At 41.6% G+C, this 144,179-nt stretch overlaps 4 protein-coding genes, 1 long non-coding RNA gene and 1 pseudogene across 13 annotated transcripts; 2 read left to right on the top strand and 4 right to left on the bottom strand.

Moving 5' to 3' along the window:
* Positions 1 to 12,258: 12,258 nt before the first annotated feature.
* LOC143416760 (uncharacterized) lies at positions 12,259 to 17,722 on the bottom strand (annotated as a pseudogene).
* Positions 17,723 to 49,641: 31,919 nt separating this feature from the next.
* On the bottom strand, positions 49,642 to 76,063 carry LOC143416640 (uncharacterized). Of its 5 annotated transcripts, XM_076882081.1 has the most exons (4): positions 75,263 to 76,063; positions 71,037 to 71,134; positions 57,523 to 57,628; positions 49,642 to 54,545 (listed from the first exon to the last, which is right to left on the bottom strand). In XM_076882081.1, the coding sequence occupies exons 3-4, from the start codon at positions 57,538 to 57,540 to the stop codon at positions 53,004 to 53,006; spliced, it is 1,560 nt and encodes a 519-aa protein (XP_076738196.1). In that variant the 5' UTR covers positions 57,541 to 57,628; positions 71,037 to 71,134; positions 75,263 to 76,063; the 3' UTR covers positions 49,642 to 53,003. The 5 variants fall into 5 exon arrangements, 3 of the variants coding, with proteins under 3 accessions (XP_076738196.1, XP_076738197.1, XP_076738198.1); XM_076882082.1 differs by lacking the exon at positions 71,037 to 71,134; XM_076882083.1 differs by lacking the exon at positions 75,263 to 76,063 and having other exon boundaries at positions 71,037 to 71,491.
* Positions 76,064 to 83,315: 7,252 nt separating this feature from the next.
* Positions 83,316 to 92,996, top strand: LOC143416638 (uncharacterized). 2 transcript variants are annotated; one of them, XM_076882079.1, is made up of 4 exons: positions 83,316 to 83,417; positions 87,529 to 87,634; positions 90,437 to 91,537; positions 91,863 to 92,996. In XM_076882079.1, exons 2-4 carry the CDS (start codon positions 87,617 to 87,619, stop codon positions 92,529 to 92,531), a joined length of 1,788 nt encoding a protein of 595 aa, XP_076738194.1. In that variant the 5' UTR covers positions 83,316 to 83,417; positions 87,529 to 87,616; the 3' UTR covers positions 92,532 to 92,996. The 2 variants fall into 2 exon arrangements, with proteins under 2 accessions (XP_076738194.1, XP_076738195.1); XM_076882080.1 differs by lacking the exon at positions 83,316 to 83,417 and having other exon boundaries at positions 87,300 to 87,634.
* A 21,614-nt stretch (positions 92,997 to 114,610) lies between these two features.
* LOC112433593 (phospholipase D1-like) lies at positions 114,611 to 117,220 on the bottom strand. Of its 4 annotated transcripts, none has more exons than XR_013097015.1 (4): positions 116,880 to 117,220; positions 116,007 to 116,589; positions 115,824 to 115,917; positions 114,611 to 115,485 (listed from the first exon to the last, which is right to left on the bottom strand). XR_013097015.1 is itself a non-coding variant. In XM_024801726.2 (4 exons), the coding sequence occupies exons 1-3, from the start codon at positions 117,099 to 117,101 to the stop codon at positions 115,864 to 115,866; spliced, it is 525 nt and encodes a 174-aa protein (XP_024657494.2). In that variant the 5' UTR covers positions 117,102 to 117,220; the 3' UTR covers positions 114,611 to 115,481; positions 115,824 to 115,863. The 4 variants fall into 4 exon arrangements, 2 of the variants coding, with proteins under 2 accessions (XP_024657494.2, XP_024657493.2); XR_013097016.1 differs by having other exon boundaries at positions 114,611 to 115,481; XM_024801726.2 differs by having other exon boundaries at positions 114,611 to 115,481; positions 116,341 to 116,589.
* Positions 117,221 to 128,826: 11,606 nt separating this feature from the next.
* On the top strand, positions 128,827 to 131,061 carry LOC143416759 (uncharacterized). Its single transcript, XM_076882282.1, has 6 exons — positions 128,827 to 128,946; positions 129,035 to 129,254; positions 129,577 to 129,800; positions 129,976 to 130,123; positions 130,229 to 130,338; positions 130,571 to 131,061. The coding sequence occupies exons 1-6, from the start codon at positions 128,827 to 128,829 to the stop codon at positions 130,877 to 130,879; spliced, it is 1,131 nt and encodes a 376-aa protein (XP_076738397.1). The 3' UTR covers positions 130,880 to 131,061.
* A 2,916-nt stretch (positions 131,062 to 133,977) lies between these two features.
* On the bottom strand, positions 133,978 to 143,183 carry LOC143416639 (uncharacterized). Its single transcript, XR_013097017.1, has 4 exons — positions 141,468 to 143,183; positions 139,085 to 139,190; positions 135,440 to 136,288; positions 133,978 to 135,114 (listed from the first exon to the last, which is right to left on the bottom strand). It is a non-coding gene; the product is annotated as an uncharacterized LOC143416639 (long non-coding RNA).
* Positions 143,184 to 144,179: the final 996 nt, after the last annotated feature.

The raw sequence follows: 144,179 nt of genomic DNA, 5'->3' as shown, positions 1-144,179 counted from the left end.
GACCCGAGTATCATCAGCGGAAACGTAGCCCCTTGGTTGCTGGGCAGAATGTTGGCGAGTGGATTCCAGCGTGGTGACATTATGACCTATCTGCCTCTTCATGTCTCCTACCATCAGCTGAAGTTGCCTGTTGTCCTCCTGCAGTTGTTGCACAATGTTTATGAACTCTTCAAGAATGCTGGATGACACTGGTGTCTGTCTTGCAGCTCTGATAGAACCAGGTGTCTGGGTGAGGGCCACATCTTGGCGTATCCCTCTCTAGTCTGATGCTGCTCCAACATGGCAGTGTGTAGCTGTGTGTAGCCTTCATACTAAGTCATCCATCCTGGTGGTCGCACAGCCCTCCGTGGACCTGCATCTGCTCTCTGGGTGCCATAACCCATCTTGACTCTGTAATCACCTCTATCCGGCTTGAAGGACCAATTTGTTGTTATGATTTCTGATAGCAGGTTCAGTTTTCTATGGTGGCGATTGCAGGGTGTGCACAGGTCAAATGTCAATATAACCCTACAGCAAATGACAAGGCCAGGTGATAGTCGTTCAGCTGTCAAATGGCAGATTCAGTGGAATATTTACTGTGGGTTTGTGTGTGGTTCTACAAAACAGAATGAACAAACAGAACACAAACTACAATCCAATGTAGGACTTCCGGATGTGCTTTGCCGTGTGAAGACGTGCGTGCGGAGGCTCCGTGTAAAAGTAGTCAAAATAGTGATATCGCCAGTTCGTTACCATTTTGAGGAAGCTCGGTTAATACAATTCGTGCTGTGGAGTGAACGAGGGTGCTCACGGAGCAATTTATGACCGAAAATGTCCAACCGACAGACCCGTGCCGGCGTAGAAAAGTTGCATGCGGATAGCAACCCTGCTGCCGCAGCTAGCAAGGCCACTGCTAACCCAGCACACGCCGACAACATGCCTCAGTGGGCTCAAGACATGATGTCCGAGATCAAAAAAACGAATGCTGAGATTACAAAATACAGAGAGGAGACAAAAACCGAGATCATGAGATGAAAGGAGGAAGTAGAAAAAGGAAGAAAAGAGTCAAAAGCCGAGATGGAAAAGTGGGCTAAGAGTGTGGAAGATAACACTAAAGCTCAGTTTGAGTTGCTACGTGAGGAGGTGAGACTGATAAGCGAGACGTCCGTCAGTCTGGCTAACGAGATGGAAGCGCGGAAAAAAGAAGTGGATGACACGCTGAACGACCAGTCTGACAGTATAACCAGCATGGAGACGAAACTGAAAGAATTGGAGAAGGAGATGCTGACGCTGAGGAGACGTAGTGAAGATCTCGAGGCGAGATCACGACGCAACAACATACGCATCGTGGGGGTAAGAGAAGGGGCTGAGACGGGCAAGACGCCGTCGGAGTTCATAGCTGGACTGCTGAAAGAAAAACTGGGGCTATCGGTGACACCGACGCTTGACTGGGCACACCGAACACTCGGCGCGAGACGAGACGGAGCCGGGGCTCCACCGAGAGCGTTCGTGGTGTGATATTATTCTGTTATTATATGTTACCTTATATATGTAATCAAAGTAGTTGAATTAGAATACTGCTGTAGATCATATTATACCCTTTAAAATAGAGTGTGTGATCTGTATGTAGTTTAGTTCTCATTATACTTTTGAGTTAACAGAACATATTCACATATTAGTTCATTAGATAAATGTGCATCACTCTGTATCCTTGATCTGCTGGGAATGTGTTACACTGTTTTCTTGACATGCTTAATTGTTGAATCATGAAAAGAAGGTTGTAAGCAGGAGACTCTGTGTCTAAAGACAGGGGAGATAGACAGACCACATTCCACACCCCCACCTTACAGAAAGCAGAGAAACAACTGCCGAGGTCATAACTTAGGCGCTGTAACAGAGAAAAATGTGATGTTTTGGCTTTTACGACTAGCTGGGGGCCACTAGAGACTATAAAAAGCTGAGCAACCCGTCACCATTTTGAGACATGTGCCTGACCCTCTGGTAGCATCTCTCCCGTCCGGACGTTCTAATGCTCTTATTGTTGAATTGTATGCAAATAAATGATTGTTGATTGAGCATATATACACCGAGTATTGTCCTTCCTTCAGCCCAAAGATTCAAAGAACTGCGTGTTTCCAACAGTGGTGAGATGCCACTACTATATAGAGAAGGAGGAGATACTGAAGAAGGCGAGGGAAATGGAGAGAACGCCGGAAGGTCGGAGTGGACGGATTCATATCTTCCCAGACTACACCCAGGAAGTAAACAAGAGAGCAGCCTTCAAAGAAGCAAGGAGCCTCCTGCGTACCTACGGGGGGGTCAGATATGGGCTCCGTTATCCGGCAACGCTGGTGATTACACCAGAAGGGGGACAAACGAAAACCTTCGAGACCCCAAAAGACGCCATGGAGTTCATCAAGAAGACGCTGACTCCCGGGTGAAATATATGGGCTGGTCTGAGCTTGGCTACGTATAAGGGCTACACTGGTGTAAGGACTTAAATGTCTCAGGAAAGATATTGGTGATTGGATTTTGCAATATTGGTGAAGTACCACCTCATCTTATTGTTTTATATTTGAATATTTTGTTTAAGAAATTGCTTTATACTACTTACATGTTATTTTTGTATTACTGGATTTTATTTTCAAAGATCTCTTTGCTACAAGTTCCCCCGACTGTTTTTTTTTCTTTCCCCCTCTTTTTAGGAGGTGGGTAGCTTAGAGGGTGATATTATATTTTTAGAACCATGGGATATTTTGCACGGAGCCGCACACGGTAGGCTTGGTGTGTAGGAGAGGGTGGACCGGTTGGCCACGAGAGTGCTTGTTGATGAGCACTGTGTTTGGGTTCGTATTCATATATGCAATGTGTTGTGTGTTACTTGTGTATGTGTGTGTGTTGTTTCCCCATTTTTTCCCAGACACCGTCCCTTTATTTTTTCTGTTTTTTCATATTTAAGAGACCAGGGAGCAGAGATAGTATATTTGCAAGAGACACATTTCTTAAACAGGGACCACCTTAAACTGTGTAGGGGGGGTTTCAACCAGATCTATCATTCAAATTTTGATAGTAAGAGTCGAGGAGTGGCCATCCTTATACACAGGAATGTACAATTCATAGAAACAACCGCCATAAAAGACAAACATGGTCGATATGTTATTGTAGCTGGGAAATTATTCAATATGCCAGTAGTGTTGGCAAATATATACGCACCCAATTGGGATAATGTTCAATTTTTTAAGGATTTTTTTTCGTTACTACCTAACTTGGACACACATAATTTGATTTTGGGGGGAGACTTGAATTGTGTCCTAGATTTAACTCTGGACCGCTCTAGCCCAACACCTGGTGTGCTAAGTAAATCTGCTCAATGCGTTAACTCCTTTTGTGAAACATATGGTATATTCGATCCATGGAGATATGCAAATCCGACTGTTAGACAGTACTCCTTTTATTCCCCGCCACACCTAACTTATACTAGAATCGACTATCTTTTGTTAGACAAGAAATTGACCCCAATGGTAATGCATGTAGAATACCCTGGTATAGTACTATCTGACCATAGCCCGGTCACACTGAAACTTAAATTCCCTGACTATACACCACCTCAGAGGATGTGGCGTCTTAATAGTAGATTGTTGGCTGATGATGATTTTAAAGAATTCATCAATTCGCAAATAGTTTTTTTTTTGGATCTTAACCCTTTAGAGCCGATCGGAGCGGGCATGCTCTGTTATGCGTAACTATTTTTAAATCCCGGTAGCACTGCAACCACGTAAGCTAGCGCAAAAATTTTTTTTGCATATGAAACCAGAGGAGTTGTACTTACATATTGTGCCATCAGCTTGTCCTAGGTCACGGTTTCCTTCCACATAAAGCTTTGTAAAAACTGCATAAAAAGCGCTTGCAGGAACAAAAACATAATATTCCAGAAACACGCTTTGCCGGTCCGATCAGCTGTTCAAAACACTTCCTACGTTGGAATAGACGTCAGCGCGAACTTTTGCATTTCCGCCATTACCTGGCCGAAACCGGAAGTGACGTCATTTTCGCGGAAATGTAGTCTTTTTTGCGATCAGGGCCTCAGGGCCTATACTGCTCTTTTTAAAAGTTATCTTTGACTTTATGACTTTCTGTGTCGTTTCTGGGATGTTTAGGACTCATATTGCACTGCTGGAAATAGTTTATTTTGATGCATATGCTGCCTTTTTGCAAATTTGCAGTATAATATTTATTTTCGTTTTTCCTGCAGTGTATAAAAATTGGTGTATTTCAAAAATAAAACTATGAAGACACTCAAAATAAATTTCCTGTGGTGGGAAACTATTTTGTGCAACTTTTTTGTATTTACAGTTTTGAGGGATAAGCCTCTTAAATTTCTCTAACTACAAATATATGTTAAAAAATCAAAAACGATTTTCAATTTTTTTGTAGTTTATTGCACTTTTTTGCAATTTATGTAATTACTATGCACTTAATGAATACATATTATTAAAATCTGGGCTATAATGGTTGTATTGATGTATAGCAACTTGAAATGCTCCCAAAAATGGCTCCACAGCATGTAAAAATATAATATAAGCTCTGGCGGACTTGGTTCTATGGTAGGTCTTAAAGGGTTAATTATACTCCTGATATAAGCAGTGGCATTTTATGGGAATCATTAAAAGCGTACGTACGCAGACAAATTATTTCATACAGTGCTGGTGAAAGGAAAAGAAGAATGAAACGTACCACAGAATTAATGACAGCAATAAAAGAAGTTGACCGGGCAAATTCTTTGACTCCATCTGCGGAGCTGCATAGAAAAAGGATTTTGCTCCAGACTGAATATGACATTCTGACAAGTCAGCGCGAGGAGGATTTATATCTTAGGTCGAGACAAGATCTCTATGAGTATGGTGAGCGCGCCGGCAAACTCCTGAGCTACCAGCTGAAACAATCAGCAGCTGCTGGTATGATAGTAGAGATAGGAGACAATGTGGGTAATAAAATTATAGATCAGAAGGGGATTAACAATCAATTTAAATCTTTTTATGAGGACTTGTATACCTCAGAAATAAATGATAGGGACCGAGTGAAGAATTTTTTTGAAAACCTTGAAATACCACCACTAGAGGCAGCAGATAGAGATAGGTTAGAGGGACCCATATCTGTCATGGAGATAGACAAAGCAATTCGGGGTATGAAGACAGGAAAAGCGCCGGGCCCTGATGGGTACCCAAGTGAGTTTTATAGGACATTTGCTCCCGCACTGATTCCCTTACTTTGCAGAATATTTCAGGAAATTCTTGATAAAAAAGCTCTGCCCCAAACAATGTCACAGGCCTTGATCTCTGTACTCCTTAAGAAGAATAAGGACCCACTTAAATGTGAGTCATATCGCCCAGTAAGTTTACTTGGATGTGATTATAAAATACTGACCAAGGTACTGGCAGCTAGAATTGAGCTTGTCATAAGTAAGATAATACATCCTGATCAGACAGGGTTTGTTGCAGGTAGACAACTCTCCAGCAATCTCCGCCGTCTGTTCAATGTAGTATATACTGCTGGAGATAACATTATGCCAGAGATTGTGATATCCTTAGATGCCCACAAAGCCTTTGATAGAATAGAGTATTACTATCTATTTACGGCCCTCGAAAGATTCGGCTTTGGTCCAACATTTTGCTCGTGGATTAAAATAATTTCTTCGAGCCCCCAGGCTATGGTGAGAACGAATAATATCATATCTGAACCCTTCTCTCTATTCCGAGGAACAAGGCAGGGGTGCCCTCTGTCACCCCTGCTCTTTGATGTGGCAATTGAACCCCTTGCGATGATGCTGAGACAGGCTGCTGGATTGGTAGGGATACAAAGGGGGACACAAAACCATAGGCTGTCCTTATATGCTGACGATCTCCTCCTTTTTCTGTCAAACCCTGCCACTAGTATCCCGGTGGCCCTTGGTATTATCAAAGATTTTGGGAGGGTGTCGGGCTATAAAATTAATTTAGACAAAAGTGTTCTTTTCCCCATTAATAAACAGGCGAGGAAACTTTCTTTCTGGGCCTATCCCTTTGCAATACATAAGGATAGATTCACATATTTAGGTGTTAATGTAACTAGTAAGTATAAAGATTTACTTATATACTTATAGTCCACTATAACTTTAAAGTTGCACTGGACAAAGCGAAATTAGATATGGAAAGGTGGACATCGCTCCCCTTATCATTAGCAGGGAAGGTAAATTCTGTTAAAATGAATATACTGCCGCGGCTCCTCTATTTATTTCAGACGATACCGATTTTCATTCCTAAATCATTTTTTAAGGAATTGAACAAATGTACGTCTGCCTTTATTTGGAAAAAAACTGTCCCCAGAATAAGACGGGAGTTTCTTGAGAGACAGAAAGAAGAGGGAGGCCTGGCTCTGCCGAACTATATGCACTATTATTTTGCTGCTAATATACATAAGTTGTTATTTTGGGTCAAAGAGTTAGATGAGGATGAAACCCCAATATGGGTTCATATGGAAAGGTATGTTTCTAGTCCAGTGTCCCTGCGCTCCCTGGTCTGCGCTCCTCTACCCTTGAGCAAACATCTTTACACAAACAACCCGGTGGTATCTCATTCTCTGAAAATTTGGACTCAATTCAGATCACATTTTAAAAACAGAACCGCCCTCCTGTCTGCTCCCATCTATGGAAATCACTTGTTTCCCCCAGCCCTCGGGGGAACAGCCTTTAGGGAATGGCATAGAGCTGGGGTGGAATGTGTCAAAGATCTTTTTAAAAATGGTACTTTTATGTCTGCTGCTCAACTGGAAAAGGACTATGGAATCTCCTCCAAGACTAATTACTTTAGATATTTCCAGGTTCGGGACTTTGTGAAAAAGTCATTCAGCCCCTCCCTCGAGCTTCCACAAAGCGGATGGATAGACGAGTTGATGGACACAGATCCGACTGCTAAGGGGACAATCTCCACGCTATATGCACGTATTCAGAATGTGGCTTCCCCCTCCCTGGACAATGTAAGACGGAAATGGGAGGAAGAATTGGAGCTGGACATTTCAGAGGTTGACTGGGGGGGGGCTTTAGATCTAGTACACTCTGCTTCTATATGTGTGAGACACGGATTGATACAGTTCAAGGTGTTGCACAGACTCCATTTGGCAAGGGAGAAACTGGCAAGAATGTACCAGGGGGCCGATCCGACCTGCCCCAGATGTAAACAGGTGCCAGCCAACTTATGCCACATGTTCTGGTCTTGTTCCAGGCTGAAAGACTTTTGGGCTAACATCTTTAGAACATTCTCATTCATTTCTAATAAGGATATAGAACCAATGCCTCTGACAGCCATCTTTGGTGTGGCACCGAGGGAAACTCAACTAACAGCCTCTCAGAGGAAGGCAATAGCATTCGCCTCATTGCTGGCAAGGAGATTGATTCTATTTAACTGGATAAAGGCAACACCGCCATCCCATAAACGCTGGGTGGAGGAGGTGATGGCACACCTCAAATTAGAACATCTCAGATTTACTATACAGGGCAACACCAAGAAATTCTTTAAGGTCTGGCAGCCTTTCATTTCCTATTTTGAAGATGAGTTTCCGTCCACTCCATAACTGGCAACTCCCCCCCCCCCTTTTTTTTTTTCTTCTTCTGTCTGGGTATAGTTCTGTCTTGCACTGTGTGGTAGGACTTGAGTTCGAGCTTTTCTGTATGAATGATATGCTTTCTGAAAACTCAATAAAAACACTTTGATTATTATTACAATCCAATGTAGACAACAAGAATCACTACATAAAATATTAAAGCCACATACTTATCCTGTAGACCTTATTACTAGGCTTATAGAATTAACCGTGTTTGGTAATAACAAAACAAATATCTTTCTATCACTCAAATTTTGAGCCCCACTTGCTTATGATGCTAAATAGAGAAAAAGAAGGCAAATACACATTATAAAATCACCAGCTCAAAACAATACTTAGCTTGGCCTAGCCAAACTTAAATTAGTTTAGCAATAACTTAGCGTGAGTGAAATGTACAGACAGAAGATGTCGAGAGCGATAAACCAGAGAGGCTAACATTCTTAAACAAGAAATATCCTGTAAATCACCAGTCTTAAGGATACACACCCTCAAAGTACCCACAAATACTCCCAAGCATAACTCTGCATTAACACTGCCTCCATGAACAGTACAACATTACTCACAAAATGGCCGCACTCTCTAGTGGTGAGGCTAAAAACTGCAACACAGTCCTGCCTTCAGAACAAGTATTATATCATATAATAAAACAAAAAGGCTGTTAAATGGGATGGTCTAGCCTGAGACTTGCTGCTCAGTTTGCCTAGCAAGTATGACACCAGCTGCTAGAAACACTTTATAGCTAACTTCTACGCAGCTTGTAGAGCAGAATTTGGTGTGGTGAATGAAGTGGTGAAAAGATGGAGCTGAAAAACAGAGAGTAAAAGAAATAGGGTGTATCATGGTAATTTTCCACAGCATCTGCTCTCCTCCTCTGGGTGAAGTACTCATCTCTCCTTTCTCGATTGCCACCTCATGGCAATCATACTGGCAGTATAAAAGACCACTGCTCACGACTAGTCTTTGCCAAGTTGTTGGGTAACCCATGTTAGTTTGCGGCCTCACATCTCCCTTCTCTATCATACTGTTTGTACTTACCTTGATCTTCTGTTTGTTAGTAGGTTCATGGAAACCACCTCTCAAACCTCGCTGTACTCACTTAATTGGATGCTGATCTCCACTGTACTGCTGCTGTCAGTAACAAAGCCCTGATGATCTTGTCACTCTCACCTGCCTGCCTCTCTGCTCTCCAGCGTAGCACACTGGACTCAACCGGACCACTGCCTCACACGCTCCCCTCTTGCTTCTCTCCATCTGCGTGCAAATAAGGCAACACAGTTTGATTACTGAACCTTTCACTGGACATCTCTGACCACCCTTTCCTTCTGTTTCAGTACCCTTGGCCTACCACAGTTTCCCTGTCAAGCTCCCACACCCACTGGAATCAAATAGAAAATGAGCAGATAAATCAGAGAGAGATGAGTTTGTGTGTTTGTCAGCTGTTTGTGTGGAGTTGTTCTTTATGTTCACTTCAAATAAACCTGAGTGTCATTTCTCTTTAGTTCTGATCTCACTGCTGAGCTGCACAACAAACCAAGGTCAGTAACCTTCTTCTGTCACAGTTTAAACCTGATAAATGCTCACTGATATGACCTGATTGGGTTCATGTCTCACAATGGAGCTCAGGAATAAAACAGAAATGAAATGAAAAGTAATTACATACATCAGTGTTCACAAAAGTAGAACAGGCCAAAAGTTTTCTTTGTTCGCTTTTTTAATCCTCACAGCGGACTCAGTGTGAAGCTGAATGGTGAAAAAAAGCTACTTCAGGTAATTGTTCCTGTAACATGAGCTACATCTTAACACAGGACAGTGGAGTTTACTGGTGTGAGTCCAGAGAGGGTCCCATCAGTAACATGGTTAACCTGACAGTCACTGGTAAGCTGAGTGTGTGGAGTTAGTGTTGATGAAGCTGTGTGTAAATGGATGAAATGCTGTAGTTTGTCTCTGTGTTGAGGTGGATCAGTGATCCTGCAGAGTCCTGTCCTCCCTGTGATGGAGGGAGATGACGTCACTCTGCTCTGTAAAACAAAGACCACTCCCTCCAACCTCCCAGCTGCTTTCTATAAAGATGGCTCCCTCATCAGGAAGCAGCCTACAGGTCACATGACCATCCAGCATGTTTCCAGGTCTGATGAAGGCCTCTACAAGTGTGACATCAGCGGTCATGGAGAGTCTCCATCCAGCTGGATCACTGTCACAGGTGACACACTCACCTGTCTGTGTTTCTGCAGCTTTCAACATTCACAATGTGACGACAACTTAATGATTGTGTTTGCTTTATTTTAGACAAACACACCACCACACCTACTCCTGGTACCACCTCTTTCAGGGTGAATAGGTTTTGAGTTTTTTTGACTTGTTTTCTAGGACAGCATATAGATTGTGTAATAGCGCGTCAGCAGGTGTCTGGTACTATGTCTCCACTATGAGTGGGGCACAGTCTTGAGCAAATGAGTGTGTATCTAGCTGTTTGCTGCTTCTCAGAGAAGCTCTGAAACTTTACATGAGAATAACACCCACTACAGCAGGTGGACCCCTTTTGAAATAGTTCATGGTAGACAGTTTACTCTTCTAGCGTTGAGCCAGGATGAGCAACAGGCAAAAACTGCAAACCCTAGATGTGCAAAATATTAAGGACAAAAGAAGTGGTTGAAGCAAACAAGCTGCCTTGTTCTGCTGTGTGTTCACAGGTACCAAAGCTGACTGTCGGGAGCCGGGTGCTCATCAAAGTGATTAAGAGGAAGCATTGGACCAACTCCCGGTGGAAGGGACCATTCTAGGTTCTACTGGCCACCCCAACAGCTTTGAAAATGGCTGAATGACCAACGTGGGTTCACCTGAGCCATTGTAAGGTAGTCAAACAATTCCCCGGCCGAAACAGGGTAGTGGTGGAAGTCCGGCTACAAACGGCGAGCGACTTTTAGTGTCGTTCCGGTCTCAAACTGGTGAATAAAACAACTGATCCACAGGCTCATTTAGAATGGCGGGGAGACGTGTGATTTTTGGGTCTTGCTCTCGTTGGTAACATTACTCACTATAGGGTTTTGGAGGGTGATGTCATGGGAGGGGGGCAACGTCCCTCCCTCCATGACAGTAGGCCAAGCAAAGCACACGGGAGCGTCAGCTATGGTTCGTACTTGCTGTGTTGTCCGTTGGAATGGTAGATCACACAATAGGGAAGGCAAGAAGCTGGAAAATGGGCTGTCTTTTCATCGTTTCCCCTCCTGGAGGCAACGGGAGGGATCTCGTGTATCTGATAATACTAAACGAAGACGTCAGGCTCGGATTGCATCGGTCAGACGAGCGGATATTGAGTTCTCTGCCATCCCCAAACGAGAGCAATTGCCCACCTGAGAATTCATGTTGAGCGAGTAATAGGTAGTTTGTGCTCAAAATGCTACACACTACAATGCCAATCCGATTACTCATATCATGTGAGGGTGAAGACACAACACTGCTTGATAAGATTGTTAAGGTGTGCTGTGTTTTGGTGAATATGTGCCCCAGTGTGGTTGTCAAACCAGGGCCAAATGAAACTTGCTCTTGTTGAATATTCATAAAACTGCTGTGTTGCATGTACAGTTCATTGTAAATAATTGTACTTTCTGTAAAGTGGATTCAATAAAACAGAAAAAAAGTATGTTTATTTTTTTTTTATTCACGATCTGTTCACATGTACTTAGCAAGTACATACACATGAAATGCAAACTATTTACATGGCAACGCACAGCTGGCATCAATCGTGAATCATTCATCTAGAGCAAATTTTGGGGCAGGTGCTGAGGAGAAGTCAATGTTATGTGCAACCTCTGGCTGTATCTTGGTCATATGGTCAACGTACTCACAACGTGGAGGCTTAAAAACGGCCAAATCTTGTACTCAACCGTTTGTGAATTAGATGTGCGCCTCTAGGGATTTATAATTACGAAAATGATTCGCCGTGTATGCGCTGAATCCACAGACAAGGAACGTGAAGATATTGGGATAGGACAAAGGCGGTAGGCTGTCTGGGTTTCCACTCCACTGCCTTTTTTCATACGGGTCCACATTACCGATGCACACTATTTTTTCCAAGTACTGTCTCTTGGCGTCTGGGCACAATCAGTCGTGATACAGCCCTTTGTCTTTTGCGCTGATTTTAAGCATGGTTCTGACAGTCCTGCTTCCAACACAGTGTGTTTGTTTTGATTTGTTGCCTTCTGACATAGCGCCGCGATCCCACAATGCACTGCGGCATGACGTCAACTCCAAATCCCTATAGGGTCAGGGTGGGGTCCACGTGACGACAGCCATTTAGATGGGAAGCAGGAAAGAGAAGTTTCTAATCCCCTTAGAGCAGAATGGGTGAGTCTTTAACTGTAATACTTCTCATTGTATAGTTTGCATACTTCCAAGTATGCAAACTATACAGTGAGAAGTATTACAGTTAGAGAGTGCATAATATGTATGTCAGCACAGCTACCCAATGTAGCTATAATAGGTGAAGATAACATGACAGAATGTGTGTCCAGCTGTTACAACATTTGCACTATGAACTGGTCAGAAAACATGACAGCAATGGAGTTTGAGATGACACCTTACTATGACCCCATGCGAGGAAACTGTTCAGTGTGTGGTTGATGCCTTATACCTTGTGCTAGGGCACTACTTGTCCGCCTTATCTCCACTGTAAGCTATTACAGGGCACATGGAAGAGAAGGAAGCATTCCTGCAGGAGAAAGAGCATTGCGAAAGTGAAGACTGCAAATTACCCGAGTGGATGGCTTAATAACAGCCCCTTCATATGCAAGGGGGAAGGTTCTGGAACATTCACTATTGGGACTATGAGAAAACAAATCAAAAACAGGAGGGAAGAAAACAGTTAGATATAGACTCACATGCTCAAGGCTTTACCCCACTCACAGAACCCCCCCCCACACACACACACACACACTATCAGGCAAGGTCAGGGAAGCAGACAATATGTGCTTGTGTTTCTTTAACCAAGATAATTGTTGTGGAAAATTTAACAATAACCTGCAACACACCCAGTGAGCTTGATTTGAAGTGGATTTCAAACACATTGCAATCTGGAGAGAACATCCCAGTGAAACACCAGGACCATCTCTGAATTGTGGCCATCGCCTTTGCATCTTATTTACAGACGCACAGACAAAAAACATTCCGAAAACTCTTAATTCAATTAAATCCAATTCAGTTTTATTTATATAACACCAAATCACAACAAAGGTTGTCTCAAGGTGCTTTATATTGTACAGTAGATACAGAGAAAAACCCAACAATCATATGACCCCCTATGAGCAAGCACTTTGGCGACAGTGGGAAGGAAAAACTCCCTTTTAACAGGAAGAAACCTCCGGCAGAAACAGGCTCAGGGAGGGGCGGGGCCATCTGCTGCTACCGGTTGGGGTGAGAGAAGGAAGACAGGATAAAGACATGCTGTGGAAGAGAGACGGAGATTAATCACAGATATGATTCAATGCAGAGAGGTCTATTAACACATACTGAGTGAGAAAGGTGACTGGAAAGGAAAAACTCAATGCATCAAGGGAATCCCCGGCAGCCTACATCTATTGCAGCATAACTAAGGGAGGATTCAGGGTCACCTGGTCCAGCCCTAACTATATGCTTTAGCAAAAAGGAAAGTTTGAAGCCTAATCTTAAAAGTAGAGATAGTGTCTGTCTCCTGAATCCAAACTGGAAGCTGGTTCCACAGAAGAAGGGCCTGAAAACTGAAGGCTCTCCCTCCCATTCTACTTTTAAATACTCTAGGAACAGCAAGTAGGCTTGCAGTGCGAGAGCGAAGTACTCTAATAGGGTGATATGGTACTACAAGGTCATTAAGATAAGATGGGGCCTGATTATTTAAGACCTTGTATGTGAGGAGCAGGATTTTGAATTTAATTCTGGATTTAACAGGAAGCCCATGAAGGGAAGCCAAAACAGGAGAAATCTGCTCTCTCTTTCTAGACCCTGTCAGGACTCTTGCTGCAGCATTTTGGATTAGCTGAAGACTTTTCAGGGAGTTTTTAGGACATCCTGACAATAATGAATTACAGTAGTCCAGCCTGGAAGTAATAAATGCATGAACTAGTTTTTCAGCGTCACTCTGAGACAGGATATTTCTAATTTAGAGATGTTGCGCAAATGGAAGAACGCAGTATTAAATATTTGTTTAATATGTGCGCTGAAGGACATGTCCTGGTCAAAAATGACTCCAAGGTTCCTCACAGCATTACTGGAGGCCAAGGTAATGCCATCCAGAGTAAGAATCTGGTTAGATACCATATTTCTAAGATTTTCAGGGCCGAGTACAATAACCTCAGTTTTATCTGAATTAAGAAGTAGAAAGTTAGCGGCCATCCAGGTCTTTATGTCTTTAAGACATTCCTGCAGTTTAACTAATTGTTGTGTGTTATCTGGCTTCATGGACAGATAGAGCTGGGTGTCATCAGCATAGCAGTGTAAATGTATGCTATGTCTTTTAATGATGCTGCCTAAGGGAAGCATGTATAATGTAAACAGAATTGGTCCTAGCACTGAACCCTGTGGAACACCATAGTTGACCTTAGTGTGTGAAGAGGGCTCTCCATTTACATGTACAAATTGGAGTCTTTTAAATGGATATGATACAAACCACTGCAGCACAGTACCTGTAATACCTACAGCATGTTCTAATCACTCTAATAGGATATTATGGTCAACAGTATCGAACGCTGCACTGAGGTCTAGCAGGACAAGCAAAGAGATGAGTCCACTGTCAGAGGCCATAAGAAGATCATTTGTAACCTTCACTAAAGCTGTTTCTGTCCTGTGATGAGCTCTGAAACCTGACTGAAACTCTTCAAATAAGCCATTCCTCTGCAGATGATCTGTTAGCTGTTTGACAACTACTCTTTCAAGGATGTTTGATATGAAAGGAAGGTTGGAGATTGGCCTATAATTAGCTAAGACTGCTGGGTCTAGAGATGCTTTTTGAGTAAAGGTTTAACTACAGCCAGCTTGAAGGCCTGTGGTACATAGCCGATTATTAGAGATAGGTTGATCATATTTAAGATTGAAGAATTAATTAATGGCAGGACAAGACACGTTGATGGTTTGGAGGAAGTAATTATTGAAGTCAACTCAGAAAGATCAATTGGAGACAAAGAGTCTAAATGAATATCAATGGTACTAAAAGTAGCTATAGATAATATTAAATCTGTTGGATGATTATTGGCAATTTTTTGATAATGATTGAAATTTTATTTGTGAAGAAGTTCATGAAGTCATTACTAGTTAACGTTAAAGGGATTGTTGGCTCAGTAGAGCTCTGACTTTTTGTCAGCCTGGCTACAGTGCTGAAGAGAAACCTGGGGTTGTTCCTATTTTCTTCAATCAGTGACGAATAGTAAGATGTTCTGGCTTTGCAGAGGGCTTTCTTATAAAGCAGCAAACTATTTCTCCAAGCTAAATGATGATCCTCTAAATTGGTGACACGCCATTTCCTCTCCAGCTTTCAAGTTATCTACTTTAGGCTACGTGTTTGAGAATTATACCACGGAGTCAGGTACTTCTGATTTGAGACCTTAGTTTTCACAGGAGCTACAGTATCCAGAGTCGTACGTAGTGAGGAGGTAAAATTATTAACAAGATAATCGACCTCTGTTGGAGTAGCGTTCAGATAGCTGCTCTGCTCTATGTTGGTACAGCGCATTGAAGATGATAACAGTGGGTGGATTATATTCTTAAACTTAGTTACAGCACTTTCAGAAAGACATCTACTGTGATAAAGTCTACTCTCCACTGCTGTGTAATCAACTATTGTAAATGTTATCAGGAAATGATCAGACAGGAGTAGGGATGGGTACCGGTATCCGGTTAGCGACATCCCCCAAAAACCCGAAGAGGAGAGTCCTGGCCCCTAGCCCTGCCAGTGTAGCAGAAATGATGACGGATGATGATGTCAGCAGCAGCCGTTCTCCTCTGCGTGAGTAGCTTAATGTTGTTCGTGTGTAATTTACGTTGAGTAGGCTAACCACGTTATTACATTAATGCATGTAAGGTGAACTAGCAAACATCATCATAGCTACATGCGGCTGTCTTCTTGTTTGATGGCAGATACTCCCTTCACCCTGGCCAAAAAAGCTAAAACGACCAAAAAAAAAGTGGAAAACAGTTAAACATGAGAGGTTTTTGGACAAAGTTTGTGTTTTTTCCATTGTTTAAGCACTGCTTCCAGCCAAGAGTGATACCATATATGCCCTATAGCTGCAGAAAAGGCTAACATTGTTATCTTTTTACAAAAAAAACAGCTGAACATGAGAGGTTTTTGGACAAAGTGTGTGTTCTCCATTCTTTAATCACCAGTTTGAGCACTGTTTAAGTACCGGCACCGTTTCAAAAGTACCGGTTTGGTACTGGTATTGGATAAAACCTAAACGATACCCATCCCTAGACAGGAGAGGGTTTTCAGGAAACACTGTTAAATGTTCAGTTTCTGTGTCATATATTAAAACAAGATCTAGAGTGTGATTAAAGTGGTGGGTGGGTTCTTTTACATTTTGAGAGAAGCCAATTGAGTCTAATAACAGGTTAAATGCCATGTTGAGGCTGTCATTTTTAGTGAGCTGAGCACTAAATCAGATAAAAAGTCTGAGAAATCAGAGAGAAACTCTGTGTAAGGCCCAGGTGGGCGATATATGATAACAAGTAAGACTGGTTTCTGAGTTTTACAGCTGGGGTGGACAAGGCTAAGCATCAGGCTTTCAAATGAATTAAAAGTCTGTCTTGGTCTTTCGTTAATTAATAGGCTGGTGTGGAAAATTGCTGCCACACGGCCCCCTCGGCCTGTGCTTCGAGGTTTCTGCTAGTTAGAATGACTCGGGGGTGTTGATTCATTTAAACTAACATAATCATCCTGCTGCAACCAGGTTTCTGTAAGGCAGAGTAAATCGATTTGTTGATCAATTATTAAGTCATGTACTAACAGAGACTTGGAGGAGAGAGACCTAATATTTAATAATCCACATTTCACTGTTTTACTCTTTGGTTCAGATGTGGATACTGTATTGTTCTTTCTTTGTGATTTTTTAGTTTGTTTTTTGTCTGTTTGGGAGCTGACACGGTCTCAATGGAGATGGGTTTTTGGGGGGGTAACAGGAGGAGAGAAGCTGCAGAGAGGCGTGTAAGACTGCAACTCTGCTTCCTGGTCTCAACTCTGGATAGACATATTTTGGGGGGTTTAATAAATTTGTCCATATTTCTAGAAATGAGAACTGCTCCATCCAAGTGGGATGGATGCCGTCTCTCCTAACAAGACCAGGTTTCCTCCAGAAGGTTTGCCAATTATCTATGAAGCCCACATCGTTTCTGGGACACCACTCAGACAGCCAGCAATTTAAGGAGAACATGCGGCTAAACATGTCACTCCTGGTCTGATTGGGGAGGGGCCCAGAGAAAACTACAGAGTCCGACATTGTTTTGGCAAAGTTACACACCGATTCAATATTGATTTTAGTGACCTCTGATTGGCGTAACCGGGTGTCATTACTGCCGACGTGAATTATGATCTTACTGTATTTACGTTTACCCTTAGCCAGCAGTTTTAAATTTCCTTCAATGTCGCCTGCTCTGTCCCCTGGAAGACAACTGACTATGGTTGCCGGTTCTAGCTTCACATGTCTGAGAACAGAATCACCAATTACCAGGGTTTGACCCCCGGTGGGTGTGTCGCCAAGTGGGGAAAAATGGTTAGACACATGATGGTGGTGTACCTGGGACTTCTGTTTAGGACTATGCTTCCTCCTCACCGTCACCCAGCCGCCCTCTTTCCCCAGCTGCTTGGGGTCTGCCAGGGAACAGCTAGTGGGGCCTACGCTATCTTCGGCTGCACCAGCTACAGGGGCCTGGCTAGCTACAGGTGAATGAAGGGTGCGAAGCCGAGTCTCCAATTCAGTAATCCTGGCCTCCAGAGCTGCAAATATGCTACATTTGTTACAGGTATCATTACTGCTAAAGGAGGCTGAGGAGTAACTAAACATCTGACACAATGAGCAAGAAAGTGCAGGAGGGACAGGTGAAGTAGCCATGGTGCTAACGAGTCGGCTACGAGCTAAGCTAAGCTAGCGAAACAGTGTACAGAGACAATGAGTGAATACTTTGGCTATGAATTAGGTAGTGATCACACAGAAAGGGTGCTTCAGATGAAGCACGTGAAGATTATACTATGAAAAAAGAATGTATTTAAAAGTTTTTAATTAAATTTCTAAGCAGATAAGCTACTCAGAAACACCACTTTGTTTGAGCAGAAACAGGAAGTGATACTCTACAGCAGAGCGAGCGAAGACCAAGTGTCAGCCAAGGACCAAAAAAACAAACAGAGAGAATTATAACCTTGTTTTCTCCTTGGCCGCCCCACGCGCCCCACGTACATCTCCCCACGCGTGTGTTCAATAAAATCATTGTACAAGACCAGTGTTTCTTTGTTCTCATCCTCAAATAAAAGAATTTGGGACACCCTCCATTACAATGGCCTCACCGTGTTAACATTCCAAACTAGTGACAGTAGTGCTCATACTATAGTAAAGTGAGGAAGTGATATTACTGTAACTAATGTGATATGATTATATATGTGATTAATACATGAGAAAATAAATCTGCCACCACATTCCACCCTTTGTGATACCACAATTAAGAATTTAAAATAATTAATTAAGAATCACATAAAAACATATGGAGATTTGTGTACTAAAGGAATTCACAATGTGCATCCTCCCTATAGTCAGAAGGAACCAACAAATTCATATTCAATGGTCATCTTCTCTCCATTTGGGTCTCCACCCTTTGTTCGAAGGATGGCAGTTATATCATAAAAGAAAACACAATATGAGACCATATACAAAAATGAAAAAGCCTTGGTTGTTCATTTGCAAAGAAAACTTCAACCTTAGTTACATAAAGGTGCTCTTTCACAAGAACCTGTTATTTACATAAGGAAGTTTTTCAGTGTGTGATATATTTTCCCACTTTATCATTACATCCATCAACCCATGTTTCCCAATGTATTAACTGTTCCTGTAAAAAAAACAAAACAAACCCCTCATCCCCTGTGTTATTAGGGATTGAGGCACACATGCCTCACCAAACATCACACACACTCCTTTGTGCCATTTGCTTTGGCCTGTCCAGATGTTTCCCATAAAGGACAGTGACTATATTTGTACCTATAGGTAAGTGAATACCACAAACATAAACTAACACTAATGTTAGTGCTTCTCGAGTTCTAGAGTAAAATCCAGAAGTAGCTACGAATTTCCACACAGCCAACATATGTAAAACACTTCTGAGCTAAATTTACAACAGAGTGATAGATCTTTCCTCTCTATCTATGCAGTGTACTGTACTCTGCACTGTTGTAGGGCCATCAGCCCATTTAAAAGGTGTAAAAGATCTTTACTGACCCCACATCAGTGGGAAACCAAAACAACCACATTTACCTCTGGAAGAACAACGTCCTTCTTTAGGTGCTTCCAGCATGTTTGAGACCTATCAAAATCCCTCAATGAAATGTGATGAACTCAAAATCTTACATTTAGGGTGTTAAACAATGTGTCAAAGTTGAGTACACATGTCAAAAGAACTCACAACTGTGTTACTATGTTTACTCAGACAATGAGGACCTAATGCACCTACGCATCAGGAACTGACAGGCTAGAAAATCAGTCTAGCTACCGTACAAAATGCGCACAAGTTGCTGTAGAGCTTGCATGCTATAATTACTCCAATCACTTTTACTCATGTTCAGGACTCTAACAGAGTTTGTGATGTTCGGAGAGTCATGTGATTGCATATCATTAATAAAATGATTATTAACTTCACACCAACGACCACCTTAACTCAAAAACACACAGAACTACTTCAGGCAAAACTGCCTGACTGTTTAATCAGGTGTCATCTGCATTCATTCACTGATCCCTCTTGGGTGGCACAATAAGATACCACACAAATTATTTGTGCCACTCCGAAAAAAAAAAGATCTGTCCACTATAAAGGAGAACATCACAGCCTGATACCTGCAGGTCTGACAGCAGCAGGTGTATCACTCCTTTTTCTACCTGGAGACAGCAGTAACCCTAACCCAGGAAAAAACGGCGACTACTTTATCCTTCTTCAGTCAAACAGCAGCACTCATGCGATTGTTTTGCTCCCTTAGCTCCAGGTGTTGTGCTCCAGACAGCGATCGTGATTACCGCCCGCGGGAGCGCGCAGCTGCTTAAAGCTGTAGCGTCCAGATTACTTACAGCTACTTCCGTGCAACTGATATAAGATGCGGTAAGCTGAACACAGCTTCAACTGTCTGTTTGTTTAAAAATAGTAACGGACCGCGTTTTCTTGTTAGTAACTGTAACGGCGTTGTAACGATAGAAATAGTAATTAGTTAGATTACTCGTTACTGAAAAAAGTAACGCCGTTAGTAATGCCGTTATTCCCATCACTGCTTATAGGTTATCAAAACCTCATTTGAACATGGGTGTACCACCTGTATAAGATTAATACCTGTACATGAACTGTTAATCCAACAAATCACAGTAAAAAGCCACAGACAAAAACATCATAAAAAACTAATGAAAAACATTGTTTTTGAAACAACGTTTGAAAAACATTGTTTCATGTTTATTCTGGAATCCCTCCTTTTGACACATGTTCTCTCCCATGAGTCAACTCATCAGAACTAGGAGAATAACAAAAAGGAAAAGATTAGTTAGATCATTTCTCAGACAACATCAGGGCTTCTCCTCCTGAGTAAATTCGCTCCAGCCCTGCAAACCCTGTGTTAGAGAATGAAATTAATATTAATGTCATGTTAAGTGGGTCTAACTCTTGGCTCTGCCTGGAGCCAACATCCACACCCCAGTCACCTAGAAACCAAAATCAGTGAGTGAATACAAACTTAACACTTGCAAACAACTGTAGGTTATAGGAGTAATAAGGCATCCCAAACCACAGACACAAGTGTGCCATGTGCAGTTTATTTCCCCAAATCATTAAAAACACTACTGTTACCAAAATTTACCCAAATGTGTGTATTCAAAACTGACACCAGTGGTCATGGAGAGTCTCCATCCAGCTGGAACTGTACAGTGAAAAGTATTACAGTTAAAGAGTGCATAATATGTATGTCAGCACAGCTACCCAATGTAGCTATACTAGGTGAAGATAACATGACAGAATGTGTGTCCAGCTGTTACAACAGCTCCACTATGAACTGGTCAGAAAACATGACAGCAATGGGGTTTGAGATGACACATTACTATGACCTATTACTATTACTATAATCACTGGTAAGCTGAGTGTGTGGAGTTAGTGTTGATGAAGCTGTGTGTAAATGGATGAAATGCTGTAGTTTGTCTCTGTGTTGAGGTGGATCAGTGATCCTGCAGAGTCCTGTCCTCCCTGTGATGGAGGGAGATGACGTCACTCTGCTCTGTAAAACAAAGACCACTCCCTCCAACCTCCCAGCTGCTTTCTGTAAAGAGAGGCCCCTTCATACAGAGGGGGGAAGGTTCCGGAATTTTCACTATTGGAACTGTAGAGTGAGGGAATGTTAGGGCGGACACACACACACACACACACACACACACACACACACACACACACACACACACACACACACACACACACACACTATCAGGCAAGGTCAGGGAAGCAGACAATATGTGCTTGTGTTTCTTTTAAGATAATTGTTATGGAAATTTTAACAATAACCTGCAACACACTAAGTGAGCTTGATTTAAGTGGGTTTAATAAACACATTGCAATGTGGAGAGAGCATCCCAGTGAAACACCAGGACCATCTCTGAATTGTGGCCACCGCCCTTACATCTTATATACAGACACACAGACAAAGAACATTCCACAAACTCACATGTTGGCCCCTCTCAGGGGGGCTATACTTCCTCCCTCACAGAGAGATTTATGACCTTGTTTTCTGAGGATTTACATCCCTATTAAGCAGAAGGAGTCTCACTATCTGTTTAACTTCTCCCATTACAATGGCCTCTCTGTGGTAACTTTCCACATGCATGTAAACTAGTGACAGGAGTGCTCTTACTATAGTAAAGTGAGAAAGTGATATTACTATAACTAATGTGATATGATTAAATATGTGATTAATACATGAGAAAAGAAATCTGCCACCACATAATAAAAAGAGCAGAGCGGGGAGAAGAAGTCGGAGATGTGCTAGGAACGGAGGATTGTAAACACCTTTGCTTCTTTCTCCCCTTGCTGCAAGTAAAACTCAGCTGGAGTGTCCGTCTGTTCTTTGTGTCGAGTGGTTTCCTTGGAATGTACAGAGTGGGAATTTAAACCCAACAAGCTCCATCACTCTCTCCTCCTGTTCTCTCTATGTTGAGAAAAGAAAGAACTTTCACATTCCGACACCGATGATGTCACTCCGGTGCTAAGTTGTGGTTTTCCCCGGATTCAAGGATCTGTATCCTCCCGACACACCCTAAACTTCACTGCGTGCCTCACGAACTCCGCCGGGGGAAAAGTTTTGAAAGTAACGAACAAGTTTCACGTCACTCAGCAACAGACTGTGAAACACTAAAGAACGTTAAGAACTGGGCTCAGAATAACAGAAGACGATCAGGCACAGGAAATAAACCCGGTCAGTACTATTCAGTACTTGAATATGAATACTCCGCCCTTAAAATTATTGTTTATTTATTCATTTATGTATTTACGATAACACGAGACAGGAGTCTGTTGACACGCTGTTATAGATAGATAATTAAATAAAACGAGCACGCGAGTGCTGTTAATAAAACTGCAGATGATCCATGTTGATGATGTCACTAACATCAAACTGTTCTCTTAATGTTCTCACTGCCGTTAATATTCTTCACACACACCTTTCTGTCAGCATCAAAACTACAGCTAATCATACAGTTAATGTCATTTTGGTTATATCGTGTGTGCGGCAGATGGAGAAAAATTTACACTTCAGGGGAAGGAAAAAAATGAGAGAATTTACTTATTAAGACAAAATAAAGATGAGCTGAAGTTTATTCCCACGTAATTAGACGGGTAATAAACGGGGGCATCCTCCTCCTCTTTCTATGCTGTACACACCCGAGCCTGCTACCGTAACATTTCTGCCCTCTTACCTCTTTCTCTGATATATGAAATATACAAAGAATTTCCTTGTTGTCAATAGAAAATTGTAGTCAGTATAATCTTTTAATAATATAAGTTTGCATATGATAGAATACTGCATGATGACCTCTTTATAACTCAGACTGTTTTTGATTCACTGTGACCCGTTATCATGCAGGGAAGGAGCAGTACCTGCTAGATAAGAGCTTAATGAGCAGTTTCACTTTGTACCAGGTAGAGGAGCCTCTCCTGGCACACACACACACCCATATCCGCACATGCTCACGCATCAACATTCCACTGAACAAACATATTCACTGTTGTATTACTCTTCTTGTGTATAAATAAAGACCAGGGCAGTGGCAGAGTGCGAGTCCCGGAGCCCTCACTCCAAGTGTGAGTGCTCTGTGGCTGCCCTTGCATGCAAGCAGGGGCGATTTTAGCCCATTTTTGGGGGTGCTTCAGCACCCCCAAAAATGTCTCTGTTTGTCTCTGTATGATAGCGACCTGTCCAGTCTGTACCCTGCCCCTGTTACCCTATCACTTCTGCAGCCCAGATAAAGATATTGATTTAACCCTTTAAGACCTACCATAGAACCAAGTCCACCAGAGCTTGTATTATATTTTTACATGCTGTAGAGCCATTTTTGGGAGCATTTCAAGTTGCTATACATCAATACAACCATTACAGCCTAAATTTTAATAATATGTATGTATTAAGTGCATAGTAATTACATAAATTGCAAAAAAGTGCAATAAACTACAAAAAAATTGAAAATCGTTTTTGTTTTTTTTAACATATATTTCTAGTTAGAGAAATTTAAGAGGCTTTTCCCTCAAAACTGTAAATACAAAAAAGTTGCACAAAATAGTTTCCTACCACAGGAAATTTATTTTGAGTGCCTTCATAGTTTTATTTTTGAAATACACCAATTTTTATATACTGCAGGAAAAACAAAAATGAATATTATACTGCAAATTTGCAAAATAACAGCATATGCATCAAAATAAACTATTTCCAGCAGTGCAATATGAGTCCTAAGCATATGTGGAAGGAAACTGTAACCTAGGACAAGCTGATGGCATAAGATGTAAGTACAACTCCTCAGGTTTCATATGCAAAAAAAATTATTGCGCTAGCTCACGTGGTTACAGTGCTACCGGGATTTAAAAATAGTTGCGCAAAACGGAGTGTGACCACTCTGACCAGTTTTAAAGGGTTAAAGCAAGAAAATATAGTATTAGCATTAGCTGCCAATTCCTATTCACCTAAAATTAGCATTACCTACTAATGGCAGTCTACTTAGCATTAACTCCTCACTAATGTAATGCTAATTCACATCAAATTATCTTTAGCTTTAGCATTAGCTGCTAGCTTCAGCCTACCTAGCACTAGCTGCTCACATTGTTAAAAGGGAAGAGAAAACGATATTAGCATTAGCTGGTAATAATTATTCACCCCTAATTAGAATTAGCCACTAATGGCAGCATACTTAGCATTAAATCCTCACATCGTTATAACTCAAATGATGCTAACTTGCATTAAATTAGACTGCTGTTATTAGCTAATGCTATTTAGCAGTAGCTGCTCACATTGCTATAAAGCAAAGGAAAACGATATGAGCATTAGGTTCTAATGCGTATTTGCCTTAAATTAGACGTAGGTGCTAATGGCGACCTACTTAGCATTAGCAGCTCAGATGTTGTAATGCTAGGAAAAAGAGTGTTAGCATTAGCCGTTCCCATTGTTATAAAGTTAAGGGAAATAGTGTTAGCATTAGCTACTCACATTGTTAAAAAAGTAAGTGTTAGCATTAGTGCATAATGCTAATTCACGTCAAATTAGCATTAGTTAATAAGAGTAGCCAATTTTGCATTAGCAGATAATGTTGACCTTGCCCCACTGGAAAAGTTCAGAACTAAAGATTTAGGAGTGTTTCTCGATAGCTCTTTCTCATTTGAGAAACAAATGAATTCTGTTATTACAACCAGCTGTAAGGTTTATATTGTTGACTGTCATTTATGCTTAGAAATATTTACTCATATATGCTTAGAGTTGTATAATCGATTGCATGATGATAGAGGTTTGATCCTTAGTAGTCTGTAAAGACTCTGTATGCCTTCCAGAGTGCTCTGGCATGCACACACCACTTGGGGCCATGAGAGAGGTCGTACCCTCTCTTACTGATTTATGGTGTAGGACAGAGGTCTCAAACTCAATTTAGCTGGGGGCCGCTGCAGGCAGAGTCTGGGTGAGGCTGGGCTGCATTAGGTTTTCCACAAGAAAGGCATGGTTAAAAAAATTCCAATCTTCTCAAATCTCTTTATTTTTATTTTTTAACAGAAAATATGAAAAATAAATTAACAAATTAAGAATTAATAAGAAAATAAATCAATCTGTAATACATAAATAAAATAATAATAAGATATTTTTAGTCAGTGAACTTATGTGTTTTTTTCAGTCTTCTATATCTGCTGTGTTTAGATTGAAATGTCTGTATTAACAGTTCTATAACCTTCTTCTGAACATGAATGGAACACTGTAGAAAATGAACTGTTCTTCTGAACATGGCTTCTCTTGCCTACTCCTTGCTGCTAGAGACCTGGCAGCGTTTCCTCTCACATAGCCGAGCCAGATTTGGCCTTAGGGAGGAAGCAGTTGCGACCCTCAGTATGTCTTGAAGATGATCATCCGTAAGTCTGGACCTGTACTTGGACTTATTGAAGTTCAAAGTGGAGAAGAGCTTTTGGCACAAGTATGTGCTACCAAAAAGGCACATGGTCCGCTTGAACATTCGGGAAAGCCGAGGGAAACTAGGGCTCAAGTCTCTCAAAAATTGTCCAAGCTTGTCTGCTTTTCCACTCACCTCCCTGAACGTTGCTTTGAGTTCAGAGTTGCACTGCAGCTCAATGAGCTCCATTTGAAGCACAGAAGGGGCATCTTGCACATCAAAGGAGAAGGGGTCCGCAAAAATGTGAAAGGTGGCTCTGTGTGTCTTGAAGTCAGCAAATCTGTGATCAAATTCCTCCTGTAGCCTCAAAATGACATCAACATACTCGTCAGCACTGAATGGTGTGCCTGCATCCACGAGAGCCTTGCATGCTGGGAAATGGCAAAGGTTTGTCTGAGAGAGCTGAGCTTTCCAGAGCGCCAGTTTTGTGGAGAATGCTCTCACGTTGTCATAGGCAGCACTGACAAGTTGCCCCTGGCCTTGTAACGTCTTGTTCAGTACATTAAGCTCATGTGTCATATCAACAAGAAAAGCTGAGTCCATGAGCCATTTGGGATCAGTTAGCACAGGAACACTAACTCCATCCTTCTCCATGAAGGCTTCACTTCTGCTCTCAACTCAAAAAGTCTCTTTAATACATTTCCCCTGCTGAGCCAACGTACCTCAGTGAAGTTGAGCACATCCCCATATTCTGACTCCATTTCCTCTAAAAAAGCTCAGAACCTTCGGTGCTTTAAGCCCCTGGATCTGATTTGGTTGATGCATTTCACAACAATAGACATCACATTGTCAAACTTCAGGCATTTGCTGCAAAGGACCTGCTGATGGATGATGCAGTGCAGAGCAATGGCCTCCTCCACGCCTTCCTCTTCCAGTTTGTTTTGTGCCACCAGTCCATGTTTCCTCCCTGTCATTGATGGCGCTCCATCTGTTGTTATTCCAACAAACCTCTTCCATGGCAAACCAACATTCTCAATGGCATCACACAGCTTGTAAATATCTGCTGAGCGGTGGTCTGGCCATGCATTGGAATTACTGTGAGTCTCAACGCGTAGAGAACGTCATCTCTGCTTCTTTTTCTTGCAACCGTAGCACGGCGATCGGCAGATAAAAAGCCGGTAGCAGTCTCCTTTGTTTTTACGCTCGATGTTCATGTCTTTCATGACGACACGAACACCGTGGCGTTTGCAGATGGTAGAAAGTGCAGGGATAGCGAGCGCAAAAAAGGCGACTGTTGTTACAGGAGAAAGAAGCGGAAACGACACCGTGACATATAACAAATAACATCAGCTGTTTCTGATGTTAGTTGTTTTGACTGCTTTTACATTATATTGAAATATATGTAATGTTCATGTTTGCTGCAATGCAAACGCAGTGATGCAAATAAAAACATGGAGCCACAAATTACGGTGCGACCCTATAATTAGTCCGGGTTACCGGGGACTGTTGTTGCCGATGAACAGGTGTCGCTATGTGACTGCAGACTAAATTGGGCTGCATTGAGTTCATGACTTTTCTTTTATCCCGCCGCCTACGCATCACTGTGAGAGTTAATATGAGATCTCTCTCTGTGGAAAAATAACTTTAAATCCCACTGACGTGTGTATAAATCTATATACGTATAATGTCCCGCTGGGCAGCAACTTAAAAAAACAACTTTTTTTGAAGTGTTGTGAACGCAGCGCGCTGGGGCGAATGTCGGCGTTTGCCCAATAGAAAGGAGGAAGCCAGCCAGGCACAGGAAAGAAAGAAACACTCCAGGGCAACGCTGCTGGAACTTTGACTCATTGAGAAATGTTTCCCTGCTTGCATCAAGCCCGGCTGGTGTCCCCTGAGATCCATATCCCACCCTGATTGGTGGGTTAATTCAGCTCCGCCCACAACACTGTAAAGTGTCATACATTATCAAACTAACATTACATTTTCATATTAAGGTGGGGCCAAAAACTATCGTCCTGCGGGCCGCAATTGGCCCACGGGCCACGAGTTTGAGACCCCTGGTGTAGGAGGACACCTACTCTGTGTCTGGTTAAGTATAAGAGCCCTTTGTTAGGGGGACCGCTGGACTCTTAGCACCAGCTTTGGGGTCACAGGGTCACATCTGGAACACACACACACACACACACACACACACACACACACACACACACGCACGCACGCACGCACACACACGCACGCACACACACACACACACACACACTATGCACAGACTGGTACTCTTTGTTCATACCTGTGTAAGACGTCATAATGAACTTGTGCATATTCATGTAAGCTCAATAAAGAGCAGCGTTACGAGGGAGCAGACGAGAGCGACTGAGGTCAAGTGAAGGAACGGCGCTGTCACAGTTCTCTCCCTCATCAATTGTCTGGTTCCAGCGGTGGGTCTGTGCTAGACGACCCATCACCAGCTTTTTCCACTGGTTACCAGTACGTGGTAGAATCCACTTCCAGATCTGGTTGTCTTTAAATCTGTGAATGGATTGGCTCCATCTTATCTCTCTTTAACAAAAGAATCCAAGTGGAGCCCTCAGGTCTGCAGATAAGCAGCTTCTGACCAGAACTAGACGTAAAAACAGAGGTGAGCTTTATCGATGGCTGCAGCCAAACTCTGGAACAGTCGCCCTTCACATCAGGTCGTCACCAACACTGGACATTTTTAAAAGCCGGTTGGAAACACATTTGTACTCTGTAGCTTTCAATCCTGACCAGTCTTTATAGTCATTACTGTGTATGTTTCCTATTTTCTCTCTACTCTGTGCAGCACTTTGGCTCAAGCTGTTTTTAAATGTGCTGATAAATAAATGTAGATTTCTTTGAATAAAACAGTGGAGCCGAGCTTTGAGCTCAGTGTGTAACAGTGTGTGTGTGAGAGCCATGTAATGTCCATGTGTGCATGCTGACTGTGCTGCTCTGACCCCCCTCCTCCTTTCAGGGTGGAGCCTGCTGGAGTCCGATGGTTGAGACCAGGTCTGAGGAAGTGTAAGTGTGTTTTTAATGGGATTCATGAAAACAAAGCAGCACACATTCAACCATCTTCATCATGTCAGGAGTCATCATCAAAGTGTCAATCAATGAACAGATGATGGATCAATAACTGCAGCTGGATTGTGTTTGTTCTCTCCATCAGATTCCTGTCAACTCACAATCGACACAAACACAGTGCACACAAAGCTCCAACTGTCTGACAACAACAGGAAGGTGACACGTGTGGAGGAGGTTCAGTCATATCCTGATCATCCAGACAGATTTGATGTTTATGAACAGCTGCTGTGTAGAAATGGTCTGACTGGTCGCTGTTACTGGGAGGTCGAGTGGAGAGGAGACGTTTATATATCAGTGAGTTACAGAAGCATCAGAAGGAAAGGAGGCAGTGCTGACTGTTTGTTTGGATGAAATGATCAGTCCTGGAGTCTGATCTGCTCTGATGATGGTCCTTGTTCTGTCTGGCACAATAAGATACAAACATCCATCTCCTCCTCCTCCTCCTCCTCCTCCTCTGTCTCTAACAGAGCAGCAGTGTATGTGGACTGTCCTGCTGGCACTCTGTCCTTCTACAGAGTCTCCTCTGACACTCTGATCCACCTCCACACCTTCAACACCACATTCACTCAAACTCTTTATCCTGGGTTTAAGTTCTGGTCTGGTGCCTCAGTGTCCCTGTGCTGAGTGGAGTGTAAAGAGTGTCTCCTGTTACAGAAACACTCTGACTGTTGAACAGATAGTTCAGTCTGTACATGTCTGTCTCTTTCACTCACAAACACGTTTTCAGATTCATGGATTCAATCAGTTGATGTTTGAAACTCTTCTAAATGATTCCTTGTAAACTTCTTCAGTCACAAACAAACAGGAAGTGATGTCACATGTGTTCCTGTCCACACAGCAGAATGAGTCTATTGCTGACAGTGATGTACAAACAGAGTGAGCATTTCTGAGGCCCAAAATAAACTGAGTAGTTCACTGAATGAACAATGGACTGTGAGCTCAGTTCCTTCATCATTAGTATGGATTATATATGTATATGTATTATATTAGTATCATATATATCAGGTGCTGCTGCTTTCAGTCATTGTGCAAATGTGCTGTTTGTAAGCTTGTAAAGCTGCAGTCAGCTGAGACTGAAGAAGTCACCTGATCAGTGAGCAAACGTTTCTGAAAACGTCCAGATGAACAGAATCAACCTTTTGGGATCAGCCAGCAATGCAGCATCATTGTTGTTCAGCTTCAGAGGTTTGCAGGAATGAACTGATGACCAGAAACAGCTGCAAAGTCCAAGAAAATACCAGCTGGAGTTCAGCTGCATTTGAAGAAGTCAAAGAAAAGTAAGGATGGCAAAGGGCGACGTTTTCTTCCAAAGAGCTGCAAACATGGTCGACGCCTCATTAGAAGAATCATCTGGACATTTGTGAGGAACTCTAACCAAGAAAGCAACGTCACACAGATCCAACAGACAGTTTCCATGACTGCAAGTGTTGAGTGGAAAAATGCTACATTGCATTATTGCATCCTCTCACCACAGGAGGCGCTGTTGGCACCACTGATTGCTGATCAGCTGTTCTCTGATGATCTGATTGATACTGTGAATAACGGGACTCACTGAACTCTGTGACACAGTGAAGATTACAGAGTTTAACTTCAACATCTGACTGACGTCACACAGACAGAAGGATGAACCAGTGAGGCACAGAACACAGTTACTGGAGCTGCTGAGCCAGAGAAACATCAGGACATGACAGCAGCTGCACTTATCTAACAACATGTAGCAGAGCTGATCTATGTTAGAGGATCTATCACAGCAGCTGAAGCCAAAGTCCAACACTGGATACCAGCTGAGCCTGTGCTGAGTGTAGTGTTACAGGAAAAGGGCAGAAACACTGGTAGCTCCCAGTGATGCTGACTGGGGCACAGAGCTGAATGATGCAGCATCAGGACACTGTTTCAGTCTGACTGACAGAGAAGCCTGTAGCTGTATCTACATGTGAGGCAGAGGCCACACAAGCAGCTTTCTATGTTTCACAGTGACTGAGATCTTCAGTGGGGGTGGACATGCTCCTGTACAGACCTCTGAGGAGAACCAAGGTGCAGTCAAAGAGTCCAGTCTGTCCTCACAGATGTGAACATGTGCTTTCATCAGGTCTGCTGTCAGCTAGCAGGCTCACATCAGAATCACTGTTCCTGAAAAACACAGTCTGTGTGACATCATCAGTCAGCTGATGGTCCCAGATCTGAATGGTTTCTGTCTCTACTGAGGAAGTCAGAGAATATCACTGAGGTGTGGATCAGGTCTGAGTGAGCTGTGGAGGGACAGCTTTAAACAGTCCACAGGTCTCACGTCCTGCTCAGTCTGGTAGCAGATACCTCGTATTGTTCCAGATGTGCTGACATCAGCAGCAGCACAGCTGTGTGATACCATGAATCTCAGTTACTGATCCAACACACAGTAAATACAAAGATCAGGATTTCTGAGAGTAATCATTATGAGTCTGAACACATGATCACTGAATGTTAGTCTCCACAATAATAAGCTAACACAAGCAAACACAGCTTTCAGCTCTTATTTTGAAACTGGCTTATTTAGAGAGCTGTGATGTGAGCGTGCCTGGCTCTGAGGCACTTGGGTCAGCCTCTGTTGTTTAGAAGTGTTACAGACTGTGAATGACACAGACCTGTCAGTTTCCATGTTTGTCTGTAACACAGCTCAGGGCTCCATGCTGAACGCATCCATCCAGTGTTATTGATCCAGGACTGATACCAGCATTGGGATCAATACTACAACACACAATCACATGTGTCCACGTGATGTGTTTGACCAGCTTTATTCATTAATGATCAATCAGCTTATTTACTGCATCTGAGTCCAGCTTCATTTAAATGATCCAACCATGAAAATGACATCAGTCCTACAGAAGCACTTCATGCTAACAGGAAGTCATTTATTAAGGTGGAATAACACAGAGACACAACCACTCACAGCTAACCTGACCCCACTAACTGCATGTGTTTGGACTGTGGGAGGAAGCCGGAGTACCGGAGAGGACGCACACAAACACGGGAGAACATGAAGCTCTGAAACAAAGATGGTGGATTTGACCTCAGGACCAGGCGGGGTTACGGGGGCCATGACCCCCCAATAATAGATCCAGCTACACTGAAACTGTCAATTTCATTTACTTTTCCTGTTTTAAAGCTATCAGGCTGCTTTGTGGCTCACTCAATACTAAACTAAGATACTTTCAGTGTGAATCATTTGCAGGAACACAGGCAGGATTTAAGGTGCAGAACTTTACAGTCTCTGTCTCAAAGTTGGTCTAAACATGCTAACAGCTCTTTGTTTTTTTCAGTTTTCACTGGTTTGATGTAATGAAAGAAATTTTAAAGAAGCAGACGATTGTTGTTATTTTAGTTCTATAGTTTCATAAATCGTGGTGTGGATCTAAGTCAACATTCAGAATAAATAAGATAATACAGCACTTTGATGGTTGCCTTTGTATTTTCCCAGCAGTGCTCAGGTTGGTTCTCGGCTACATTTACATACAGATGTTAATGTGTTCAGCAGCTGGACTCATCTGAGGAAGGAACATTGGAAAGGTGCTCAGTGCACAACTACATCACTAATTTTATGTAAGACCCTGTGTTTTATTGTATTTATATATTTGTAACATTTGACTCAAACACTTTTGGGAAGGATGAAAATGTTTTCAGGAGGAAGTTTTTCCTTCTGTCCGACTGTAGTACACACAACACTGCGTCTCCCCCCATTATCACACTTCCTCAGGCTGGTGATGAGCGCCCCCTGGTGTCAGTGTTTATGACGTCATGCACAGTGAAACATAAACAGTGTCTGTTAATAAAAAATCATGTGCCCATTCTCATGTTTGCATCATGTTTCTGTAAAATCATCAGCTGTTTCTGAACTTTCTTCATTGTTTGACTCATTCCAACAGCTGTGAGCTGTGATGGAGTCAGAGCAGCTTCATCACTGATGTTCAGGTGAAGCTGAACTTAATAAACTGTAGAAATGATCAGGATTCAGGTTGGATGTGTAAAACACTTCTGTGTGAGGTCGCAGTGCTTCATATGTGTGTGTGGGCTGAAGCACACACGTGTGAGTCCTCAGAGGTTTCACACACATCACTGCACACACTTATAATCCTAGTTTAAGCTTGTGGATCATATCGGACACATCAGCAGCTCTTTGGAGACAAAGATTTGAGATTTAAGATGAGTCATAGTCTTTCTATCCATGGTAGCTTCCACTGCTGAAGAGGATAATTAAGAGCAAGCATCAGCTCTGTCTCATCTAACTACACAGTATTATGATCATGCACTTATGTCTCAAACTAAGACACAATGAGACAAAATGAGTTCTGTGAGTCTTTAGATTATCAGTAAATTCTGGTGACAGTTTGACGCTCAGTGGAGCCATTTTTGGTTTGTGATGAGTGTTTTGTGAGCTTCTGTTTTGTGAGTCGCTCTTTGTAATTTAGAAGATCGTGCAGAAATGTGCACGCCCTTATCTGAGAGGACACGGAGAGAGTGTCGCAGACTCGAGGTGAGGAGATAAACCTCGGAGCAGGATGGCCTGCACGTTACCCATGTGCATCTTTTCAGTGACATCAAGTGAACCCATAATAAGCATTTCTATGTCTTAGACATCATGTCCATTTCTAATGAGAGATTATTTTTAAATGAGGGAAACCTGGTCTAACAACACGCTTACAACAGAGCTAAAGGTTCACCACAGTGAGACGGTGGGACTCTGATAAGAACTGAAACACTGTGTATGAACAGCTGAGACAAAACTATATATAAACACTCATTTATTCCAGTTTAGTTTACAATGATTTTAAAGTAATGTGGAACGATTCATGTTCATGAGCTGTTACAAACACAACTATTGATTTGTCTATATATGGTCGGACTACAAGGCTTGTGTTGAGGCTCTTGGAATAATGTGTGAATTACAGCAAGAAATGATGGTTTTACATTTTACCAAAGTGGAATAAAATCACCACAGCAAAGAAATCATGTTATTGTCTGCAGCTAAAATATATGGTGAACATGGTTTTATAATAATGTGCAAACACAACCTCACTCTGCTCTATACGAGGAGCCAACCACAGCTGTCCGGGTCTTCATCCACCACCTCCACCATCTTTGCTCATCATCATTCACTTAATTGCTGATTGGTTTAAATCAAACTCCATTACAGGTTCAACTCCATTATATAACAGCATGTTGACTTTGGATCTGGTGTGCAGTGCCACCTTAAAGATGAGGAAACTAAGAGATTACAAAAAAAGAAGTGGAGGAGTTAAAGAGCTGCAGCAGATTAACAGTTTCTGACAGTCATGTGTTAGAAAGAGGACGATTAGATGAGCTGAGGGATCCATCTACTGCTCAGTGAAGCCTCATCAGAAACAGTCTCAGTGGAAGGATGGCTCTATTGTTAAGGAAGGACACAGGCAGAAAGACTGGCGTCTGTCACACAGGAACTGGACTGAAAATCAGCTGCACATATTCATCAGTATGTGCAAACATATTATAGGTGTGGAATTCAGGACAGTACCATCAGAAGTTGATCCACTGTGCAAATGTCTGATTGGCAGTGGCTTCATTTTTCACTATGAACAAACTGCTAATGCAGCATCACAGGACGTCAGCCATGGATTGGCCTCCCCAGACCTCAACATTACTGAAACATCTTAACAGAGGATGGAAACAAAGGGAACCAACATCCAAGAAAAGAGCTGCTGCTGAAAACTTCCTCACAGAAAACACAAACAAGCTTGACTAAGAGACTCCAGGCTGTGCTGAATTATAAAGGTGGACTGACCTCCAGGGTCCTTAGTATCATATAAGCTCAGTTTGTGTCTTATATACTTTCCATTTATATAACACAATATATAGAAAGGAGGGTGGTTTAAGATGTGTGTAGAGTTTTATTCATTATCTTTAGACAAACAAAGAAAGCACCATCCATTCGTCTCCAGTCTGTATGAAAAACAGGGGAAAGGTCAAATTAAACCTTTGAAATTCCTTTCACAATAAATCCATAAATAAACAAAATAAAACATAGAAAAGTGTTTAAAACCACTTTTCCATAAAGCTGTCAATAGGAAATGTTCCAGTAAACATGTCTGTGTTTCTGCTGTTTTCCTTTCATGCGTCCACAGCTGACAGGTAACCCTATTGGAGTCGCCATAGTGACGGGTGGCGTCTCAGCTTCAGCGTGTTGATGGGCACAGCCATGGTTACCACAGCTGGAGTTGGTGTACGGCGAGCTGTGAGAGGACAGAGATGGAGAACGCACATTTAACTCTTTAACAGGAGATACGTTACGACTAACAGACGACTGCTGTCTACATGATGTCTTTGCAGCCCTTATGCTACATGTTACACAACTTTTCTTCATGCCAACAAGACTGAGGTGCCACATAGTCGACACATACAGCTGATTATGATGCATGTTTTACTATTGCTATGTTCACATCATCTGCTTGGCTTTATTACTGAAAGCCTGGAGATCCTCTGACGTGTGCATGGCTGATGTGAAGTATGATTAGTCCTACATGACATCAACAACAGAGGCAATGAAAGCTTTGTTGTTAACAGGTTGTAGGTAAAGTCAGATGTCTACTTCTACACTTGTGTTGGGTAAAGTTCTTCTCACTGCAGCAGATTTATATCTGTGCTTTCACAGGGCGTGATGTGGAGCTCAGCGCTGAGGTGCAGGTCTCCTTGGAGACGGCATCCTGGCTGAAAATATTATCATGCTTCCAAAACATTTCAGCTTTTATTTTGAAAGAAACAAGACTTGAAAACGAATCCCCTTCTTCCTCTTTGTCTTTGTTCTTCAGAGGAGTGTCACCTGGACAAACTCAGGGCTGTTCTAGAGCCTTTGTTATTATTTGACTCCATAGAAATAAAACTGAATCGAATCAAACAAAAACTCCCAAACAGCTAAAACACTTTGCTTTATTCTCTTTTTTAACAAATACGTTGAAGTCCATCCACAACAACACAGCTGAGATCTCCTTTGTAATCACTGGTGGTGGTCAGAGGGCCCGGTGGCGCCAGTGTCCGGCAGCCTCGCCTCTGTCAGTGTGCCCCAGGGTGGCTGTGGCTACAATGTAGCTTGCCATCACCAGTGTGTGAATGTGTGCGTGAATGGGTGGATGACTGGATATGTAAAGCGCTTTGGGGTCCTTAGGGACTAGTAAAAGCGCTATATAAATACAGGCCATTTACCATTTACCATCAAGTGTTTACATCCTTTGTACAGATCTGCATACAAAACAATCATTTACGTCCCACAGAAGTCTAGTTACACGTAACTATACAAGAACTGGTGAATGACAGAAACATAAGACACATGATCACAGGTGATAACAAAAAGAGAAAGAATTCATGTGTTAGTGATGTTTTTCAGCCCTGATGGCTCATGTTGGAGAAACAAGCTGAGGTACGTGGAAAGTTCACACACACAAGTGGGCGTGAGCGCACACACAGAGAGAAACACAACTGAAGCATCTGTTTGCTGTTTCTGCTTTCATCATCTCTGCTGCTGTGTCAGGCTGGGGTCTCTCAGTGACGTGGTTGAGGTGAAGTATGACGAGTATCCCTGATTCAGTCCATCGAGACAAAGGGCAAAGAAAGCTGTTGTTAACAAACTCTATGGTGATGTGGCATTTAGCTCTGACTCTACGCTCTGCTGAATCCTTTGAACCTGCTGATCAGTAAAGCTCTACGTGCTGCAGCAGATTGACCTCATCTGTGTTCACAGGTGTGGACCTCAGCGCTGAGGTGCAGGAGACTTTCATTCAGTTCTCCCTGCAAACAGCATCCAGCCTGGAAATACTGTCATCTTTCCCACAAATGGTGCTCTTATCTCAGAGAAGAAGTCTGATGTAAATAACTGCAATCAACAGTGATGTTCTGCACAGATCACTTTTCCATTTTGCTCTCTAGATGAGTCCCAGCTGCCTGACCTTGTGTCCAGGTGATCGTCTCACTGAGGAGCTTTTGTTCTGAAAATCTCATGTCCATCACCTGTTTCCTTTTTACTATCTCTGCTCTTTCTTTATTCACAATGCTCATAATATCACACAATTATATTCATCACCTGCATGTTTTTATCCAGCTGCTGTTAGAACCAAACAAATAAAAAGGATGAAAAGCCTGAAATCCTTTGATTTATTACATTTGAAACAAATATGAGAGCATCCCTAACAGCACAGCTGAGACCTTTGTTTTAATCAAGCCTTTGTATCGACACACTTGTAAAGATTCATATACAAAACATAATAGAATAAATCAATATAAAATACACATAATCACAAAAATGCAGCCATGTTGTGAGTTTGCATCTAAAAACATGCATGTTTCCCTTTGTACAGGCAGATTTACAGCAGACAAAGCAACACGCTGATCGACTTTGACCGCTGCAAAAACAAAACACCCACCAAGTCTGAAGTCGATCAGAGGAACTGTTGACAGACTGACAGACATACAGATGCTTGATTCATTAGTGCGATTAAATGTTCTTCTTTAGCAGCATCACTTCATGTGTTTGTGTTCCAGGAATAAAGGTCTGTTTAAACTGGACGTCTCCTCAGCATCACTCGTGCTGTCATGGTTTCAAAGCTGTGCAGAAAGAATCTGAGGGATGATACAGAGGTGACCAAAGTTACAAACATCTAGCTGTGCTGGAAATGTTTGCAGAGCTCCAAACTCTTTGGCTTTCTGCAGAGCAAGTATGGAAGAAGCACCTGAGCTAACTTCAGTTTAGACGATATGAGGAAAAATGCTGCTTCCCAAAGTTTCCTACAAGTATCCAGTTTATATTTAGAGAAGCGAAGGCTCTTTATCCTGACAACTACTCCCTGGTGGATCCCTGTCCTGTGACAGCAGCAAAGACTGTGTATCAGTATCATCAAAGCCACTTCAATAACCAGTGTTTAAAGCTCTCTAGCAGATGGACTTCAGCCAGCAGCCTCTGTCTGCTGTGTACAGAAGGTTCTCTGATGAAGCACACAGCAGATGCTGCACTACAACAGCAGCAGCAGCTCAGCTTCAGTTTGGTTCGATGCCCTTTTTGACCTGTGAAACAGCAGAAAATGAAACATTTCAACACCCGTTTGTTAGCGTGAGCTATTCTGCTGTTTTTCATCATTTCACAGGTGAAATAAAATCACAGTAATTTACTTCCTGTAGGAGTGATCGTGTCCAGCCTGACTGAGACCATGTGCTCCATCCTGCACAGATAATAAACCTCTGACATGAAGGGCTGTCAAGTAGTTTTAGACAAATGGGGGTAAAAGAGACGTTAAAAGCTTAAAGAGAAACTACATTTTCTAAGAACTGTCTGACGTTCACCTCTCACTCTCAGAAACTATACAGACTTTCTTTGATTCACTGGTGAGATAAAATGCATTTCTTGGACAACATGACTTTGATATATTTGTTTTCCAGGAGCAAAGGTCTGTTTATACTGGCGAGCGATGCAGGCAGGAGGACTCTTTACACTGTGACTGACTAATCAATCTCTTCATCATGACTTGACATGACTTGTCATGACATGAACAGGAAACATTCAAACATGTTTACTGTAAGAACTGCACAAAGGAAGGAAACACAATCCTACACACGAGCACTTTAAAATGGACATTTAGCTTTTCAAACATCAGGGAGCTGCAATAACAACACTGTGCCCATTCTGATCAGACTGAAAGATTTATAGAGATTTATCCATGTGCTGTAAAAGGATTTGATATCAACATAGATGCAGATTAGCAGGAACATTTTCTTCATATTGATTTAGAGTTCAGTACCAGGAATATGTAGAATTAACATCTGTGTGCATGACGAGTGATGAAAATTCAAAGTCAGGCTTTCAAAGGATGTCAGAATTGGTGTCTCTATCTGTGACTGTCCCAGAGGAACCTACCTGAGGGATTATTACAGATCTGTCTATATAGAAAGACTTGCATTGATTCACAGTGTACAATTCTTTCTAATCTATTAACATCTTCCTCCAAATCCTGTTTCTGCTGTTTAATGACATATGTCTGAATACAGACAGTGGAAAAATGTCAGTTTTAGTTTTACTGGATCTCAGTGCAGCATTTGATACAGTTGACCACAACATATTACTCAAACGACTGGAGAACTGGACAGGTCTTTCAGGAACTGTACTAAACTGGTTCAAAACATACTTAGAAAACAGGAAATACTTTGTATCAACAGGTAACTTCACATCTGAGCAGACAAGTATCACATGTGGAGTTCCCCAAGGTTCCATCTTGGGACCCTTTCTGTTTAACATTTACATGCTCCCACTGGCACAGATTATAAAGAACAACAAAATAAACTGTCATAGCTATGCAGATGACACACAAATATATATCACAATGTCACCAGGAGACCGAGGCCCCGTACAATTTTCTCCAGCTAAACAAAACAAAACTGAGGTAATACTCTTTGGCGCCAAAGAAAAACGATTACAGGTCACCAGAGAACTTCAATCTATACATCTAAAAACCACAAACCAGGTGAGAAATTTGGGTGTAGTGATGGATGCAGACCTAAACTTAGAAAAACACATTAAGACAATAACAAAGTCAGCTTACTATCACCTCAAGAATATTTCAAGGATAAAAGATCTGATGTCTCAACAGGACCTGGAAAAACTAGTCCATGCATTCATCTTTAGTAGGCTTGACTACTGTAACAGCATCTTTACAGGTCTAACTAAAACATCAGTCAGACAACTACAGCTCATTCAGAACTCTGCTGCTCGAGTCCTCACTAAGACCAAAAAAGTGGACCACATCAGTCCAGCTCTGAGGTCTTTACACTGGCTGCCTGTCCGTCAGAGGATAGACTTTAAAGTTCTGATGCTGGTCTATAAAGCTCTGAATGGTTTAGGACCAAAATACATCAATGACCTCCTGACTCAGTATGAACCTTCCAGATCCCTCAGGTCATCTGAATCCGGTCTTTTATCAGTTCCCAGAGTCAGAACCAGACACGGAGAAGCTGCATTCAGCTTTTATGCTCCTTATATCTGGAACAAACTCCCAGAAAGCCTTAGATAAGCTGAAACACTCAGTTTATTTAAATCCAGGTTGAAGACTCACCTGTTCTCAGCTGCATTTGAATAAAGCACCAAATCCACACTTTTAAGCTTAAATTTCAAAACTTACATTTAACTACTGATTTTATCTACTGTTCTGATCTGTTTTGATTTTATATACTGTTTTGTTTGTTTGTTTGTTTGTTAATTAGTTAGTTTGTTTGCTTGTTTTAATCAATTTTAAATCATGCTTTTTATTTGTTTTTGTTTCTAATGTCTCTGTAAAGCACTTTGAATCACCTTGTTGTGGAATTGTGCTATACAAATAAACTTGCCTTGCCATCAGAAGGGCTCAAACCTCCTGCTGTTTCTACTGGACCATAAATTCTACTTTATGATCATCTTCAAAAATAAAAACGTGAGTTTATTTGTGAACTCTGTGAAATGTGTCTGATGTTTAGTTTGAACCAATCCTGTGTCAGCTGCAGCCACATCATTGCCACACATACAAATGGGTGCGTTCCTGTTTAGACCTGCTGGCTGTCAATGGGCTTCATTCCATTTCAGACTGCCGGTGGTCGGCTGTGATCTAAACTCAACATGGCTCCTGTGTTAGAAGAGCCTCTGATTTTAAACTTTGCACATTTAATAGTTTCTTTCCAACACTGTGGAGCTACCAGTCCAGTATATGTAGCCACAGTAGATGGAGTTATCAAGCTGACTGACAAACATCAGGACTCATGTGATCCCTACATGTGGACCTTTCACAGATGGATCCAAGTGCAGATTCAACTCTGCATTACATTTGACTTCAGCTGTTACACACTTTCTAGCTGTGTCACTTCCTGCTTTTTGGATCAGATAGTTTATTCATGTCCACAAATGTTTGGCTGCATGTTTTTATCATCTATATTTCCAGTCTTCATACAGCCGATATTTCATGTGAACTCCAACCTGCCAGCTGCCATCACGTTTTAAGGGTTCATTCAGTGTTGAAATGTAGGACAAACAGCAGCACATGTTCTCTAAATGTTTGCAGTCATTTTAAATGAAGCTGATACTACATGAGACATTTTCCATATTTACTGTCTTTGAACAGAGAATAATAAAGCCATCAAACATATACAGGCTGTGCAAATACAAACTTCTGTGGTGCATTTGATGACCTGCAGAGGAGAACAAGTCGGGCTTTTCAGCCCTAACACAACCTCTTTGTTCTCAATACTACAAAACCTTCAAAGGCTGATATGCAAGTTTGCATGAATCACCAACACAGTTGTATTTGTTTCTAGTATAATTATAAATAAGCTGATCAGATATCTGCTGACTGATTAGATCCAGTATCTATTACAGATGAACAGGATATCACAGCGCATGTTGTTAATCCGTCATATCAAACTAAACCGTGTTGCTGGTGTAAATATCCTCCAATAAAGTCAGATGAGGGCTACTGTTGCCAGGTAACGATGATGTCACACTGGATCTTCTGATCTTTAGCATCGTAGCGCTCGGAGTCTGATGTTGGCTCATGTGTTGTTAAACACCAACATGACGTTCTACTAGTCAAGGCTTCACCTTCACCCACTGATGCTGATCACACAGACCCACTAATAGAACTGTTTTATCAGGTTTATGCAGCGTCAGCATTAATGTCACATTTAATCAGACCACATTTACATTACAAGCCCACTACAACCATATGGAACTCCAAAGTGTTCAAAATTAAATAAATAAATAAGTCATGATGAAATAAATAACTATGTGAATAAATAAGACACAGATATGTAATGTGAGAATGATATTGTGAAATAATTGAACACATTTTGAAAAAAAGCTCATTATTGTGAAATATATTGCATTCTGCTATATACCGTATTTTCACGACCATAAGGCGCACTTAAAAGTCTTAGATTTTCTTCAAAAAGTACGGCGCGCCCTATAGTGCAGTGCGCCCTTTGTATTGTAAGGAGGACGTAGTAGAGAACACCATGTATCTGTGTGTGCCTGTATGTCTGTGTCTATATGTCAGGTTGGGTGTCAGGCGCCACCTCTCTGGGGACATCTCAGGCCCTCCAAGGTTTGGAGGCCTATCTCCCCCTACCACCACTTCCCCTGCCAGTGGCGGACCCCCTCAGACATTGGTGCGTTGGTGGTTCTTTGTGTCCGGGGATGGGCGTCCAGGTACACACCGGCTCACTCCTTGGCGGCCGCTTATCGGGGCCTGGAGCCTGGGGCTCGCTCGGGCCACTTCGGAGGTGGGGTGCCCCCGGCCTCTCGGCCTGGGGCTCGGTCACTCAGGCGCAGCTGGCTGCCGGCGGAGCTCACGGGCGCGTCACTGCAACTCCCCCTGGCTTCTGCTCCGCGGCTGCTGAGTGAGCCCTCATCTGGGACTCTCCTCAGCTCTTTCCGGGACAGTGGCGCAGCTGCCCCTCTGTTGGTCTTCCTTGGTCTCTTGTGTTCTGGGGGCCTCTGGATGTCTGGAGTTTTGATCTCCTCCACACCTGCTTCACGCCCTGGAGGACGGGGCTGTGGCCCCCCCACACCCTCTAGCAGATTATTACATGAAGGAACCTTTTAAAAAAACAAAAAACAAGCGCGTCCATGCTCACAGGTGTACACACGGGTGATCACACCCACAAACTACACCCTTTTTGGCTCCTACCTCAAAGCACACTGTGTTCTGTTGATCTTATGTGCTGCACAATAATGTTTAACATTTAGTATTTACTGTCATATTCCCATATATCATTGTGATGTTGTTTATTCTATTACTCTTGTTCTCTTCTGCTTGCTTTCTTTTTTCTTTCTCAGCAGGTGATCCAGGTGATTGATATATGCATTTTTTTTCTCTGCCCGTTCTGTTGGTTTTTGTCTTTTGCCCTTCTCCCCCGTCCCTCTTCTCAGCTGTTTCTCTTTCCCTCTTTCTTTCTCCCCTTCTTTCCCCCAGTCAAGTCTGTCCCGTATTCAGTAAGTGAAAATAAAATAAACAATAAAAGGTGAATCAAATGGACCATTACGGCAAGGCTGGGATGGTCAGTTTGGTAAAGTAAATCCGTTGGGCATCTTTCTTTGCCTTTAGACAACAATTCTGATGGCAAAAGAGCCAAACGGGACAGGCCAAAAAAAAAAAAAAAAAAAATAAAGAACATGTTAACTTAAAAAAAAAAAAAAAAAAAAAAAGAGAACACCATGAGAACGCTAAAGGGTGTGCGTTGACTTTATTGCACATACCTGTATAAAAGAACAGGTATGTGCGTTATGCAGGACACCGTTGTTTTAACAACCCTGAAAATGGCAAAGAGACACGCTTACGAAGCACAGTTTAAACTGAAGGCCATCAGCTACGCGGAGGAACATGGAAATCGAGCAGCGGCGAGAGAATTTAAGATTAATGAATCGATGGTTCGCAAGTGGAGGAAGCTGGAAAACAAGCTCCGACAGGTCAAGAATACGCAGCTGAGTTTCCGCGGACATAAGGCGGTCATCGAGCAAAGAACGAGCGGGAGAAGCGTTTCGACGGTCACCATTCGGCTAAAAGCAGTTTCACTTTCACTTTTTATGAAATGGTGCCATTTTTCCATCCGGACCAGAACTACGGTAGCGCAGCAACTTCCAGCGGATTATAAGGAAAAGCTGGCCATCTTCCTTTTTTTTTTCTTTTTTTTTTCTCTTTTTCTTCTTTTTACATTAGTACCAAAAACCAATGAAGAATGAACACCGTGTATCAGAATGTCTGTCAATTATTAAAATTAAATGAAAAAAAATTACAGCTAGATAGAGGGTAAATGAGGGGGGGGGGGGGGGGGGGGGGGGGGAGCGCATTGCTCTTGTAATTTCCCTCTGCTCAAAGAGTAGGATAGTCTTACCGCCATATCTAATCTTTATACAAACCATTATCATGAAAGAACTGTCGCTGTAATCCCAGCCTCTGCATTTACTGATTGTGTAAAACATGATCTCCTCAATGAAAACCTGCTTGCCGGTAAAGCTTGGGTTAATGATTGTGTACACTGCTTTACGCATTTGTTGTAAAAAAAAAAAAAAAAAGACAAGGAATATGCTGTTTTTCACCCAAGCATTAACAAGGAAATCATGCAGGCTGACACTGGAGACACATGCTCTTCATTAACATCAGTGACATTAATTGTTTATGAATTAGATTAGAAAAAGCCAGCAGTATATTTACCATTATACATGATACATGTTTTAAAAGCCTTATTTGATGTTGCATAAGTGTTTGTGTTTTCCAAGCTTTATTAAGTAGAAACATAACTGTTCATTGCAATGTTTCAAATGCATGTTGCTGTATAATCTATGTGGTCTTTTCAACATGTGTGACCTGAGGAGCTGTAAATCCCTTTGTTAGAGCTGTTAAGCAAGACTCTTTATTCCACCTGCTGCTGGACTCTCACGTGATTGTTACAACTTGATATGTTTTTAAATGTTGTTATGCACTTAGAAGGAAACTTGTCTGTAGACAGTAAATAACTTTAGCTTTAAATTTTCATCTATAGATGAGTATTTTCACTTTGGGAAACGATTTATCTGTATACTTTTGATCTTTTTTTATGTATACAGGGGAACCCCGACTTACGAATACCCCATGTCACGAAAAATTCAAGTTACGAAGGCGCTGAACGGCAATATTTCTGCCCGTGTAATAAAATCTGCTGGCTCTGATTGGCCAAGCCTACAATGCCCACAATGCCTTCCAAATCATGTGACAACCCCTTGGCTTTCGTAATTGCGCTTCGCTGTTCCACTTGAACGACGTATTGTTGTTCTAGTTAGCAATTCGCCTATAGCCTATCGTTCAGCATCGCCTTACTCTTTTTTTTTTTTTTCCTCTTTTTTTTTTGCCTGTCCCATTTGGTTCTTTAGCCATCAGAATTGTTGTTTGAAGACCAACAAGGATACCCAATGGATTTACTTTGCCAAATGGATCTTCGTGGCATTGCTGTATTGGTCCATTTGGTCGATCTTTGTTTTTATTATTTATTATATTTTATTTTCAGATGTTACAGATGGGACAGACATCAGTGAGGGATAGGAAAGGGAGAAAGGAAGAGGAAGGAAAGGAAAAACAGAAGGGGAGAGGGACAGTGAGAAAGGGGGAAAAAAAAAAAAATCTCCTGGATCACCTGTTGAGAGAAGAATAGAAGACAAAAAAAAACAAAGCAACATACTAAACACAACACCATCGCATTAATCTAGCTAAGTGTAAACAGCAGTATATACTAAATATTCAATGTTGTTGTGCAGCACGCAGGACAGATGTGCTTCGAAGTAGTAGCCAAGAAAGGTGTAATTTAAGTCTACGAGCAGTGAACACCCGTGTGCATACCTGTGTGGATCAGCGTGCTTGTATTCCAAAGGTTTCTCCATGTAACGATCTGCTAGGGAGTGTGGGGGGGGCCACAGCCCCGTCCTCCAGGGTATGAAGCAGGTATGGAGGAGATCAAAACTCCAGACATCCAGAGGCCCCCAGAACACAAGAGACCATGGAAAACCAACAGAGGGGCAGCCGCGCCACTGTCCCAGCAAGAGCTGAGGAGAGTCCCAGATGAGGGTTCACTCAGCAGCCGCGGAGCAGAAGCCAGGGGGAGTTGCAGTGACGCGCCCGTGAGCTCCGCCGGCAGCCAGCTGCGCCTGAGTGACCGAGCCCCAGGCCGAGAGGCCGGGGGCACCCCACCTCCGAAGTGGTCCGAGCGAGCCCCAGGTTCCAGGCCCCGATAAGCGGCCGCCAAGGAGTGAGCCGGTGTGTACCTGGGCGCCCACCCCCAGACACAAAGAACCACCAACGCACCGACACCTGAGGGAGTCTGCCACCGGCAGGGGAAGTGGTGGTGGGTGGAGATAGGCCTCCAAACCTTGGAGGGCCCGAGGTGTCCCCAGAGAGGTGGTGTCTGATACCCAACCTGACATATAGACACAGACATACAGGCACACACAGACACAAACATCCATTCCCCCCCTCATGCTCTCATGTGCACTCACTCCACACTCAACCAACGTGGAGACAGACATAAAGAGACGCTGTACACACGATCACACTTCCCAAGCATACTCTACAAACCGGGTCTAGGTACCATTGCCCCTGGAGGGGGGAACTGCACCCAGACCCAGGTGGTGTTACCCTTTTCCCTGCGGTGGGGAGAGGCAGACCACCCCGACTCCGTAGCAGCAGGGAGGCCCCACACTCCAGACCGCAGTCGGACGGCCAACTCCTCCTAGCCCTCCCGCTCCAGCAGGCCGCAGAGAATGGGGGTGGGGGAAGACTCCAAACCTCCCTCCACCCGCTCATTGTAGTGTTGATGCATGTGTGTTCTAAGGTGCAATTAAAACCCAGGAGGGCATGGAGCTACCTGCCAGAGAGCAGCAGGTAAGCGCATAGTCCCTCCTGCTAGCCCTCAATGTCTACGTGTATTTAACATTGAGAGGTGGGCAACGACGCCAGGGGTGAGGTGTACACCCTGATGGTAATATGGACTCCGTGATTGTGCCCACCCCTAAGGTCCTATATGTATGTGTAATGAGAGTGTGAATAATGTGAATGTCTAAGTTGTGGGATAAAATTGAGGCAGAGGCAGCCGGAAGGGGACAGAGGGGGGGGGGGGGGGGGGGTAGCCTCCTCTGCACCCTGGTGACATACCCCTACTCCAAGGCCCTGCATGTGTGGGTGGTTGTGGTGGAACGGGAAGAGGGAGGCAGCTGGAGATGGGGAGGGAAGGAAGGGAGGGGCAGGTAACCCCTCCCTGGGGCCAGCTCCCCCGCTGACCCCAGTAGGCACTCCCACACTCCGCGACCCGCCAGAGAAAGAGGGCCCAGGCCCATCCAGACCGGGGCCCAGTGCAGCAGCGCCTCCCGGCCCCACAGAGCCCGGGACAGTTGACCCAACCCCACCACAGAGAAAACTGCACCCACCCCACCATCCACTCATCTTCCAGACTACATAAGACAGTAAACGCCCAGGCTGAGATCTTCCTCCACCTCTCCTGTATCTCCCCCTCCTGCAGAGAGAGTCCCTGAAGAGAGGAAAGCTCCTGCAGATGTGACCATCTCCCCCACCAGTTGAAGAGCCCCCCAGGTGGCTCGACGCACCGGCGGCACCCTGCTCCAGGGCTGGGCCCCCATGCACCCACCCGCCCACAACCCCGGCAACACACCAACCAGGACCCAAGCCCCCGAGGCCCGGCCCGGGCCCCAGCCCGGAGACGGAGCGCCCCCAGAACCTCACGCCCATCCTGGACCCACCCAGGGGCAGCCAGGCTACCAGGTCAGTAACCCACGTCCGTCAGCACAGACCCTCCCCTAGCCACGCTGCACGCAGCCGCGAGGAAACAGTCACCTGAGAGCCAACAGAGCCCCCAACCGGACATGACCGCTACCCCGGCTGGCCATCTTCCGCTCCTACTGCAGCAAACACATCGGCGACAAACACATCCAGCGATGGATGACCGATGGAGACCACAGTTTCACCAAGAGTGGAAGGCAGCGCCGGGCGAGTTACGCCACAATTTGCCAATGGATTGTAGATGCTTGGGCTAACATGGCTGCTGGCACTGTTGTTCGAGCTTTCGCAAAAGCCGGCATCATTTCCGAGGAGCCGCACGGCACGGAAAGTGACTCTGACAGTGAAGAAAGTGAACCTGGCATGTTTGATGGAGATTTAGCGCAGCTGTTAAATTCAGACACAGAGGATGAGGACTTCGATGGGTTTGATTGATGATAAAAATGTGAGTACCAAACTTTGTTTTGCTCCTGCTTTATTTTTAAATACGCACACTTGTATGCTTGTGTGTTGTTGATGATGACGATTACTGGTAATAAAAATGTGAGTAAGGTACCGAACTCAGGTTTGCTCCCGCTTTATTTTTAAATACGCATATGGTACTTGTATGCGCCCTATGATCCAATGCGCCTTATGTGTGTGTTAAATACAGTAATGGCACACATAACTGAGACTGCGCCTTTTAGCACAGTGTGTCTTATGGTCGTGAAAATACGGTAAATTTACTTATTATTGTGAAATATTATTTCATGATCATTATTTTTCACAATAACAGAGATTATTCCTGAGGCATTTTATTTATTCCCAGCCATTTTTAATCCAAAATGTCCTTTTTTTCAAAGTCAGTCTTTATTTCAAAATCCCGTTTTTCCCAATGGCCTATTTATTTCATTATTATTACACATTATTTGACCACAAGCAATCTTTTCTGGTTTGACGCTGTCTTTGTAGCCAGAAACCAGCTCTCTCCTCGGCTTCCTCCACTACACGCTTCCCCCACGCCAGTCTCCTCCGTCACTATAAAGGGGAGAGTCATGAGCTCCATCACCCTCACCTGTGCCGTCCAACGTCCCGCCACCAGCCTCCACTGCAGCAGGCCAGAGACCACACCCCTGCCACAATAAGTAAAAGTATATCCTTGCAGTACCCTTAATGCTAAATATGCTAAATTAACCGCTGCCTTTGCCCCTTTGGGATTATTCTTATGTCACTGGGATGTTGACCTTTGACCTTCACATTAGAGAGATGGGCAGACATAATTAGTGTATGAATTTTAAAGTAACAGGTAATAAAGAGAGTGTAGCAAATGTAGTCAGGTTTATTACTCTGTATCACACATGAGTGCCCGAGGGAGGCGCGGCTGACTGGGGAGACACAGGAAACAGAGAGACAGGGCTGACTCGACATGAAACGATGAAACGTGGGACACGGGAACAGAAACTAAACACAGGCTGAAATGAACACTGAGGGAGGGAGAACTAAGATTACTGAGAGCCTGATAAATAAGAAGAACAAAAACCAAGAAAAACAAGAGTCAAAGAAAACCAAAAACACAAAGCATTGGGCCAGGACCCACTGCTGTGACATTTATATGTGATAAAAACATTAAAAACTGCTCAGATGTTGAAATCTTTCTATGTATACTTTAGGTTCAGCTCTCCAGCCTGGCATTTGGTTAAGCATGATTCAAACATTTGATTTTGTTTAACTGGTTTTAATTATAGTTACTTTTTGTGAACATTTGTTGCAGCATTTAAAAATACATCATTTATTTTCAAACTTTTATTTGATTTAGAGCATCATATTTGACCAACGTAAATGTTTTAATTTCATATAAAATAACTGAAGCAGTGAACTAAATATCTGAAATCTTTCCTTCCTTAAAAGTTATAATCCTACTTAAGTTATAGTGCAAACGCTTAAGCAACAAATATACTTGATGCTAATTAATTAATATTTCCCTTTGATGTTGCAACTATGCGGTCACTTCTGTCTTTAAACAAAATAATATTTTCCAGTTACAGAAATCATAAAGTCCAAACTACACTGAAAAAAATATGTTGTTGGATTTACTTAATTCAATGGTGGACATTTGTTGCACACAGATGTTTTGCTTTGGCAGCAACTTAAACAATTGAGTTAAATTAACACAATTTATTCAAGTTCAATAAGCCTGTGCAATTTGTGTTGATAAAATGTGACTTAAACATGTTTTGATGAAGTAATTTGAGCTCTTGGAATATTTTAATCCTTCACAATTTTCTCACTTTATCCCAACACCATTCAATAACTTTTACCCAATACTACTTGGTCACTTAAATACTACATGTTATCTTCAAATTACATTTTGCTATTATATTCTAGTATCAAATACACAATTTTCAAATGGAGGCCTTATAACAGATTATATTGTTCTCTTCCAAGATGGTTGCTGGCATCCACCAGTAACCTTTCAAAACAAAATGTCTAATTTCACTGCATTGACAGTAGGTAAAGAATTAAACTGACATTACTCCTCCACTGAATCTACATAAATCAACAGTTAAATAATGTCAGTTCTTCCGTGTTCTCTGGAATCAATCACAGCAAAGAAATTAGACTGTTTCTTTTGAAAAATGTTGGGAAAGAACAAATCAAGATCAAAAATCAAGATTCAGTTAAACAACAATTATAACTAAACAATTTGAGATAATGTTAGTTTCCATTAACATTAAATCAGGTTACTGAATTGGCAAACACCTTCCTATTAACATTACCCATTTTACCCCAATAACTAAAGAAATTAGCACTTGCAGGTCAAAACCTTTATTCAAGAGATGCAAAAATAACATTGATACAGTGACTGTCAAAAATTACAGCACTGATCATACTGTGACATGTTGGTTCAAAACAGCACACTTAGAAATATTCAACGTTCTTTACTTCAACTGAATGAAACTGAAAACACCATTTCACACGACCCATATGGGATATTTAGACTGTTCACGCTACATCTCTTCACTAGTAAAAGAAAGAAAAAATACAAAGAGAAATTTAAAAATGCTGCCAAAATGCTGCACAGAGCAAAAGGAAAAACAAACAACAACAAAAAAATGGCCCTGTCCTCATGGCAGTTGCAGTATATATAAAAATGAACCCTGCGATCTGTTCCTGGAATTGAGCTTCAAAAATGCAGCAGAACAAGTGTGAGATTTAAATGTCTTCTCACCTAGAGCTGATCACCTTTCATGCATAACAGTGAGCTTTCCTTGCAGGAGCAGTTTTGTCTTAGTTGTGAGCTTTTCTTGTACCGGACTCTGCGTAAAAGGGTAGAGTGGAGACCATAATAAAGTGAATTACAGTAATCTAGTCTTGACGTAACAAAGGCATGGATAAGCTTTTCCAAGTCATTGTGCGGGATGTAGTGTTTGGCCCTGGAAATAAGGCGAAGTTGGTAGAAACTAGATCTGACGACAGCAGATACTTGTTTATCAAGTTTAAATGAGCTGTCAAGTAGCACACCCAGATTCCTAACAGTGTCAGGGAAAGAACTAGTGAGAAAACCAAAAGCATCATGAAGTTTGGCACGAAGAGCGTCACTGCCAAAGATCATAATTTCAGTTTTCTTATCGTTAAGGTTAAGAAAATTTGCCAGAAGCCATTGCTTGACCTCACACATGCACTCTCGAAAGTTACTCACGGACATAGCTAGATCATCATTCAGCTCAAAATAGATCTGGATGTCATCGGCATAATAGTGAAAGGCAATGTAGTATTTCTCAAAAATGACACTTAAAGGAAGCATATACAGTGAGAACAGGGTAGGGCCTAGCACAGATCCCTGGGGGACACCACAGCAAACAGGTACAGCGGAGGAGGAGGAGGTGGCCAAGTGAACCGAAGAGAGCCGATCGGAGAGGTAAGATTTAAACCAATCCAAGGCAGCGCCCTTGATGCCTACAGTGTGCTCTAGTCTCGCCAATAGTATGTTATGGTCAACCATGTCATCAGAACCAACCACGACGCAAGAGGAACACTGATGACGTGCAACCCCATGACCCAATCTGGGGCAGTGATGTACCAGCGGAGTTCAAGTTGTGGACCACCGGACAGAAGGTCCTGCACTCACTGTTCCCATGGGTCGGAACTGGAAAAAACACGTTAAGAATTGAGACTCTTGACTACCGATTTGGACTTTTCCTGAACAGCTCAACAAAGATAAATAAGGCTCAGAATGAGGAAATCGACGCGATCAGAATAGTGGTGATGCAACACAGGGTCGCCCTGGACATGATTCTCGCTGAGAGAGGGGGCCTCTGTGTCTTATTCAACACCACTTGTTGCACCTATATCCCGGACAACGTGCACTCCTTGACCATGACCACCGCCCTAGACAAGTTGCGACAACTGAGTAATGTGCAGCAACAAGACTATGTCACGAACAATGAGGACTGGCTGACCTGGCTGCTGAGTGGCAGCTGGAAGACCCTCGTGATAAAAGGACTCGTACTGATAGGAGTTCTGCTTCTATTATTATGCTTGTTTTCTACATGTATCCTACCATGCATAAGATCCATGATTGACAAAATGGTACAGGCCACAGTAATTACCTATGTTGGACTGCCACTAGAAGATGAACCGGATGAAGAAGATTTAGTATAGAAACACACACACACATACTGAATGATGCTACAATTGAAAATGTTATAAGCAAGTGATTGTTGGCTGATAATAAAGTATGATTAAGTGAAAAATATTAACATCAGGAGGGGATGTTAAAGAAGAAACACTTTTATGAGTTTTATGTTGCATTAAAGTACATGTTCATATTTTACTCTTAATAGGAAAAGAACAAAATGTACTACTCGCTCTGTTTATAGAAAGAGGAAGTTCACCCTATGATATTTATACGAACTTAGACACACACACACACACACACACACACACACACACACATATGCAAAATTAGAGGAAACTGCTATGCTTGTTTCACCCTGCTATAAATAATAAACGACTACTGCAGCTCGGTGTGAGTCCTCTCTGAGCCCTCACCCGTGCAGCAGGTTAACCGTCTCCAAGTGTCTCAGTGTTGTTTATTCACCTAACTGTTTGATAACTGTAAATCTCTGACAACAGTTTATTTGTACCATCTTCACGTGAACACATTCAAGAACATCACAGATGAAGAAACATTAAAAACTTCCACACTACATGAAGCAAGAAAAATAGTTTATTCCTTTATGTAGAAAAAACAGAAACATCAAACATCTCCAAGACTCTGTTTGAAAGAACTAAAAACCTTTGTTCTCATGGTTGTGGAGCAGGGAAATTATTTTACTGCTATTGTTAAATTATCATCATTATTACCATTGCATTAATAATATAATCTGGAGTTTATATTGCGTTTAGAGGTTTAAACAGTGTGTCTTTCAGAAAGGCTAAAAGTAACAGGACAGGAAACAGGCTTGGAGAGTTTTGCAGAAGTGAAAGTTATTTTGAGCAGCAGGCTAAGACGAGGCTTTAACAATGTAACAGATAGCTTTAAGAAGGCCTTAAGCAGTTATGACTATTTTATACACAATGCATATCTGTGCTTATTAAAGAGTTGGAGCTCGGTCAATTAATTGGGGGTCGGAAGCTTTCTACAGTGATCACTGGTTTTGATCACTCAGTACGAGAGAGCACTCCTAAGTCACTCTTTTAAAACTACTTTAATCACTTTTTGTTTACATAACTCACTCCCTTTGTCATATGGCTTCTTCTATTCCTCAATTACAAACTCAAATGCATTTTATTAAACATTCACACCATTGTATCATTCATACAAAATAGCAAGCTGTTCTTCATTGCATATGTTTGTGTTCTTAGCCAGGTTTAATGTGTCTATGCATTAAACTCCAAGAGCTTGTCTTGTCTTTATAAGGTTAATGCATTTTCTGTTTGTGTATGTGAATTTGCATATGTTGCTTTTGCAGTGTGTCATTTTAAAGGTTAAACATGAGTTTCCAAAACGTTTTGCTGGAGAACAATGAACTATTTGACTGAGTTTCAATCATTTACAGACGAGCAAAACCAGGACAGAGAAAAAAGGACAAAACTGACTCAGTAAAACAACAGAAAAGAAGATCCCATGTAGATCTGTATTATGTAGAAGTTCAGCCCAGCAACCAGTTCAGTTCAACACAAGTTTAAATGATTCTATCTGAACTCTGTGGAGCCTGATCTCAAGCTTTTTGAGTCCGACACAGAAACCAGAGGATCTTTCTGTGTCTTCAGATTCACTGTGATCCAGTGATGGGAGTGATTTCAGCCCTGAGTGATCGCGCTGATGTTTGCACAGAGCAGACAATGAGGTGAATGTTTGGGCACTTTGGTAACAGTGAAACAGTTTATTAGTAACGTGGGATCGTTTGTGTGCAGAGTATGAACTGAGATTCCTGAAGCTCTTGTCACACTGATCACAGCTGTAGTTTCCTTCCATGTGTGCACGTTCATGAATGTTACGATGACCTGACTGTGAGAAGCTTCTGTCACAGTGTCTGCACTTGTAGAGTCTCTTTCTGGTGTGGATCTGTTGGTGTCGTCTCAAGTGATGTGGACATTTAAAAGTCTTCTCACACAGGTCACATCGATAAGGTCTCTCCTCAGTGTGGGTAAATATGTGTTGTTGTAAGTGTGCGTATTTTGTAAAGTATTTGCCACACTGTTCACAGCAGTACACATCATGTCTGGTGTGAATGCGTAGGTGTGTATTTCGGTACCCTCTCTGGCTGAAAGTTTTTCCACAGATGTCACAGCTGTATGGCTTAATTCCAGAGTGGGTAACTAGATGACTCTGCAAGCTGCTACTGCGAGTAAAAGCTCTGCCACACTGATCACAGCTGTACGCTTTAACTCCACTGTGGATGAGTTGGTGTGTTTTTAGGGAACCCTTCAAGGAAAAAGACTTTCCACACAAGTCACAGCTGAACGGTCTCTCTCCAGTGTGGATGACCTGATGCTGTTTTAGTGAAGCCTTCAGAGTAAACTCCATCCCACACTCGTCACAGCTGTATGGCTTAATTCCAGAGTGGGTAACTAGATGACTCTGTAAGTTTCTACTGTGAGTAAAAGCTCTGCCACACTGATCACAGCTGTATGGCTTAATTCCAGAGTGGGTAACTAGATGCCTCTGTAAGTTGCTACTGTGAGTAAAAGCTCTGCCACACTGATCACAGCTGTACGCTTTAACTCCACTGTGGATGAGTTGGTGTGTTTTTAGGGAACCCTTCAAGGAAAAAGACTTTCCACACAAGTCACAGCTGAACGGTCTCTCTCCAGTGTGGATGACCTGATGCTGTTTTAGTTTAGCCTTCTCAGTAAACTCCTTCCCACACTCGTCACAGCTGTATGGCTTAATTCCAGAGTGGGTAACTAGATGCCTCTGTAAGTTGCTACTGTGAGTAAAAGCTCTGCCACACTGATCACAGCTGTACGCTTTAACTCCACTGTGGATGAGTTGGTGTTTTTTTAGGGAACCCTTCAAGGAAAAAGACTTTCCACACAAGTCACAGCTGAACGGTCTCTCTCCAGTGTGGATGACCTGATGCCGTTTTAGTGAAGCCCTCACAGTAAAACCCATCCCACACTCGTCACAGGTGTGTTTTTTCTCTCCCTTTCTTCTGTGAGGTTTGTCGGCCTCCTGAGAGCGCTGACTTCTGGCTCCATGTTGGTCCTGCAGTGACAGAGATACAAACAGAGGCAGTGAGTGAAATGCAGTCGTGGAACAAACTCAACCTTCAAACTCCATTAACACTAGTTTTAAACCTGAAGGTGGAGCGTGGCACCAAACACCTCAAAGGTCTCTTATCCCCACCTGCTGGTAGTTCTAACACATTACATCCAACCTGCTGTTAAAGATAATTCATGACTGTTCAAACACTAAAATCATGCCCATCCCTCCTGATTGTGTACTATTAGATTATTCTGTTATTATATGTTACCTTATATATGTAATCAAAGTAGTTGAATTAGAATACTGCTGTAGATCACATTATACCCTTTAATATAGAGTGTGTGAGCTGTATGTAGTGTAGTTCTCATTATACTTTTGAGTTAACAGAACATATTCACATATTAGTTCATTAGATAAATGTGCATCACTCTGTATCCTTGATCTGCTGGGAATGTGTTACACTGTTTTCTTGACATGCTTAATTGTTGAATCATGAAGAGAAGGTTGTAAGCAGGAGACTCTGTGTCTAAAGACAGGGGAGATAGATAGACCACATTCCATACCCCCACCTTACAGAACGCAGAGAAACAACTGCCGAGGTCATAACTTAGGCGCTGTAACAGAGAAAAAATGTGATGTTTTGGCTTTTATGACTAGCTGGGGGCCACTAGAGACTATAAAAAGCTGAGCAACCCGTCACCATTTTGAGACATGTGCCTGACCCTCTGGTAGCATCTCTCCCGTCCGGACGTTGTAATGCTCTGACTGTTGAATTGTATGGAAATAAATGATTGTTGATTGAGCATTGATACACCGAGTATTGTCCCTCCTTCAGCCCAAAGATTCAAAGAATTCACACACACACACACACACACACACACACACACACACACACACACACACACACACACACTATTTTTTATTTTAAGTCTTCATTGAAGTTTTGAATAATTCTCTAATTTTTTAAGGCAACTTATTCCACTTAAAAGTTGCTCTAAATGTAACAGTTTTACAAAATGTTACTTTTAACTCGAGCATTTACTAAATTGCAGCTTGTTGAAAACTGTAATATGATGATGTATTTCATCTGGATACTGCAGCTGAGCAGAATAAATGTGGTGTGTGTTACTAGTGCATTAATGACATCTTTCATAATGAAGAAGTGATACACAAAGAGCATTTCATAGCCATTGTCGGCAGAGTTATGTGACATTAGTGATGTTTGTACTTTCAGCGTTAACTTGGTTTTAAAGCCTTTAAAATATACGCCGTTCAATAGTCGACCTTAATCTGACAGAGAATGTGATGATTTCGTGGATAATTAAAGTCAGTCATATATCCACAAACACAACAAGCTGAAAGTCAGTGATGCTGCTCGGTTTGCAGTCCTGAACATCACGGCACAAGCAGGATCCACTGCACTGTTAATGTTAGCTGTGTTATATTGCTGCCTCTGTTCGCTGGTGTCGAGCCAAACGCACTTTAACGTGTGTTTGAACGAGCTGACGGTTCACTCGTTAAGCTGAAAGCTGTTTTTGTTGCATCATATTGCTGTAACTGTTTATATGCTTTATATATTCTGAGCTAAGTTGATCTATAGTGTTACATCATATTCTATAAGGATGTTATGTGTTTGTAGACTTTCTGCCCAGTTTGACCCATTTAGCAGAAGTCAGCCTGTTTAAGGCTCTGATATCTATTCTGTGTGACTTACAGCAGTTATGACATGGTCTGATTTTCTCACCCAATAAAGGAATATTTCATATATCAGTCTACTCTTCATTCTATCAGACACAGTTATCACAGCTCCTGCATTTGCTTTTTACACATATATGTAAGCATTGAGCCAAATGTAATAATGCCAACATACTGAAGTAACAACATTTGTCTCTTATATATGATACATCTGTATACACACTGTCACAGATACTTGTCTGTGAGTGAAGTGATTAATATAATAACTATAATATTGGCCATATTATATTTACATTACCACAGTGAGATGACTTTAGTCTCATGAACAACATCAGCTAATTGTTATTTACAGCTAATCTTAAACAACTGTTCAGCACAGAAATGAAGCCCAACAATCATGTTTCAGTCCTGTGGTCTCAGCCTCAGATACTCATCAAATCACACAGAGCTCATGTAGAAACAAATGAACTAAATATGTTCTCCTTCATTTCTGTCAAACAAAGCTGTATGAAACGTTTCCAGCTGTTAGTATCATGGTTGCTAGGCAACCTGGGCAGCGCGATGGAGGCTAGACGTCCCATTTCACGAGCCTACGAGCCTCGCACTTCGGCCTTAGCGGTCTTTGAGTACGCGGCCCTTGAGGACTTTAAAGCTGCAGAACCTGAATCGGGATACAGCCATGATGATCTCCAGCCTCGTGCTCGCCAACATTCTCACCTGAGTTAAGAAGACGATCACTGAAATGGTCTCAGCAGGTCCTTTGATGACAGCAATGAAATGCAGTGGTAAGGCTTTTTGGGGATTAAGTTCGTTTTCATGGCAGAGAAGGACGATGCAGTTCATCTGATCACTCCTCATAACATTCTGGAGTGCAGGCAAAATGCTATTATAAAAACTTAAGCAGCAACTTCTCCAGGTTCCAATATTTATGCAATTCTCAAACCTTTTGGCCACGACTGTATAACCTCTTCTGAAGTTTAGTGGATATTATACATGGTTATGCTCAGGATGTGTCGGCCAGTTTCCACTGGAAACGCCTTTTGGTTAAACTGTCAGCGAGGAATTTGCATTTGCACTGTTACATTTTTATATAACTTTAATGCACATAAACAACAGCTGCTTGTTTCAGTGAAAATACATTGATGGGTTTTTAATAAAGTTGTGCAGCTGTAAAGTATTTTGTCTGGTGTCAATTCTATCGTCAGCTACATCGTTATGGCAAATGTTCAAATGTATATGGTGATAAATATCTTTGGTCATATGGTCCTGCTCTGTCTGTCACCTTCTGTGTTGAGCTCATCGTTTCCTCTGTAGTGGCTGAGCTGAGTCCAAGTAGCTGAAAATGTTCCTCTGCTGCTCCGTCAGACTCTCCTCCTCCTGCTGATCAGCTGGGACACAAAACAGATCTTTGTTAGGCTCCACACTGCACTGAAGAGTCAAAGTGTCTCATATGTTCATCTGACAAGTAAAAGAACACATTTTTGTTTCCCGAGGTGGGCAACTTGTTGGAAACAAACACAAAAGGTTTGAGCACTGATACCTGCCATTGCTGCCATTGAAAGATGCAACGCCAGCAATGTGGATTGTCAAGACTCAAACCAATCATCAAGCAAAGACAACAGGGATCATTTGTTTCTCTTTATTTAGCATTCACAGCATTTGTAGTTGCCTTCTGTGCAGGGGAAGTCCACGCACACTGTGTGGTACCGCCATCCGCAGAAGGTGCATTCAACCTCTGTAAGAGAAACGAGATTGTCTGAGACTGAAATGATATTCACTAAAGAAGTGGTGATTTGTAAAACTTCACATTTTGATCCGGGACGTACTCTGCATGAAAACAAGCGCTCACTCTTCCTGCTCAACAAATGACAAGGGCGGAGCCTTATACCACGTGATACAGAAGCTGTGCCGTGTGATGCTAAAATTAGCAGGGAAACAACAACGGAGAGCACGTCAGGGATGACGAGAAAGTGACAGGAGAAAATCCGTCCCGGTCAACCACCCAAACATCAATAACGGGAACCTTATACAGCGCTTCCCTATACATGTCGAACTCCCGCAGGCACAAAGACATTACGGAGGCTATCACTTATCACCTGACCAAAGATATGGCTCCATCAACACTGTGCAAAACGAGGGATTTAGGAAAACGATCAACACCCTAGACAAACGCTACACAGTGCCGTCCCGCAACTATTTTTCTATTGTCGCACTACCTGCTCTGTACACGCAGCGCCGAGCAACGGTGGAGACGGAATTTCAAGCAGGACAACATTTTGCTGCAACAACAAAACGTGAGACATTTGTTGTTTTATGTTTATTTATTGTTATGAGAGAATCATGATCTCAATTCTAAGCCAAAAAATCGTGATTCTCATTTTATGCAAAATCGTGCAGCCCTAACATTAACACAAAACTATTGTTTCACCAGAGAAACACACATGAAGAGAGAGAGAGAGACAATAACAGCTACCAAACAGTTGTCATAATTCGTCACACAATGAGAAAAGGACAAATCAACAAGTAACAATGACTAATTAATATTAAAATCTGTAACATAATGTATTGTTTGGAGTTTAGTCTGATTGGTTCAGGATGAGCTGCCATTATCCAATCACACGTCTGCTTACCTGCATCTTTTCTCTTTTTTCTAACCTGAGCACCTGATGGCTTTGAACTTTTGTTGTCCATCTTCCATTGGTTTGAATTTTGCGCTCCAGTACAAACACAAATCCCCCAACCCGAGGATCAGCACAATTAACCTAACAGCAGGCACGTGCAGAGGGGGGGGGCTAGAGGGGCTTGAGCACCCGCCCCTTTCCTGATGGGTGCCCAAGGTGCCCTTTTGTTGAGGCAACTTTTTTTTTTTAAATTATTATTATTATTTTTTTAATGTGTGTGTGCGTGCGGAGTCCTGTCTGTGCCCCTCAACAATAATATTTAACTATTAATCACAGTTTTGCTAAATAAAAGGATCTGGCTTGCATCAGTCACATGATCACATTTAACCAATGGTCGCCCTTGACGGCAGAACGCGCTGGTTACGAGCCGGGAACGAGCTCACAAAGAGCACGCGCATTTTTAGCAATCCGGAGCTGTAGGAGAAACACAAGTTAACTCAGAGACACAGACTGATGCGACAAAACCAGTAAGTAGGTGTACAGCGCACACTGTAGTGTGTAGCACCCAGGAGTATTAGCTTATTACATACACGTTGGTAAGCTGTCTTGTTGCAACTGACGAACTGAAACAAACGAGTGTGCTGTGTGTGCAACAGCGCGACAAACATTACCTGTCCTTTTATTAACTGCACAGATAGTGCTGGTCACAGCTGCTGGCTACCTCTGTAAGGCTGTCATGGGTCTGTAGCTCTGTCACCGTTTTAGGGAACATATTTAGTTTTAAAGTAAGTTTCCGGGCTTTTCCTGCCTTTCTGGAGGGATTATATTTCACTAAAAACGATCTAATATGCATGTCCACATAATTATGCATTATTATAATTATAATATATTAAAAACACACGCTGTATTTTAAAGAACATACATTAAGAAGCAGATTATATTAGATTTATATTTTAAATAAGACAAAAGTTGGATGTTACAGCAGTAAAATGATTGTATCTCTACAGTTTAAACATGTAACAAGCTTTGCCATGCACAGAGTGGATAGTGAAACAAATGGAATCATCATAAATACATTATTTCATATTTATTACTTCCCCCTCCTCTTTGCTTTATTAGTGTAGCTCTAGTAATAAATAATAACACAAAGTGTCATTGAAAGTGGATCACTCTTTAATTTACTTAATGACATAGCTGTGTTCATCAAGGAGTCCTATCACAGGGTTAATCTGTGGGAGAAACAAACCGAAAACACAAGACACAGACGCCTCAGTCCAATAGGTGAGACATGGTGGTGGGCCAAGCATGATGCCCTCCAGAAAATCTTTGGACATTTTGGAAAACCAGATGATGGCCTCTTCGTTGATGTAGTGCTGACAATGGAAGCCATTGAAAAGAGGGAAAAAGAAAAGCCAGCTGTTTGTGCCAAAGCACGAGGCTTTAAAGAGTGTCTCTTGAAGCATGAAACTGTTAACAGCACAGATATTTCTTAAGAGTGTTTGAGCAAACAACTCCTGGGTGTGTGTTAACACACCCGAAACTCTGGCTGATTGGGTCCCACACCCAATTTCACACCTTGGCTCAGGCGATTAGAGGATCATCAGGGGGTCCTTTTGTCCCTCTGTGGGGGTCACTCCCACTAGGTTTATATCTGGGACTCTCCACCATTTGACCTTAGAACTGAAGAAGCTTCTCGGATGAGAGGTGAAACGTCTTCAAGCAACTTAAAGAAGTCCAGACGCTTTTCTTTGCAAGCTCCTTTGACTACGATGACCTGGATGACTGAGAACCTTCACAGACATATGATAACTGGAGTGTGCAGCGTTTCCATGAGCAGTTTTCCTGCATCTTGACTCTTGTGTGTGGAGTGTTCATAGCATCAGCATCATGTTTTTGTTTATTTGTTTTGTTGGGTTGAAAATAATTAAATAAACATGTGATCATGCCTATGGATCATCATGGCACATATCTCCAGCCATATGATTTATTTATGCAGATGACAAAGTGAGTGTGAATGTGTCTGACATCACAGTGTTTTTGTGCACTGTGCAAAAGTAATTGCCTCTGATTGTGAGTGAGAGCGGTGATTTTGCGGATCACAAGCTATTGTAAAGGAAAAAAAAAAAGAGTGAAAAAGAGACAAATTACATTGTAGACGAAAAAAAATAATCATAGGAAAAAGGTTTCGTGTTGATCAGCCGAAAAACAACTACAATGTCATTTTCTGCTTTTAAGAAAGGATTGTTCACACAAACACACAGAGAGAGAGAGATGTGTTGATTAAGCAGTGATGATAATAATGAACATGTCTTAGTTTGTCACTTTCAGGTGAAAAGCAGACCTGAATCAATTTTCCACATGCAGCGGTCGGAAGAAAGTTATAGTTTAACATCATTGGAAACGTTCAGGCCAAGTTTCTGGCTGACTTATTTACAGCACCATGTGTTTCTCAACCTCACAAGCAAGCTCACACCTCCCTGAAGACAAGGAATGCAGCTCCAAAGAGCAATAACATGGCAGATAAAGAGACAGCAGCAAAGTCCTGAACAAAAAGTCCCAGCGAGCAGCAGCAATGTGGACAAACATCACCAGAGAAGAAGAGCAAACCCATCATCCTGACTGATCGGATGAATGGCACTGTGTTTCCAACAAGCTGCAACTTCACTATGCATGTGAAGAAAACTTTTGAGGAGAACTGAGGAGACTGTTGGAGTTTGACATTTGCCACCTGTGGAGTAAAATGGCAAGAAGAGACAGTGGAACACAGGACAAAGCTGAAGGAGAACTGCCGGCTGTGGACTGTTGAAAGAGTGAGATGACAACAGAGTGAGAGTAAGTGGAAACACAGAGGAATGCTGTTATTAAATGTGGGAAATCAAAATTTGGGTTAGCAAACCTGGGGAAAAGAAAACTGACTGCTTAAGTGGGAAAATTGTGAAGGAGTCTGAAACAAATATAAACATACAAAATCACACAAACAAGCAGAACATGAATTAACCCTACTAACAATTCCAAACACAAAATGACTCATGAAGACTCATAGCACATTAGTTAAGAAATGATTAAATAATAGCAGAGAAGTGTGTAGGAAAGGCAGCTTTTAAGAACATGCTCTGCTGGATATGCAGCTCCACAGACATGCATTAGACCTGCCTAATAACACAAACACCCATGCAATGAAAATTAGCTTGTTATCATTCATCAGTGTAAAATAGTGTCAATTTAGCAGACACTTGTTATCAAATACTGAATTTATCCTTAAAAAAAAAAAAAAAAAATTTGACTCTCTAGGTTGCAGGACAACAATTTAACCTTTGTGGGAAAAAAAAAGATCCTGGTTTGACTAACCAGTGATCAGACAATAAATTTAGTGTTAAAATGGTAAATTGGGAGAAGCTTCCTGCTTGATTGATGCAGCAAGTGATTTACTGTATGAGGGGAATTGTCTTTTGTGATACTATTTTGAACATGCTTTCCTGTTGTCCTGTCAACTTAGTGGGTTAATAGCTGATATGCAAATTAGTTGATCGGTTTTAGATTAATGAAAGGTGACTGAATTCTAGCACGAGTGAATGAGATGTGTTGGAGTTGTTGTGTTGAGTGGAGACTCTAAAACACTGAGTTTCCTGCTTTGATGTGCGAGTGAATTCTGTATCTAGATACACAACTCTGAATACGTCAGAACAAACTTCTTTTATGAAGTGCATGACAGCATGTCACATGTTTTATGATGAAGGGAAAAGGAAAATTGAATACAATAGATCTGTGGCCTAAATGAGTGAAGAGCACAGACCTGGTGATTAAACTCATAGCTAATAAGACATTAGGGTTATGTTGTGTGTTGTGCAGCTGATGGTTGATTTGGAGTGAATCTAGCTGATGATTTTTCTTCTGTTGTGAAGTCGAGCCTGCCGATTAGTATGATGGTATGATGAACCATGCTAATGGTATGATTTACCCTCCTGAGATGAGGAGTTTGTGTCATGACTTAACAAGGCCTTTTTATTTTGATACTTTCACAGTGCACTGAAAGTTTTGTTTGATAATCTGTTATTTTTCATTTTATCTTTTGAACAGGCACTGATTTTGTTTGTCTATTTCTTTTCTTTAAGCAGATCTGCACGTCAGAAATTAAAAGTGCTATACGACCTGTCGAGAACGCCGTTACAAGTGAGGTTTCTCCACATTAAAATGGGCTCAGGAGAAAGCCACTTATTTGGGCCAATTATTAAATGAATGTCCCAGCCTAAACCGGATTCAGCAAGGTAATCCGATCTAGAAGTTCTTTTTCTTTTTGAAATGACGTCATTTTGCTGGAAGTGGAAACTAAATGCGACGACAGGTTCCACTATCAGCAAAGAATGAATGAATGAATGGAAATAAAGAACAAACTGACTGACTGGTAAAAGCTGACAGGACATGACCACGACTCAAGGTTAACCTCCACCTAGACAGGACAAAAAGGTGGATGAATTTATGTGTTTTTTTTGTTACAGGAGCAGAAAGATGACAGCAACATTCGCGGTTGCATGACGATTTAATCTTTTAAATGCCATTTTTTCTGTCTGTGAATTTACTATGTGTGTGTCATTCACTAACTTGTGTTGCTCACAGACATTACTGTGAGAAAGTGTACACACCTGCGCAGCGCTAACATTTACATTTCTTTTTACAGCAGATGATTAATCATGTGTTTGATCATGTGATTTATAAGAGGATTAGTTAATGTTTTCCTACTACAGGATTTCTGGGTTTATATGTGACTGTCATTCTTTCCACAGCTAGGGTTGGCTACCTTTATGGTGTTTTTATGGTACCTCTGGAACCTGTTGACCTGTGTCTGACCTCCGTCTGACCACAGTCAATGTGTATTGCTAATGTTTGTTTCTTTGAGAATGCTGTGGAGGATTCGGCAGAAGCGGACAAGTGACATGAGTAAAACAAATATGAGGTTACTGTGTTTCTGGGAAAGTTGAATATGGGCTCTTAGCTGGCCACTTTGAGCCCATAGGGATATATGAGTGGAGTGAATTTGCTTAAGAGAAGTCACTGATTACATTAATGTTAACTGAGCACATGGGATGATCCATGTCTGAGGCAAATTAGGGAAATAATTGTAGTTTCCCGATTTGAGAAAACCTGCACATGACACTTGTCTTGCTGATGTTGAATGCTTATTACTCTTCTGATATATTGTTTATAAGAGTGAAGTTGATTTTATTGTATGCAGGCTCCTGGTGGAGCCAGTTTTTAAGACAGGGATCCTGGTTTGGTGAGTTGACGCATGGTTGTCCATGCGTCAAGAAGTGGGGTCCAGAATTAACATTAAACAATGTTTACTATTATTGTTGCAGTGATTTGTGTGATTAGCTGTTTATTTACAAGTATTAAATCTATGCAAGTGGTGCACCCATGTTCAGATGAGGCTTTGATGGCCTATTAGTGAAGTTCACTGAACTAAAGAATGTGGTTTGATGATTGTTGACATGCTCTCCAAATAGAAGTCTTTCTGAAATACAGGTGCAGCAGTGAGAAGCGAGAAACATTCCAGGCATAGCCCAGGCAGTGGTTGAGGACAAAGGTCAAGCTGTTTGGGGCCCAGCATGAGATCAGACCTTGGAGCCACAGCAAGGACCATGAAACTGCCTGCAAAATAGCGGAGAGACCCTCCTGGATTTATCAGAGCCACTACAAAGAGGTCGAGGTCCCAGGAAACCCCAGCACCCTCAAGACAGCACAATAGAGAAATCTCACACTTGGTTGTTTCGGTGGTGAGGGGGGAGTGCTGATTGAGCCCCCGTAGGGTAAGCTCGCACTTCAACCTCCAGCCTCTGATCAACTCTAGGGCAACCAAGTGCCAGGCGTGACAGCTGAATCAGCTGAACCAGGAGGAAGGCAGAGAAGCTGAGTGTTTTGAGACAGATCCAGCAGGCCCAAAATCAGGACTATCCATGACGAGAAGGAGTGCCTGAGAGGATCGTCCACAGGATGGGAGCTGAGGCCAGGAGAGAGACTTCAGGAGGATCAGAGATCATCTTCAGCAGCGTTGGGACAGGAAAACTCGAGGGATGACGGGAGCGTGCCAGGCTCCATCGACAGCGCAGAAGGAGTTCGAGGATGACATCATGATTCTGTGAAAAGCACAGGAACCAGAAGCTATGGTGGTGATGACAGCAGTTTCCTATGAACATCACCTAATGCTGTGCCACTGTACTGTGAATACGATGATACCCTGAAGACTGCTGGGATCACAACAGCAGTAAGATAACGGAACCCTGCACCCTTTCCACAGAGGTGTTTCTCTGCAGAGCGTGGACAATGAAGGAGTCACAATATCCCCCTCACAGGACGAAGGCTTGAATGAGGTGAGGGGGGTTGGTAGAGGCCATAAAACTAGAGTGCTGAGAGGTCTGCAGCTTTGGAAATAGCTGAGACCCATGTTGACAAACAACAAAACTAACTAGTATGTTTGAATGTTTATTCTACATACATTCGGACTCTGGTCCTATGGACAGTGATGGAAACAACTGGAAGAGACATTCATGACGCCCTGCAGAACTCAAACCACTCTGCAGAGAGACATGTGATTTGCACACCCAGAGAAAACACCACCAAGCTGAGATGGTTTTGAAAATGTTACTTTCTTATTTTCACTATTAAATTAACAATTTCTTTGTTTGCTTGTAGGATGCAGTTTGCCATGAGATGAGATCACTGAATGGGATAACTAGGGATGGGTATCGTTTAGGTTTTATCCGATACCGGTGCCAAATCGGTACTTTTGAAACGGTGCCAGTGCTCAAACGGTGCTCGAACCGGTGCTTAAAGAATGGAGAACACAAAATTGGTCCAAAAACCTCTCATATTCAGCTGGTTTTTTGTAAAAAGATAACAATGTTAGCCTTTTCTGCAGCTATGGGGCATATATGGTATCACTCTTAGCTGGAAGCAGTGCTTAAACAATGGAAAAAATACAAACTTTGTCCAAAAACCTCTCATATTTAGCTGTTTTCCACTTTTTCTTTGGTCGTTTTAGCTTTTTTGGCCAGGGTGAAGGGAGCATCTGCCATCAAACAAGAAGACAGCCGCATGTAGCTATGATGATGTTTGCTAGTTCACCTTACATGCATTAATGTAATAACGTGGTTAGCCTACTCAATGTAAATTACACACGAACAACATTAAGCTACTCACGCAGAGAAGAACGGCTGCTGCTGCCATCCAATACGGCGCATTTCTCGGCTTTTAAAAAAAAAAAACGCTATGCGTCGCCAGGTGTTTCATCGGATTTGAGGTGTTACCTTCTTTGACAGTATCACAGTATCAGCTTAAAGCACTTGTTGCTGCTGAGTTTGCATATTTTGCTGTGAAGTACAGCCAGACTTTTGACCGCTTTGCCTTGGGCATTTTTAATCTGTAGCTCTGCATAAAAGAACGTACGTACCTGGACCCGCCTACTATCCTCGGAAACGTAAAATGATTGGCTAGAAGTGTATCACAGCTCAGGAAAAAAAAGCACCGAAATAAAGCACCGAAATGTGCGCTGCTTTTCGGTCTGGTTACTACCGTTTATGTCAGAACCGGTGCCATCATGGCACCGGACACCGGTACCCATCCCTAGGGATAACCGCTAATACATTTGTTAAACTGTGTATTTTTTCAGTAATTTAGGGTGATTTGACATATGCTGAATATAACAATGTTTGCATTGAACCTGTCAGACATGAGGTATTCGTAACTGGGGACTTTTCAAGCATAAACGTCAATAAGGGGGGAATGTTAGATTTTGTATTGTTGATTGTCATTTATGCTTAGAAACATTTACTCATATATGCTTAGAAGTATATAATCATTGGTAGATTGAAAGGATGTCTCATCCTAAAAGAGGTCTGTATTAACTCTGTGTAGAGGGGGGTGCATACATTCCTCTGCACAGTGTCCTGGCATGGATCACACTCCCTAGGAGAGTTTATCTTTGATTTATGGTATAGCAAGCACACGTATATCTGTTTAAGTATAAGAGCCTTTTGTTAGATGGACCCAGACGTCCTGGCACCAGCTAGCACCAGAGTCTACACAGGGTCACATCTTGACCCCACACAGATCTCTCACACACACACAAATCACACACCCACATACACACACACACCCACATACACAGGCAAGGTACTCTTTGTTTGTATGTAGACGTCATATGTTAATGAACTTATGCATATTCATGTAACCTCAATAAAAGAACAGTGGTACGGGAGAACGGACGAGAGCAACTGGGGTTAAGCGAAGGGACGGCGCTTTGTCCGGTTTTCTCCCGTGCACGAGAAACATGAAGAAGCTTGCCTACTTGTGTCTTGCTTTGCAGTGTAATTATATTGTCTCCAACGTTCCAGCGGATGGGTTCAAGCTACAAACCTATCATAGGTAACGAGGTAAGTTCCATGTCTGAGTCAGAGTCGTCTGGGCAGTGTGCCATTGCGATTTCAAAAAAATTAAGCCGCTCCAGGGCACAGCGCAGTTATTGATATAGCAGTAAAAGAGTCAGTTAGGTCAGACTAGAAAGACAAAACTGCAAAAATGCGTTCAAGATTAAATTTAGAAAAACCACATATAAAATTTCGCCCAACAACTGAAATTAGACTGGAGTGATCAGAACCATGTTATTACAATAGCATGTCTGCAACACTAGAGCTCAATGCAAGATTAGTTTTAAGTCGTTTCGTTATACTGAGCCGAAGACCAGCACCAACGGTTGTAGTCGGCCAAGCTATCACTTACATGTGCTACAGTCAGTCTCAGCAGAGGGAAAGGGGAATGAAAAGCCAGCAGAAATGTTCATGTCCAGTCTCTCCACAGAAGAATTAATCCTTAGAAGACGAAACCAACAACAAATAACAAATCCACGGAGTCCATTCGCGTCGCGGAGTCAGCTTCTCTCTTTTTCTTTCTCCTAAGCGGAGCAGCGGCACACCACGGTATCCAGAAATTAGTCGGGTCCCACCTGAGCTGAGGCTGCGGCCATGGCTGGAGAAAACGTCTGAGCGTCCGCAAAACTGGGGGGGATTTCCGAGACAGTTCACGTGCTAGAAGAGAAGAATCCTCGGCGGTAGGGCTGGGCGATATGACCCAAAATTCATATCTCGATATTTTTTTTTAAAAGCCATAAAGTAAGAACAAAATGAGAGTTCTTAGTCAAAGCTGTGTCCCAGATGTCACACAGGCACTTTTATTAACATAGAGCAGATGTACATAAAATTTACTCAAAAATAAATTATGAGCATTTATTAAATAATAATGCTCCATAAATAAAAGAAAACAATGTTGTTTTTGTGCATAACAAAAAGCTCACAATTGTGCAGTCAAAATGTAAACTAAAAGACGCTGAGCATAGTAACAAAGACAGATTTCACAGCTGCTCTGTTCCCAACTTCTACTCTGTGACTGACAGCATTGAGTTTGAAATCCTCTTCGTAACCACGTCTCTGAACAGGTGCCATTTATGGTCCTTATACACAGTAGGGTAATATTACGTTGAAGCACAGTACGTATCACTCCGCGAAGGCTCCTCGGTAGCCGTAATGCGCCGACAAACTATCAAGCGGTGCAGCACCGTAGTTTACCAAAGTCGTAATAAAACATTTTTGACAGATTGCTGAGCGCTGTGCACCACATAAAATCGGTTCACGGCCATCAAACACAACCAGAATTCATACATAAGGTGCGCTGTCAACTTTTGAGAAAATGCAAGGATTTTAGGGTTAGCGCGGTTAGCTTGTTAGCATGGTTAGCTCGTTAACACGTTGACGCCGTCCAGCCCCACTCACTGGTCGATGCGCAGTAACTCGTTAACGGAGATTTGCCGTGTCCATCTTGTCGCTGCCTGCACGTGAAGCAATGGGGGAGGAGGGGGAGTTGTCTTCAGTGAAGGCGAGGCGGAGTAACGTTGCGTAGAGACAAAAGTGGACGAAAGAGAGGCAAACTTGCGGCTCCACAACTATAGTTATAACGTAACATAGACTATATCGATATAAAGGATAATGTCACATCTTATATCTCGTATAAAAATATATCGATATGTTTTAAAAACTCGATATATCGCCCAGCTCTACTCGGCGGGATGCAAAAATCGTCTGAAGTCCAAGGGGAAAAAGTTCGGGCGCCAGTTGTAACGTGCAGTGGAGATGAAGCCAGCCGCGGAGGTGTGCAGGTGGATAGCGAATGAGCAACAGCTTCTGACTTTCCAAAAAGTACTCATTTATTTACAATATCAAAAATAAAAGTGCTACCTCTACCACACATTACTAAAGAGCACACTAGTCCGCGTACACACGGGAGCATCCATTACAGGAGGAGTGCGAAGAAGAACAAAAAGGGGGTGACACCAGTCGTGAGACAGGAGGCGCCGCCATGTGGTGATACACTGCATTACAATAGCAACTGTTACAATATAAATATTGTTCTGAGAGGCTTTTTGTTGGTTGAGTCTGAAATTGATTGTATGTACAATTCATATCCTTATAAAACGGCAGAAATATGGTGTTTTATTAATAAACTTACATTCATGGCAGTGGCGTGTCTAGAAAATTTTTGTTGGGGGGGCCAGGTAGGGGCACAGATTTGGAGAAGGGTGGCAGATGTAATTGGCAGATGTTTAAAAAAAAATTCTACCAACCATTAACCATAATTCAATAATCCTGTAAACCTAATAACCGAATGCGCTTTTAACTCTTATTAGAATGAGATTTTAACCACTCCGGTGCAAAGTTTTTAGATACTGCGTTGATAAAGTACAAGAGATACAATCAGTGCTTTGTCAGTGTTTACTCAGCATTCAAGGACAGCAATATTTGCATAGTGTTTTTACTGACATATAGTGCACATATGTTTTGGGCAAAAACATTTTTTAATATTAAAATACGAACATTTGTAGCAAACAATTGACAAATTAGCCAATGCCAATGCAAAACTTTATCTGCCTGTTAAAAAAAGAAGATAATCTTCTCACAAACTGGTGTTTGATTTTGAAACAGGGAAAAAGTGGGGAAACAACTGAAAAGACTAATATTTGAATAAAACCTGAAAGCAAGTAAATACTTTCTTTGCTTCCTTATGGTAAACTTTGGTAATATTGATAAAGAACAGCACTGGCTGATGATGAAATACAGTCAGCTGGCATGGTGACACTGCCAGTATTAACCTGCAGGGCTGGACCGGTACAGAAAATCGGGCATTTTGACTAGAGTCCGGCCCACCAGGTATTAAAGCCATAAAGCCTTTGAATGAAAACAAATGCTGTTGTGACAGTGATGTACAGTTTTGTTGGTATATGTATGATTTCTATACATTTTACGTCAGATAAAAACTTTGGTTGTAAGATTTAGATAATTATTTAATAAAAGCTAGATATTTTAAATGAGAATAAGAAAGAAAAGTATTTCTTTGTGCCCCCTTTCCCTGTTAATGCCCTACCTGCCCCCTGGCAAAAATTTGCTAGATCCACCCCTGCACAGTTACCAGCTGTCAGCTACATAGAAAAGGATCCTGGTGTTATTTGCCTCTCAGAAACAGTTCATAACTTCCCTTCAACTCATTCATGTGACCTAAAAGGTAAACCTGTTTCTCCATCACCTGTTCAGCTCTGATGGTTCAGTAAGGACATCTCCTGGTTTCATCTTCATGTTTCCCTCTCACCACATATACACAAACCGACATCATGACCAGCAAAGTGGGCGATAAATAAATGAGAGAGAAAAGCCGATCAGCTGATCATTGATCAGTTTCATGATTGAAGTAGCAGCAGGAGAGAGAGGGTGAGAGAATGAGAGAAGAAGAGGCAGCTGTGCAGCGTAAAGACAGAATAACTCCAGCTTTGTGTCTTTTTCCATTCTAGCTAAAGTCCGGGACAAACTGCGTCTCTTCTCAGCTCAATACGAAACGTGTAATATTTTCTCTGAATGAGGGACCATTCCATCTTTTTAAGGAGCCGTTGGCATGAATAAAATAAAGTTCACTATCAGTAACATCATAGCACCCACCCAGCTGTATAAAAACTCCATCAAGCTGGCTAGAACGCAGTACGAGTTATTGCAACTGAGGGTAAAAAGTCAGCACAACGAAAATAAACTCCACCTAAACTTAGTTTATATCTGACCCAGATAGACTGCAGGTCATAACTTCTTACCTGAAGTTCAGTTCACCTGACACTCGGACTGGTGGCTGCCTCGGGTCTCTCCTCCTGCCTCCCCTTCCCTCATCCACCTGCTGGCCTCTGTGGAAGCCCTGCCATAGCCACCACCAAACAACTGAGTTATTTTTACACATCGACCTGCATCTTATAACTCATAACTCTTATGTTAGCTGCCCTCAGTAGCATACTGTCTGAAATATTCGACGGCTGCAAAAATTCTTTAAGTGTTATTTTTTTCCTTGGGATTCTAATTTCACTGAAGTTTACTAAACTCAACAAACTTAATATTACTTACCGGGACATTTATTCTGTCCTCATTTTCTTTCACCGAAAAATTGTTTCCTGCAGTGTTGTCCTTCGTGCTTGGCTCGCCTACCTTTGCTAACGTGATGCGCATAGCGCAGAAGCCGATGCTGCATTCACTTAGACTCGGATATCTGAGCTTCACCGTGTAAACATAATCGTACATTTGATATTTGATTGAATTTTATTGTTTTACCTTTGGGGTGGCACCTGGGGTGGCCAGTCTGGTTGGGGGGGTGGCCTGTGCCCCCCCAGGCCACCCCGCTGGACACGCCATTGATTTATGGATATAAAATAGCTAAAAGTATTAACATGCCTCAGAGAAATCACTAATAACACTAAGGGCTGGACGGATTTGATTTGCATTCTTCAAGAAGAGTGTGGTGTCATCAGCTAGCTGGCTGATGATGAGCTCCTTATCAGCTGTGCTGATTCCTTGTATAACAGGTCAAATCTCAGGGTGGAGTCTTAATCATTTTAATTGAGCTATTGCCATTCGTGTACAAGGTTTTGATAGCTTTACAGAAAAATGCCAAATTTTTCCAAAGAGTGTAAAATAAATTGATGTTCAATTGTATCAAAAGCCTTTTAAAAATCCAGGGAGAGAATGAAGCTATAGTCAGATACCAAATCAGAGTAATCAAGTAGATCTAAAACCAGTCTCATGTTCTTAGAAAGGTGTCTGTTTCTCATAAAGCCTGATTGTGTCTCATCGATAATTGTGTCCAAGAACTCTTTCATTCTGTTAGCAAGTACTAAAGCCATAATCTCATAGTCATCATTGAGCAGACAGATGGGTCTCCAATTATCAATAAGAAGTAAGTCTTTGTTTGGCTTTGGAATAAGTGTTATGAGACCCTGAGTAAGAGTAGGAGGGAGGATGTTATTCTCTACACTTCCTATGAAAAGCTGCAGTAAGACGGAGCCAGGAGATTAGAAAATGATTCATAAAACTCTGCAGTTAAACCATCTGTGCCGGGAGATTTGTTGGCCTTAAGTGCAGAAATAGGATTACAAACGTCCTCCACAGTCAGAGGGCTGTCACAGTGACTTCTATCTTCCACAACAATAGTTTTTAGGTTTTTAATATTATTGAGAAACAGCGTTGAGACACATATATATTCTACTTTTCTAAATGACTGACTATTTCAATGGAGAACCTAAATGACACGGACCCGTGTTTATTATTACATATCTCTATTTTGAATGTGACAAGTCTATCATTCCCTGTTATTCATAGGCATTAACAGAGTTTTTGGCCTTTTTTCCCTCTATAAAAGTTAATTGACTCTTTACAGTGGCCTGCTATGGTTAATAATAACATGTTCAGTCATGAGTGAAATCAAAGCTTTTCTTCACTTTAGCATTTAACATTCCCAACAATATAATGTGATACCTTAATTAAAACACAGCTAATAAAACACAATTTTCTTAATGCAAACATCAGTGACTCAACATTAGCAACCAAAGGGTTCAGTCTGCAGCTCACACTCATGTGAAGCTACAGCCTCCCCCTTTAGTCTCTGTCATCCTTCTGCTCCTGCAACAACAAAGCAAGACAAAACCTCCACCCTTCTTCTACAGGCTGGGTGAATTGTTGTGGACATTCACTAATCCTAAAGTCGGCACCGTTTTTGTCTCAGTATCAAGTCAGTTAAACTTTTAGTCGTCAGTCCGTCACAGTCCAGTCACATGCATACATCCACACACATTCATACCAGATATTGCTGATAATGGAGTCTCATGCGCAGCCTATTCGAGCCTCCATCACCAGCAAGATGACGTCATCATTTTAAAGGAAAACAGCTCCTTGTTTTTGGACTGGATTGACTGGCTGCAATCCTTTTAGGCTCAGGACTTCTCATGTGATCAATGTCCCATATAAGTGAATTTTTCCCAAGCCCATTATAATCATGGAGAAAAACACTTTGCCACTGTTTCCAGTAAGAATATTTTATAGCGCTTTAAAGTTCAACCTCTCAGGTCTGGATTAAAGAGCTGATTTGTTAAATCGGGAACTCACAAAATACCAAAATATCACCAGCGGTGGATCACACCTCTCAGATGTTCTTATCTCAGTGCACTGTAACAAAAGCACAAACAAACGCAACCAATAAAATACTAATAAAGTAACAAATACTGGGGCCCATTGCAAACATGTCCAAGCATAAAACCATCTTTCTCTCTCTTAGAGAAAGAAAACAATCCAAACCTCACTGATAAAATCAACCTAGTGTCAAGCAAAACCCAAAAATCAACCAAAACTTCACCAGAAAGTTTTTCTCCCTCCCGGGACAATATTGTGCAGGAATACAGGCACCGTAACTCCTCTTGCACTGACAAAAACATGTTGGATTTACTTGATTCAATAGTGGACACTGGTTGCACACAAAGGTTTTGCTTTGGCAGAAACTTAAACAACTGAGTTAAATCAACACAACCTTTTCATATTCAGTAAAGCTGCATGTTGTGTTCATAAAACACGATTGAAACATGTTCAGATGGAGTAAGTTGAGCTCCTGGAACATTTTAATCCTTCAATTGAAATTGAATGGGTCTACAACAACTACCATCCTCCTATCTCTATCCTGGTTGCAGCAGGGCTGGGAAATAACCCTGAAGTGATAGGTTACCAGGCAGGGTACACCCTGGACAGCTCACCAGTCTATCAGATAGAAACACACAGCCGTTTACATTCATGGATAATTTAGCCCAGGACCTTCTTACTGTGGAGCAACAGCACTAACCAGCATGCCAACAATGGAGGAAATACAGGAAAGCTATGATTTCCTGTATTTGAGGCAGAATTATTTTGTTCTTGCCCTTGACAGGTTAATCCACAATAAATAGCAACAGCATGCATGTGGTGTGTGTGTCGTTGTCTGCCTCTTATAACTCCAGTGATTTTCCTGTAGTTTGAAATCTTATGCGGTGTTGACACAATAATTTGTTGTAAACCAGGAAATTCCCAACTGTGGTAGAAAGCACAGCTTAGCCTTAGCAAATGTTCAAAGAAAAGTCGTCACTTCCTGATTTCTGCTTCACTGATAAATATTGTCACACTGGGGTTTTTGCAAATGATATCAGTGAGCACTGTGTGGCAGCTGGAGTCAGACAACTGAAGCTCCCACAATCAAGACCACAAACAGCTTTCAAAGGAGATTTGAAGCTTTTCTGGCAGCAAGCTTCATGATTTATGGGACTGTAACTGGAACAGAAACTACCTGATCACCAATGGTGAGCTGGCATGGAATTATTTTTATGACATTTTATCAAAGTTATAAATAAGCATGCCCATTAACACATAGTGAGTGAGCATGTTGTCTTCCCACACAGTGAACAGCGGATGCTAATGTTTTTGTCACTTTTTACAGAGTCAAACTCAAAGTAAGGTCAGTGCTTCCACGCTTTAAACGCTGCACGCTCACACTCTCTCCACACTCGATAGATTATCCATTGTTCATCTGCACACAGCTGCGGTTTTAGTAATGCAGTAACGCAGCATGCTTACGGGAAAGTAACAGTAATCTAATTACCTTTTTTGCAATAGTAATCCCTCACTTTACTCGTTTCTTGAAAAAAGTAATCGGATTACTGCCCATCTCTGGTTGGAGCTGTGCACTTGTGGGTTCAACCTTGTGTACACGTTTATCTTTGCTGTGTGTACTTGTACCTCTGAGTGGAAGCTGAACTCTTGAGTTCGAGTATCGAAGCATCAGCTGTGACGTTAAAGTCCAAACAGCTCGTTCATTTGACGTGCAAATGAACGAAGGTAACGCCGTTTTCATGTGGATGTGTCACTGAGACACTTTCCACATCCACAGCTCACAAAATGGGAAAACTATAGAAGTATAACAATGAAGAAGTTACTATGTTACGGGTCCCAAGGATGAAGACCTCGATGACAAATATGTTACCTGTAAAAGCAGGTGAAGAGCAGAGTAAGGAAGACACGATGCGTCTCTGCTTTCCTCCAGAACGTGTCTGAGTCTGATTTATTTCACACAAATAAATGCTATAAAACACTAAACATGAGCTTTCAATATACTGTTCAGCTGGTTCCTCATTCACATCAATTACATTTACTTATTTCACAACATCAGTGAAATATACTCTTTTTAACTGGTTCAGTTTCTCAAGTTCACACTTCTTTCCATAACAGCTACATCCTTTTATCATATCAATAAACACATCACATTGTCTTCTGCAGTGTCTTACTGGCTAAACAGTTCTATTCAATAACAGCATTGGTAAATACATTACATTTGTTCCCTCCAGTAATTTACTGGCAAAATCACTATTTAGTGCATCATGAAACACAGCTTGTTTAATCAACCCATGAATGCCTCTGTTAGCTACACAGAGTTGCTCAGAGTGCTTGTGTTACACTAGCTAATCTACTCAGTCACTTTAACAGAACTATTAACATTCACATCTCACAGAACTGATTTGATTGGAGCATTACAACACGTTTGCACAGAGCATAGGAGCGCACTGACTCTGCTTCACGAGCGCTCCACCTAACGAGCGGGCTCGCGGTGCGGTCGCGCGGGACACTCCTCTGGTTTTCTCCCGTGTTTACATATAAATAACTTTGGCGGACCGCCTTAACTCTCCCATTCACATTAACGTGGGTAACCATGGTGACAATAAACAACATTTTCGGTGCGAGCACCGTGTACCGACCTGTAAAAGCAGGTGAAGAGCAGAGTAAGGAAGACACGATGCGTCTCTGCTTTCCTCCAGAACGTGTCTGAGGAAGCAGCGGAAGGTGGGCTCCACTTACTGCTCCCCGAAACCCCGGAGCAAGCACCACAGTTCCGCCCTCACTGCTTTCTAACATAAAATGAATCCCTGTTACATGGATTTTCTATCCTCTTAAAGAAACTGAAAATAAATACATATAGCAATGAAAAATGTCCCGTTACATGAGTGTTTTACACAAAATAATATTCATGTGGTCATTCCCTCACAGGGGTGCCACAACTACACTGCTGTTTTGACAGAGACACAGTGTGTTTATCTAACTTGGCTGAAGCCAAAGTTCTCCAGACAAATTCAGTCTGTTTCTGCCAAGTGTGAACTCACTGGATGAGCGCCAGATACACAGAATCAAAAAGGGATAAATTAGTTTTCTTATGTCATGTTCCCGTCACAAACTGGCTCAAGGAGAGGGGAAGCAGGAGTCCACAGATGAAATGTTCCTATAAATAAAGTGGAATTTATTCAAACTTTACCAAAACTTCAACACACCAAATACAAGCAGTTCAGCAGGGAGTGGATGTGTGTTGCATGTGCCAGGTGGATGCAGAGAGAGGCCAGGGCCACGTTCAAACCTGAACACGCTGCACAGTGTTTTGTTCCATTTGTTAGGGATGAATGAAATGCTTCCTTGAAAGGATGTGTGCAGTCACCAGTGGGCGTGGAAGCATGTGCGCCCTTATTTGGTGGGTGTGCAAGAAAAGTCATCCTGTCACACAGCAATGCCTACATAAATCACACCACTCTGCTTAAAATAATAATGTTTAGTGAAGCAGGTGAAGCAAAGGGCTGCTTTTAATAGGCTGGGAGACCCAGGTGTGCTGCTTTAGCTGCTGAGCCTCTTATGACAGAACAGCGGAGAGTGGTAAGAAGGGAGGAGGGGGTCTGGCTGTGTTTGTGAACGATAGATGGTGTAACTCTGGGCATTTCTCTATCAAAGAGACGCTATGCTGTAAGGACATTGAGCTTACATTACATTACATTTGATTTATGTAATGAACACATTTTGAGCTCTTAAAGAAATATAACAAAGGAAAGCTGAACTACAATGATCCATGTAGCAAACACAAACTGTTATATCGCCTTTGGGCTTTTGGAGCCTTGACCTGACTTTTAAAAAAAGCGCGTTCATGCAAACATCGTCGGGTCTGCCGTGATATGTTTACAACGGGACTTCTGCTCCTGAACCTCTGCGCACAGTGTCTGCAGGTCGGGGCTGTACGAAGTCACTTTATCTCTACAGACTGTAAGCTGTCGTCTGTGAGGCGTGAGCGTGTTTGTTTGAACACAGTTCACGGTGGAGAACAGCTGCTGACATAATGTGGATCCAAGATCCATAACTGGCCTACCTGGGGCTGAAAGTCTCCATAAATGCAGGCGTTTCGGCGGCTACACCGGCTTCCACGAGTGTGACACTTATTTTGAGAAAATAATAGAATATAAATGTATTTTTATATTTCAATATCACAATAATCTTCCAATGTAGAACTACAAGTTAAAAAAGAACTAAGATAAATCAAATCCACTTCAGCTAAATACTTCTCATTTATTTCCATCTTACATGCTGTGACTGCAGCCATTCCCACATCTCTGTGAATGGGACTCATGGACATGGATCAGTGGTTGTTGATCAATGGTCCTGAGAATCTGCATAATTAAGATGAAGGAACGGAGCTCCCAGCCCATCGTTCCTGCAGCTGCTTTCAGTCTTTATGCAAATGTCCTGTTTGTAAGACTGAAACCTGCAGCTGAGACTGAAGACGTCACCTGATGATGACGACACGTTTCTCCCACAAAACGCTGCGTCCAGATGAACAGAAGCAACAGACTCACTTTCCTGGATGATTGAGATGCATCAAGACTTCATTGTGTGTTACTTCTCATTCAGCACAGACACATTATTCCTGTTAGGTCATGTCAGCTGTCACTCAGTACAAGCACAACTGTGAACAACACAAACTTCTCTTCAATGTGTCACAGAAACACTAAGTGTGAGAGCCTGTATGACACACAGGACAGACTGTAAGCTCTGCTGGCTGCACAGCACTTTGTAGCAGTTTTCCAACATGTCCTCCACCCGTGATGTCAGTGGTGGGACCCCAGTCACAGCACTCAGCACCACCTCCTTTAAATGGATTTTATACCAGTTCCTCCCGTTACTCGGTGCAACGCTTCTTAAATGTGTTTTTGCAGGATAAAACACAGCAGGTGGTGTAGAGAGGACGTCAGCTGACGGAGCAGAGGGAGGCAGACTGTGGATAAATGACAGAGTGAGAGGAGAGCAACCATGACAGAAGCACAGGTGTGGCAGATAGAAGTGGCTTTATAGACACTTATTGTCAGTCCTCGTGCATGCTGTGGAAATAAGTGTCTGTGTCATGAGGTGACATGTGAGCTTATCTTTGGTCAATAAAGCTGAACAACCAGTTTTCACTTTGCTTGTTACGCTTGTTTAGTGACGTCTGGGTTTCTGTGGAGCCCGAATTTTGATGAGTTCTGGTGAAATCATCTGAGATCATCTGAGCATCGGTGAAGAGTCAGCAGAGAAAGTGTGGGACAGAAGTTTGCTTTGGACACATGGACTGAAATCAAAAAGTATTTCCAGGATTTCCAATGGACAGTATGGAGAAGTGAAAGTACACAAAGGCTGTGCTGGAACACGTGTGTTACACTTTTTGACAGCTGAGAACAAAACACAATATTTTGCATCATCTCTGCAGTGTCTCTTCTTTCCTCTGCTGTTGTGCTTTTAGCTCCAAACTGTTTCAAATGGTTTGTCAGCAAGTTGACCTCTGACCTCTGCAGTACTAACTCCTGACCCGTACAAAGAGCGGGCGTTTCTGACCTTTGACCTGCAGCTGTATGTCTCTCAGTCTCAGTTCTTCTCTCCGTCACTGATGGAGCAGGTGTAGTTGCTGCTGACAGTCAGTCGTTTGTTTTCTCAGAGTGAGGCTGAAGTCTGAACTGTTCAGAGCATCAGGTCTCATCAACGTGCGCTGCTGTAACGCCGCTTTGTCCTCTGAGATCACCAGGTATGAAACCTGAGTGCTGACAGAGCAGCATGTTCCCCCTCATTCACCTCCACCACCACAGCCAAGGCATGCTGGGAAACTGAGGACACACAGACGGAGAACTGAAGTGTCTGCTGTGTGTTCATCTCAGAGTCCTCACAGGTGACACATTAGCTCCAGAACACCAAGCCAGGTGTTTGAAGCCTGACAGGGATTCTTCCCATCCAGAGGGAGGATTTAGCTGCACAACAATGAACATTAGTGTGTAGTTTAGAAACACAGACTGTGCCTGCACTGCATCTAGTGAAGAAAAGTGTTACTGCCAGAGAACGAGGCTCCTTTAAAGCAGCTGATATTAAGGTTGAAAAATCAACAATAAGCTGATGTAATCAACGTTTCACAAAATGGTCAGCAGCTAAAATCTGGAGCCGTTCTTTGGTGGTAATTAACAGTTTGTTCTTGTTAGCTAATTATGTAATTAAAGGTAGCAGCAGAAGCCTTGTGTTGAAAGCCCATTCACTCACACATTCACACAGTATGTGTGTGTCTGTGTTACACTGTGGACATCCCTTCTGTTGGAGCGCCATCTTGTGGCAGGTTTAAGAAATGTTCTTCTTGTAAATCCAAACTGATGCACCTCCATAGCAGACTGTGGAGGCTTTCAGTGACATGAAGACTTGATTTATACTGTCATATTCTCCTGTTACACAAAGCACAGCACGCTGAACATGGATGAACTGAAACTCCCAGCATCTGACTGAGGAAAAGCACAAATCATTCTCACACTGACTCCTGCTTGATTTTAGATTTGCTTTCAAATCCTCACACTTTCATATGAAGCACTAAATGGGCTCCAGACTGTTTATCTCAGCTTCCTGTCAAACACACTGCTGCTCACACCGAGGCTCAGTTTACTCCTCCAGCCTGGCTTAACCTGCTGTCTGTTAAAAACAGTCCCACACTCCTCTGTTTAATCCTTCTGATCAGACTCTTTGATTTTGTATTGTTTTTACCTGAAGTTGTGTTTTTGACATGGTTCTGTCTGTGAAATAAAGCTCACACACACACTGCTACAGTCCTTCATACACTTAGAAACGAAGCTGCTCCTTTCCTCAGTGCTGACACATAAAGAAGAGTTGGTTTTATATCCAACACGTCTCTGTTCCAGAAAACAGCTTCAGCAGCCTCTGAGTCTGAACTTGGAGTTGGTTATAAGCCACAGGCCTGTGTGCACAGCAATGAGGAAATATAATGCAGTAAGTGAAACATGGATGTGTGGAACAGATTATCCCAAAGGTTGATTCTGTTCATCTGGACGTTCTCAGTGAAACATTTCGTCTCTCGGTCAGGTGACTCCTTTAGTCTCAGCTGACTGCAGGTTTCCAAACCTTTGTCACTGGATCACTCACTTCATCTCCAACGTGTCCCTGACACAGACAGCTGGAGCCGTTACAGCAAAATCATTGATCATCGTTTTTAGAACATTAGCTGGTGTTGGTGGGCAGGCTAGCAGTGCTAATTGTTAGCACTAGTTCTGCTGCTCTCCCTTTGTCTCTGTTATTGTTGGTCTTTAGTGAACAATAGAAAGTGTCTTCATGAGACTGTTGCCTAATGTTCAAATGTAGATAACACCACCTGCACCAACCTGTTACACAGCACAACCCTCTGGTGTAGCTTTGGCTGGAGCACATATTGGCAGCTCCAGTGACATCACCACTCCATGGTGACATCATCTCTACAGACTGTGGCTGTTACATATCCTCACCTGGTAATAATAAGACTGTCCTCAGCTGCACACAGCTCCAAGATGAACAAACTGAAGTAAATACAAATTAGAGTTACGATAGATTGAAATCTTGTAATCAGAGCTAATTCTTAGTGAAACTCTCACAACATCATATCCTGATCCTGGGTTAGTGTCTCGGTCTCAGATCACAACATCAGCACAGGCTTGGCTTGGGTGAGGTATTGAGTGGTTCTTGTCCATGACAGCTGCAGGTACAGTGCCATCAGCCATGCTGCACCACATGTCTGCCCAGGAACATTAGTGTGGCTGAGTCTCATGTAAACATTGTGCTAAAGTGGTGGGAAAGTGGCTGCAAGCTGGCTGCACTGTGTCCAATACTCTCAGTATGATATCCACAAACCTCTGAGTGTCACAGAGTGGGCCTGTGCTCAGCTCACTGTGCCCCATTCAATTCTACTTGCATAGTTTTACAAGTAAAATTAAATATACAAGTTGCTCAATGATAAGTTATTGTAGTAACAACTAAGTCCATGGTCATTATTTGTTAATAGTAGCTTAAAGCTTCTGCACCAATCATGGAGCAGCAGGTTTAGAGCATGTGGATCTACAAAAGTAAGTCCCAGTAAGATGGGCTGAGCCTTACATACTAGAAGAAACATGTCATTCCCAGCAGATGAAGCGCCCTTTAAAGCAGGATCTCACTTTAAACCTAAAGAACTTGCTATGAGCATGCAGTGCATTCATGGTTATTATTCATACGATTGTGGGGAGCTAATAAAGTGCAACTATCACATTACATTTTATTATTAAATTGTTGTTAACAATCCCTTCACTTCTGCTTATCTAATTCATGGTTGCAGGATGGCTGACAGCTTCCATTAGGCAGGAGGTAATGTCCATTCTGGCCACAGTGCAACCCACAATGTGTAACTGACACTATTATATTGCATTATGTCACATTGTTACATCTTTTTAATAAATGATGACAGTCAGCTGAATTTGCTGCCCCCTTGGTGGAGGACATCAGGATCAGCAGCTGCTGCTCCATCACAAACACCACAGAAGAAGAACAACACTGGATCAGATTATCTGGACGTGTTTGACAGGGACAGTGTTCATGTTCATGGACATCAGGACAAAAACAGACGATGGAAACCTGCCAGATTTGAGCTAAACTGCTCGTTTCCATGTGTAGTCCCTGGGAGGTCACATGACCAACAAAGACACAAGCTGTGTCCCAAAACGTCGGCTGCATCCTCCGGAGGCCGCATTTGAAGGCCGATGACGTCACAGCCAGGCGACGAAGGCTGTCCCGATTCCTCGACTCCTTCAAATGCGTCCTTCATTCCCCCGAGTTTGAAGGATGGGTCGGGTGTGTCCTTCGTGGCCCACCATATCCCAGAATTCATAGCGCGGCCCAGCCAAATTTCAGCTGCCAACAATGGCGGCCGCTACTAAGTTTTAAAATTTAACGAGGGAGTACTACTTACTTACAATGAATTCCTTACACTATATAATTTTCCCGTCAGTGTTGGGGAATTCTCAATGGTGCTTGGTGCCATACCCTCAGGGACTTTAATGTTATATAAAAACACTGACAGCTCAATATCTGCCTCAGTCACTCTCCCTGATCCAGCTGAGTCAGCAGTGGGAAAAATCTGCTTTTCACAGGAACTTGGTAACAGCAATAAGAGAATACGTAGTTTATTCCAAGAAGATATCATGTCTCTCCCATATATAGAATATCTTACTGGAACCGACATGTTCCAGATATCACCTGGAAGACAGTCTGGATGATCCCATAAATATCTAATTGTGAACAAGGTGAAGGAAATCTCATATAAAATTCTTCATAAATGTTACCCAGCCAGTCACTATATGGTAACATTTAAAAGAGACATAAATACTAATTGAACTTTCTGTGGGGATCATCCAGAAACTGTGGCACATCTCCTTTGGTTCCTCTACACAGAGATTCTGGAAGAATTGAGCAGTTTTGTTATTGTCCATATTTTAAGGGAGTTTTCTTTACGATGGGAAAATGTTTTATTCTGTTTCTTTAAGTTCCCCAGGAAGAATGATAAATGTTTTTTATAAAATATTTGTTAATACTTTTAGCTATTTTATATCCATAAATGTAAGTTTATTAATAAAACACCATATTTCTGCCTTTTTATAAGGATATGAATTGTACATACAATCAATTTCAGACTCAACCAACAAAAAGCCTCTCAGAACAATATTTATATGTAGATTTTTTTCGCCTACTCATATCATCATTTTTTTACTCCTGGTTCTGTATGTTCATGTTCTGTTCTTTTGTAAACTTCATCTGTTTGTATGTTGTATACTCATTGTGTTTCAATAAAGTTCGATTTAAAAAAAGGTACGTTCTAAACGAAGCTTCAGACGTCACTGATCACGTGACTCTGGCCAAACGAATCAAGCCTCGACACGGTGCTTCTGAAGCAGCGCGTTGATCTTTCTGACACACGCACCGGAGCGTCAGCTTCAAGCGGACCATCACTACGTCTCACATCTAAAGGTGTCAAGGTAACTTTGAACTGAGTTCAGTCAATCTGGAGTTTTTCCAAGTTTTCTGTTGCTCTCTGTGAGAGAAGAGCGTTAAAGGCGGGGCTCTCCAGAGTCCAGCAAAACAGGAAACCACAGCTGGGTGTGTGTAAGTGTGCAAACCAATAGAATGCATCGTGGTGGGGGGGCATCACGGGCATTGGCAAGAAAAAAAATAAAATAATCGGTCGTACCCATGCTTCCCCGACGTCATGCCAGCGCATATTGGGAAATTCGTAGGCACCGATCGGTTTTCTATCAGCCATTTGCTGGGAGTAAGGGCGCCCTCCGTTTGCGAGGTGCGCCTGCTGCTGGCGGCACAGGGAGGAGAGGGCAGGGCGGCGGGGAGTCTCTGGCTGGCTGGAGCGGCATCTAATAACCAACTCGCAAAACAAAATAAAAACAACAAACAGATATTATGATACAGACTTATAATCTGCACCCATGTTTTTTCTACATTCTATAAAGTGAGCGCGAGAGCCCTCGGTGCGCCTGCGCACTGCTGAAGTCAAAGTAAACTTTATTGTCATCTCCGCTACAGACAGTCCAGCATATAGAGAGACGAGACGACGAGGCTGCAGTTACAGCGGTGCAAGTAAACAAACAATAAATATAAGAAGAAAATAAATCTACACTTTAGGACTCGGGGTAAAGGATCAATAACAATTTAAATTTATAATTTACAGTTTGATGATTTAAAGTCTCACACAACCCGTCAAAAGGGGCGGGGCCGGCTGCTTCCAAGTAGAGCACATTTCATTTATAATGATGTAAATCCAAGCCCATCATGGATTCACGATCTGAATCCTGGGTTGTGTGAAATCCCAGAAATCAACCTTAGACAAAGTGAATCTGTGAACTAAGGTGTAGGTCTGTTAGGTTAATTGTGCTGATCCTCGGGTTGGGGGATTTGTGTTTGTACTGGAGCGCAAAATTCAAACCAATGGAAGATGGACAACAAAAGTTCAAAGCCATCAGGTGCTCAGTTTATGTATTTATTTTTGGCCTACATCAGTAAGAAATGCCAAATTATATACACAAAGTTACAGGAATCACCACTCCTGTTATTCATGATGATTTCAGTAACATCACATAATAACATGTAACGTTATTATGTGATGTGCGTACTGTTAATGCTGATACTGTGGTGAAATTCTCTGCTTCTTTTGTGTATTCTGCATCTATTACGTCAGATTGTCTTACCCCTCATATGGTTGAGAATTTTGCCAATACCCTGTTAACTACATGTTCCTCCATCCTCGACACTGTGGCACCTATTAAAATGAAGCGCCCCAGAACTTACTCACAATGTTGGTTAAGTGACTCTGTTCGCGCTCTACGACGTGCGTGTCGGCGGGATGAGAGAAGGTGGAGGAAAGATAAACTCCAGGCATCTTACGACATCCTACGTACTAGTCGCTTGAAGTTTCAAACTGCTGCCAAAATGGCTAAAGCAGCTTTTCTTTCAAAAATTATCTCTACCAATGGTAACAATCCTTGAATTTTATTTAAAATTTTTAACTCTGTGGTCAACCCCTGCCCCACTATGCCGCTGCCGTGCTCCACGGTTCTTTGCGAACAATTTTTAAATTATTTTTTAGATAAAGTCTCATCTCTTAAATCTGCTCTTCCTTTAATGACAGGCCCTGCGTTTACCCCTGACTGTTCCTCTTCTATCAGTTTGAACCCGTTTCACTCCCTACTCTTAAGCGTCTGGTTGAACAACTGAACAATACTAATCTCGTATATGATGTTCTTCCATCTCGTATAGTTAAGGACTGTTTTAGTGCAATTGGACCTAGTATATTGTCCCTTTTGAAGTCTTCTTTGCTCTCTGGTTGCGTACCATCAGCCTTTAAACATGCTATAATTCAGCCTGTTCTTAAAAAAAGGAACCTCGATTATAATGATTATGCGAACTATAGGCCGATTTCCAAGCTTCCGTTCTTGGCCAAAATTCTTGAGAAGATAGTGTTGCTTCAACTCCAGGCCTACCTGGATGAGAATAGCATTAATGATAAATTCCAATCGGCCTTCAAACCACATCATAGCACTGAGTCAGCGCTGCTCCGAGTTCTCAATGACCTTCTACTAATGGCTGACAATGGACGCTCCTCGGTCCTAGTGCTATTGGATTTATCGTCGGCTTTCGATATGGTTGATCATAAAATCCTATTGGCGAGACTTGAGCACACTGTAGGCATCAAGGGTGTTGCCTTGGATTGGTTTAAATCATACTTGTCCAATCGGCTCTCCTCGGTTCACTTGGCCACTTCCTCTTCCTCCGCTGTACCTGTCTGTTGTGGTGTCCCTCAGGGATCTGTGTTAGGCCCTACTCTGTTCTCATTGTACATGCTTCCATTAAGCACTATCTTTGAGAAATATCACATCGCTTTTCATTATTATGCCGATGGCATTCAGATCTACTTTGAGTTAAATGATGACCTAGCTTTGTCCTTGAATAGTTTTCGAGAGTGCATGTGTGAGGTCAGGCAATGGCTCCTGGCAAATACTCTTATCCTTTATGATAAGAAAACTGAAATTGTGGTCTTTGGCAGTGACGTCCTTCGTGCCAAACTTTGTGATGCTTTTGGTTTTCTCACTAGCTCCTTTTACGACACTGTTAGGAATTTGGGCGTGTTACTTGACAGCTCATTTAAACTTGATAGACAAGTGTCTGCTGTTGTTAGATCCAGTTTATACCAACTCCGCCTTATTTCTAAGGCCAGGCAGTATATCCCGCATAAAGACCTGGAAAAACTCATCCATGCCTTTGTAACTTCGAGGCTGGATTACTGCAATTCACTCTATTTTGGACTCCACTCTGCCCTTCTCCATAGATTACAGACAGTCCAAAATGCTGCTGCACGCATTCTAACCAAAACTAAGAAGTTTGCCCACATTACTCCCGTCCTAGCTGATTTGCACTGGTTGCCTGTGAAATACCGTATCCAATTTAAAATTCTGCTGTTTACTTTTAAAATCACTAATAACACAGCACCGAGCTATCTTAAGGAACTCTTAAGCTTATATGTTCCTGCTAGGGCTTTAAGATCATCCTCACAGTTACTGTTGGTGCGGCCTAGATCTCGGCTGAAGTCTAGAGGTGATCGAGCGTTTGCCCTGGCCGCACCAGAGTTGTGGAACAACCTTCCCATTGGCATTCGGGCGTCTGACTCTATTCAATCTTTTAAATCACGGCTTAAAACGTATTTGTTTAATCTTGCGTTTTCTACCGGTTAAATGCTGGCCTTGTCTGCAGTGATTTATTTTACTAATTTTCCTATCTTGTTTTTTATTTGCGCTGTGTATGTCTTATCCCCATTGTGTGTTGATGGCACAGTTATATTGTGCTATAGCTATGTGCTGTAGTTATATTTTTTCTATTGGTGGCTTTTTCCTGTGAACATAATTCTACACTTTTATTTTTATGACTCTGATTATACTTGTGTTAATTTGTTCTATGTTAAGCACTTTGGCATGCCGTTGGTTTTTAAATGTGCTCTATAAATAAAGATTGTTGTTGTTGTTGTCCTGTAAGCACAGTCTGCCTGTGTCTTTTCTCTGCAAATGAACATTTTCAGCCAATATAGGTAATACATCAACAATGCTGCCGTGGCTAAGTTAGGAATATTTATAATGTCATTTCCAAAACTTGCATATGATCTGCAATTTGTAGCAGATCTACTGACTGTCACAGAGCAGCTGGAGCAGTCTCAAATGCAGGTCAGTCCACTGCTGCCCCCTGTGGCCAAGTGCCATAGCTACTGCTGGATGAACTCGTGACACATGTGCACCTGTTTCTATGAACACATTGAGTCTGAGTGGCTGCACTTACACTGGTGTATTCAACATATTGAAAGATGCCAGCAATGTGGATTGTCAAGACTCAAACCAATCCACATTGCTGGCGTTGCATCTTTCAATGGCAGCAATGGCAGGTATCAGTGCTCAAACCTTTTGTGTTTGTTTCCAACAAGTTGCCCACCTCGGGAAACAACAATGTGTTCTTTTACTTGTCAGATGAACATATGAGACACTTTGACTCTTCAGTGCAGTGTGGAGCCTAACAAAGATCTGTTTTGTGTCCCAGCTGATCAGCAGGAGGAGGAGAGTCTGACGGAGCAGCAGAGGAACATTTTCAGCTACTTGGACTCAGCTCAGCCACTACAGAGGAAACAATGAGCTCAACACAGAAGGTGACAGACAGAGCAGGACCATATGACCAAAGATATTTATCACCATATACATTTGAACATTTGCCATAACGATGTAGCTGACGATATAATTGACACCAGACAAAATACTTTACAGCTGCACAACTTTATTAAAAACCCATCAATGTATTTTCACTGAAACAAGCAGCTGTTGTTTATGTGCATTAAAGTTATATAAAAATGTAACAGTGCAAATGCAAATTCCTCGCTGACAGTTTAACCAAAAGGCTTTTCCAGTGGAAACTGGCCGACACATCCTGAGCATAACCATGTATAATATCCACTAAACTTCAGAAGAGGTTATACAGTCGTGGCCAAAAGGTTTGAGAATTGCATAAATATTGGAACCTGGAGAAGTTGCTGCTTAAGTTTTTATAATACAGATTTGTACTTTATTTCAAATTGAACCTTTAAAGGGGCATTTCTGGACTTTTAAACACCAGTAATGTACTTTTAAGGGAACATTTAAAAAAATGTTCCTATAGGTACAAAAATGTTCTTCTCTCGTACCTCTATTTCTGAGAGTGTATCATGTAACACTATAGATCAACTTAGCTCAGAATATATAAAGCATATAAACAGTTACAGCAATATGATGCAACAAACACAGCAGCTACTGATCCAAAATACTCAAAGCTTCATAGAACTGAAACCAACATTTATTTTTAGCTCCATTCTGCTGCTGATGCAGACTTTAGGTTTCTGAACATTAAACTTGTTGCTGCCTTTCATAGTGTGTAACTTGAAGGCCCTGAGTACTTTCTCCCACACTGAAAACACTGGGATGATCACATTATTTGAACATTACCTAATAAGACTGATTCAGCACAGACAGTTATGTTAAACTTTCCTAGCAGTCCTTCACAAACAGGGAACAGTCTGTCTATTCTCTCCATCTGTCAGCTGCTGCTGGCTCTTCCTCCTCCTCTTCCTCACACACTGCTGAGTTTGTCCTGGTGGATCATCAGGGCTGCAAAGCCTCACAGATGATGTGCAGCAGTGGCTCCCTCAGTCTGTCCTCACTCTGGACACTTGCAGTCGTCACACATGGAAATCAAATGTGTGATAAGCTGCAGGATTCAAACACAAGTGTAACTTATAAACACATGTTCATACTTTTATTCCACAATCAGAGAGAAAGAAACAGAGAGAGAGTGCAGGACAGACAGACAGGTGACAGTCTCAGGTGTACACACTGCTACACAACAGCACCAGAGAAGCAGGATTTAGTGTTTGTGTTATTACGAGTGTAAACAAGAAGAGTTCCAGATGGTGCAGTGGACACATGTGTGACTGCTGTGATTAAAGCATCTTTCTTTCAGCTTAACGAGTGAACCGTCAGCTCGTTCAAACACACGTTAAAGTGCGTTTGGCTCGACACCACCGAACAGAGGCAGCAATATAACACAGCTCACATTAACAGTGCAGTGAATCCTGCTTGTGCCGTGATGTTCAGGACTGCAAACCGAGCAGCATCACTGACTTTCAGCTTGTTGTGTTTGTGGATATATGACTGACTTTAATTATCCACAAAATCATCACATTCTCTGTCAGATGAAGGTCGACTATTGAACGGCGTATATTTTAAAGGCTTTAAAACCAAGTTAACGCTGAAAGTACAAACATCACTAATGTCACATAACTCTGCCGACAAGGCATAGCTATGGCTATGAAATGCTCTTTGTGTATCACTTCTTCATTATGAAAGATGTCATTAATGCACTAGTAATGTCTCATCTGGAGTATTGTTCAATCATTTGGTCAGCAGCTAATAAGACAGATCTTAACAGACTTCAGTTAGTCCAGAATAAGGCGTCCAGATGTGTGAAGATGTTCATACTATACTAATATTGATAAAATGCATAATAACCTTACTTGGCTTCCTGTACAGGCTAAAATATTCTATGGCTTACTTGTAGTTCTAAAGAAAGCAATTCTGTTAAACACACCACATTTATTCTGCTCAGCTGCAGTATCCAGATGAAATACATCATCATATTACACAGTTTTCAACAAACTGCAATTTAGTAAATGCTCGAGTTAAAAGTAACGTTTTGTAAAACTGTTACATTTAGAGCAACTTTTAAGTGGAATAAGTTGCCTTAAAAAATTAGAGAATTATTCAAAACTTCAATGAACACTTAAAAGCCGATTTACAGAGCTTTTAGTTGTTGTAAATATTGTAAGACATGATTTGTTTTTGAAACTTGTGTAATGTGCCTCAATGTTATTGATATTATTATTATTATTATTGATTGCTTATATTTGAACAATTGTGAAACCTCACTGTGGATGTAAGAGTGAAATTATGTGGATATCTTGAATCCACTTTGTGTAATATTTTATGTGAGTATTTGACGGAAGACGAGCAACATCTGTTGTGGAAGCTAACGGGGTTCCTTTAGAATAAACAAACATAGGATTTATTATCACTGAATAATTCTGTATAAATCTATACAAATTATAGAAATATGTAATAGGAAACAACAAAATTATCTAAATTATAAAATAATGTGTGTGTGTGTGTGTGTGTGTGTGTGTGTGTGTGTACAATCAGGAGGGATGGGCATGATTTTAGTGTTTGAACAGTCATGAATTATCTTTAACAGCAGGTTGGATGTAATGTGTTAGAACTACCAGCAGGTGGGGATAAGAGACCTTTAAGGTGTTTGGTGCCACGCTCCACCTTCAGGTTTAAAACTAGTGTTAATGGAGTTTGAAGGTTGAGTTTGTTCCACGACTGCATTTCACTCACTGCCTCTGTTTGTATCTCTGTCACTGCAGGACCAACATGGAGCCAGAAGTCAGCGCTCTCAGGAGGCCGACAAACCTCACAGAAGAAAGGGAGAGAAAAAACACACCTGTGACGAGTGTGGGAAGGGTTTTACTCTGAGGGCTAATCTAAAACAGCATCAGGTCATCCACACTGGAGAGAGACCGTTCAGCTGTGACTTGTGTGGAAAGTCTTTTTCCTTGAAGGGTTCCCTAAAAACACACCAACTCATCCACAGTGGAGTTAAAGCGTACAGCTGTGATCAGTGTGGCAGAGCTTTTACTCACAGTAACAGCTTACAGAGGCATCTAGTTACCCACTCTGGAATTAAGCCATACAGCTGTGACGAGTGTGGGAAGGGTTTTACTGAGAAGGCTGAACTAAAACAGCATCAGGTCATCCACACTGGAGAGAGACCGTTCAGCTGTGACTTGTGTGGAAAGTCTTTTTCCTTAAAGGGTTCCCTAAAACAACACCAACTCGTCCACAGTGGAGTTAAAGCGTACAGCTGTGATCAGTGTGGCAGAGCTTTTACTCGCAGTAACAGCTTACAGAGGCATCTAGTTACCCACTCTGGAATTAAGCCACACAGCTGTGACGAGTGTGGGAAGGGTTTTACTGAGAAGGCTGAACTAAAACAGCATCAGGTCATCCACACTGGAGAGAGACCGTTCAGCTGTGACTTGTGTGGAAAGTCTTTTTCCTTGAAGCGTTACCTAAAACAACACCAACTCATCCACAGTGGAGTTAAAGCGTACAGCTGTGATCAGTGTGGCAGAGCTTTTACTCACAGTAGCAACTTACAGAAGCATTTAGTTACCCACTCTGGAATTAAGCCATACAGCTGTGACATCTGTGGAAAAACTTTCAGCCAGAGAGGGTACCGAAATACACACCTACGCATTCACACCAGACATGATGTGTACTGCTGTGAACAGTGTGGCAAATACTTTACAACAGACGCACACTTACAACAACACATGTTTACCCACACTGAGGAGAGACCTTATCAATGTGACCTGTGTGAGAAGACTTTTAAATCTCCACATGACCTGAGACGACACCAACAGATCCACACCAGAAAGAGACTCTACAAGTGCAGCTACTGTGAGGTATGTATTTATATTGTTATCTTGTCATTTTAGCCTGACTGTTTGGAACAACTCTGCTCATTAAACTGTGTTAGCATGTTAGCAATTCTACTGCATGGAAAAGCAGCTCTGAGTGATTATTCAGATTTTCCTTTCAGTTATGATTTTAGTATTACTGTAGTATTATGGTGGTAGTATTGTAGTTATTGCAGCCCAGTAAACTGAGTGTGTTAACTGAAACAGTCAAATGTAGTTGGACATCTGCAGAGATGCTCTTTATTTCAGGCGACGTTCAGGATACAAATGTTGAAGGACTGACTTACACTGTCTTTGTGTCTTTGTTTAGAAGCAGAGCGACACAGATGGATCCAGTTCTCAACCCTGTCATCACTGTGGTGGTGGGAAAGACTTTCATTGTGACCTCTGTGGAAAAACTTTCAGTCGGCAAATTACCCTAAAAGTACATCAACGTAGACACACTGGAGACAAACTGAAATACTGCAAAGAATGTGGGAGAAGCTTCACCACAACAAGTGAGTTAAAACAACATGAACTGATTCACAGTGGGGTTAAAAAGCACCTCTGTGATCAGTGTGGGTCATCCTTCACCACTGAAGGTCAGCTTAAATCACACAAAGGAGTCCACACAGGAGAGAAACCACACAAGTGCAGACACTGTGAGAGAAGCTTCTCACAGTCAGGTCATCGTAACAGGCATGAACGTGCACACATGGAAGGAAACTACAGCTGTGACCAGTGTGACAAGAGCTTCAGGAATCTCAGTTCATACTCTGCACACAAACGATCCCACGTTACTAATAAACTGTTTCACTGTTACCAATGTGCCCAAACATTCACCTCATTGTCTGCTCTGTGCAAACATCAGCGCGATCACTCAGGGCTGAAATCACTCCCATCACTGGATCACAGTGAATCTGAAGACACAGAAAGATCCTCTGGTTTCCTCTGGTCAGACTCAAAAAGCTTGAGATCAGGCTCCATAGAGTTCAGATAGAATCATTTAAACTTGTGTTGAACTGAACTGGTTGCTGGGATGAACTTCTACATAATACAGATCTACATGGGATCTTCTTTTCTGTTTTACTGAGTCAGTTTTGTCCTTTTTTCTCTGTCCTGGTTTTGCTCGTCTGTAAATGATTGAAACTCAGTCAAATAGTTCATTGTTCTCCAGCAAAACGTTTTGGAAACTCATGTTTAACCTTTAAAACTCTGACATGTTTTAGCACACAAGGCTTCATCGGGGAGTTCACTCATGATTGGACCATGAGAACAAAGGTTTTTAGTTCTTTCAAAGAGAGTCTTGGAGATGTTTGATGTTTCTGTTTTTCTGAAACCACCTGAAAGAAAAACTATTTTTCTTGCTTTATGTAGTGTGGAAGTTTTTAATGTTTCTTCATCTGTGATGTTCTTGAATGTGTTCACGTGAAGATGGTACAAATAAACTGTCCTTTCAGCTTTAGCTCCTAATTTATTCATTATTTATGGATGTAGCACAGCAGCAGTCTCTTGATTAACACATGGAGGGCTCGGGATCTGATGGTGTCGTCTCCCTAATTTGCCCACTCAGTAAATCTCACTCATGGCCAAGAAATTGAAATAAACCTTGTTTCCCTGCTGGATAGTGATCCACTGTAACTCTGCTCCTCCTTCCTGTTTAGGATTTCTGTGGCTGAAGTAAAATTCCCTCCATCCATCACTTATCCCAGCTAACCCAAAGTGAAATAAAGTTTTGCTCGTCTTAAAAAAGCATTACAATAATGGGCATTACCAATGCAAACTGAATGATACAGAAGATGAAAGAAGAGACTTTGATCAGTTAATAAAGCTCATGATCTGGATTCATTGTGGCTGCTACACAGATACTTCTGGGTCACTTCTCTCAGTTAGGAACCTTCCTCACCAAACTGACTGTTGGACCACACCCCTGGTTTCATGAGAAATTGTTTCAGCCATGATTTCTCTTCCTGTATTTCAGAGTAAAGACTGAAGTGACAAATGGAAGCATGTTTAAAAAACACAATGTGAGAGAGACGTTGAGGTCCTTAGAAGTTACCCTGGGTTTTTCTGTCACCCTGCTAGATGTTACACACCTTGTTATTGGACTGATTTCTACTGCTGGACTACTCCTGCGGAGAGTAACAATACTCTTACTAATTAGCTCCCTTTCACAGCTTTGGGGATATTTATTTTTGTGTTTGCAGCGCTGTGAGCCAGAACAGCGAGAGAAAAATCTGCAACAGCGACGAGCCGAATGCTTACGTGAATCGCAGCAGCTGCACATGTGCTACGCTGAATTAGAGGATATCTTTGCTCTGGATTTCTATTTCTACTTTTTCATTTCTATATGATTCTTCTTGCATCTAAACAAAGATGATTCAATTTGCTAAATGTTGATGGCTCTTCGTGCTCAGGTGTAAATGAGACGTAATATTTGCTCTTGGTTTGGTTCTCCTGTACAGAACCTTGCAGTACAACAGAAACCTAAAAACATTATTTGTAGTTGTTATTCTTAGTTGTTCTGCTGCCTAAATACCACAGGGTCTGATTATGAAGTTATTGAGCTGCACATACTTTACGACCTGCTTAAGTTCGAGGTCACAGCGTCTGTAGAGCAGCTGGAACATAATGAAGTCTACAAGGTTAAAGTTTTCTCTTCAGTTATTGTTCTTTCTGCTGCTTGGTTTGATGGATCTGAGAGCTTTTGTTTTTATTATTGTTATTATAATTATCATTAATACTTTACTCTCTAGAAGCTTTAAAATAGTGTTTGTGTTTGAAAAAATTGATTTAAGAATTGAACAGAAACATCTGTCCTTCTGAAAATCGCCCAAAGGCACGGAGACAAAGTCAAAGGATGCAACCTGTAACTTTCTCTTCCTTCATGTCAGGACCATCATCCATGATTTATATAAAATGCATATAGCAACAGTAGCACTTTAGTTTGGACTTCATGATTTCTGTAACTGGAAAATATTATTTTGTTTAAAGACAGAAGTGACCGCATAGTTGCAACATCAAAGGGAAATATTAATTAATTAGCATTAAGTATATTTGTTGCTTAAGCGTTTGCACTATAACTTAAGTAGGATTATAACTTTTAAGGAAGGAAAGATTTCAGATATTTAATTCACTGCTTCAGTTATTTTATATGAAATTAAAACATTTACGTTGGTCAAACATGATGCTCTAAATCAAATAAAAGTTTGAAAATAAATGATGTATTTTTAAATGCTGCAACAAATGTTCACAAAAAGTAACTATAATTAAAACCAGTTAAACAAAATCAAATGTTTGAATCATGCTTAACCAAATGCCAGGCTGGAGAGCTGAACCTAAAGTATACGTAGAAAGATTTCAACATCTGAGCAGTTTTTAATGTTTTTATCACATATAAATGTCACAGCAGTGGGTCCTGGCCCAATGCTTTGTGTTTTTGGTTTTCTTTGACTCTTGTTTTTCTTGGTTTTTGTTCTTCGTATTTATCAGGCTCTCAGTAATCTTATTTCTCCCTCCCTCAGTGTTCATTTCAGCCTGTGTTTAGTTTCTGTTCCCGTGTCCCACGTTTCATCGTTTCATGTCGAGTCAGCCCTGTCTCTCTGTTTCCTGTGTCTCCCCAGTCAGCCCCGCCTCCCTCGGGCACTCATGTGTGATACAGAGTAATAAACCTGACTACATTTACTACACTCTCTTTATTACCTGTTACTTTAAAATTCATACACTAATTATGTCTGCCCATCTCTCTAATGTGAAGGTCAAAGGTCAACATCCCAGTGACATAAGAATAATCCCAAAGGGGCAAAGGCAGCGGTTAATTTAGCACATTTAGCATTAAGGGTACAGCAAGGATATACTTTTACTTATTGTGGCAGGGGTGTGGTCTCTGGCCTGCTGCAGTGGAGGCTGGTGGCGGGACATTGGACGGCACAGGTGAGGGTGATGGAGCTCATGACTCTCCCCTTTATAGTGACGGAGGAGACTGGCGTGGGGGAAGCGTGTAGTGGAGGAAGCCGAGGAGAGAGCTGGTTTCTGGCTACAAAGACGGCGTCAAACCAGAAAAGATTGCTCGTGGTCAAATGTCAAAGGAGCTTGCAAAGAAAAGCGTCTGGACTTCTTTAAGTTACTTGAAGACGTTTCACCTCTCATCCGAGAAGCTTCTTCAGTTCTAAGGTCAAATGGTGGAGAGTCCCAGATATAAACCTAGTGGGAGTGACCCCCCACAGAGGGACAAAAGGACCCCCTGATGATCCTCTAATCGCCTGAGCCAAGGTGTGAAACTGGGTGTGGGTCCCAATCAGCCAGAGTTTCGGGTGGGTTCATTGTGAAACCTGGCCCCACCTTATCATGCGAATTCCTGAGATCAGATGGCCCAGGATGTGAGTGGACGTTAAGGCGTCTGGGAAGGGATCTCAAAACTGGATTATAGATGGCAGAGAGTTGGTGTCGTAAACCCCGCCTCTGTTCAAAGATGGTCGCTCACAGTGGACATAGATGGCTTCTTTCACTCCTCTTTCAAACCATCTGTCCTCTCTGCCCAAAATGTGAACATTGGCATCCTCGAAAGAGTGTCCTTTATCCTTAAGATGCAGATGGACTGCTGAGTCTTGTCATGTGGAGGTGGCTCTTCTATGTTGTGCCATGCGCTTGTGAAGTGGCTGTTTGGTCTCTCCAATGTAGAGGTCTGGGCATTCTTCGCTGCACTGTACAGCATACACCACGTTGTTAAGTCTGTGTTTTGGCGTTTTATCTTTCGGGTGAACCAGTTTCTGTCTGAGCGTGTTGCTGGGTCTGAAATGCACCAGGATGTCATGCTTGGAGAAAACTCCCCTGAGTTTTTCTGATACTCCGGCTACATAGGGGATGACAATGTTGTTGCGTCTGTCCTTCTTATCCTCCCTCGCTGGTGTCTGATCTTCTTTTCTGTGACTCTTCTCCTTTGACTACGATGACCTGGATGACTGAGAACCTTCACAGACACTTGTGGTCAAATAATGTGTCAATCACCTGTGAATCAAACTGTGTGTGGCTCAGTTCATGTCACAGTGTTGTTTAGTATATCTTCACGTGTCTCACTCTCCTTCTGTTCTGTCCATCAGGACGATCCTCAGCGCTTACACAGATCCTCCATCGATGTTGTAACTGTTGGCATGATGACATTGTATATAATTTGGATTATTTCTTTATCTTGTCAAGATCTATGTCATGATTGTAAATTGTTTAAGCTGTACATTACTGTTTGTTTTTTGTAGTCAACGTTTTGGTGCTTTGTGCTTTTATTTTGAAAGTCAAGTTCGCTTACAAGTTGCGCTAGAATAAAGGTTTTTAGTGGTTTTATTATAAAGGTTTTGTTATTATATAATAATGATAATAATAATATCAATAACATTGAGGCACATTGTGTGGAGGAGGTTCAGTCATATCCTGATCATCCAGACAGATTTGATGGTTTTTATCCTCACCTGCTGTGTAGAAATGGTCTGACTGGTCGCTGTTACTGGGAGGTCGAGTGGAGAGGAAGCGTTTATATATCAGTGAGTTACAGAAGCATCAGAAGGAAAGGAGGCAGTGATGACTGTGTGTTTGGAAACAATGATCAGTCCTGGAGTCTGAGCTGCTCTGATGATGGTCCTCGTTATAAGAGATAAGATAAGATAAGATAGAACTTTATTAATCCCTCGGGTGGGTTCCTCTGGGAAATTCGATTTCCAAAAAAGCACAGCACCGACAGAAGTTACAGAGTTATACACACACACATATATATAAATACAGAGACAATATAAATAAAATATACGAAGGGGATAAATAGAATAAATAGGAATAAAAATAAAAATACAAGTGAATTGCACATTTCAAGTATTGAGTCTATTGCACTGTTGACTATTTACAAAAGTATTGCACAAGGTATTGTACAGTGAGGTGAAGAGGCACTACAGCTTAGTTGTTCCCTCCTTTGTCCTCCTGTTTCCCCTCCCTCTCCCCTCCAGAGAGGAGTTAAACAGTCTGATGGCGTGTGGGACAAAGGAGTTTTTAAGTCTGTTAGTTCTTGTCTTTGGGAGAAGCAACCTGTCACTGAACAGACTCTTCTGGTTGTTAATGGCCGTGTGCAGAGGATGCCTGGCATTGTTCAGTTCAGTTCAGTTCAGTTCATTTTTATTTCAAACATTTCAAACATGTGCCTTCACAATCATTACAAAATATCATTCCATTATTTGTTTGAAAAGGAGTAGGCTGAAGTATTTACTTATTTGTCCCTACCCCCTCAAGTTTTACCTCTCATTCATTTAATTTTTTTTTGTCTTAAATTAAACAAACAACATATGAAACATATAAACATATGAAGTAAAACAAAACATAACATACATAAATCAAAAACAAGAAATTAGCAAGCCCCACCACAGTATAGTTTCTTTCATATGAAAAATACAGAATGTGTATATTTGCAGATACACAAGTTATGGAAAAACAACAAACCAAAACAAAACAAAAAAACAACCAAAAAAGAACCGCAACACCATTACCAGCAACATTACCATCCTGGGTTAACCCCGTTTTCTTCATTCTTATACTTATTTAAAATTAGGTTTTTATATTTTACTTTAAACTGTTTTATGTTTTGACTGTCTTTTATTTCTTCTGTTAGACTGTTCCATAATTTAACTCCTGCAATTGAGATTGACATAGTTCTTAAAGTTGTTCTAGCACTTTGTATTTTTAAATTCCATTTCCCTCTTAAGTTATACCCACCTTCTCTTTCTATGAACAATTTACAGATTTCTTTGGGAAGCAATTTATTTCTGACTTTATACATTATTTGCGCTGTTTTAAGCTTCACCAAGTCTTGGAATTTAATAGCTTGCATTTTGACAAAGAGTGCATTTGTATGGTCCCTGTACCCTACATTATTTATTAATCTAATGGCCCTTTTCTGTATTATAGTTATTGTTTGTGTGTTACTTTTGTATGTGTTTCCCCAGACCTCTACACAGTAGCTCATATATGGCAGTAGTAAAGCACAGTATAAAATGTGCAGTGCTTTCTGATCCAACATATGCTTTGCTTTTCCCAGGACGGCAATGCCCCGTGCCAATTTCTCCCGAACATAAGTAATGTGTGGCTTCCAACAGAGCTTGTGGTCAATGATCACCCCAAGAAATTTTATTTCATTTACTCTTTCTAAATATACATTGTCAACACATATTTCTACTTCGATGTTTTTCTTTTGGTTTCCAAACAACATAAATTTGGTTTTATCGAGATTCAATGATAATTTATTTATATCAAACCACTTCTTTAATATCGTTAATTCCTGTGTGATCATTTCCAAAACCTGTGGCAATTCCCCACCTGCACACAGTATATTTGTGTCATCTGCAAATATTACAAACTTTAAAATCTCCGATACTCTGCAGATATCATTTAAGTACATAATAAACATTTTTGGACCCAGTACTGAACCTTGAGGTACTCCACAAGCTATATCCATCAAATTAGATTTATATTCATTTATTTGTACATATTGTTGCCTATTCCCTACATAGCTTTTTAACCATTCCAAAACCACTCCCCTAAACCCGTACTTTTCCAGTTTTTTTAATAGAATTTCATGATTAACAGTATCAAACGCCTTCTTTAGATCTAAGAAAACTCCGAGCGCATACCTCTTATTATCCATACATTCCGTTATCTTTTCCATTAAATCTATCAGTGCCAAAGCTGTTGATCTGTTGCTTCTGAACCCATACTGACTATCTGTCATTAATTCATATTTTTCCACAAAACTGTCAAATCTTTTTATGAAGAGTTTTTCCAGTATCTTAGAGAACTGGGAGAGTATTGACACTGGTCTATAGTTTGTAAAATGATGTCTTTCACCGGTTTTGTAAATGGGAATAACTTTAGCAACTTTCATTTTTTGTGGAAAAACTCCTTTTTGAAACGACAAGTTGAATATATATTTTAATGGTTTTACGATACCATCAATAACTGTCTTTACCGTTACCATATCAATATCATTCCAGTCTGTACTGGTTTTGTTCTTAAGTCCTCTAACCATGTCATAAATCTCTTTCTCTTCCACTGCTCTTAAAAACATTGAGCTACTATTCCTTTCAATATTTTCACCAGTGTCCCTTTCTATTCCATCAACCTTTATTTCTTCTGCCAGTTTTGGCCCTATGTTTACGAAGAATTCATTAAAGCCATTTACTATCTCCTCCATGTTATTAATACTTCTTGTCCCTTCTATAAAGTACCCAGGGTAATCATTATTCCTTGATTCATTTTTGATTATTCTGTTTAATACATTCCATATATCTCTTGTGTTATCTTTATTGTGTTCTAACCTTTTAATGTAATACTCTCTTTTACAGGATCTCATTATATTAGTTAATTTATTTTTGTAAGTTTTATACTTCATTTCAGTTCCTATTGTTCTCTTTTTTATGAATTCTCGATATAAGGTATTCTTTTTTTTGCTGGCATTTTGTAGTCCTTTTGTCATCCATGGTCTTCCTGCATAGTTGTGTTTCCTATTGATTTCAATTACTGGGCAGTTTTTATCAAGTAATGTGTTAAATGTTCTTAAAAATCCTTCGTAAGCTTTATTAACTTCTGTTTGTTCATATACAATATTCCAATCTTGCTTTAAAAGTTCATTTCTAAGACAATTTAAGGTCTTCTCTGTTCTTATTCTTTTGTAAATAATCTTATGTCCATCGTTGTTCACTTTATAATGGCAATTATACGATGCAAAGACTGGTAAATGGTCACTTATATCATTGATTAACAGCCCACTTTTTATCTTTCCTTCTATTATATTTGTAAATATATTATCTAATAGAGTTGCACAATGAGATGTTATTCTGGTCGGTCTTGTTATCAGTGGAAATAAACCGATGCTGTACATGGAATCAATAAATTCTTCTGTACTCTTATTATGATTTGGATTCAATAAGTCAATATTAAAGTCCCCACAAATAAACATTCTTTTCTGATTTATATTTGTAAATAAGTCCTCCATATTATCCTTAAATATCTCAATCTTAGATCCTGGTGTTCTATATATACAACTGACAATTAGGTTTTTCCTTTTTTCTATAATTATTTCCACTGATAAACATTCCATCACTCCATCAATAACAGTTGTCATTCTTCCCATTCTTTTGTACTTTAGGTTTTTATCAATGTAAAGTGCCACCCCACCTCCTTTCTTGTTGATCCTGTCTACATGAAGGAATTCATATCCATTTATTTTAAAGTCTTCTTCTTTTCCAGGAGTTATCCAGGTCTCCGATATGGCTATCACATTGAATGGCTGTTCAAACTGTGTTATGTAGTCTTTGATGGATTGAAAGTTTGCATATAAGCTTCGACTATTAAAGTGAACCATTGTTATACCCTGTTCTACCTTGAATTCCTTTTTAAGTTGCTCATTTGTATAATAATTGCATTCATTTGTCTTATTGTTAAAGAAATTACAATCAGGATCTATGTTGCTGTCATACATCAATGTCTTATTTTCAATATCTATATGAGTTGTTAGTTGAAAATTGTCAGACATCTGCGTTGGTTGTGCACTTGGACGGTCACATCATATTTAGCACTGCTTTGCATTTATCGGTTATATTTTTCTAGTTCCGTCATCTCTTTGATGACTAGAACCTTAGCCTGCTCTGGTGTTCCATTTAACTTAATGAATATTTTACAGTCTGACGTCCAAGTTGACTGTATTTTCTTCTGTTTTCTTAATATTCTTGCTTGTCTTGCAATGTCTGCATTTTTCTTGATTAGGTGTTCATTTAAATAAACATTTGTACCTTTTAGCTTTCTTCCTTGCTTGAGCAGTTCTTTTTTCTGTTTTCTATTAACAAAACGAATGATAATGGCAGGTATTTGATTTTTTCTCGGAAGAGGATGGCATCCCTCAATATTTTTACTGTCCATTTCTATACCTTTGCTTTTAAAGAAGGCCATTACCTGCTCTTCCAAAGAGCGTAGCTCTTGCTCGGGTGGCTCCCCTCTCTCTGCTGCTGCTACCCGTGCGTATGTCTGATGCTTGGTTTCCAGTCCTGTCACTATCACATCATTTACTCTTGAATATTGTTCCAGATCTGACACCCGTCCTTCCAGCATAGCAATCTTCTTGTCCTTTTCCTCGCTCTGCCTTCTTAGTTCTTTAATATCATCCATTAAATTGAGTATCAGTTTTTGTTGTTTTGAAATTGTTGTTATTTCTTCAGACATAAAGTTTAGGGATTTCTTTATGTCCTCCAGTTCCTCCTCATTAACGTTGCTCCTCTTAGGCGGCATCTTAACGCTCCTGGGCCTGGTGGAGCAGGAGGATCCTGGGCCTAGTGGCTGCTGGAAGATCCTGGGCCTGGTGGCTGTTGGAGGATCCTGGGCCTGGTGGAGCAGGAGGATCCTGGGCCTAGTGGCTGCTGGAAGAGCCTGGGCCTGGTGGCTGCTGGAGGATCCTGGGCCTGGTGGAGCAGGAGGATCCTGGGCCTAGTGGCTGCTGGAAGAGCCTGGGCCTGGTGGCTGCTGGAAGAGCCTGGGCCTGGTGGCTGCTGCAGGATCCTGGGCCTGGTGGCTGCTGGAAGAGCCTGGGCCTGGTGGCTGCTGGAGGATCCTGGGCCTGGTGGAGCAGGAGGATCCTGGGCCTAGTGGCTGCTGGAAGAGCCTGGGCCTGGTGGCTGCTGGAAGAGCCTGGGCCTGGTGGCTGCTGCAGGATCCAGCCTGATCTTTTCTCACAGTCTGTGCACAGCAGAGAAAGCTCTTGGTCTTGGCACATACACAGAGCTGAGCGCCTTGTCCATAATGTCCATCAGTTTCTTTAATGTCCTTTTCTCTGCCACTGTCACCAGAGTGTCCAGCTTCATGCCGACCACAGAGCTAGCCCTCCTGATCAGTTTCTCCAGCCTGGATGAGTCCTTCTTTGCTGTGCTGCTCCCCCAGCACACCACAGCATAGAAAAGTACTCCAGCAACCACCGACTGGTAAAACATCCTCAGGAGCTTCCTGCAGATGTTAAAAGACCTCAGCCTCCTGAGGAAGTACAGTCGGCTTTGGGCTTTTTTATACAGGTGCTCTGTGTTGCATGACCAGTCCAGTTTATTGTCCACCCACAGCCCGAGGTACTTGTACTTGTTGACCACCTCCACCTCCTCCCCCTCTATCTGAACCGGCAGTGGACCTGCTCTAGACCTCCCGAAGTCCACAACCAGTTCCTTAGTCTTTGAGGTGTTGAGTTGCAGGTGGTTTGTGTGACTCCATGCGACAAAGTTCCTCACCAGACTTCTGTACTCCTCTTCCTGATCATCCCAGATACACCCCATGATGGCTGTGTTGTCTGCAAACTTCTGAATGTGGCATAATTCAGAGTTGTAGCAGAAGTCAGAGGTGTACAGGGTGAAGAGAAGAGGGGACAGCACAGTTCCCTGTGGTGCTCCTGTGCTGCTGACCACTGTGTCAGACGTGATGTCCTTCAGCCTGACGTACTGTGGTCTGTCGGTGAGGTAGTCGGAGATCCAAGCCACCAGGCAGGGGTCCACCTCCATCCTGTTCAGTTTTTCTTGAAGCATACAGGGCCGGATGGTATTAAAGGCACTGGAAAAGTCAAGAAACAGGATCCTGACCATGCCTTTTCCCCCATCCAGGTGTGAGTGGGCTCTGTGTAGGAGGTACAGGATGGCATCCTCCACTCCGACACCCGCCTTGTATGCAAACTGTAGTGGGTCCTGGGCATGTTGTACCTGGGGTCGGAGGAGGTTGAGGAAGAGCCGCTCTAGAGTCTTCATAAGATGTGACGTCAGTGCCACCGGTCGGAAGTCATTCAGCTCATTGGGCCGGTTCTTTTTGGGGACCGGGACGATGCAGGATGTCTTCCATAGGGCGGGCACTCTCCCCAGTCGCAGACTGAGGTTGAAGACTCGTTGTAGCGGCTCTCCAAGTTCAGCAGCACACGCCTTTAGCATCCTAGGACACACCTTGTCTGGGCCTGCTGCCTTTCTGGGGCGAAGCTTCCTCAGTTGTCTCCTGACCTGATCCACTGTGACACTGGGAGATGTTTGGGAAGAGGGGAGGGGGGGAGATGTCTTGCTGCTGAGAGAGGGATTGGAGGAGGGGGGTGTCATGGTGTCAGGAAGGGGGGGAAGCGAGGGAGGTAGGAGAGTGGGGATTGGACTCTGTAGTGAAGGTGAGGGTGAGGGTGGGGGGGTTGTGGGCTGGTCAAACCTGTTGAAGAAGTTGTTGAGTTCGTTTGCCTTCTCCACAGTCCCCCCCACTGTGCTTTTCTTGGTGTTGTGGCCTGTGATGGTTTTCACACCATTCCAGACCTCCCTTGTTCCTCTCCAACTTCTGCTCCACCTTCCTCCTGTAGGTGTCCTTTGCTTCCCTCAGGCAGCGTTTCACCTCCCGCTGTGCTGCCTTCATCTCCTCCTTCACTTTGCTCCTGAAAGCCTTCTTCTTCATGTTGAGGACAGCTTTGACTTCCTGTGTTACCCACGGTTTGTTATTAGGATAACACCGTACCGTCTTAGCAGGGGCGACCGTGTCCACACAAAAGTTGAGGTAGTCTGTAAGACAGTGTGTCGCCCCCTCTATGTCCTCACCATGTGGGCTTAGGAGCACATCCCAGTCTGTGGTGTCATAACAGTCCCTCAGAGCATCCTCCTTTTCTGGGGTCCATCTCCGGATGGAGCGCGTTGTGACCGGCTGCCTTTGGACGAGGGGTGTGTATTGTGGCTGTAGGTAAACCAGGTTGTGGTCTGACTTCCCTAGTGGGGGGAGGGGGGTGGCTCTGTATGCATCTCTCACATTAGCATACAGTAGGTCAATTGTCCTGTTGCTTCTTGTGGGACAATTCACAAACTGGTGAAAAGCAGCCAGAGTAGAGTCCAGTGTGGCATGGTTAAAGTCTCCAGATATAATAATGAAAGCCTCGGGGTTTTGTGTCTGAAGTCTTGCTGTGACTGTGTGTATTTTCTCACAGGCAGCTGTTGCGTCGGCCCTCGGAGGGATGTAAACACACACACAGATCACATGACTGAACTCCCGAGGTAGATAATATGGCCGCAAGCTAACAGCTAGCAGCTCCAGGTCCGGACGGCATACCGAAACTTTAACGGAGACGTGTCCAGGGTTACAGTATCTGTTGTTAACGTAGACAATGAGTCCCCCACCTCTGCTTTTTCCGCTGGCCTGCGTGTCCCTATCGGCTCTCACGGGTGTGAAACCGCATAGGTCTACGTTAGCCTGCGGCGTTAGCTCGGTTAGCCACGTCTCCGTGAAGATAAACAAGCTGCACTCACGGTATAGTCTGTGGTTGTTCAGAGCGCACAGTTCGTCAATCTTATTCTGTAACGAGTTCACGTTGCCCATGATCACTGTCGGGATTGATGGTTTGAATCGCCTCCGGTGATCCGCTCTCCTCGCTCCAGCTTTGCAGCCTCTGTAGCTCCTCTTTAGCTCGGCCGGGATGTTGTGTCGCATGCCGGTCTGTCCCTTTGTTTTTAGTGCCAGCAGCTCCGCTCTCGAATAGATGAAGGAACTGGTTCCAGAAGTTTTAAAAAGTGCATTATCCATCTTGTATCGCTATATCTAAGAGGTATAAGTAGAGGAAGGTGAAAAAAAAGTTTGAAAAGCCTAGTCTAAAAAGTTAAAGTTAACAAAAAGGTGCGGTGTTGCAGAGCTACTTGGAAAGGCTGCCGTCACTCCAGCGCCATCTTGTCTGTCACAATAACAGACAAACATCCATCTCCTCCTCCTCCTCCTCCTCTGTCTCTAACAGAGCAGCAGTGTATGTGGACTGTCCTGCTGGCACTCTGTCCTTCTACAGAGTCTCCTCTGACACTCTGATCCACTTCCACACCTTCAACACCACATTCACTCAAACTCTTTATCCTGGGTTTAGACTCTGGTCTCGTGGTGCCTCAGTGTCCCTGTGCTGAGTGGAGTGTAAAGAGTGTCTCCTGTTACAGAAACACTCTGACTGTTGAACAGATAGTTCAGTCTGTACATGTCTGTCTCTTTCACTCACAAACACGTTTTCAGATTCATGGATTCAATCAGTTGATGTTTGAAACTCTTCTAAATGATTCCTTGTAAACTTCTTCCTCTTCAGTCACAAACAAACAGGAAGTGATGTCACATGTGTTCCTGTCCACACAGCAGAATGAGTCTATTGCTGACAGTGATGTACAAACAGAGTGAGCATTTCTGAGGCCCAAAATAAACTGAGTAGTTCACTGAATGAACAATGGACTGTGAGCTCAGTTCCTTCATCATTAGTATGGATTATATATGTATATGTATTATATTAGTATCATATATATCAGGTGCTGCTGCTTTCAGTCATTGTGCAAATGTGCTGTTTGTAAGGTTGTAAAGCTGCAGTCAGCTGAGACTGAAGAAGTCACCTGATCAGTGAGCAAACGTTTCTGAAAACGTCCAGATGAACAGAATCAACCTTTTGGGATCAGCCAGCAATGCAGCATCATTGTTGTTCAGCTTCAGAGGTTTGCAGGAATGAACTGATGACCAGAAACAGCTGCAAAGTCCAAGAAAATACCAGCTGGAGTTCAGCTGCATTTGAAGAAGTCAAAGAAAAGTAAGGATGGCAAAGGGCGACGTTTTCTTCCAAAGAGCTGCAAACATGGTCGACGCCTCATTAGAAGAATCATCTGGACATTTGTGAGGAACTCTAACCAAGAAAGCAACGTCACACAGATCCAACAGACAGTTTCCATGACTGCAAGTGTTGAGTGGAAAAATGCTACATTGCATTATTGCATCCTCTCACCACAGGAGGCGCTGTTGGCACCACTGATTGCTGATCAGCTGTTCTCTGATGATCTGATTGATACTGTGAATAACGGGACTCACTGAACTCTGTGACACAGTGAAGATTACAGAGTTTAATTTCAACATCTGACTGACGTCACACAGACAGAAGGATGAACCAGTGAGGCACAGAACACAGTTACTGGAGATACTGGATCAGCTCCATGTGAACCTCTGATGGAGAAGCTGCTGAGCCAGAGAAACATCAGGACATGACAGCAGCTGCACTTATCTAACAACATGTAGCAGAGCTGATCTATGTTAGAGGATCTATCACAGCAGCTGAAGCCAAAGTCCAACACTGGATACCAGCTGAGCCTGTGCTGAGTGTAGTGTTATAGGAAAAGGGCAGAAACACTGGTAGCTCCCAGTGATGCTGACTGGGGCACAGAGCTGAATGATGCAGCATCAGGACACTGTTTCAGTCTGACTGACAGAGAAACCTGTAGCTGTATCTACATGTGAGGCAGAGGCCACACAAGCAGCTTTCTATGTTTCACAGTGACTGAGATCTTCAGTGGGGGTGGACATGCTCCTGTACAGACCTCTGAGGAGAACCAAGGTGCAGTCAAAGAGTCCAGTCTGTCCTCACAGATGTGAACATGTGCTTTCATCAGGTCTGCTGTCAGCTAGCAGGCTCACATCAGAATCACTGTTCCTGAAAAACACAGTCTGTGTGACATCATCAGTCAGCTGATGGTCCCAGATCTGAATGGTTTCTGTCTCTACTGAGGAAGTCAGAGAATATCACTGAGGTGTGGATCAGGTCTGAGTGAGCTGTGGAGGGACAGCTTTAAACAGTCCACAGGTCTCACGTCCTGCTCAGTCTGGTAGCAGATACCTCGTATTGTTCCAGATGTGCTGACATCAGCAGCAGCACAGCTGTGTGATACCATGAATCTCAGTTATTGATCCAACACAACACACAGTAAATACAAAGATCAGGATTTCTGAGAGTAATCATTATGAGTCTGAACACATGATCACTGAATGTTAGTCCCCACAATAATGAGCTAACACAAGCAAACACAGCTTTCAGCTCTTATTTTGAAACTGGCTTATTTAGAGAGCTGTGATGTGAGCGTGCCTGGCTCTGAGGCACTTGGGTCAGCCTCTGTTGTTTAGAAGTGTTACAGACTGTGAATGACACAGACCTGTCAGTTTCCATGTTTGTCTATAACACAGCTCAGGGGCTCCATGCTGAACGCATCCATCCAGTGTTATTGATCCAGGACTGATACCAGCATTGGGATCAATACTACAACACACAATCACATGTGTCCACGTGATGTGTTTGACCAGCTTTATTCATTAATGATCAATCAGCTTATTTACTGCATCTGAGTCCAGCTTCATTTAAATGATCCAACCATGAAAATGACATCAGTCCTACAGAAGCACTTCATGCTAACAGGAAGTCATTTATTAAGGTGGAATAACACAGAGACACAACCACTCACAGCTAACCTGACCCCACTAACTGCATGTGTTTGGACTGTGGGAGGAAGCCGGAGTACCGGAGAGGACGCACACAAACACGAGAGAACATGAAGCACTGAAACAAAGATGGTGGATTTGACCTCAGGACCAGGCGGGGTTACGGGGGTCATGACCCCCCAATAATAGATCCAGCTACACTGAAACTGTCAATTTCATTTACTTTTACTGTTTTAAAGCTATCAGGCTGCTTTGTGGCTCACTCAATACTAAACTAAGATACTTTCAGTGTGAATCATTTGCAGGAACACAGGCAGGATTTAAAGTGCAGAACTTTACAGTCTCTGTCTCAAAGTTGGTCTAAACATGCTAACAGCTCTTTGTTTTTTTCAGTTTTCACTGGTTTGATGTAATGAAAGAAATTTTAAAGAAGCAGACGATTGTTGTTATTTTAGTTCTATAATTTCATAAATCGTGGTGTGGATCTAAGTCAACATTCAACATAAATAAGATAATACAGCACTTTGATGGTTGCCTTTGTATTTTCCCAGCAGTGCTCAGGTTGGTTCTCGGCTACATTTACATACAGATGTTAATGTGTTCAGCAGCTGGACTCATCTGAGGAAGGTGCTCAGTGCACAACTGCATCACTAATTTTATGTAAGACCCTGTGTTTTATTGTATTTATATATTTGTAACATTTGACTCAAACACTTTTGGGAAGGATGAAAATGTTTTCAGGAGGAAGTTTTTCCTTCTGTCCGACTGTAGTACACACAACACTGCGTCTCCCCCCATTATCACACTTCCTCAGGCTGGTGATGAGCGCCCCCTGGTGTCAGTGTTGATGACGTCATGCACAGTGAAACATAAACGGTGTCTGTTAATAAAAAATCATGTGTCCATTTTCATGTTTGCATCATGTTTCTGTAAAATCATCAGCTGTTTCTGAACCTTCTTCATTGTTTGACTCATTCCAACAGCTGTGAGCTGTGATGGAGTCAGAGCAGCTTCATCACTGATGTTCAGGTGAAGCTGAACTTAATAAACTGTAGAAATGATCAGGATTCAGGTTGGATGTGTAAAACACTTCTGTGTGAGGTCGCAGTGCTTCATATGTGTGTGTGGGCTGAAGCACACACGTGTGAGTCCTCAGAGGTTTCACACACATCACTGCACACACTTATAATCCTAGTTTAAGCTTGTGGATCATATCGGACACATCAGCAGCTCTTTGGAGACAAAGATTTGAGATTTAAGATGAGTCATAGTCTTTCTATCCATGGTAGCTTCCACTGCTGAGGCTCGGGAAACATGAAGAGGATAATTAAGAGCAAGCATCAGCTCTGTCTCATCTAACTACACAGTATTATGATCATGCACTTATGTCTCAAACTAAGACAAAATGAGACAAAATGAGTTCTGTGAGTCTTTAGATTATCAGTAAATTCTGGTGATAGTTTGACGCTCAGTGGAGCCATTTTTGGTTTGTGATGAGTGTTTTGTGAGCTTCTGTTTTGTGAATCGCTCTTTGTAATTTAGAAGATGGTGCAGAAATGTGCGCGCCCTTATCTGAGAGGACACGGAGAGAGTGTCGCAGACTCGAGGTGAGGAGATAAACCTCGGAGCTGGATGGCCTGCACGTTACCCATGTGCATCTTTTCAGTGACATCAAGTGAACCCATAATAAGCATTTCTATGTCTTAGACATCATGTCCATTTCTAATGAGAGATTATTTTTAAATGAGGGAAACCTGGTCTAACAACACGCTTACAACAGAGCTAAAGGTTCACCACAGTGAGACGGTGGGACTCTGATAAGAACTGAAACACTGTGTATGAACAGCTGAGACAAAACTATATATAAACACTCATTTATTCCAGTTTAGTTTACAATGATTTTAAAGTAATGTGGAACGATTCATGTTCATGAGCTGTTACAAACACAACTATTGATTTGTCTATATATGGTCGGACTACAAGGCTTGTGTTGAGGCTCTTGGAATAATGTGTGAATTACAGCAAGAAATGATGGTTTTCCATTTCACCAAAGTGGAATAAAATCACCACAGCAAAGAAATAATGTTATTGTCTGCAGCTAAAATATATGGTGAACATGGTTTTATAATAATGTGCAAACACAACCTCACTCTGCTCTATACGAGGAGCCAACCACAGCTGTCCGGGTCTTCATCCACCACCTCCACCATCTTTGCTCATCATCATTCACTTAATTGCTGATTGGTTTAAATCAAACTCCATTACAGGTTCAACTCCATTATATAACAGCATGTTGACTTTGGATCTGGTGTGCAGTGCCACCTTAAAAGATGAGGAAACTAAGAGATTACAAAAAAAGAAGTGGAGGAGTTAAAGAGCTGCAGCAGATTAACAGTTTCTGACAGTCATGTGTTAGAAATAGGACGATTAGATGAGCTGAGGGATCCATCTACTGCTCAGTGAAGCCTCATCAGAAACAGTCTCAGTGGAAGGATGGCTCTATTGTTAAGGAAGGACACAGGCAGAAAGACTGGCGTCTGTCACACAGGAACTGGACTGAAAATCAGCTGCACATATTCATCAGGATGTGCAAACATATTATAGGTGTGGAATTCAGGACAGTACCATCAGAAGTTGATCCACTGTGCAAATGTCTGATTGGCAGTGGCTTCATTTTTCACTATGAACAAACTGCTAATGCAGCATCACAGGACGTCAGCCATGGATTGGCCTCCCCAGACCTCAACATTACTGAAACATCTTAACAGAGGATGGAAACAAAGGGAACCAACATCCAAGAAAAGAGCTGCTGCTGAAAACTTCCTCACAGAAAACACAAACAAGCTTGACTAAGAGACTCCAGGCTGTGCTGAATTATAAAGGTGGACTGACCTCCAGGGTCCTTAGTATCATATAAGCTCAGTTTGTGTCTTATATACTTTCCATTTATATAACAAAATATATAGAAAGGAGGGTGGTTTAAGATGTCTGTAGAGTTTTATTCATTATCTTTAGACAAACAAAGAAAGCACCATCCATTCGTCTCCAGTCTGTATGAAAAACAGGGGAAAGGTCAAATTAAACCTTTGAAATTCCTTTCACAATAAATCCATAAATAAACAAAATAAAACATAGAAAAGTGTTTAAACCCACTTTTCCATAAAGCTGTCAATAGGAAATGTTCCAGTAAACATGTCTGTGTTTCTGCTGTTTTCCTTTCATGCGTCCACAGCTGACAGGTAACCCTATTGGAGTCGCCATAGTGACGGGTGGTGTCTCAGCTTCAGCGTGTTGATGGGCACAGCCATGGTTACGACAGCTGGAGTTGGTATACGGCGAGCTGTGAGAGGACAGAGATGGAGAACGCACATTTAACTCTTTAACAGGAGATACGTTACGACTAACAGACGACTGCTGTCTACATGATGTCTTTGCAGCCCTTATGCTACATGTTACACAACTTTTCTTCATGCCAACAAGACTGAGGTGCCACATAGTCGACACATACAGCTGATTATGATGCATGTTTTACTATTGCTATGTTCACATCATCTGCTTGGCTTTATTACTGAAAGCCTGGAGATCCTCTGACGTGTGCATGGCTGATGTGAAGTATGATTAGTCCTACATGACATCAACAACAGAGGCAATGAAAGCTTTGTTGTTAACAGGTTGTAGGTAAAGTCAAATGTCTACTTCTACACTTGTGTTGGGTAAAGTTCTTCTCACTGCAGCAGATTTATATCTGTGCTTTCACAGGGCGTGATGTGGAGCTCAGCGCTGAGGTGCAGGTCTCCTTGGAGACGGCATCCTGGCTGAAATATTATCATGCTTCCAAAACATTTCAGCTTTTATTTTGAAAGAAACAAGACTTGAAAACGAATCCCCTTCTTCCTCTTTGTCTTTGTTCTTCAGAGGAGTGTCACCTGGACAAACTCAGGGCTGTTCTAGAGCCTTTGTTATTATTTGACTCCATAGAAATAAAACTGAATCGAATCAAACAAAAACTCCCAAACAGCTAAAACACTTTGCTTTATTCTCTTTTTTAACAAATACGTTGAAGTCCATCCATCACAACACAGCTGAGATCTCCTTTGTAATCAAGTGTTTACATCCTTTGTACAGATCTGCATACAAAACAATCATTTACGTCCCACAGAAGTCTAGTTATACGTAACTATACAAGAACTGGTGAATGACAGAAACATGAGACACATGATCACAGGTGATAACAAAAAGAGAAAGAATTCATGTGTTAGTGATGTTTTTCAGCCCTGATGGCTCATGTTGGAGAAACAAGCTGAGGTACGTGGAAAGTTCACACACACAAGTGGGCGTGAGCGCACACACAGAGAGAAACACAACTGAAGCATCTGTTTGCTGTTTCTGCTTTCATCATCTCTGCTGCTGTGTCAGGCTGGGGTCTCTCAGTGACGTGGTTGAGGTGAAGTATGACGAGTATCCCTGATTCAGTCCATCGAGACAAAGGGCAAAGAAAGCTGTTGTTAACAAACTCTATGGTGATGTGGCATTTAGCTCTGACTCTACGCTCTGCTGAATCCTTTGAACCTGCTGATCAGTAAAGCTCTACGTGCTGCAGCAGATTGACCTCATCTGTGTTCACAGGTGTGGACCTCAGCGCTGAGGTGCAGGAGACTTTCATTCAGTTCTCCCTGCAAACAGCATCCAGCCTGGAAATACTGTCATCTTTCCCACAAATGGTGCTCTTATCTCAGAGAAGAAGTCTGATGTAAATAACTGCAATCAACATAACTGCAATCAATAATGCCAACATGATGACTGTTCATAGCTCCTGCTTTGAAATACTGAACTTAAACATTGACCTGATGAAAGATCACAATTCACAGTGGCCCACTGTCAGAATAATTCTGAATATAAACTCATCGAGTTAATCTGAACCTTTCTCAAATGTGCTGTGAATAAATGCTGCTGCAAGCCACTGTGGGAAAGCTGTGTTATTATTAGAGATGGCACGATACCACTTTTATGTCCGATACCGATATCATAAATTTGGATATCTGCCGATACCGATATGAATCCGATATAGTGTTTTTTAATCAACAAAACTGTTTTTTAAAATATCTTGCTGCATTTTGAAAGTCTGCAAGTTCATACTCAAGTTTAAAACAACAACTACACTAAAGCTATTCTGTTATACCTGTATACAAAAAAAATATTTCATAGTTCAGCAATACTGATCAATCTAATAAACTTAGACCTACACCATCCTCCCTATTCTGGTATTTTAAAGAGTACTTAGCGTAAATATTAAGCAACCTAACTAATAGGGTTCCAACTCCCAGCAACAACAAAAATAAATAAATAAAAAATAGGGAACCACCCCTCACGCGCCACCTCATGATGCTTAATCGACGTAATCAACCTTAATTTGATGCAGTGTGAAAAAAAATGCACAGAAATCAATTACTTTTCAAGAAATATTAAATAGATTCAACATCTTTCTTCAACAAAATTGCAGACTGCACAGATGGTACCTTCCCAAAGTAAAAAGTACTATAGCTTACTAGGGTATTGGTATATATATTAGACTTAATAGTCACTATATACAGTAATTGACTTCTATTCATTTTACATCAAATTAAAACTTTGGGTGTCAGATAATTATTTATTAAAAGCTCGACATTTTAAATGAGAATAAGAAAGAAAAGTATGTCTTTGTGCCCCCTTTTCCCAGTTAATGCCCTATCGGCCCCCCTGGCTAAACTTTGCTAGATCCGCCCCTGCACAGTGTAACAAACCTTTTGGGTTATAGCACCACTAGGGGGGGTTGCCCAACTATTGTAGTAGCTGTGGGGGTCTCCTAGTGGGTGTGTGAGTTGTTAGCGGCAGCCATTCCATGCTGCCCATGTTCCATGCTCCAAGAAAACACCTTACTTACTGTTGTGACAAGCTGGCGCTGGCGGTACCAATCCCCGCGTATGTAGGTTCGGACGAGTACAGCCGAGGAGACCTGGCTTATAAAGTGTAATGTTGCTGACGGCGAATAAAGGTCTGTTATTGGATCTAACCGACTGGCTCCGTGTTATCCGGCTAACCTCCACACCTCCACACCGGCTAGCCGCTCCTTCCTCGCCAGACCGCTGTTACAACAGTTACCAGCCGTCAGCTACGTAGAAAAGGATCCTGGCGTACAAAGTAATATTAAATAAATTCTAACAACAGCTTATCAAGCTTAAATGTGCTGCTGTTGTTCAGCCGCTGGTTTCCTCTTTCTGGTGCAAAGTGGGCCAAAAACAAACAAGAGAGACGGACTCGCGACAGAAAAGCCGATCAGCTGATCATTTAATCAGTTTCACGATTGAAGTAGCAGCCGGAGAGCGAGAGGCAGTCGCTCCATATATCGTTTGTTAAGCTTAACGCAGGAATGCTTTACAAACATTCAGAGATGGACTTACACACTTGCTTTACTTCTCTTGGGGATAACTTTGTCGGAGATGAAATGCCAGGTTGCTAGCGAAGCTCCACATGCTATCCAGACCACCGACAGGTCCCGCATGCCACAGCCGCTCTATCACGTGATGCATACTGCTCCGACGTGCTAACGTTCTGAGGCGTGTTACAGCGTGTTGCGTGAGGTGCTTTCGTGATATTTAATGGATCAGATTACATTTTTTATTTTTCTCCGATATCCGATCCAGTAATTTAGGTCAGTATCGGACCGATAGGTAATATCGGATCGGTCCATCTCTAGTTATTATCATGGAAACATCTGTGGCACATTCACAGAGGACGAGGACACAAAGGGACGACACGCAGAGGCTGTGTTAAAGTCAAAAATCCAAATCTTTAGTCCTAAACAGGCAGTGGTTACAAACAGGAAGACGAGCAGTCCATTAAACAGTCTACAGGGTCAAACATACAGAGAATTCAAACAGCTATTAAAAACAAATAACTGGGCACTGAAAAACTTCAGTGATGTGTGAGGCACCAAAGGGAAGCAGCTGAGTATATTCAATGAATTATCTTCAAATACAAAGACAGAAACTCCTACAGGCAGCATGCAAACTGAGCAGGATACACAAAGATCAGAGATTACAAAATAAATCAGAAAAGGATTTCAAACTTACTGAGAGCAAGGCCTCTGTTACAAATCTGCCTAATAGAAAAACATGCTGTACAGATACAATACGCTCAGTGTTCATGGTCATTTAAAAACTGGCTCTACCTGAACCACTTCAATATTTTATGAAGTCACTGAGTCGACGATTTCTACAGTTTGTTTCCTTCATTGCAGTCAGAGTGCGGCTGGTAAGGATGAAAACACACACAGAGCGTAAATTGTCTTTGTTAGTAACAAACGTCAGCAAAGAAAAGACAAAACACACAAACACTCTCATGATATTCATGAATCATTAGAAAGCATCCAAACATTCTGCTCGTGGACTTTTACAGTCTTATTTGCACTCGCTCATCTTCATAATCATCCTGATCAATACATGACAGGGGAGGCTTTGAGGTAGGCGGGGCTCTCTGCTGATGTCAGCATGAAAGGCAGGACCAGCGTCTGCCACATGTTGGTGAAACATCACAGTACACTGGCGTGGTTTCCTTTCCAGATGTTGGACGTTTGACACTTCAACGTTGAGGCCAACAAGAAGACACAGTTTTGGGTCGGGTTGCTGCAGGGTTTCTAACTGAGCAAAAGCAGAAGCACACAGACCAACAGGGATCAGATGCTGAGTGTTAGAGGAACATCTGTGCTGATCACTGAATGCTGCTGTGGTCTCTTGTTGAAGTTGGCTGGTGGGACAGTCTAATAGTGATATCCTGCCCATCGGAGGAACACTTTTAAAAACACATGCAATACTTTGTTTGTATTACAGTCACAGTTTATGTTATTTTTGTCCTTTAAAAGTGTTGCTGTACTATAAAGTCCTATAATTTGAGGCTAAAATGGCTCAGAGCGTCTCTCTCTCAGAGGATCTCCTTTGAAAGTGGAGACGACTTTATCCGCTGATCCACGTCACTTTACCTGGATGTTTTCTTTGAAGCTGGATGAAGACTCCTCTCCCTCACTCCTGCTGCAGCTGTGTGGTCCAGTTGGCCTCTGAGGTCACAGTCAACATCTGTAGCAGAAGAGGGGAAATAAAAGTCCAGGTTACCAAAACTGGGAGCTTTTCCAAAATAGAGCGTAACTGGACTTTTTCAGCCTTACAGGCAGATAGTCGTCTGGAGCTGCAGCTTTTTCTTTTTAGCTTTTTCCAATCTCTGCTCTCGGCTTTCTTTGAGAACATGTCTGCTTTCTTGGCATGGGTCTGTCTGCTGTTGGTGAAGAGACTAAATCCACATACTCGCTACTAAGATCTCCTCAAGTAGTCTCAACCAGATTACAGTTTAAGAGTAAATGTCTCCTGAGAGTTTCACCTTGGGGAGATGCTGTCTTGCTAACATGCAATCATGAGCATTAATCTATGAGGTGAAAAAGTCATTTTAAAAGCTCCAGCCACAAGTTTTATTTCATCTGTGTTTTGGTCAGAGTCCCATCAGACCTCCAGAATGGTGTCAGAGTGTTTTCTATCCACGTGATGAGCACAGGCCTCAGGTCCAGACCTCCACGGGCACCATAGCCTCTTTGGAGCTAATAGGTGCAAGAAGGTTTTGTTGGGATAGGAACTGAAGAGGAAACTGACGAGGAAGGCAAGGATCTTCTTCAGCTCCTCCGAGCCGGGACCTCTTTGTGTAGGCCAGCATTGGCCAGGTAGCCCTCCAGCATCGCTGGATGGCCGACAGTGGAAAACCTAGAGGAGTAGGAGAGAAACAGCAGCTTGGAGCATGTCTTTATACTGTTTAGTTTTTAGAGCCACAGACTTTCTTTTAATGTCATTGTTCAGGATCTATGACTGATTATGTATTTATTGTATTCCTCCATGACTGTGTGACAGCAAGTGGAAAAAACCAGCTTCACCTTTGTTGATATGCTTGTAATTTTAATATTGATTAAATGGCCCATGAAATAATAGAAAGCTCATATATGAAAATGTATTTTAAGAAGTAAAATGTTAATCTGAGTACAAAGGAGTACACTCACCTTCTGGTAGATGGAGGTGTAGCGAGCGCTGGTGAACATCCAGGCCTCCTCGTAGAACTGATCACTGATTGGATCCAAAACATCGATGGAGGATCTGTGTAAGCGCTGAGGATCGTCCTGATGGACAGAACAGAAGGAGAGTGAGACAAGTGAAGATATACTAAACAACACTGTGACATGAACTGAGCCACACACAGTTTGATTCACAGGTGATTGACACATTATTTGACCACGAGCAATCTTTTCTGGTTTGACGCCGTCTTTGTAGCCAGAAACCAGCTCTCTCCTCGGCTTCCTCCACTACACGCTTCCCCCACGCCAGTCTCCTCCGTCACTATAAAGGGGAGAGTCATGAGCTCCATCACCCTCACCTGTGCCGTCCAACGTCCCGCCACCAGCCTCCACTGCAGCAGGCCAGAGACCACACCCCTGCCACAATAAGTAAAAGTATATCCTTGCTGTACCCTTAATGCTAAATGTGCTAAATTAACCGCTGCCTTTGCCCCTTTGGGATTATTCTTATGTCACTGGGATGTTGACCTTTGACCTTCACATTAGAGAGATGGGCAGACATAATTAGTGTATGAATTTTAAAGTAACAGGTAATAAAGAGAGTGCAGCAAATGTAGTCAGGTTTATTACTCTGTATCACACATGAGTGCCCGAGGGAGGCGGGGCTGACTGGGGGGACACAGGAAACAGAGAGACAGGGCTGACTCGACATGAAACGATGAAACGTGGGACACGGGAACAGAAACTAAACACAGGCTGAAATGAACACTGAGGGAGGGAGAACTAAGATTACTGAGAGCCTGATAAATAAGAAGAACAAAAACCAAGAAAAACAAGAGTCAAAGAAAACCAAAAACACAAAGCATTGGGCCAGGACCCACTGCTGTGACATTTATATGTGATAAAAACATTAAAAACTGCTCAGATGTTGAAATCTTTCTATGTATACTTTAGGTTCAGCTCTCCAGCCTGGCATTTGGTTAAGCATGATTCAAACATTTGATTTTGTTTAACTGGTTTTAATTATAGTTACTTTTTGTGAACATTTGTTGCAGCATTTAAAAATACATCATTTATTTTCAAACTTTTATTTGATTTAGAGCATCATATTTGACCAACGTAAATGTTTTAATTTCATATAAAATAACTGAAGCAGTGAACTAAATATCTGAAATCTTTCCTTCCTTAAAAGTTATAATCCTACTTAAGTTATAGTGCAAACGCTTAAGCAACAAATATACTTGATGCTAATTAATTAATATTTCCCTTTGATGTTGCAACTATGCGGTCACTTCTGTCTTTAAACAAAATAATATTTTCCAGTTACAGAAATCATAAAGTCCAAACTAAAGTGCTACTGTTGCTATATGCATTTTATATAAATGTGACCTCGAACTTAAGCAGGTCGTAACGTATGTGCAGCTCAATAACTTCATAATCAATTCAATTAAATCTTTATTGGCAGACTTCATGTCCATAAAAACAAGACAAGAAAAAAAACACACAACTCCCACACACACACACACACACACACACACACACACACACACACACACACACACACACAAGGCATAAACCATTAAATATATGTATAAATAAATATATAAAGCATTTGTAAAAATATAAAACCATAATATACATAAAACACAATTACTTAAAATAAATCAATAAATACACAAACACTTTAACCAGTGCTTTCTGAGACTGGATGAGTAACGGGAACCACTCACTGTCGGATCTGTAAGTGCTAAAATTATACTGTTACTCGAACCATCCAGTCGTTCTCTAAAATTGAACATTAACTTTCTTAAAAGTGCTTTAAAAGTCCAAACACCCACAGCTACAAACATCTGGCTGGCACTACCACTTCTAGGTATCCTGCAAAGGATTCTCATCGCATCATTATATGCAACATGCAGCTTTTGCATGCTACATTGTTTGTAGGATGACCACAAGGGGGCAGTATATAGCGGTGTGCAATACGCTTTAAACAAAGCCACTTTAACTGGAAGTGAACAAAAGCTGAATTTGCGTGCAATAGTATTTCCCTGCACATAGAGCTTACATCGCTGTCTGTATATGTCATCATCATCATTCATTTGCTCAGTAATAAAGTGACCGAGGTATTTCACCTTTTTATGAACTTCAAGAGTTTTTTGTGCCAGTTTAAACAAAGGGAAATTTAGCTGTTTATCCTGCTTGGTTCTACATATCAGAACAGCACTTTTAGCAGCATTGTACTCAATGTCATATTGCACACCATATTCAGTACAGACATTGAGAAGATCCTGTAACCCAGCACTGCTTGGACTAAAAACAACCAGGTCATCTGCATACATGAGATGATTTATCAGTGCTTTACCTAATATACACCCAGTGTTACAGGCTCTCAGCTGTATGGACAGATCATCAACATATAAATTAAATAAAATTGGAGACAAAATCCCACCCTGTCTGACACCATTGCTGACACCAAAGGGGGCAGAAATACTGCTTCCCCATTTAACCTGCATGTTCTGATGAGCGTACCAGTAAGAGAGAATCCTCACCATGTATTGAGGAACTCCCCGTGTCTTCAGTTTATCAAAAAGTTTTCTGTGGTTCACTCGATCAGAAGCCTTAGAGGCATCAATGAAACACATGAGGACAGATGACTTTTTAGCCCTATACAAACTGACTATTTCCTTAAGTGCATATATGCACATGTCAGTGCCGTGCTTTGGTTTGAAGCCAAACTGATTATCCAGAGAAGAGATGAACACACTAACTCTATCAAACAAGATTCTTTCTAACACCTTAGATAAAATACTGGCGAGTGCAATCGGCCTGTAATTATCCAAACAGCTCACTTTTGCAGCTTTGTCTTTCATAACTGGTACCAGTAAAATACACAGCATTGAGTCTGGTAATATGCCATGAATCATAAACCCAGTGAAACAGAGCGCTAGAAGAGGAGCTAGCCTTAAACTAGCATGTTTTAAATGTTCTGCAGTGATGTGATCCAAACCAGAGGATTTATTATCAGACAACCTATGAATGGCTTCATATACTTCACGTGTCCTTACACTTATTGTGTCATTACTCATGTCAAGATTGTCCTCATATGGATCACTTTTTATACAGTTAAACAACGCACTGTAATGCTGTCTCCATGAGGCTGCAATGTTATCTGCCCCAGAAACACCTTCAACAGTTGATGGTAGAGATGGTTTACAGTTATTAAGAGCTTTCACCTCTTTCCAAAAATCTGCCATATTATTTCACAGCATTTACCAAAGAATCTGCTCTCAGCATTTGCTCATTTTTAGTTATAAAGCGAACAGCGTACTTATATCTGGCATTCGCACATTTTTTCTGTTCAAATTCTGGGCCTTGTTTAGGTCTTCCAGCCATGACCCAACATTTATAAGCTATGCGAGCTTCATCATGGTACATGGATACATGTTCTTTCCAGCCAGGTCTGATGTTAGGTTTCTTATGCTTATATTGTTTATCAAGCAGTGTACCACTTTCATGCAGAGCAGTCACTATATCATCATACATGGAGCAGAGTAAATGTTTATGCACAGCATTCTTACAGTTGACATCCTTGCACAAAATAGCTTCTTTGGGCAAAGAAATGTTGTTCAGATGTATATCGGTATTACTATGATAAGCTAAGAAATCATCTTCACTACAAGCTGACCAGTCTAATTTTACACTGCACTGCAAAAAACGATTTTCAAGAAAGTAAAAAAACCCTTCTTTATGGACATTTTTTCTTATTTTTTGTCTAAAAAGAAAATATATTCTTAACAAGCAAGTTTTGCACAAGAAAATAAATCTTATTCTAGGAAAATATGTCTAACTTTTCCTTAAAAGGATATTTCAGCTCATCTTGAGCTTTATTTACCAGTTACAAGGTATGGTTGAAATTCCCTAATAAAAACAAGATTATTTTTCTCATTTCAAGAGTAAGGCCACTTAAACAGCTGCTCAGTTTAAGAAATGTATTTATTGACACTAAAGTGTAATAAAACTGCTGTCAAGTTTGACAAAACATGCACAAAAGCTGGAAAAGCACATGATAAACATGAAATACAGGCCCATTTGAAAAACAGAAACGGCATAACTCATTCACTTTAGGCCAGGTCAAACAGATTAATAGATCAGCATCAGACAAGTATCAGTACACATATCTTCACTGTGGCAATGCTACAATCGCATTCAACTGTCAGATTTGATAGAAAACTCAACAACAAAACTGTCCAAAACAATAACCTGATAATACAGTTCATGCATGTAAAGCAGTGTACCTTTTATAAAACATCTGTTGAACTCATGTGTAGTCCAATTACATCACACAGGTAATATTTCATGACTGCATATGTCATATCTTTGTGTGTGAAACTGTAATATGGAGTGAAATCTATAAGATTATCAGCGGATATCAGCTCCGTTGCTTGTGCCATGTTTGGAATCTCTATCTTATATGACATGTAATCTCTGTCATAACAAATGGTATTGTGCTGCTGGAATTCAAAACAGTACAATGATGAATTGATCACATAGATATTTTTCACAAGCCCAAATATAGGTAAACCACTAGAACCAACAGCACAAACAATTAATGACCTATCCCTTATGTATTTGTTATCATTTAGATTAAGCCATTTAACAGTCACTGCATGGTTTACTTCATCATTTCCAAGGAAGGCCCTCATTTTTTCTTTTAAGTATGACATTATGCTTACTTCTGAGGTTGGTCCTAATGTGCATTCATTGGAAAAAATGGGGTGATCAAAACTATCCACATTCTGACAACATTCATACATTTGATTATGCTTTATTACCTGGAGGCGTCTTAAAAATGCATCCACCTTTGTGCTTAACGACAATAAATGTCCATTCCCCAAAAAGTGCTATAAAAACTTTATATATTCATATTTTTTTTCACTTTAAATTGGTCAGTCTTTTAAAACTATTTCTCCCTGAAATATTTATATAAAGTTTTAATTATATTTTCGTTGTTTTAACCCTTTAAATACCAGTTTCATTACATGAGCACCCTGTTTTTTTAGCCCCAAAAAACAAAAAAACTAAATATTTTCAAAAAAAACCATTTGAAGTAATATTTGATTGTTATTATAATTAGGCCTTCAGATGGACAAAAGATTGGCACCAAAATGAATTTTGACCTGCCATTATTTTTTTTGCAGGAGCACATTAAAAAATCCATGAAAAATGCAAATTCCCCAAAAGTGCAATAAAAATATTAAATATTAAATTTTTTTTTTTCACTTTAAATTGGTCAGTCTTTTAAAACTACTTCTCCCTGAAATATTCATATAAAGTTTTAATTATATTTTCGTTGTTTTAACCCTTTAAATCCCAGTTGTATTACAAAAAAACTAAAAAAAAACCTAAAAAACTAAATATTTTCCAAAAAAAAACATTTGAAGTAATATTTGATAGTTAATATAATTAGGCCTTTAGATGGTCCAAAGATCGGCACCAAAATTAATTTCGATCTACTTTAAAAAAAAATTTCCGGAACCGAAAATAGTCTCCAGGCGGTCAATGCTGGTCCTCTAGGCCGAAATTAGTGCCTCTTCCCGGGGTAAGTTGCGACGAAGAACCGGGGCATGTTGCGTGGGACTCCTTTCTCCAGCAGACACATCCATACCACGTGACAACAAATACGTCATTTCCTGTTGATTGAAAAAAAAAAATCCACCCTCTCACGTCGGTGAGAGGGTGGATTGGTCTCGCCCGATCAGCGGGCATAGCCGGTGATGCAAGCCGGAAATCAGACTTCCTTTCCCGCAGTTCAGTTCTGCAGCCCGCTGTTTTCGAGCAGAGGTCAAATGTGAAGCAAGGGCGCCACTCGGTGGACAAATAAAAAAATTACAACTCTAAGGTCTCTAGTTAAAAACGAAACCTAAGGTGGAAACCTGACGATCCCTTAAACCTTAATTTTTCTGGCGTGAAAAATAGCGTTTATAATGGGTTTCAATGGGACAATTTTTGTCCAAAGGCATAAAGGTGGATGCATCGCTGTAGCTTAGCCATTTTAGGCTAATTTAATGAATTTACACCACAATTAAAAAAAAAAAAGTTAAAAAAAGATTCTTTGACAAATTTGGCTTTAATCCACTCAACACAGTGAAAATGGTTTAAAACTAAAAATTCAAAAGACAATAAATGTCCTTAAGACCCTCCAGGGGTTTTAAAGATTTGCAAACATTTTTAAAATTTATTTTTGACACCCATTGTTTGAAAAAGCAATGTTTCGATTCAAATCTCATGCACATATGACGGACCATTGGTCCCAAACGTTTAATTTGGCTTGGTGTATGAATCAAATAATGTTGTTTTGGTGTGATGTTGTTATCTGGGAAAAGGGCTTTCATGTGCTTCAAGTGCTGTTCAATGAGGATTTTCAACTTGTTAATAGTCTGCAGACTGATGACAGGAGCAAGTAAAATCTGAACTATCTCAATGAGTTCAAGAATGAATGCGTAGTGTTCAGTACCTTTGGCTGATTCAATCAGAAATGGCAAAATTTTCAGAAGAACAATCATTTGCCCCGAGGACTGCTTCAACTTATTGTCACTGGAAGCTAATGTACTGTAGGTAATAACACTTGGTTTATCTCTAATATCAACTGGAGAGTATGGGAAACCAGTCATTGCAGCATTGAAGAGATCTAAGTCTAGCTCTCCCATAAGAACTAAGTGTTTCAACACACACTTTATTTCTAATGGAGCAATCCCTTCAAAAATTACATGCATCATGTCTTGGGGTGTTTGTTGGATCAAGTTGAATGCTGGGAAATTAATAAGTTTGCTTCTTCTGTTTATTCCATATGTTGTTTGTAAGCCGCTTCTTAGATACTCTGTGTTGGCCTTCTCAATTTCGCTACATTGCCGGACATGTCGTTCAAATGTCCGTTCCTCAAAGTTATCCTCATCAAAATAAATTTGCATGTCCTCAAATGAACATTCACACTGCCTGCATTTACTATGGGCAAACCCAACACCCTCTTTAAACCCGCAAAGCTCATGCTGCGCCAAAGTGTCTCCACATAATGAAACTAATGCTCCAAATATTTCACGTTCACCATTTCCAGTTTGAATTTTAACTCCATTATATAGCTTCACTAAGTCCTCATGCAGCCTTTGCAAGATTCCATCTACACCACATTCAGAAAGCGCACTCTTTTTTGCAATGGCAAGTAGACGAATGGCAGCTAGTTTTGATCGATATTTAGGATTAATGTTTCCCAAAGTATAATAGAACATTACCAACTTATTTTTGGAGGCATGAGACCCAAGTGGGTTACAAATTTCAATTTCATCTGAGTAAAGGATAATCTGTAAGGCAGAGGGGTGTGCAGAAAATAAACGGTGAGACTTCATGAGTTCTCCATCTATGATATCATATAAATACTCATTTCTGTAATTTTTCTGCTCATCTATCAATGCCAAAACTCTTGGATGGGACAATAACTGCTCCAAACTTCTGACAAGCGGAACATAATGAAAACATTTGGGCACAGTAGTGAGGAATCTTTTTTTCCCTTTTTTTCCCATGACAGCAGTATACCCAACACAAACCTCCTCGGACTCCACAAAATTGAAATTTCTCTTTATCACATCATCCTGCCTGTATGTTGTTGAAACAGAGGAAAATGGATCCTCAATCTGGTCAAAGACTGCCAAAACATCTTTTTCAAGTCCACTTCCATGATGCTGCTGGAAAACCTTTTGTACCTGACTTCTCAGATTATTGACCAACGATGCCTGATACTGTTGTAATGCTGCAACGACATCATTCACACCACTCTGTAAAACAGACAAAAAGAACAAACGACATCTTAGTTGTTTGCTATTAAAAGAGATTTATTTTTAGCGAATAGACAACTTATAATGTAAGGACTAATAACGTACGTAGCTCTGCAACCAAAAAACTGCATAGAATTATTTGACTGTTTCTTATAGATTTTTTTCCTCACTGAAACTGAAGGAAAAAAATTTTTTTTAATTCCTTCTCGGATTTCTTGCAAAACTCAAATTTTTAGTTTAATTAAGATTACAATTTTCCTTTTTAAACTGAGACTAAGAGTTAGGTGGCGGAGGAAGGCTTGTGATGGGAGCAACCCTGAAAAGGATAGGCGGAGGTGAATGGATGGATGGCTGGAGACTATGACTGCCTTGGGTAAACTGGAAAGTTGGAGGCACATACAAGTGATGCTCGGTTTTGCATAGTTACTATTAGGATAATCAGAATGAATTAAAGGCAGTTACAGTTTAGGGAAAATTGTTAATAATAAATGATGAAAAAAAAATAGAGCCACATGTTAAAATAATCATTCTAATTTTGTATGAGCACAAACCTGTGAAAGACGATGTTTCTCTCTTGCAGTCAATACAAGAGCTGTTGCTTGTCTGATAAGAACATCGTGGCAGGAGTCATCCTTCAGAAAAGAGAAATAAATATAGGAGTGTAATAAACTGGTAAAATGTTTTATCAAAAGAAGTTGTTATTGTTCAGTAGTGATAGACTCACCATAGATTGGGATGATGCTACTCCATCTGCAAACACGCTTGGACAAGCTGCTGAAATGTTTGGAGTCGAGGTATCATTGTTGGTCTGGGATGGAACAAGGGGCCTTTGCGAGATATGGGCACCATCATCGAAGCCAGAGTACAATGTCTTATTACTGTCAAAAGTACCAAAATGTTCGGGGCACACACTGTCTGGATCATGCTGTATTGTGTTTTGATCAATCACTGCATCTTCTCCTGAGTTCAATCTGGTGTCTACAGCCGCATCCATTGTTGGCTGGCTTGTTGGCTGGTTTTCGACCACTGGATCAGTCCTGTAGGCCCACATGTTACTCAGACTTCTGTTCTCCGCTGATGAGGGTTCCCTCCTAGAACTGCAATTGAGATTAATTGATTAATTGACTAGTTAAAGATATTAATTACAAGCTACACTGATAATTTCTAAATAATTCTATTTGCATTTGATAATTTACTCCAAAATATGTATGTTTTCAGACTGAGTTTAATAAAATTTTACTAATTTATTGCTGATTGATACTTGGCAGCTTAACTGTAGTTTAAAAGCTGTAAGAATCCTCAAAAACCTAAACCTGGAAAGCTAAACTAAAGAACACAGGAAACATTGAAAATGTTGCAAAAACCTTACAACCTGGAGCAAGGATCATGAGACATGAAAACCCGAGGGAGGGAACACAGATGACACAGAGGAGAAAATGCAGACGATCCGACAAAGAACAGAGGGAAGAACACACTAAATATACATACACAAAAGGAAACGAGGAATTGGCAGACAGGTACGAAACACAGCTGACACTAATCAGATGAGAAGAGACCAGGGGGAAGGGCAACAAAATACACTGATGCAGGGCAGGGACTATCAAAGTAAAACAGGAATAAACATGAACATCAAACCAGGGACACTTGACTCAAGACAAGGGAGGCACGGAGAACACCTAAACACTGGAAATAATTAACAAATAACCAGGAAACTAACTGAAACAATGAATATTAATAAACACAAACATTTAAAAAAATGGTGTTTTCTCTATTAGGAGAAATTAAACACTCAGAAAAATTGTTTAGAAATAGCATTGATGTGGATCATAAGGAATTAGCATTAACATATCTACTGTTAAGCTGTAAAAACAAGTAGGAATCTAACATGAATACTTTATATGATTATTTACAAAGATATCAAAGTATATAGTCAGTCTCACCTTACAGATTTTTGTGTCCTAGTCGATCCGCTGCATCGTCCATTGCCAAGGTGGTCGGAGTGTGTTCGACGAATGTGATACCAAAATGAATTGTAAACACGATATTCTTTGACACATCCATCTATGCCACAAACTACACGGAAATCTGGACTATGGCTATGTGCAGAATTAATATGACTCAGTAAGGATTTGAGGGTCAGACCCACAAATACGAAGCAGATAACACAGCGCCAAATCATTTTGTTTCACTGGTCCGTGAACCGTTTTTCCCATAAAGCCAAGATGACCAGGATTATTCCATTAAGGGGTAGGAATGGCTATCCTAATTCGGGGCCTTATAACAGCTGTACTAAGTAATAGTACCGACATGTCAGTATTTACTTAATATAATCTAACTAAATAGTCATATCTTTAAATATATAGAATTTTATAGATATAAAAGAGCGAACTAAACCATTTCTGTACACAACCCCATACTCCTGAGTTGGTACAGTCCAGCTTCGCGCCTCTAGCTTCGCACCTCAAATTTGGATTGCAGGATTAGTAATATTTTTGGGTCTGGGATACAGTGGTACAGTGTGAAGAAATTAAGGCATGCTATGGAGAAACTGGACGAAATAACAATTGCCACCTTGAAAGGTATGTGACTGTTTTGTTTTTTCTATGTTTTGTGTTCTGCTATGTTGCATGTTAAGTCGCTAGCATGGCAGGCTATACCGGTTGTTAGCTTAGCTTGTGCGGTTAGCTTAGTTGCATTAGCATATTTAAATATGCTAGTGCTATTACACTATGTACATGGGTATTTCTGAAAACGGAGATTTTCCGTTTTCATTTTAAAAAATAATCCCGTCCACACGTAAACGCAGAAATTAAGGAAAACGCTGCTAGGAACATGCCAAAGCAACAGGTGGCGATATATTCCTAACCGTGTTCCTAACCTGAATGTTGGCCAATCAGAAGTCTAGAAGCCTCGGTGGGAAATAGTAAAGAAAGATAGGGCATAAAAGCAGAACCCAGTCCTATGTGTGGAGGGACAGTAACTGTGTGTGTATATGTAAGCATTTAAACACTGCAGAGAGTACAATTAACAGTATTGTAGAAATTCATTTCACCGAAACAATAACGCGGCGCACAGTGTGTCGTCAAAAAAGGCCCACACCTTTGACGCTGCGTTTTCTCCGTTTTTCTCGTCCACACCTAAATGCAAAAAAGGAGTTTTCAAAAATATCCACCCTGGCAAGCGTTTTTAGAAATCTCCTTTTTCAGTGACCGAAAACGCCATTTACGTGTGGACGAAAGGTGCAAGCGAATCACAACTATAATGCTTTTTCCAGTCAATAGGAGGAAGGTAATTTAGAACCTGTGGAGCAGTCAGGAGGGAATATAATGGAATAGAGAATTGTTTTTAAATGGTAAATATTAAATTACCGGTATGTTTCTTGTGTATCCTGTTTGTTACCCAAGCAAAGCTGTCAGCTGGCTTGCACATGAGGATAGTGCAATGTAGTGATAATTGGAAACTCCTATTGCAGAAGCAAAAGTTGGAGAAGACCTGCTCTCATCACTTTCACGAGATGACATCAAAGATCTGTTTCCTGGTCCTGAACATTTCCTCAGGCGTCGGGCTCTATGGCTTGCAGTGCACAAATGTGAAGAAGTAAGTTCTGTCCTATCGCTGTGTGACAAAACTGAGAACACACCAGCTTGTTTTATGCAGTTTCAAGTAATTCCACCAATACTCGCTTAACAGATAGACAGTAGAATCTTCTTTAGTTTTGATTTAAATCAAGTGGCCTACACATTTATTAAATATACATATTTTTTATTGTTTGACACTTTACTGATATTTTGTTGTACTTTCTTTCATGTGTAGAGACCTAAAGTTCTTATGCAATTTTATGTGAAATTAGCCCCATGTACACTGTATTTTAGAACAAGACTGCTGCTGAAAAAACGCTAACAACTACTGGAGATGGTGACTTCTCCAGAGAGGAACCCAGCACTTCTAAGTTTGTGACTATGTCCAACCCAGAGTACATAGTCTTCACAGACAGTGAACTTGAGCAAGCTCGACATTCCTACTTTGAAAAGAAGCGGCTGGGGACAGAGTGTGATGAACCTTTGTCAAAGGAACTCTTTTGTCGACTCGTAAGAAACACCATGACAAACATGATTTCAATAGCAAGAGCAGCTGAGGACTCCAGATACCCCAGCAAACATGAGGTTGATGCCATGGCAAAGCGATTAATGGAGTACTACCCAATGCTTAAAGAAACGTGTGGTGAGTGGGTAAGTAGCATTTGCTCAATACCACTCTGTGTTAATCATGAGTGATGTATCTTATCATCTTTTAATTTTTATCGTTTGTACCTATTAGGAGCATGTTGCTAAAAAGCTAATGAAGAGACTCTCCAATGTCAAAAGTCCAAGAAAGGGCAAAAAACCTCCTGTGAAGAAGCCAAGAAAGGATGGGAATGAAAGCGTTGCAAAAAATGACAGCAGTGGGGAGTCCAGTGCATCAACTATTATTCTAGATAAATCACCAGTTAGATCGATGGGCACCCCAGTGCACCACCAGGATGGCAGTGATGAAGAATGTAAGTATAATATAATGCACCCTCTTATTACACCCTGAGTGTAAATGTGGTTTGGACGAAACTTTTTGTTTTTTTGTTAAAAATTCTGCTAACAATGGAACACAACTACTTCACTGTTTATCTTGGAATCTTTGTGTTCCATTTAATAGTGACAACTTGACAGGATGAATGAACAATTTTAAGTTAGGTGTTTAGTTAATTTGTTGATCTAATTTACAGATATATTTTGGTATTTTTGTTTTATTGTTTTGCACCAATAACAGATATATAAAGCCTTACTGTGGCAATAAATGATTTACACACCTCTGCTCTGTGTATTTAGCTGGTTCAGCTGACTTCTTTGACAGCCAAAAAACCCAGGCAAAACACTACAAGACACTTCAAGAAATATACAAGACCAAAAAACAGAACAAAGCTGCTGTTACCCAACTGCTGAACCTGGAGTTTGAGTCTAGAAGACAATTCATTAACTCTGATGCTATAAAGGAGCAGGGCAGAGCAGTGAAGATACTAGAGGCATATCCTTGTTTCAGAGAACTGGATCATGTAAGCAGTACTTATTTCTTTTAGCCATCCTGTTATTCCTTTGGGGACATTTTGATATGATTTTCAAATTTCTTAAATACTGGCCCTCATGTTTAAATTGTTATCACTTATTGTCAAGACCAGATACAGAGCTAGACAGATCTATCTCAGTTGGGTTTCTGTCTGTATTTTTCAGGTCCTTGATGAGCTGCGGAGAATTATTCAACCATCCAACTTGAAATACATTTCTGAGATGAAGGATAGATGGGAAATCTTCTACTCGAAGGTGCAGTTTTATGGTGTCATGAAGAAAGTTATGAAGCCGCCAAAAACTTTGGATGGAGGTAATGCTACAGTATCTTGATTTGTCTACATTTATGCTTTGCAGATTAAATTATTTTCAATGCTTAATGGTGTTGCCCTGTCTTATTTTTCTTTTTTCAAACCAGTGGAACATGCAGCAACTGTGTTCAGAGCCCTTCCCATGCTTTTCCCTTCCAGCACAGTACCACCTAAGAAGCTGGGCATCTGTAGTGAGGCTTTTTTCCATGTCCTAAAGGTAAGGCTGCAATATTCTATGTGTATATATTGTTGAATTTTGCAGTTACTCATGTTTTCATTTTATATATTTTACTGTGGAGTCAGTCAAATATTCTTAAAGTTCAGATCCCCATAACATGTTGATGTTAATAAAAACTACAAAAAAAGTTGATCTATTTTAAACTGTAATGCAACTCAAAAATTGTCTTTCTCACGGTCTTGTTCTAATCCTCTTTTTTTCTGTCATGTAGACTTCAGAAGACCCTGAAGGCTACCTGCGTCAGCGACCCCTGGCTTGCCCAGTTCTGCTTGTCTCTGAAGGCAACTGCATGATAGCTGTTGGAACCACACCGGTGAGCACTTTTGACCGGAAGGATCTTAATGAGGGACTGCTCTATCTGATGGCATATTACTATGCCCTCCACCTCACATATCCAAAGTGCATTTCCACACTGCTGTCTGTCTTGCAAACTGAAATACTCAAAGACTCCATCCATGACCGAGATTCAACCCCCTCTTACAAGAAGGCGCTTGGTGAGTGGAAGTCATTCATTGAGTGAGTCTCTCAGATGACAGACTCCATCTGCCTTGTTTATCAGACTCAGTGTTGGTCAGTGAGGTTGTTTTTTTTTCTCTAGAAAAGTTGTTCAAATGTAAAACACATGTTTGTTTGTGTGGTCGTTAAACTTGTTCTTCTAAAATGTTATGTAATATAGGATTTGAAATAGTGATTGTTTTAAGCTTCAGCAAAATGTATTTTTGATACCAGCCTTGAGTGTGTTATACTGTTATTATTCATGTTAAGAGTATCTGGAATATGCACTTCTTATATTGGCCATGTTACACAGTACCCTGCTGAAATGTATAATTTTAGACATGATTCTCCTGGAACAGACCTCAGTGAGTACTGACCCATTGCTGTGTCAATAAAAGCGCAAAAACTAAGAGTGCTTTTGCTGTCTTAATTTAAGATGAATTCCCTTATTTTTAGTAGCTTTTGAAGAGATGGTGTCTTATTCTCAGGAATTTTTGCTGATTATTGTTCTCAGACTCGAAACATAATTCTTATAGTTAGCTCAATCAAGAAAGAAACAATTCAGTTTTAAGAAAATTTGTCCTATAGTAAGGTGTTTTTTTTATGTGAAAAATCTAAATTAAGGAATCTTAAGAATCTTAAAGTAAGCAAATAATTCTTGAAAACAGCTTGTTCAAGAAAGCATAATGCTCATTTTAGGTACAGATTTTCTAAATATCAAAGTGTCTTTTACTTATAATAAGTCACATTTTCTTCAAATAAGCATACATTTTAGACAATTTTGTCTAGTTAAAAGGCATATGGCAGTTAGATTAATTTGCTAGTTTTAAGAATTCTAGTCAAGCAACTTTTGCTTACCCCATTGGCAGATTTTTTGCTCAAAACAAGAAAATTTTGTCAGATTTAAGAATATTTGGCTTGTTTCAAGTATAGCTGTTTTTGCAGTGTGGTAGCAATATTGTTTCCAGTTGATGCTGGCATTTGTTCCACATTCACAGTAAAACCAAAAGGTATATGATCTGACACAGTTACCGCATACCTGATAGTCATGTTTGCTAAAGCTGCATGTCCATCAGCTGTACAGATACAGTGGTCCAGCCATGATGTACTATGCCAGGCTTCACTTATGTATGTATAGCTGTCTGCAGGCAGCAACACTTTGGTAGACAAGATAAGATTATTAACTTGACAGAAGTGAGTTAAGTGGTCAGCAAACTGAGAACTGCTGTCTGTGAGATCAGCATTAAAATCACCCAAAACATATATGCTGTAAGCATCGTTGTCTTGAATAAATGCATTAATAAAAGCCAGCCTACTGAGGTATTCTTGCTCATTTTGACAAGATTCATAGGGAGTATAAATATTAAGAATGATAAAACTACTATTGTTCTGTGTATATTGTATACCAATACACCAGTCTACATCCAGTCTAATGGGCTTTATCACAGGGTCTATTTTTTTGTCCCAAAGCACAGCAACCCCTCCAGGTATTCTGCCTCTGACTATAGCTGTGCTGAGATCAGTTGTTGATTCCCCCACTCCCAAAAAACTTGCATTTAGACAGTTAAGTTTTCCCAGGTCCTGTTTGGACAACCATGTCTCCTGCAAGCATAAAATGTCACATTCTGCAAGCAGACTGTCCACAACAATCCGTCGAGCTTTGTCCCCTGCACTCTGTCCCAAACGTAGACCATGACAGTTGTAAGATAATATCCTAATAGACATCTTCATGTTGATACGTTGGTACCAGAAGGCGCAGTTATCTCCCCTGCTGGATCCACTGAGCTTGGCAACACCGTACCGAGCTTACGAGGTTCATAAAAACGCCGGACCAGAGCCCCTTCAGGCCAGAGTTCAGGATTGTACATTTCACCCACATCATTACATTCAGCAGTAACCTTGAAAGAGCTGAACCTGCTACGTTTACTAGCAATTTTTTGACAGGTCACATCTCTTCTAAGATTCTCTCTCAAATACAGAGCAAGAGTTTCTGCATCTACATCCAGGGCAAATATAGTGGCAAACACGCTCACCAATTTAGACCCTGTGGTATTTAGGCAGCAGAACAACTAAGAATAACAACTACAAATAATGTTTTTAGGTTTCTGTTGTACTGCAAGGTTCTGTACAGGAGAACCAAACCAAGAGCAAATATTACGTCTCATTTACACCTGAGCACGAAGAGCCATCAACATTTAGCAAATTGAATCATCTTTGTTTAGATGCAAGAAGAATCATATAGAAATGAAAAAGTAGAAATAGAAATCCAGAGCAAAGATATCCTCTAATTCAGCGTAGCACATGTGCAGCTGCTGCGATTCACATAAGCATTCAGCTCGTCGCTGTTGCAGATTTTTCTCTCGCTGTTCTGGCTCACAGCGCTGCAAACACAAAAATAAATATCCCCAAAGGTGTGAAAGGGAGCTCATTAGTAAGAGTATTGTTACTCTCCGCAGGAGTAGTCCAGCAGTAGAAATCAGTCCAATAACAAGGTGTGTAACATCTAGGAGGGTGACAGAAAAACCCAGGGTAACTTCTAAGGACCTCAACGTCTCTCTCACATTGTGTTTTTTAAACATGCTTCCATTTGTCACTTCAGTCTTTACTCTGAAATACAGGAAGAGAAATCATGGCTGAAACAATTTCTCATGAAACCAGGGGTGTGGTCCAACAGTCAGTTTGGTGAGGAAGGTTCCTAACTGAGAGAAGTGACCCAGAAGTATCTGTGTAGCAGCCACAATGAATCCAGATCATGAGCTTTATTAACTGATCAAAGTCTCTTCTTTCATCTTCTGTATCATTCAGTTTGCATTGGTAATGCCCATTATTGTAATGCTTTTTTAAGACGAGCAAAACTTTATTTCACTTTGGGTTAGCTGGGATAAGTGATGGATGGAGGGAATTTTACTTCAGCCACAGAAATCCTAAACAGGAAGGAGGAGCAGAGTTACAGTGGATCACTATCCAGCAGGGAAACAAGGTTCATTTCAATTTCTTGGCCATGAGTGAGATTTACTGAGTGGGCAAATTAGGGAGACGACACCATCAGATCCCGAGCCCTCCATGTGTTAATCAAGAGACGGCTGCTGTGCTACATCCATATATAATGAATAAATTAGGAGCTAAAGCTGAAAGGACAGTTTATTTGTACCATCTTCACGTGAACACATTCAAGAACATCACAGATGAAGAAACATTAAAAACTTCCACACTACATAAAGCAAGAAAAATAGTTTTTCTTTCAGGTGGTTTCAGAAAAACAGAAACATCAAACATCTCCAAGACTCTCTTTGAAAGAACTAAAAACCTTTGTTCTCATGGTCCAATCATGAGTGAACTCCCCGATGAAGCCTTGTGTGCTAAAACATGTCAGAGTTTTAAAGGTTAAACATGAGTTTCCAAAACGTTTTGCTGGAGAACAATGAACTATTTGACTGAGTTTCAATCATTTACAGACGAGCAAAACCAGGACAGAGAAAAAAGGACAAAACTGACTCAGTAAAACAACAGAAAAGAAGATCCCATGTAGATCTGTATTATGTAGAAGTTCAGCCCAGCAACCAGTTCAGTTCAACACAAGTTTAAATGATTCTATCTGAACTCTGTGGAGCCTGATCTCAAGCTTTTTGAGTCTGACCAGAGGAAACCAGAGGATCTTTCTGTGTCTTCAGATTCACTGTGATCCAGTGATGGGAGTGATTTCAGCCCTGAGTGATCGCGCTGATGTTTGCACAGAGCAGACAATGAGGTGAATGTTTGGGCACATTGGTAACAGTGAAACAGTTTATTAGTAACGTGGGATCGTTTGTGTGCAGAGTATGAACTGAGATTCCTGAAGCTCTTGTCACACTGGTCACAGCTGTAGTTTCCTTCCATGTGTGCACGTTCATGCCTGTTACGACTATGTGAATGTGAGAAGCTTCTCTCACAGTGTCTGCACTTGTGTGGTTTCTCTCCTGTGTGGACTCCTTTGTGTGATTTAAGCTGACCTTCAGTGGTGAAGGATGACCCACACTGATCACAGAGGTGCTTTTTAACCCCACTGTGAATCAGTTCATGTTGTTTTAACTCACTTGATGTGGTGAAGCTTCTCCCACATTCTTTGCAGTATTTCAGTTTGTCTCCAGTGTGTCTACGTTGATGTACTTTTAGGGTCTTTTGCCAACTGAAAGTTTTTCCACAGAGGTCACAATGAAAGTCTTTCCCACCACCACAGTGATGACAGGGTTGAGAACTGGATCCATCTGTGTCGCTCTGCTTCTAAACAAAGACACAAAGACAGTGTAAGTCAGTCCTTCAACATTTGTATCCTGAACGTCGCCTGAAATAAAGAGCATCTCTGCAGACGTCCAACTACATTTCACTGTTTCAGTTAACACACTCAGTTTACTGGGCTGCAATAACTACAATACTACCACCATAATACTACAGTAATACTAAAATCATAACTGAAAGGAAAATCTGAATAATCACTCAGAGCTGCTTTTCCATGCAGTAGAATTGCTAACATGCTAACACAGTTTAATGAGCAGAGTTGTTCCAAACAGTCAGGCTAAAATGACAAGATAACAATATAAATACATACCTCACAGTAGCTGCACTTGTAGAGTCTCTTTCTGGTGTGGATCTGTTGGTGTTGTCTCAGGTGACGTGGAGATTTAAAAGTCTTCTCACACAGGTCACATTGATAAGGTCTCTCCTCAGTGTGGGTAAACATGTGTCGTTGTAACTGTGCGTCTGTTGTAAAGTATTTGCCACACTGTTCACAGCAGTACACATCATGTCTGGTGTGAATGCGTAGGTGTGTATTTCGGCTCCCTCTCCAGCTGAAAGTTTTCCCACAGATGTCACAGCTGTATGCCTTAATTCCAGAGTGGGTAACTAGATGCTTCTGTAAGTGGCTACTGTGAGTAAAAGCTCTGCCACACTGATCACATCTGTACGCTTTAACTCCACTGTGGATGAGTTGGTGTTTTTTTAGGGAACCCTTCCTGGAAAAAGAATTTCCACACAAGTCACAGCTGAACGGTCTCTCTCCAGTGTGGATGACCTGATGCTGTTTTAGTTTAGCCCTCACAGTAAAACCCTTCCCACACTCGTCACAGCTGTATGCCTTAATTCCAGAGTGGGTAACTAGATGCCTCTGTAAGTGGCTACTTTGAGTAAAAGCTCTGCCACACTGATCACAGCTGTATGCTTTAACTCCACTGTGGATGAGTTGGTGTTGTTTTAGGGAACGCTTGAAGGAAAAAGACTTTCCACACAAGTCACAGCTGAACGGTCTCTCTCCAGTGTGGATGACCTGATGCTGTTTTAGTTTAGCCCTCACAGTAAAACCCTTCCCACACTCGTCACAGGTGTGTTTTTTCTCTCCCTTTCTTCTGTGAGGTTTGTCGGCCTCCTGAGAGCGCTGACTTCTGGCTCCATGTTGGTCCTGCAGTGACAGAGATACAAACAGAGGCAGTGAGTGAAATGCAGTCGTGGAACAAACTCAACCTTCAACCTCCATTAACACTAGTTTTAAACCTGAAGGTGGAGCGTGGCACCAAACACCTTAAAGGTCTCTTATCCCCACCTGCTGGTAGTTCTAACACATTACATCCAACCTGCTGTTAAAGATAATTCATGACTGTTCAAACACTAAAATCATGCCCATCCCTCCTGATTGCACGCACACACACACACACACACACACACACACACACACACTTTTATAATTTAGATTATTTTGTTGGTTCCTATTACATATTTCTATAATTTGTATAGATTTATACAGAATTATTCAGTGATAATAAATCCTATGTTTGTTTATTCTAAAGGAACCCCGTTAGCTTCCACAACAGATGTTGCTCGTCTTCCGTCAAATACTCACATAAAATATTACACAATAAAGTGGATTCAAGATATCCACATAATTTCACTCTTACATCCACAGTGAGGTTTCACAATTGTTCAAATATAAGCAATCAATAATAATAATAATAATAATATCAATAACATTGAGGCACATTACACAAATTTCAAAAACAAATCATGTCTTACAATATTTACAACAACTAAAAGCTCTGTAAATCGGCTTTTAAGTGTTCATTGAAGTTTTGAATAATTCTCTAATTTTTTAAGGCAACTTATTCCACTTAAAAGTTGCTCTAAATGTAACAGTTTTACAAAACGTTACTTTTAACTCGAGCATTTACTAAATTGCAGCTTGTTGAAAACTGTGTAATATGATGATGTATTTCATCTGGATACTGCAGCTGAGCAGAATAAATGTGGTGTGTTTAACAGAATTGCTTTATTTAGAACTACAAGTAAGCCATAGAATATTTTAGCCTGTACAGGAAGCCAAGAAAGGTTATTATGCATTTTATCAATATTAGTATAGTATGAACATCTTCACACTAATCTGGACGCCTTATTCTGGACTAACTGAAGTCTGTTAAGATCTGTCTTATTAGCTGCTGACCAAATGATTGAACAATACTCCAGATGAGACATTACTAGTGCATTAATGACATCTTTCATAATGAAGAAGTGATACACAAAGAGCATTTCATAGCCATAGCTATGCCTTGTCGGCAGAGTTATGTGACATTAGTGATGTTTGTACTTTCAGCGTTAACTTGGTTTTAAAGCCTTTAAAATATACGCCGTTCAATAGTCGACCTTCATCTGACAGAGAATGTGATGATTTTGTGGATAATTAAAGTCAGTCATATATCCACAAACACAACAAGCTGAAAGTCAGTGATGCTGCTCGGTTTGCAGTCCTGAACATCACGGCACAAGCAGGATTCACTGCACTGTTAATGTTAGCTGTGTTATATTGCTGCCTCTGTTCGGTGGTGTCGAGCCAAACGCACTTTAATGTGTGTTTGAACGAGCTGATGGTTCACTCGTTAAGCTGAAAGAAAGATGCTTTAATCACAGCAGTAACACATGTGTCCACTGCACCATCTGGAACTCTTCTTGTTTACACTCGTAATAACACAAACACTAAATCCTGCTTCTCTGGTGCTGTTGTGTAGCAGTGTGTACACCTGAGACTGTCACCTGTCTGTCTGTCCTGCACTCTCTCTCTGTTTCTTTCTCTCTGATTGTGGAATAAAAGTATGAACATGTGTTTATAAGTTACACTTGTGTTTGAATCCTGCAGCTTATCACGCATTTGATTTCCATGTGTGACGACTGCAAGTGTCCAGAGTGAGGACAGACTGAGGGAGCCACTGCTGCACATCATCTGTGAGGCTTTGCAGCCCTGATGATCCACCAGAACAAATTCAGCAGTGTGTGAGGAAGTGGAGGAGGAAGAGCCAGCAGCACAGAAATGAAGCCCAACAATCATGTTTCACAGTCCTGTGGTCTCAGCCTCAGATACTCATCAAATCACACAGAGCTCATGTAGAAACAAATGAACTAAATATGTTCTCCTTCATTTCTGTCAAACAAAGCTGTATGAAACGTTTCCAGCTGTTAGTATCATGGTTGCTAGGCAACCTGGGCAGCGCGACGGAGGCTAGACGTCCCATTTCACGAGCCTACGAGCCTCGCACTTCGGCCTTAGCGGTCTTTGAGTACGCGGCCCTTGAGGACTTTAAAGCTGCAGAACCTGAATCGGGATACAGCCATGATGATCTCCAGCCTCGTGCTCGCCAACATTCTCACCTGAGTTAAGAAGACGATCACTGAAATGGTCTCAGCAGGTCCTTTGATGACAGCAATGAAATGCAGTGGTAAGGCTTTTTGGGGATTAAGTTCATTTTCATGGCAAAGAAGGACGATGCAGTTCATCTGATCACTCCTCATAACATTCTGGAGTGCAGGCAAAATGCTATTATAAAAACTTAAGCAGCAACTTCTCCAGGTTCCAATATTTATGCAATTCTCAAAGCTTTTGGCCACGACTGTATAACCTCTTCTGAAGTTTAGTGGATATTATACATGGTTATGCTCAGGATGTGTCGGCCAGTTTCCACTGGAAACGCCTTTTGGTTAAACTGTCAGCGAGGAATTTGCATTTGCACTGTTACATTTTTATATAACTTTAATGCACATAAACAACAGCTGCTTGTTTCAGTGAAAATACATTGATGGCTTTTTAATAAAGTTGTGCAGCTGTAAAGTATTTTGTCTGGTGTCAATTATATCGTCAGCTACATCATTATGGCAAATGTTCAAATGTATATGGTGATAAATATCTTTGGTCATATGGTCCTGCTCTGTCTGTCACCTTCTGTGTTGAGCTCATTGTTTCCTCTGTAGTGGCTGAGCTGAGTCCAAGTAGCTGAAAATGTTCCTCTGCTGCTCCGTCAGACTCTCCTCCTCCTGCTGATCAGCTGGGACACAAAACAGATCTTTGTTAGGCTCCACACTGCACTGAAGAGTCAAAGTGTCTCATATGTTCATCTGACAAGTAAAAGAACACATTTTTGTTTCCCGAGGTGGGCAACTTGTTGGAAACAAACACAAAAGCTTTGAGCACTGATACCTGCCATTGCTGGCATTGAAAGATGCAACGCCAGCAATGTGGATTGTCAAGACTCAAACCAATCATCAAGCAAAGACAACAGGGATCATTTGTTTCTGTTTATTTAGCATTCACAGCATTTGTAGTTGCCTTCTGTGCAGGGGAAGTCCACGCACACTGTGTGGTACCGCCATCCGCAGAAGGTGCATTCAACCTCTGTAAGAGAAACGAGATTGTCTGAGACTGAAATGATATTCACTAAAGAAGTGGTGATTTGTAAAACTTCACATTTTGACTCGGGACGTACTCTGCATGAAAACAAGCGCCCACTCTTCCTGCTTAACAAATGCCAAGGGCGGAGCCTTATACCACGTGATACAGAAGCTGTGCCGTGTGATGCTAAAATTAGCAGGGAAACAACAACGGAGAGCACGTCAGGGATGACGAGAAAGTGACAGGAGAAAATCCGTCCCGGTCAACCACCCAAACATCAATAACGGGAACCTTATACAGCGCTTCCCTATACACGTCGAACTCCCGCAGGCACAAAGACATTACGGAGGCTATCACTTATCACCTGACCAAAGATATGGCTCCATCAACACTGTGCAAAACGAGGGATTTAGGAAAACGATCAACACCCTAGACAAACGCTACACAGTGCCGTCCCGCAACTATTTTTCTATTGTTGCACTACCTGCTCTGTACACGCAGCGTCGAGCAACGGTGGAGACGGAATTTCAAGCAGGACAACATTTTGCTGCAACAACAAAACGTGAGACATTTGTTGTTTTATGTTTATTTATTGTTATGAGAGAATCATGATCTCAATTCTAAGCCAAAAAATCGTGATTCTCATTTTATACAAAATCGTGCAGCCCTAACATTAACACAAAACTATTGTTTCACCAGAGAAACACACATGAAGAGAGAGAGAGAGACAGTAAGAGCTACCAAACAGTCGTCATAATTCGTCACACAATGAGAAAAGGACAAATCAACAAGTAACAATGACTAATTAATATTAAAATCTGTAACATAATGTATTGTTTGGAGTTTAGTCTGATTGGTTCAGGATGACCTGCCATTATCCAATCACACGTCTGCTTACCTGCATCTTTTCTCTAACCTGAGCACCTGATGGCTTTGAACTTTTGTTGTCCATCTTCCATTGGTTTGAATTTTGCGCTCCAGTACAAACACAAATCCCCCAACCCGAGGATCAGCACAATTAACCTAACAGACCTACACCTTAGTTCACAGATTCACTTTGTCTAAGGTTGATTTCTGGGATTTCACACAACCCAGGATTCAGATCGTGAATCCATGATGAGCTTGGATTTACATCATTATAAATGAAATGCGCTCTACTTGGAAGCAGCCGGCCCCGCCCCTTTTGACGGGTTGTGTGAGACTTTAAATCTTTAAACTGTAAATTATAAATGTAAATTGTTATTGATCCTTTACCCCGAGTCCTAAAGTGTAGATTTATTTTCTTACTGTTCTTATATTTATTGTTTGTTTACTTGCACCGCTGTAACTGCAGCCTCGTCGTCTCGTCTCTCTATATGCTGGACTGTCTGTAGCGGAGATGACAATAAAGTTTACTTTGACTTCAGCAGCGCACAGGCGCACCGAGGGCTCTCGCGCTCACTTTATAGAATTTAGAAAAAACATGGGTGCAGATTATAAGTCTGTATCATAATATCTGTTTGTTGTGTTGTTTTTATTTTGTTTTGTGAGTTGGTTATTAGATGCCGCTCCAGCCAGCCAGAGACTCCCTGCCGCCCCGCCCTCTCCTCCCTGTGCCGCCAGCAGCAGGCGCACCTCGCAAACGGAGGGCGCCCTTACTCCCAGCAAATGGCTGATAGAAAACCGATCGGTGCCTACGAATTTCCCAATATGCGCTGGCATGACGTCGGGGAAGCATGGGTACGACCGATTATTTTATTTTTTTCTTGCCAATGCCCGTGATGCCCCCCCCACCACGATGCATTCTATTGGTTTGCACACTTACACACACACCCAGCTGTGGTTTCCTGTTTTGCTGGACTCTGGAGAGCCCCGCCTTTAACGCTCTTCTCTCACAGAGAGCAACAGAAAACTTGGAAAAACTCCAGATTGACTGAACTCAGTTCAAAGTTACCTTGACACCTTTAGATGTGAGACGTAGTGATGGTCCGCTTGAAGCTGACATGTGTCAGAAAGATCGACGCGCTGCTTCAGAAGCACCGTGTCGAGGCTTGATTCGTTTGGCCAGAGTCACGTGATCAGTGACGTCTGAAGCTTCGTTTAGAACGTACCTCTTTTTAAATCGAACTTTATTGAAACACAATGAGTATACAACATACAAACAGATGAAGTTTACAAAAGAACAGAACATGAACATACAGAACCAGGAGTAAAAAAATTATGATATGAGTAGGCGAAAAAAATCAACATATTGTAACGTGCAGTGGAGATGAAGCCAGCCGCGGAGGTGTGCAGGTGGATAGTGAATGAGCAACAGCTTCTGACTTTCCAAAAAGTACTCATTTATTTACAATATCAAAAATAAAAGTGCTACCTCTACCACACATTACTAAAGAGCACACTAGTCTGCGTACACACGGGAGCATCCATTACAGGAGGAGTGCGAAGAAGAACAAAAAGGGGGTGACACCAGTCGTGAGACAGGAGGCGCCGCCATGTGGTGATACACTGCATTACAATAGCAACTGTTACATAGTCCCCCCCGGTGAGAAAAAGGCTGTCCTCAGCCGTACACAGCTGAAAAAGCACACACCACACCTAACAGTACCCTATACATAGAGGTTACAGCTAAGATTGGTGCACACACACAGGGCAAAAGACCATTTAAAAATGAAATTGGTGAAAATAAGACGAATATGTACAGTGGAAAATCAGTTTCCTTCGTTTTTTTCACTTCTTTCTTTTGTTCTTTTTTTTTTTTTCTAAGTAAATGCCAAGAATGAACCTTAACGCACGAAAGAGCCATAAAACTGGATTAAGTAGAGCAAACAGAAACATCTACATATCATGACTCAAAGTAGCAATGCAACAAGACAGCATCAAACAGGTTTAACCAAAACATTTCACTTCAGATCAAGCCTGGTTGTGTGAAAATCATTAGTCCATCTTTTGTTGCTCCAGCCAGACGTAACTCTGGGGCAACGTCTGGGCCTGAGATTGTAATGTCCACCAGCAGCTGGGTGCTGGACAGATCTGGGTGAAACACTCTCTGGAACAGCGCCCACACCAGAAGAAGAGTCAATGTCCGGTAAATCAAAGGGGAATGGCTCAGAGTCAATGTCAGTGTCGGCAGGGGGGCCAGGGTGGGCCTGAGAGTCAGAGTTCAGACCCTCTGCGGTCTCTCTCTCAGCAGGCAATGAAACAGAATGTTCTTTGGAAGTGAGAGAGTCCCAGGTATGGAACGGTTGCATGTTCACAACATGATAAACACCTGCATCCACACCGGAGTCCACCCAAGTGAGCCTGTAATTAACATCACTGAGTCTCTGAGATACACACAATGGTCCCTGAAACAGTGGTGCAAGTTTAGCAGTTGTCAATGGAAAATTGTATTTAGTAGTCAGTATAATCTTTTAGTGATATAAGTTTGCTTATGGTAGGATGCTGTTTGTAGTTATTTGGTAGTGACAGGATGTGTGATTTTTAGCAGGCTTGGTTCACCCCCACATCCTGGGAGTGTGGGAGAGGTCGTACCTTGTTTTATTGTTTTAACGTAGCTATGTCTGTTTTAGTCTAAGTGCTTTAACTGCTGGACTTCCTCACCGTGCCATCTAGGGTGGGGGAGACTACCCTCTTTATGACCAAGGATGTACCTTTTGTGCTTTCATGTTATATGACTCTTTGATCAACACACACACACACACACACACACACACACACACACACACACACACACACACACACACGCACTCAATGGAGTATAAATAAAGACCGGGGCAGTTCTCTCACTGGAGTCTCTTAGAGTAGAGGCTGCCCTTGCTAGCAAGAAGTTCTGTGTGTTTCTCTTCTCTGAGTCTTTACTGAAGAAGTGTTTTAGAACATTTTCCCTAACATTTACTTGGTCCTTCGTAGCCGGAGCAGAATATATCAGAACTGTTATCTGTGACTCTGTTCCAGGATCCAGCACTGATTCCTGACGCCGTGGGGGGCCGGCACCGAAGTCTGTGCACAGCCCTCTTAGACGAGGAGAGAGTCCCAGAGCGTGAATTCGAGTCTGGGCCGGTGACCAGGTCCACGGCGCTGGGATTCAGTCTGATGATCCGAACCGTCAGTGGGACGTCAGGGGTGAGAAACACTATTTGGTATTTAAAGACGGCCGCAAAGATTTAAAGTAACGTGACAAATTAAAAATACGTTTAAGTAACGTGATAAATTAGGTTGGGTTCGCCGGAAGGAGCCGAATTTGACCAGTTTTAGAGGTAGCTGAAATTATCTCGTGACAAATTAAAAATACGTTTAACAAATGAAAACACGTTGAGTATATAAAACGGCCGCAAAGGTTTAAAGAAATGTGATAAAATAGGTTTAAGTTCGCCAGAAGGAACTGTGTTTTGACCAGTTTTAGAGGTAGCTGAAATTATCTCGTGACAAATTAGGTCTAAGTTCGCCAAAAGGAACTGTGTTTCGACCAGTTTTAGAGGTAGCTGAAATTATCTCGTGACAAATTAGCGCGCAAATGTCTATGTTTGTGTATGTGTCTGGAAGTAAGTTGATTTTACAGCACAATACGCTGCTGAACTACTTCCATTTTTGTTTTCTTTGCTGAGGCTCACGTTCTGGTGACAAAGGAGAACGGTTGAGTTTCATCTCATAAAACTGATACCGC

The sequence above is a fragment of the Maylandia zebra genome, linkage group LG3 (assembly GCF_041146795.1).
Source record: "Maylandia zebra isolate NMK-2024a linkage group LG3, Mzebra_GT3a, whole genome shotgun sequence".
Taxonomy (NCBI): domain Eukaryota; kingdom Metazoa; phylum Chordata; class Actinopteri; order Cichliformes; family Cichlidae; genus Maylandia; species Maylandia zebra.
The sequence above is the reverse complement of the archived record's forward strand: the minus strand, read 5'-3'. Positions and strand labels throughout refer to the sequence as shown.

Coding starts and splice junctions, on each gene's coding strand:
- LOC143416638 (XM_076882079.1), top strand. Junction 91,538..91,862: donor ACAAGTGCAGCTACTGTGAG/GTATGTATTTAT, acceptor GTCTTTGTTTAG/AAGCAGAGCGACACAGATGG.
- LOC112433593 (XM_024801726.2), bottom strand. CDS start 117,101: ATGTGTCAATCACCTGTGAATCAAACTGTGTGTGGCTCAGTTCATGTC. Junction 116,590..116,879: donor ACACCTCCATCTACCAGAAG/GTGAGTGTACTC, acceptor CTACTCCTCTAG/GTTTTCCACTGTCGGCCATC. Junction 115,918..116,340: donor ACTCTGACACCATTCTGGAG/GTCTGATGGGAC, acceptor CTTCTGCTACAG/ATGTTGACTGTGACCTCAGA.
- LOC143416759 (XM_076882282.1), top strand. CDS start 128,827: ATGATTTCAATAGCAAGAGCAGCTGAGGACTCCAGATACCCCAGCAAA. Junction 129,801..129,975: donor GTTTCAGAGAACTGGATCAT/GTAAGCAGTACT, acceptor TGTATTTTTCAG/GTCCTTGATGAGCTGCGGAG. Junction 130,339..130,570: donor CTTTTTTCCATGTCCTAAAG/GTAAGGCTGCAA, acceptor TCTGTCATGTAG/ACTTCAGAAGACCCTGAAGG.